The sequence below is a fragment of the Girardinichthys multiradiatus genome, chromosome Y (assembly GCF_021462225.1).
Source record: "Girardinichthys multiradiatus isolate DD_20200921_A chromosome Y, DD_fGirMul_XY1, whole genome shotgun sequence".
NCBI lineage: Eukaryota > Metazoa > Chordata > Actinopteri > Cyprinodontiformes > Goodeidae > Girardinichthys > Girardinichthys multiradiatus.
In genome coordinates this window covers 13,382,287-13,511,144 of record NC_061818.1, presented here as the reverse complement: position 1 = coordinate 13,511,144, position 128,858 = coordinate 13,382,287, and the positions used below count along the sequence as shown (strand labels likewise).

At 40.2% G+C, this 128,858-nt stretch overlaps 1 protein-coding gene across 2 annotated transcripts; it reads right to left on the bottom strand.

The window, feature by feature from the left end:
- Positions 1-9,483: 9,483 nt before the first annotated feature.
- Positions 9,484-123,923, bottom strand: LOC124865055 (ubiquitin carboxyl-terminal hydrolase 43-like). 2 transcript variants are annotated; one of them, XM_047360061.1, is made up of 16 exons: positions 123,041-123,923; positions 110,107-110,250; positions 76,664-76,767; positions 61,418-61,510; positions 52,306-52,441; positions 52,023-52,167; positions 44,930-45,092; positions 41,107-41,218; positions 30,189-30,292; positions 20,642-20,719; positions 20,421-20,550; positions 18,666-19,008; positions 18,393-18,551; positions 18,019-18,189; positions 12,330-13,436; positions 9,484-11,603 (listed from the first exon to the last, which is right to left on the bottom strand). In XM_047360061.1, exons 1-16 carry the CDS (start codon positions 123,653-123,655, stop codon positions 11,593-11,595), a joined length of 3,615 nt encoding a protein of 1,204 aa, XP_047216017.1. In that variant the 5' UTR covers positions 123,656-123,923; the 3' UTR covers positions 9,484-11,592. The 2 variants fall into 2 exon arrangements, with proteins under 2 accessions (XP_047216017.1, XP_047216018.1); XM_047360062.1 differs by lacking the exon at positions 61,418-61,510.
- Between the last annotated feature and the right edge of the window lie 4,935 nt (positions 123,924-128,858).

Genomic DNA, 128,858 nt, shown 5'->3' with positions numbered 1-128,858 from the left:
TGCAGCGTTTTCTGCCACACTTTTTCCTTCCCACAGACTTCCCACTGAGGTGCCTTGATACAGCACTCTGGGAACAGCCTATTCGTTCAGAAATGTCTTTCTGTGTCTTACCCTCTTGCTTGAGGGTGTCAATAGTGGCCTTCTGGACAGCAGTCAGGTCGGCAGTCTTACCCATGATTGGGGTTTTGAGTGATGAACCAGGCTGGGAGTTTTAAAGGCCTCAGGAATCTTTTGCAGGTGTTTAGAGTTAACTCGTTGATTCAGATGATTAGGTTCATAGCTTGTTTAGAGACCCTTTTAATGATATGCTAATTTTGTGAGATAGGAATTTTGGGTTTTCATGAGCTGTATGCTAAAATCATCCGTATTAAGACAATAAAAGACCTGAAATATTTCAGTTAGTGTGCAATGAATCTAAAATATATGAATGTTAAATTTTCATCATGACATTATGGAAAATAATGAACTTTATCACAATATGCTAATATTTTGAGAAGGACCTGTACCTGCCCTTTTTTAGTGTGTGAAGAAGTCCATAATCTTATGTCAAGGCTTGTTGTAAGGCAAAGGTAAGAACAAAAACACAGAAAGACATTTCTGAACAAATAGGCTGTTCCCAGAGTGCTGTATCAAGGCACCTCAGTGGGAAGTCTGTGGGAAGGAAAAAGTGTGGCAGAAAACGCTGCACAACGAGAAGAGGTGACCGGACCCTGAGGAAGATTGTGGAGAAGGGCCGATTCCAGACCTTGGGGGACCTGCGGAAGCAGTGGACTGAGTCTGGAGTAGAAACATCCAGAGCCACCGTGCACAGGCGTGTGCAGGAAATGGGCTACAGGTGCCGCATTCCCCAGGTCAAGCCACTTTTGAACCAGAAACAGCGGCAGAAGCGCCTGACCTGGGCTACAGAGAAGCAGCACTGGACTGTTGCTCAGTGGTCCAAAGTACTTTTTTCGGATGAAAGCAAATTCTGCACGTCATTCGGAAATCAAGGTGCCAGAGTCTGGAGGAAGACTGGGGAGAAGGAAATGCCAAAATGCCAGAAGTCCAGTGTCAAGTACCCACAGTCAGTGATGGTCTGTGGTGCCGTGTCAGCTGCTGGTGTTGGTCCACTGTGTTTTATCAAGGGCAGGGTCAATGCAGCTAGCTATCAGGAGATTTTGGAGCACTTCATGCTTCCATCTGCTGAAAAGATTTATGGAGATGAAGATTTCAGATGATTAGGTTCATAGCTCGTTTAGAGAACCTTTTAATAATATGCTAATTTTGTGAGATAGGAATTTTGGGTTTTCATGAGCTGTATGCCAAAATCATCCGTATTAAGACAATAAAAGACCTGAAATATTTCAGTTAGTGTGCAATGAATCTAAAATATATGAATGTTAAATTTTCATCATGACATTATGGAAAATAATGAACTTTATCACAATATGCTAATATTTTGAGAAGGACCTGTACATATATGTATGTAAATTCATATATAACAGATAAAGACAGGGAGATTATGATGAGAAACAGATGAAGATATTAAAAGACAGAAATATTGAGAGAAGCAGATGAAAAATGACAACTGAAAGATAGAAATGCATAAAGAATCAAGATGGGATTGTGTTCTGTCAATGTGTAGAAATGAACTAAAGCAAACCCCATTCCAAAAAAAGACCACTGGTAAATGTAAAACATCTTATAAAAACTCAACTGTCATTGTTTTGTCTTTCCTTTAAAATATTAGTAAAATACTGTTGAACTGCATAACATTGTGTCTTGAGATCAATAATTATTATCAATCTAGACAAAAAGGCTCAACATCACTGTGTGATTAAAGGAAATTAAGGAATTATTAATCCAAATGCAGCAAATCAGATCTCCTTCCTCTCAAAAATCAAGTTGGACACAGTTATTTACTTTGCTAAGAAAATATTGTGATATGACTTACACAGCATTTTTATTTGCGCAAAACATGAAAAGGTTAATGATAACTTGTCTCGTAAAGGACATATACTGTAATTCCTTTTGCTGTTAAGGATTGGTTCACAACACTGGAATTTCATCTAAAGGATAATGCAACAAAAGTATAAAAAATAAGTTTATTTTGAAAAAATGATTAAAATATCTGTTACAAAAGCAAGATGTACTGTATGACATTTGATTACAAACAGCAGAAAACAGAGCGTGCCTATCTATATTCAGTTTAAATAAACAAACAAGCTGCTTCATACCTCAAAATGAACAATGAATGTAAGACTATGTTAGGAAAGGACTTGGCTAAAATGGTATGAATGGGTCAGAGATAATTTGTGATCGGACCTCCTCCACAGTTTGTCAACAATAACAATAAATACACACACACACACATATATATATATATCTGAGAAAACGGTACACGTTCACTACAAGCAGAGATAAATATTTTCCTGAACAGAAACCACCAGACTGGACGAAAGAAAAGTCAGCTCAGCTGGGAATGATACAGTGACTAAACCTGAAGGTGTGGACTTGAAGGGATAAATGTGCGTTATCCTATTATCTTGTTTTCTAGTGTGGTGTAGGTACTGGTTTGATGAGCTTCCACTAATACAACACTGATGCTAAGTCCAATAACCCGGACACTGATATCAGATTTAAACTGTCAGAGAATTGAACCCACAACGCATGTAAAACAACTTCACGAGTTATTGGTGCAACTAAAATTGACGAGAATGAATTATACTATAAATCCTAACGCAAAATAACACATGAAAACCTAGCATAATGTAAAAACGGTACACAAACTTGACACATCTATGATTGGAAAAACTATTTTGAGACCAAGGAACAAACCAGCACATTAACATTGGTTATAGAATTACAAACGTTAGAAAGCCGAGGTTGGACAGAGACAGGTCATTAAATACCCGAAAAGATTTCTAACACCGTCAGTATTTCACTCTCTTGGCCATCAACATAAATTCTGACCAGATCGTCTCTGTCCCATGTTAGAGAATAGGGAGTGTTCGAACCGTTTCCTCTTCACTTTTTTTTTTTAATTTTGCTTCACAAAAAGATCGATTCCGTTCCAGGGAATAGACTGCGCCCACTGTTCTAGAACGTTAGAGTTAGCACGCCGGCTAACGGTTGGTCAACAATAACTGCGATGTGATTTTCAAACTTACTCCCATCTAATTCAAACGGCAGCCAATTAAAGACGACACTATTTTATAAAGATAGTAAAAGAGAAAAAACATAAGAAAACGAAGATTTGCAAATAACTTAGGCCCCTACAAAGGAAACGTTGAGAAACGTGAAACGGGAAGAAAACACCTTTTTTTTTTCATAGCGCAAGCTGATGTTGCTAGCGTAGAGAAGCAGCTAGCTCCAAAGATTGCCGAACTTGACAAACCGTCGGGAAATGAACAAATTACGTTAATATAAATAGGGAAATGAAAATATCCTACCACTTGTATTATTCCGTTTCGAAGCGGCCCAAGAGAGAAGCAAAACGCTGCTGTGCCTGTCGCTCTGCCAGCTTCCTCTAAAGAGATACCCCCACAGTATGTACAGCGTCGCTTACAGCCCTGTCCTGCGAGCCTGAAGCTAGCTGGTAGCAGAGGGTTTTCGACGTTTATTTCCGCTTCCTTCTGTGGAGCGAAGTTCTGCTTTCCAGCTCCTCCTTTCCAGTCTGTATGATAGGGTCGAGGGACAAAAGGGCCACAATCCGATAAAAGAAGTTAAATTGATATAAATATTTTAAAAAGATGTTGTTGTCTTTCATGTGATAAATACATCGAATAAATGATAAAGTATAATTACTACTGTGTGCCAAGAAGTCAGTAACCACACAATAAAACGATACAATTTTGAAACAATAAATTAAAACTTTAAATTATCAGTTGTCAAAATAGTATATAATTATTTCAATACGTACTTAATTTTTCCTTTGGTGTTATCAGTCATAAAATAATACAAACCGTCACTATCACTCAAGTGTTGATCAACTAAGTATGTTGATTGTAGTTGTGTTAACCCCGGCCACTGACTTTGGTCGAAAGGTGTAAAGTTCATAGTTAAATTCACGATGTGCTGAAACCTGCAAATGAAGAAAATAAATACTTCAATAATTCTACGTGCTTTTAAGAAATAATAATCCAAATTATTTCCTATGTATTACACGTTTAATTATATAAGTGCAGATATTACATGTTTATGTGTTACATTACAAGGAATTAGAGTATGATACAGTATGGCTCAAATTTGTCTGCCAGATAACTCCAAAATGAGCCCTGAAAACTTCTGTAAGCACTCCAAAAAATTGTTAATGGTCTTGGTCAGAAAATAAGCGAACTGCGTGGCTCTAATGATATGCTATCTAATCACTGTTGGAATATTTGGTCATATTAAATAGCTTTCATTTTTCCCACATCTGCTTTTAATCTTGGTCTGGAACAAGAGTCTATATATATAAATAGGAAGACCTTTACAATGCTGCCCCCAAGTGGAATATTATCTTTATGACGACAGTGTTGATAAGGCATTCATACCCCCTGAACCTTTCCAGACTAGGTTATGCTTTTATTTTTTTCAAAAAACATCTGAAAAATGTAGTGTGCATTTGCTTTCAATCCCCTTTACTCTGATACCCATGAAAAAAATAATTTGCAACCACAACTCACCTAACTAATACATACAGGGGTTGGACAATGAAACTGAAACACCTGGTTTTAGACCACAATAATTTATTAGTATGGTGTAGGGCCTCCTTTTGCAGCCAATACAGCGTCAATTCGTCTTGGGAATGACATATACAAGTCCTGCACAGTGGTCAGAGGGATTTTAAGCCATTCTTCTTGCAGGATAGTGGCCAGGTCACTACGTGATACTGGTGGAGGAAAACATTTCCTGACTCGCTCCTCCAAAACACCCCAAAGTGGCTCAATAATATTTAAATCTGGTGACTGTGCAGGCCATGGGAGATGTTCAACTTCACTTTAATGTTCATCAAACCAATCTTTCACCAGTCTTGCTGTGTGTATTGGTGAATTGTCATCCTGATACACGGCACCGCCTTCAGGATACAATGTTTGAACCATTGGATGCACATGGTCCTCAAGAATGGTTCGGTAGTCCTTGGCACAAGTATTGGGTCAAGGGAATGCCATGATATGGCAGCCCAAACCATCACTGATCCACCCCCATGCTTCACTCTGGGCATGCAACAGTCTGGGTGGTACGTTTCTTTGGGTCTTCTCCACACCGTAACTCTCCCGGATGTGAGGAAAACAGTAAAGGTGGACTCATCAGAGAACAATACATGTTTCATATTGTCCACAGCCCAAGATTTGCGCTCCTTGCACCATTAAAACCGACGTTTGACATTGGCATGAGTGACCAAAGGTTTGGCTATAGCAGCCCGGCCGTGTATATTGACCCTGTGGAGCTCCTGACGGACAGTTCTGGTGGAAACAGGAGAGTTGAGGTACACATTTAATTCTGCCGTGATTTGGGCAGCCGTGGTTTTATGTTTTTTGGATACAATCCAGGTTAGCACCCGAACATCCCTTTCAGACGGCTTCCTCTTGCATCCACAGTTAATCCTGTTGGATGTGGTTCATCCTTCTTGGTGGTATGCTGACATTACCCTGGATACCGTGGCTCTTGATACATCACAAAGACTTGCTGTCTTGGTCACAGATGCGCCAGCAAGACGTGCACCAACAATTTGTCCTCTTTTGAACTCTGGTATGTCACCCATAATTCACACTCTGCTCTTACTGGTGCAATGTGCAATCACTGAAGACTGGTCCAATTTAGCCATGAAACCTCCCACATTAAATGACACGTGTTTCAGTTTCATTGTCCAACCCTTGTAGTTTACCTGTGTTACTTGACAATAAATCCAGGTATTCTGTAAAGGTTTTAGAGACTTGCAAAAGAACATTAATGAAAAAAACAGCACCATGAAGACCAAGTAAAACAACAGTCAGGTCAAGGTTAAAGTTGTATAGAAGTTTAAAGCAGGGTTAAATAAAAACAATACAACATGTGCCAAGTTTTATACATCTCCATGGAGCACTGCTTATAACACCATCCAGGAATGGGAAAATTATGGCAACATTGAAACCCTACCAAGAAATATCAGGCCACCAAAACTGACAGGTCCATTGTAACTCTGACAGACTTTGTAGAGATTCACAGCTTAGGTGGGAGAACCTGTTAACTATTAGTAATGCACTCCTAAATCTGGCCTTTATAGAATAGTGACAAGGAGAAATCCGCCATTAAAAGAAAGCAAGAACACATCTTTTTTTGCAGTTTGCCATAGCTCATGTGGAGAACAGAGCAACCACATGGATAAAGGTGCTCTGTGCAGATCAGAAAAGTTTGATATTACACTAATAACCAGAATACAAAACACTGTGTGTACCAGAAAACTAACTCTGCACATCACTCTGATTACACCATCCTTGGTAAAATATGGTGGTGGCACCATCAGGCTGTGGGGATGCTTTTTGCAGCAGGGACAGGCAAATAGTACAAAGTTGATGGGAATAAGGAGGGAACTAAAAGCAGGACAATCCTAAAAATTTAGTTAAAGCAACAACTGAATGCTTTATATAACGGTTTAAATGTCCACCACATTTTCAGATTATTTGTTAAAAAAATGAAAAAAATGCATCCATCTCCTTCTACTTCACAATTAGGCTTTACTATCTTTTGGTTTGTCATAAACATCAAAATTAGTACTTTAGAATTTGTCTTTGTAATGTGATTTCTCAGATGTGAACACCTTTGGAAGGCACTGAATATGAAATTTGTTTTCTTAGTGTGTCCCAAACTTAACATGTGTACAGACTGAGGTTTCCCTGAATGTATATGGACAACATTGCAACTGATCTACATGTATGTCAGACCAGTAGTTGCATCAAGTCCAATATTAAGCTCAGTAAAATACTGTACATTCATTGTTTCTGACAGAGTATCCTGCAGACTTTCTCTTGCTCTTGCGGCAGTAGGAACGTTTAAGGTGCAGAACCACACAGCTTTCTTCCACCTCATGCACACTTGTCTAAAGATCTGCTGCATCACATGCTTCCCCGGTCTCTTTAGCTGTGCAAGAACCAACACTTTTCTGGCCCACCACACTCACCATTACACAGCCATCTGTCACTGCTGAACGACCGTGTTTCCTCAGGAAACACAATCAGTCTAAGTGAAGACACAATGACACAATTTCCCCTTGAAACAGTGTGTGCTACTTTATACGATGACCTTTGACATTTTAAGGCATATTGAGTGCAGGTTATACTTGTATATATTCAGATATTATGCTCTCAACAATAATCTATGGCATTTGGCTATGTTGCTACAAGTAGTGAGTATTAGGAAGCCTTTGCAACTCATTGCATGAATATTTGATAAATCTAACAATGAGAATGATTTTATCTAACAGTGGAGGACCATTAAAATAACTATACTCAGCGGTGGACAGTACATCTAGTAATTTGACAGCCCCTTAAAGCTATAGGACATGTTGCTCCACTACAACAACGAGTCTCATAGATAATACCTGGCAGAAGAAAGACTGAATGTTACGGCAATTAAGGAAATGGTACATATGTTACATTACAGCTGCATTTTTAGCGTTGCAGTAGAGAATGGTTTACATTGCAAGGATACAAAAGACCAGAATTTCAGCAAACCTACTTGACTGACTTGTGATGGTGTGCTGTTGTGACATAACTGCCCAAACCTACTGCGGGAGATAAAGATAACTGCCTCTATGAAACAAAATTTGAGGGATGTTTTCTTCATAAGAAGTCAAAAGATTAAATTCAGAAATATTGACTGGGTTGTCAGTTTGATATGAGCCCAAGTTTTCATGCTAAAATCAACAACTCTTCAGAGATGGCAATTGCTCAAACAATGTACAAGATAAATCTATTAAGCCTGTTAATGTATCATATTAAGCTAAAAACGTTACAAACTACCATTTTTATAAGACTGTTCTTAAATTAAAAACGACAGTTTTTTTCAGCATGTCTCAGGAGTAAGATGTGTCATGGTCTGTGGATAAAGTATGGAGGGTGGTTGAGGGCTTTCCGTGGAAGAAGAGCTGGCTGAATGCTGAATCAGCAGCCTGACTGAGAACACATGTACCTTGGTGTTCTTGAAGACTGAGGCAGAACAGAAAAGCTGTGAGGTTAGCATGGCTTACAGCACACCCCCATGACACAAGTACATGACAGATTGTTTTCTGCTTGATGCTCATGCCTTGGATAGCAGAATAGATTATTTACAGCTGTGGGACCACAAAAAACAACATAAATGTATTTTTTTTGTTTTTGACCATGTTTCATGCAACCTGTCTGAAGTGAGCTGGATATACTAACAGCTTACATCCTTCTGTCCAGACCACAAAGTGGTGGGTCTGCTACGAAATACACTAAAGCTGTGGTGATTGTTTGATTTAAAACATGTTGCAGCAGGCGACTGATAATAGCTGATATACCACCACCAATCGTCTAGTACAGAAATTGGTTACCATGGAGACTAAAGATGGACTTGTGTAGAGACATTGCTCTGATTCTTGAGGCAACTCCTCCTTCGTTTTAGACATCAAGAGATGTGACAGGTGCTGCTGCCCTTCATACTGCCATTTGATCTTCTACGTATATCTTAAAAAACATTTCATCAGTCTTCTCCACGCAAAAATGTGCATTTATTTCATTGCATATATTTGATATAAGAATGATTAATTAGTGCATCAACTTTAAGATCTTTTTGCTGCACGATTGGTTGAGGGATGCAATGTAATTATCTATTATATTTTTAATTCAGAAATCGAAATTTCCATGCTTCAAGCTGGAAAAGAATAGAAGATTTGGAGTTCCAAGTTGGAAAGATGTAAACTTTGTTCACCAACCTCAACCTTAAAATCCCATACGGGTGCCTTGCATATCAGACTTGGTGAAAGCTGCAGTAAAAAAACTATTTATTAGCAATTTAGATGATTTTTGTCTCAATAGGTCATTCATGCTCACAGTCCTATACAAATTCTCTTACTGAACACATTGCTATAATTTGAAAGAAAAAAAAGCAGAGAAATGCACAGTTATAAGACAGGTATATTTTAATACAAATGTAAATACAGTTATATTAGTTTTTACCCTGCAAATAATAGTGGCAAAACGTCTTCTGAGTAGCACTAGAAGCAACCTAACACCAGTTTGATAACCATGGCTGTAGTGTAAAGCCAGCAAAAAGAATAAGAGGCTATTTCTGTTGGTGAAATTGGACAATATCCATGTGGGTAATAGAACAGATTTTTGCTATCAACTGTGATCATTTTGGGTAAAACTAGCAAAATTGGTTATAAGGCATTCAGTACAGTGGTCTTGTTCTCTTCATTCAAACTCTAGGCCACGCGTGAATGAGCACCTCTTTAAAATGTAAAAAAAAAAGCGCTATGTGTAAAAGCAGAATGTCATAAATCACAACTTACAAAAAAGATATTTGTGAGAAAGGCTGTTTATTCTGCGATCATTAAAACTTGCAGTAGAGCAGTCCAACAAAAAAACACATGTGCAGTGTCCAGTTTAAATTTACTTTACTACATGTAACATTCTAACCTTATGCACTCTTTTGAAACATACAGTTTTAATCTGGTACTGTAATTACATAGTTATAGCTCAGGTACAAAATGTTGAAAAAAGTTAGTAAAATGTAATGTAACCAAATTTTCGAAATAATTTCTCATCAGATCCTTCAGTCTGATTACTATGACTTACTTTTTTACTTCATGAGTTATATACCCTTTGAGTTTCACTCCCGAAGAAAAGCTAAAAGATACAGAATGGTATTTGCAACTGAAGACTGTGAATTATATGCAGTATAAATGCATCTGTATAACTCACAACTCCCCTACAGGTTATGTGAATCTGATGATCCATGATTACCCCCTTTTATGGCTGCAGAAAGAATCTGTGCACACAGGATAATTCCCACTTTTAATTGTAAACAGAAAAAAAACTGTTCCATATCCAGTTCCTGTAATAGTTGTATTTTATAAGAAAGAATTGGAATGTCACTGCAGGGAAAGTATCACACATCTACATCCATACTAGTGATTAAAATATCAAATCTCTCCTTTATTACTCTCCAGATCATCTGGAAATGCCTTTATAATCAGTTGACTTGTACTCATTTGCATATTTATGGAAATTACTCTGGAAGCTTTTGTAATGAGCTGTGGGTGTGTTTGTATTTAATTTCCCATCATCATGGCCTGATACCAACTTATGGGATGTTCTGAAAAAATTGACTGTTTAACATTATTTTTAGAGTTAGGGATATTATTTACAGCGGTCTGTAAAACAATTCCCACCCCTGGAACGTTTGCATATTGCGTCACATTAAAACCATGAACTATAACACATTTTATAGGATTTTATGCGACAGAGAAACATAAAGCAGTGCATTAGTGAGGGGGAAGGAAAAAAGATCAACACTTCTTTTTAAAAGATGAAAATCTAAAACTTGTATTCAGTTCCCTTTACTCTGATACCCCTAAATAAAACCCACTGTAGCCAGTTGTCTTTAGAAAGCACCTACTTAGTCAACCTGTCAACAATGAGTCAACCTATGTGTAATGTAATTTCAGTATGAATCCAACTGTTCCGTCAAGGCCTCCGATGTTTGTTAGAGAAGCCATAAGAAGCATGTTTGAGACACTGTAAACATGTGGAGGAAGGTGCTCTGGTTAGATAAGATCTGTCATGTGTGTTGCGAAACACCGAACACACCTTGAAGACACCAACCGCTCGGTTAGACGTGGTGGTGGGAAAATTAAAAACAGATATAAGTGACAGTATTTATTTATTTATTTATTTTTACATTGCTTGTTTTTAATATAACAATTTGTAAAGAATACAATTTTTTGCTGCATCTCTCCACAAAACATCAAAAAGCAGGAAGATCGGTTTATGGGATGGATTTCCACATCTCCATGTATACTTCCATATACTCATCCAACAGGTTAGTCGCCTGCAAGGATTTGGATATAAATTGTGTTAAAAAAAAGAATTAAAACATTTAAAAGAAGGTGCATTAATAATATATATTAATTTGATAAATAAATCATTGAAATATGAACTCTCTAACAGCAGACAATTTTTGTCCAGTGTTTTAATTTATAGCTCGGTGTTAGTACTTTCTGCAGTCTTTAATAAGCTGGCCTATCTGTAGAACAAATATTTCTTTCTTATATGTCAATACATACCACACTCATCAACATACTCATCAATAACTTCCTGGGGTCCTGAGAGTTCTCATGGAAGTCTGAACTTAGAGCAAATACTAATTCAAACAGACAGGAAAAGTAACAGCAGACAACAGCGTGAGAACAAGGTGAGTGGAAAAAAAAAAACTAGTAATTTCTCACAGATTTTTTAAAACTCTGCATAGATTTAGTTTAAGACACACACAGGTAAGAACTTAGATCAGTATTATGAAAAAAGGAGATGTTTGCGCCAAGCGATGCCTCCAGTAGGAGGCGCTTCTCTGGGTGCCCTGCTTGGAAACCAAAAGGGTGGACCTTTATCCAGTAGTCATTCTTGGCTGTCACATGGGCACTTGTGTAGGAAAAAACATGAAAAATCATAAGTACCACAATCAAAATTTAAACCGATGCAGAGACATTTGTTAGCAAGCCTGGTAAAGATGTGTAAAAAGCCATTACTCAGTGGACCTATGCTTTTAGCTACTGGCCAACAAACTGGAGGAGGACCCAAAACGAGGTGGGTAAATCTGGGACTCCTCGTGACTTTTTAAGATCCTGCAGACACCTTCCAAGATAATCGGGTGTAAAGAAGGATAAATATGTGGAGAGGCCTCCCATGCTGACTCTGAAGTATGGTGGAGGATCTGTAATGCTGTGGGCCTGTTTCTCTTCCAGAGTCCCTGTGAACGTTTTCAACGTGAACTACATCATGAACCCTTTGAAATACCAGCAGATTTGAATTAAAAATCTGGTGAACTCCAAAGGTTAGGTGAAAATGGATCATCACTTCACCTTTGAAAAGGATAATGGTCCAAGTCATAAGATCAGATCAACACACATCCACATCTGGATCAAGAAAAATGTAGACAAACTCTGTTCTATTACCAAAGGCGGTTATACAACGTATTAACAGCAGGTGAGCCAACAATTTTGCCAACCACTGAATTAATGTACTCAAATTAAACATTGAATTCTTCTGTGTTTTTTAGTGAAAGAAATGCTGCTGCAGTTAAAGATGAATTTATTTCAAGACTTTCTACACATATTTACCAGGGTTCAGGGACATCTCTTTGCCTACCCAGGGAGGTGGTGCTGTACCGTGTCCGCTGCAGAGTGGAGTAGCCAGGCTTGTCTGACAGCAGGACACGGTGCGCCTGAGAGATCCCCACTTCCCTGTTCCTCTGAAGGGAGGCACACCTGCGAAATGAAACATCCAGCTTGGACTGGATGTTGCTGGAGCTGTGAGCCCGCTGAATATCCACAGGCTCCTGTATCCCAGCTTTTCCGTTGACCAGCTGTACTTTGCAGTTATGGCTACCACAATTGGGAACGGTACTGCCTCTCTTCTCTGGAGCTGCCGGAAGAGTCCCATTGGAAAGAGACAGTTTGGCTAAATTACTGCTTGCCAGTTTTCCCAGGTGGTTTTGGCCATTTAGTCGCCTCATTTGTTCCTTGCCTGGGGAGCTAGGAATGTCTTTCTTTGTGAAAACCGGCTTGAAATACGACAAGAGACTTTCTTGGCTCTGACCCTCCTCTTCTCTTGGGTTCCTCTTGTCTTTAGCAGTCTGAGATAAGTCTATTTGGCCCCTGGGATTGGCACTTGTCTGGACGTTGGTTCTTCTAAGCGTAGACTCTCTGCTTGGAGGAGCACTGTGGCTAATACGACCACCCAGAATGCCCCCTTTCTGTAGGTGGAAGTCCAGGGCCCTGACCTGATCTGTTCTCAGTCTCTTAGACAATGATCCCTGCCTCAAACTATCATCATCTCTTGAAGTGAGATTCTTGTCATTACCAGATCCTTGGCCTGTGTTTCTCTCAAGGCAGGCTCGGCTCTGCCCCTCCGGAAGTTTGGGAGAGTGACAAATGTCAGAGCTGAGTCTGTCTGTACAGCTAAGACTGCTGCCACTAGGTGAGCTGCAGTCCTGTCCGACTTCGAGGACTCTCCTCTGAGGTGGAGTCGCCACCAGGGTGATAATAGGATCTTTGGTGCATTTGGGCCGGCGTCCGGACTCCAGGTACTCCACCAGCTCTCCAGACTGGACTTGGACCGGGTGCTTGATGCGGTCTTTTGACCCGAAAGACCACCGTAGTGGAAGAACTTTGTTTAGGGTGTCCTTGGGTTTGGCAGGTGACCTCATGCTTAAACTCCTAAACTTGGTCCCTCGCATCAGCTGATTGGAACCATCTGTAAAAGCACATTAAATGTTAATTATGCTGACCAAAATGTGATACAATATTAAATTATTTAACCACTTACAGTCCTTTGGAAAAGTATTCCTACGATTTTATATGATACAGAAATATTAGTGCAAAATTGGAATAAAGTGGAATAAAAATAATATTTTTTTTACTATTGTGTACAAATAAAAATCAGAAAAAACTGGTGTCCATTTGTATTCAGCCAGTTTGACCTTGAACCACCACGTTAACATGGTGGAGGGGTTTGAGTGCTCGAATGATCCTAGAGGCTATGTTGTCTGGGGCTTAAATGCCCCTGGTAGGGTCTCCCATGGCAAACAGGCTCTAGGTGACGGGTCAGACAGAGCGGTTCAAGAATCCTTCATGAGGACTAGTAGATCGAGGCATGTGAGGTCGGGTCCCACCCTGGAGACAGGCCTGGGGTCGGAGAGCACCTGGTGGCCGGGTTACTCCACGCGGGACCCGGAAAGGCCAAGCCCGACTGAGAGATGCGAGGCCATCTCCCAGTTGGCCCACCACCTGCAGGGGGAACCATGAGGGACCGGTGCAAAGAAGATTGGGCGGCGGACGAAGGTAGAGACCTCAGCGGCACAATCCCCGGATGCTTAGGCTGGCTCTAGGGACGTGGAATGTCACCTCGCTGGGGGGGAAGGAGCCTGAGCTTGTGCGGGAAGTCGAGAGATATCGACTAGAAATAGTCGGGCTCGTCTCCACGCACAGCGTGGGCTCTGGAACCCATCCCCTTAAGAGGGGCTGGACTCTTTTCTACTCTGGAGTGGCCCACGGGGAGAGGCGGCATGCTGGTGTGGGTTTGCTTGTTGCCCCCCAGCTCAGCTGTCTCACGTTGTTGTTTACTCCAATGGATGAGAGGGTCGCATCCCTGCGCCTTTGGGTTGGAGACAGGTCTCTTACTGTCATTTCGGCCTACGAGCCGAGCAGTAGTGCAGAGTACTCGGCCATATTGGGGTCCCTGTCGGGGGTACTGGATAGTGCCCCTCCCGGGGACTCCTTTATTCTGCTGGGGGACTTCAACGCCCATGTGGGAAATGACAGTGACACCTGGAGAGGCGTGATCGGGAGGAATGGCCTCCCTGTTCTGAATCCGAGTGGTGTTTTGTTATTGGACTTCTGTGCTAGTCACGGATTGTCCATAATGAACACCATGTTCAAACATAAGGATGTCCATCAATGCACCTGGCACCAGGACACCCTAGGCAGGAGGTCAATGAGCAACTTTGTGGTCGTATCATCAGACCTTCGGCCACATGTTTTGGACACTCGGGTGAAGAAAAGGGGTGAGCTGTCCACTGATCACCACCTGGTGGTGAGTTGAATCCGCTGGAGGAGGAGAAAGCTGGACAGTTTTGGCAGGCCCAAGCGCATAGTGAGGGTCTGCTGGGAACGTCTGGCGGAGCCCTCGGCCAGGGATGTATTCAACTCCCACCTCCGGGAGAGCTTTGAGAAGATTCCGGGGGATGTTGGAGACATAGAGTCCGAGTGGACCATGTTCTCCGCATCTATTGTCGATGCTGCTGCCCGTATTTGCAGCCGTAAGGTTGGCGGCAATCTCAGAACCAGGTGGTGGACACCGGCAGTAAGGGATGCTGTCAAGCTGAAGAAGGAGTCCTATCGGCTGTGGTTGGCTTGTGGGACTCCTGAGGCAGCTGACGGGTACCGTGAGGCCAAGCGTGCTGCAGCCTGGGCTGTGGCAGAGTCAAAAACTCAGGCCTGGGAGTTCGGTGAGGCCATGGAGAAGGACTACCGGTTGGCCTCAAAGCAATTCTGGCAAACTGTCCGGCGCCTCAGGAGGGGGAAGCAGTACTTCACCAACACTGTTTACAGTGGGGGTGGGATACTGCTGACCTCGACTGGGGACATTATCTGGCGGTGGAAGGAGTACTTTGAGGATCTCCTCAATCATGCCATCACGCATTCCTTGGTGGAAACAAAGGCTGGGGACTCGGGGTTGGACTCTTTCATCACCCAGGCTGAAGTCACCGAGGTGGTTAAAAAGCTTCGCGGTGGCAGGGCTTCGGGGGTGGGTGAGATCCGCCCTGAGTACCTAAAATCTTTGGATGTTGTGGGGCTGTCATGGTTGACACGCCTCTTCAACATTGCGTGGTGGTCAGGGACAGTGCCTCTGGACTGGCAGACCGGGGTGGTGGTCCCCCTTTATAAGAAGCGTGACCGTAGGGTGTGTTCCAACTACAGGGGGATCACACTCCTTAGCCTCCCTGGTAAGGCCTATGCCAGGGTATTGGAGAGGAGAGTCCGGCCGATAGTCAAACCCCGGCTTTAGGGGGAGCAGTGTGGTTTTTGTCCCGGCCGTGAAACACTGGACCAGCTCTATACCCTCTACAGGGTACTCGAGGGTTCATGGGAGTTTGCCCAACTGGTCCACATGTGTTTTGTGAACCTGGAGAAGACATTTGACTGTGTCCCTCGTGATGCCCTGTGGGGGGTGCTCCAGGAGTATGGAATCGGGGGCCCTTTATTAGGGGCCATCCCCTAATAAGCGGAGCAGGAGTTTGGTCTGCATTGCCAGCACTAAGTCGGACCTGTTCCCGGTGCATGTTGGACTCCGGCAGGGCTGCCCTTTGTCACCGGTCCTGTTCATAACTCTTATGGACAGGATTTCTAGACGCAGCCAAGGGCCGGAGGGGGTGTGGTTTGGGGACCAGTGGACTTCATCTCTACTTTTTGCAGATGACGTGGTCCTGCTGGCCCCCTCTAGCCAAGACCTACAGCATGCGCTGGGGCGGCTCGCAGCCGAGTGTGAAGCGGCTGGGATGAAGATCAGCTCCTCCTCCATGGTTCTCGACTGGAAAAGGGTGGCTTGTCCTCTTCAGGTTGGAGGGGAGTTCCTGCCTCACGTGGAGGAGTTCAAGTATCTCGTGGTCTTGTTCACGAGTGAGGGAAGAATGGAGCGGTAGATTGACAGATGGATTGGTGCGGCTGCTGCAGTAATGGGGGCGCTGTGCCGGTCCGTTGTGGTGAAGAGAGAGCTGAGCCGAAAAGCAAAGCTCTCGATTTACCGGTCGGTCTACGTTCCTACCCTCACCTATGGCCATGAACTTTGGGTCATGACCGAAAGAACGAGATCCCGGATACAAGCGGCTGAAATGAGTTTCCTCCATAGGGTGGCCGGGCACTCCCTTAGAGATAGGGTGAGGAGCTCGGCCATCCGGGAGGGGCTCGGAGGCATCTATACCGGATGCCTCCTGGATGCCTTCCTCGGGAGGTGTCCCAGGCACGTCCCACCGGGAGGAGGCCCAGGGGACGACCCAGGACACGCTGGAGGGACTATGTCTCTCAGCTGTCCTGGGAATGCCTTGGGCTCCCCCCAGAGGAGCTGGAGGAGGTGTCTGGGGAGAGGGACGTCTGGGTGTCTCTGCTGAGTCTGCTGAGTCTGCTGCCCCTGCGACCCGGTCCGGATAAGCGGAAGACAACGAGTACGAGTACGATGCCTGAATAAAATACAATGGAGCCAATTGCTTTCAGAAGTCATGAAATGAGTAAAACTAGTCCAACTGTATAACTTAATATGTTAGAGAACATTGAACAAACAGCATCATGAAGACAGATGGGTCGGGGAGACAGTTGTGGAGAAGCTGAAAGCAGGTTTAGGTTATAAAACAATATCACAAGCTCTGAGCATCTCAAGGACAAATGCAAACCTAAATATGCTAGTTCATCTAAACTGAACATTGTAACTCTGGAGGAGCTATAGAGATCCATACCTCAGGGGGAAGAATCTGTCTACAAGGCAACTGTTAGTTGTACCCACCACAAATCTAACCTTCTTAGAAGATTGGTAAAACAAAAGCCATAACTAGAAGACAGGCATAAGACGTCCGATTTAAGGTTTGCCACAAGCCATGCAGGGGACACAGCAAACATGAGCTCTGGTCAGATCAGACCAAAAAGTGAACCTTTTAATGTAAAACATTAAACCCTGAGCACACCACCGTAAAACATTTATGGTGGCAGCATCATTTTGTGGGGATGCTTTGCAGAGTTAATGGGAAGATGGATGGAGCTAAATGCAAGCTAATCCAGGAAGAAAAGTTGTTAGAGGATAGGGTGGAGGTTCACCTTCGAGAAGGACAACTGGAGTATGCCATACTCATGTGTTAGAATGGCCCAGTCAAAGTCCAGGACAAAATTCAATTAGAAATCTGTGGCAGAGATTAGAACAATTATGATCAGATGCTTTGTGACTGAGCTTGAGCTATTTTGCAAAGAACAGTGGGAAACATTTTAGTCTCCAGAGCTTCAAGACACTTACTACATACCCATCCCCTACATAACCATTATTTATTTTAAATCCCTATGGAAAACATTGAAGTTTGTGGTGGTAGAAGGACAAAATATAAAAAGGTTTAAGGGCTATGAATATTTCTGCAAGGCTTTTTGTTGCAGAGCTGCCAAAACAACCAGATTGGTATAAATGGGGTTTGCGGCTTTGAATGCCTATACATCTAAAACCTAAATACAAGAAATTTGTCAAATTTCATAAACATAAATTGTGGTACACATTTTTAGTTTTTAGTAACCCAAATATATACCTTCTACTCCTCTGTTGGGTTCATCACCAAACACTGGCAACTCAGGAGACTCTGGAGCATATGTTGGTTCCAAAAGTGCCGGACTGGGAACCCCTGAGACCACGCTGCCGCTGCTGCTTCCCCCATTCAGTCGGACCAGCCAGTGGTCAGAGGTGGAAGAGCTGGTGGAACCTAAAAACACGCCAAAATTTGTTTTTTGTTGCATATTCCACATTTTTGTAGCGTAACCAATTACTGAAATCACAGCTAGTCAGTCAGTCATTTTCTACCGCTTATTCCATAGTGGGTCGCGGGGGAGCTGGTGCCTATCTCCAGCAGTCTATGGGCTATTTCCCCTGAAAAAACAAACTGATTAATTGCGAAGATGGACAAACCAGTGACTGAGGAACTAGCAGACCAGGGGGGGATGGTGCTTCTTTTCTGATAGAAGAGAATGTAGGCTCCACGCGTGCATACCTCGGCCTCTGGGATTGGCTCAACAGTGCTGTCGTCATAGCTGTACCACTGACCATCAACTGAGTTTTGACAAAAGGCTGCAATTAAGAAAATAGGAAAGCGATACATGCGATATGTAATGAACAAATAAGAGGCCAGTAAAATGAAGAGTCAGGGCTTAACTTCATATCAGTGAAGGAAGGAATACAGACCTGTATAATGGCCGCCATGCATTCCTCCATGGTGGTTGCAGACTGCGTAGAGATCATACAGGAAGTCAGGAGGAGCAAGGTCAGGTCGTCTGCAGTTTTTCCAGCCTGGCTGAAGAGGGGCCTGGTGGGGGCCATTGTTGCGGTTCACCATGTGAGGTGTCATGTCCAGTCCAGCCAGGGGAAAATGAACGAACGTGGTGAGCTTGTTTCTCCGCTCGCCCACCTGCCTGAAGCGCTTCAGGTGGAGGATGAGGATGTCCGGCAGGGTCCACAGACTCATCTTCACCATGCCCTGCTGCAGCTGCTTACAATAGGGGCACTTCCAGGCATCATCTGGGGCGAGCTGGTCATAGAAAAGGTATGAAAGGATTAAAAGAGAGAAGAAAATCACTTTGTTAGAGGTGGTAATGCTTCAGAATGCTTAGCAAAAATGTTGATTCCCATTGAATGTTTTTCACGTCATGTTACATACACAAAATCAAATCTATTTTAAGACAAACTAGCGCATAATTGTGAAGTGGAAAGAAAATAATACACTTGGTTTTACACATTTTGTACAAAGAAAAATCTAAAACATTACGGTTTACCCTTCTATTCAGCCCTGTAGAATCAAAACTTAGCAGAACCATCTTTTGCTTTGTACATCTAATGACTGAAAATTTTGTCTATTCAGTCAAATTGGACAGATATTTTCATGTTTTGCCACAGATTCACAAGTCCCTTTTAACAAATGAATATGATTGGATCTCAAAGGCCTCAGTCTGAAGTATTTTGCAGCCTCTAACCGTTTTTCTTCCTGAATTGCACCTCATCTAGCTCTTCCCATCTTCCCATCAGCTCTGACCAACTTCCCTGTTGCTGCAGGAAAAAATAATCCCCATAGCATGATGCTGCCACCACCGTATTCAGGGTAGTGTACAGGGTTAGTTTTCTGCCACAATGTTTTGCATATAGAAATGTCTGTGTTGTTCCCTACATGGCTTGTAGCAAACTGCAAATAGGACTTTTTTTTTTTTAGCATTCTTTAAACAATGGTTTCTTCTTGACCCAGTTCAATAAAGGTTACATTTGTGGAATGCACAAATAATAACTGTCTCATGGACAGATTTTTCCACCTGAGCTTTGGATCTCTGCAGCTACTCCAGAGTTACTGTGGCTGCTTCTTTGATTAATGCTATTCTTGCCTGGTTTGTTTGTTTTGGTGTCCTGACAGGTTTGCAGGTGTGGTAAAACAGTGCACCTTGAGCTTTACAAATCTCCACTACTTTACTCAACAGAACAGCTGCAACTATACTGAGAATAGGTTACACATAAGTGGAGTCCTTTTGCTAATTGGGTGATTTTTGCTGCTAATTTAATGCATTGAATGTTAGCAGTACCGGAGCACAGGGAACTGACAGACAAATACACACCATGCTTTTCAGATTTGCAAAAAAAATTTTGAAAAGCATGTATCCTTTTTTTCCCACCTCACCATTATGCGGTGCTTTGAGTTTATCTATTGTATAAAGGTCCAAAGAAAATGCATTGACATTAGTGGTTGCAAGATGACAAAATATGAAAAACTCACAGTGGTATAGACATTTTTACTAAGCTCTGGAAGTAGAGTAGAAATTATGAATTATGAAAACATCTGTCTTTTGTGGGTTTTATTTCTAGAATAAAAGATTGTGTAGAATTGTGATAGCACACTTATCTAAAAACATAAGTGTGCTTCTGTTCCAGGTAAGTGTTTAAGATATAATTATGCCATACCTGTTCCTCTTTGGTGTAGAGCTGGAAGCACTCATCCAAGGTGCAGCTGAACTGTTGGACGTGGTGCTGCTGTAGATTTCGTACGCTGTCTGCATCCTTCACCACTTCCTCATGGATGTTACCGAACAGGCTGGTGCCCCGGGGACAAAAAAGTTACAGAAATCATACAAACCAATGCAACAAGAAATTATAGAGGGACAATGTAAAGCTAAAACACTGACCAATCTTTGACTCTGTGCTCCCACTCAACGATGAGCTTCACATGAGGAGGTCCTCCAGAACCGCAGTGCTTCAGAGCCCTTCAAGACAAACAAAATAATTCAGATGCAGGGGAATCCTTACCGCAAAAGGATTCCTAATTATTATTCCCAAGATGCAATACTCTGATAAATCTACAGAAATTCCAATGAAAGATCACATCACTACATTTAATGAATTCACTTGAGTACATGATCTGCCAATCAGAGGTTTAACTACACTCATCACACCAATTAATGTCATATTCATTTAGGGCTTTTAATGACAACTAGAACTGTTCAATGGATTTTAAAACCACATGTTGGAATTAGTTTCTCTCCAGTCCACACATTTCAAAATGTTACAGCCTTTGTTAATAGAGAAACCACCTGCAGCTACATGGGACTCTCCTATGAATTATGAACATAAGCAGGCAGTGTTTTAGTTAGGAACCAAAAATATTCCCATTTTTAAACTCTCAGTGTCACAGATGAAGAACTCTGTCTGTACTGGCTAACTTCAGAATCCACTTTCCACGATGTGAAATATGACGCCGCAACTCCCACATTGCCCAAAAGTCAGCTTTTGATTGGCTGATCAGCCCTGGCTGCAAGCGTGCACTTTAGAACTGAAATAAGAAGTAGGAAAGAGATTATTGGACCAAGACGACATCTTAGAAAACCGGCAAATTCAAATGGAACCCTGTGAACTCTGCCAAGAAGGGTGGTCAAATATCCAACCAGGATTATGCCAGAAGCTTGTTTAAGACTATAAAAAGCATCTAGTTGAAGTCTAACATTGCTAGTGGCATTTAACTGATTATTAGTGCGAATGCATGTTTTTACAGGGTTGGGGCCTGTAAGTATGCATAATTTTGACAAAGTGTGAGTGTGTTAAAAAAAAGCAATAACAATAAAAAAACAAAACAAAACAATAAATTCCCTTTTGTGTACTCAATTTGTGTTTTTCAAAGTTTATTGAATTGTTCATTTGATAATTACTCCATCCTGAAAGAAAAAGTTCAAAAGAATCATTAGGAGCCCTAAATTAACTAGATTTTTGCCTATGATGGATGTAAACTGGTGACAGTCACCGTAGTTGTTTCAGCTTTCTAACCACTAGGTGTCAGCAATGTTGCAGTTCTGTTTTCTGGACCACCATACCTTGACATAAAATGAATTTGAACTATAATAATAATAAAAAATATAGATTAACTCCTAACACCACTGTCCTCCTCAAGATGGTTTTTTCACCTTCATTACCAGTGAACTCAATGTGTGTGCCTATATTATGTTATGGGCCATATGTCAGTGACATTCCTTCTATTTCAGGTCCGGATTGAATGCCGGGACTCAACCTGTCAGACGTCAATGCCGTTGAGCTGAGGCCAGGTGGAAAAAGGATAAACAGCAGATGTCATTTCAGACACTTTTTATGCTCCACAGACTACTTGTACTGGAACCTCTCTTGCTGCTTATAAAGACAATTAAGGCTCTTATCACACATTCTCCTCATGACCCTTCAGTCTTTGCTCTCTGCTCTGCAGTTTTTGATCTGTTAGAGCCTGTGGCTGTCTTCTCTACTAAAGATTGTTGGTCATTTAAAGCCTGGTTCCCCAAATGATGCTGTTCTTCCTTGACTTTTTAAAGAATTCTTCTCCACTTTAGGGCCGAATGCTCTTAGTATTGTAAACATCAGTCTGTCTCAGGCGTTATCTCCAAATACTTTTAACATGCAGTTATCCAATCTCTAAAAAAACGGCTCCAGATACCACAGTCTTTGCACATCAGAGCCAAATCTTTAAAATGTCTTTCCTTTTTTACATTTTTAAAAAAGGTGGTCTATTTTTAATTTATCATCATCATCATGATCAACAACAACTTTATTTTTAAGTGCTTTAACATCAGCCACACTTGAAACAGAGTGCTGAACATCAAATAAAATAACAAAGGTAAGCACACAACAATGTAAATAACTTAAAAATTAAATACAAACTTAGTAAAAACCAAACAATAAAACAAATAAAATCAACACCTATAAAATCTGAGTAAAATCAAGTCCCAGTTGGGTTGAAGGTCAATAATATACGTTTTTAAATGAGTTTTAAAAATGGACACTGAAGATGCCTGTCGGATGTGCAAAGGTAAAGCATTCCATAACCTAGGGGCCCCAAAACAATTTATAGCCTATTTGGAGAAGAAGAATATTGTTAGAGGTTTTCTAATCTGGATTTAAAGATGTATGAAGAACTGAATCAGATTTCTTATAGGTTTTTAAACAGTATACTGTATCTTTAGCTACCAACTCTGGTGGCTGTTATTGTACTTTTAGATTTAACAGCTGCGTTTTCACACAGTGGATCACTATATTTGAATCTCTCGTTTGGGGCAGTGGGTGGGCATTAGGGACACAGCATGGTCCTGCCCCCTTCTAACCTCTCTCTCTCTCTCTATTGATCACCCGTGTGCAGCCTCATGTTTTTTTTAGACCAGCTGATCAGCTGCTCCTCAGACTAAGCAGAAGCTTAGTGCCTTTCCAGTTTTATCTCCTAAGATGTGGAATTAACTACCACAGCAAATTAGACAGGTCTTGGCTCTGTCTTAAAACTCATTTTTAGCTCTGACGTTTGACACCATACTACTTCTATTTTTCCTGTTTTATCTTTTTTATTTTCTTATATTGAATCCTAGTCTAAGCAAAAGACTCAATTTAATGGATATAAAAATGCAGTGAAATTTGGGCTAAAAAAACAAACAAACTGATTACAGAGTCACTACTCGATTTTAGGGAAAGCATTTAGGTTAAGGGGATCACAATGGCATTGCAGCAAATGTAAATAATACATGATGGTACTTTCCATTCAGAGTGAAGACACTAGTGTTATGTGTTGCAACAGCTGTTTAATAATTGGGAAAGAAAGCAGGAGAGCATGAGACAAGCGTCTGAAAGCACTGAAATATGCAATCATAGCTGGTCAGTGAAGGAAGCAATCTCAGGAAAGCTGACTATCAGCGCACCTGTCGATGTAAAACCTTAAATCATCCTCAAATGAAAATCTGACACCTTAGCCTGTGCTGTAATAACCAAGATACGCAGTAAACATTACTCACTAAATTCTAAGTAAGCCTGGTCAACAGATCCAAAAGAAAATGGCAAGGTTCTGCAACTCTTGTTATTGGAGCTTTTCTTGTTTTTTTTGTTCAGCAAGGATCCAATGAACTCAGACTGTATCGGTGTCTATAGCATAAAAAGCCTCCAATAAGAAAATAAAAATGAGTACATGCACAGATAAACAATGTAAAACCCTTTCTACTTTACAGAAGTAGAAAAGTCAGTGGATGAACAAATTCAATTTAACTTATCCAATGGGGATTATGAGTCTCCTTTTAAAATATTTTGGTGATTCTATGACTCGCTGACAGCCAGTTCAAGCCAAACCCTCCTTCATGCATCACAGACTGCCAGGATAGACTCCAGCTTCTTGCAACCCCATAAAGAATTAGGAAGGGATGGAAAATAGATAAATAGATGGACGTCATAGTAATAAATTGGAGCATGTCTCCACCAGATTTGATCATCCAGAGATGAAAAATTTTGATCATTCCTTTCAAATTACCTTATCAGAAGGATAGAGAACAGCTGTAAACATCATATTTCAAGCCTTTTCACAGATTCTCAATTGGACTTAGGTCTGGACTTTGATTGGTCCGTTCTAACACAACAATAAGCTTTGATAAAAGCCACTCTATTGCAACTCTGGCTGTACAAGTCCTTCTCAAAATATTAGCATATTGTGATAAAGTTAATTATTTTCCATAATGTCATGATGAAAATTTAACATTCATATATTTTAGATTCATTGCACACTAACTGAAATATTTCAGGTCTTTTATTGTCTTAATACGGATGATTTTGGCATACAGCTCATGAAAACCCAAAATTCCTATCTCACAAAAGTAGCATATCATTAAAAGGGTCTCTAAACGAGCTATGAACCTAATCATCTGAAATCTTCATCTCCATAAAGCTTTTCAGCAGATGGAAGCATGAAGTGCTCCAAAATCTCCTGATAGCTAGCTGCATTGACCCTGCCCTTGATAAAACACAGTGGACCAACACCAGCAGCTGACACGGCACCCCAGATCATCACTGACTGTGGGTACTTGACACTGGACTTCTGGCATTTTGGCATTTCCTTCTCCCCAGTCTTCCTCCAGACTCTGGCACCTTGATTTCCGAATGACATGCAGAATTTGCTTTCATCCAAAAAAAGTACTTTGGACCACTGAGCAACAGTCCAGTGCTGCTTCTCTGTAGCCCATGTCAGGCGCTTCTGCTGCTGTTTCTGGTTCAAAAGTGGCTTGACCTGGGGAATGCGGCACCTGTAGCCCATTTCCTGCACACACCTGTGCACGGTGGCTCTGGATGTTTCTACTCCAGACTCAGTCCACTGCTTCCGCAGGTCCCCCAAGGTCTGGAATTGGCCCTTCTCCACAATCTTCCTCAGGGTCCGGTCACCTCTTCTCGTTGTGCAGCGTTTTCTGCCACACTTTTTCCTTCCCACAGACTTCCCACTGAGGTGCCTTGATACAGCACTCTGGGAACAGCCTATTCGTTCAGAAATGTCTTTCTGTGTCTTACCCTCTTGCTTGAGGGTGTCAATAGTGGCCTTCTGGACAGCAGTCAGGTCGGCAGTCTTACCCATGATTGGGGTTTTGAGTGATGAACCAGGCTGGGAGTTTTAAAGGCCTCAGGAATCTTTTGCAGGTGTTTAGAGTTAACTCGTTGATTCAGATGATTAGGTTCATAGCTCGTTAGAGACCCTTTTAATGATATGCTAATTTTGTGAGATAGGAATTTTGGGTTTTCATGAGCTGTATGCCAAAATCATCCGTATTAAGACAATAAAAGACCTGAAATATTTCAGTTAGTGTGCAATGAATCTAAAATATATGAATGTTAAATTTTCATCATGACATTATGGAAAATAATGAACTTTATCACAATATGCTAATATTTTGAGAAGGACCTGTATGTTCCCATCAGTTCAGACCAGTTTCAATGTCCCTAATGAAGAAAAGCACCCCCACAGCATGATAGTGCCTCCACCATGTTGGCTGTGTCCTGCACATAGCTTGTGGCAAACTGCAAACTTTACTTCTTTTGGCTTTCTTCTTGCCACTTTTGTTGTCCAATGAGCTAACCCCTCCCTCCTACTTCCCTATGTCTAAAGAGATTGCTCAAACCAGCTCTCCATCCAACGGTTCCAGACTTCCCTAAACCTGAAAGATCTTTACTAAGAAGGTTTACTGAAGGTTCTGTTTAAACTGGTGTCGGGAAATGACTCGCCTAGCCTCTGACAGCCTTCATACAAAAGTCTTACCCTTCTTCAACTGGTGGTCTGGACGACTGAATAGCCTATCGCAGTCATCCACACCTTCGACAGTCACTTTTGTTCACGGCTGCTCATTCCCTAATTTACAACTGGCTCTTGGTATATGGGCTAGGTTAATTTTAGTGGCTCAGCACGAGCCCCAAGGGCGATGTTTTAACGAACTTGGCTAAGGCAACCTATAAAAACCTCCTAAAATATCTTAGAACCAGCCAACAAGACTTTTTACCACAAATGAAAAACCAACAATACAGTGACTCAAATTATTGAATGTCCACGATTTAACTAGAATTTTATATGCTTTCTTTAATTAGTAACGCTTTTGCAGGGGTCAGTAACAGCTTAAATTTGGCAACACAAACTAATTTCAATAATAGAATGAATCAATCAATTCAACCTGTCTTTTCCTGATGCTGAAACTAGTGAGTTTGGAGAGACTTTGAAGACGGAGGCTCATCCATGCACCTGATGGAGAAGATTCGTCTGGTAACAACGAGTGATTTCTTGAAGGGAATACAACTTAATCTTCAGTTTTCTTCCTTTAAGTGGCAGGCACTGATGCTCCAGACTTTGATGGTTAAACAGGATCTTTGTTGTTATATGTCTCCGAAGACAGTAGTTTCCAGAGGCTGAAGAGTTGAAGGAAACCCGGAGACATAAATGAAGTTGATTCAGGACTTCCAGAAGCCTGAAACTTGGAGCAATCAGTTGTTCACCGATCAAGTTCACTTCTGTTGTCTGGATAAAAAGGCTTTAGATGAAATCAGATTATTAATTTTGAGGCACAGTCCTTTCTGGGCCCACAGGTTGATCCTCTTTTTAATGCAGTCGATCAGTGGGGCTGTGTCTCTGTTCCTTTTCCATCCAAGCTTATTTTCTCCGTCCGATCTTGTTCGCTGGTCTTCTGCGAGGAAACAACCCCGTTCCCTCCTTCAGCATTGCTTTTATGGTGCTTGATGCTTTCACCAGCCAGCCCCTTATTAGGCTTCTTAGTTATTGCGGAACCTTTTCAGCTCAGCTTCTTGATTATTGCTCAATACTTTAGTCATGGTCACTGTGACCTACTGATTCTGTTTCTCAGCCTTGGAGATGCCGATAATAGCCACACTGGTCTGTAGTCACATCCTCCCTTCCTCCCCTTTGCCTTGAAAAGGTTCGCTGTCAGCATGCAGCTGGCTCTCGTCACTCCAAGTCATCCTCCAGTTCTTTCCCTAATCTGCTCAGTTTTAAACTTTACACTATATTACACATTTCATTCTTCAGCTTTCAGCATTCACTTTAAAACACCGTTGCAAAACCATCACTTCATTCTTTTTATTCATGCTTTACAAATGATTAATGTTATATTTCTCTCATATATAGCTGATTGAGAATGTCAAACCTTAATGTTTTTCCTCTAATTCTCAGTTCCTAACCACATTTTAATCATACATCTTTTAACTTGTTAATCAAAGACTGCTAATTTTACTCAATACATGTGAAAGAATATCAAATCATCATACATCATTGGATACTTGTTTATACTTTTGCAAAAGATAAGACAGATAACATGTGGCAGATAATACGTGGCTCCACACAGGCCTCTCCAGTCTCTCAGCTCCAGAATATGAGAACATGCTTGTTTCACTCCTCACTGCTTCAACTGTGTGTTTTACTAATTATTGAATGGATTACACATAAGTATATAAGGATATTTATTGTAACTTTTATGGAGTTAACTGTGAGCAGTTACTAAATGTTGCATGGATTACATGGAAAGATCTCACCTTAATTTGACACCACTTAAAAAAACCCCCGCCACATTTATAGAGTTCACAACTAATAGTTGTCCTCTGAACAGATTCTCCCAACTGAGAGTTGATCTCTGCAGCTCCTCCAGAGTTAGCATAGGTCTGCCGGCTGATTCTGATTGATTGTTTCCTTGCCTGGAGCCAGTTTAGATGGACAGCCTTGTCTTGGTAGCTTTGCATTTAAGCCATAATCTTTCCAGTTTCAGGTGATGGATTAAACCTTTATGTTTATACTACTAGTGAGTTGTGGCAGCAGTGATCCAGCAGTGATCCAGGGAATGGCGTGTGCAACACGTGATGCATTACGCATTTGACATACGAATTTTATAGAGGGTAATACTATAGTAAAAGATCAAGGTAAAGCAAAACAGTATCAGTTGTTTTGTACTCTCTCTGATCACATTATTTGGGTTTCCTTAGGGACAGAGTCTATTTCTGAGGCATTAGAGCTCAGGCACTGTCATTACACAAGTTTCTAGGATACTGTGCACAACATATTTGCATTTCAAAAGATTTTGAAAGGATAAGTTTCCATCAGCACCATTCAGTGGGTGAATTAACTCTTCTTAGACACTCAAATGGAAGTTCTTTCGAGACGTCGCCAAAATCAGCAAATCACTTTTGCCACCGAAAGCCATTGAATTTGCATTTGTGAAGAAAGATGGCATGCCCTTATAAGTTAGATGATGCTGCAACATATTTCACATTTAGATTAAAGAGACAAACACTCAAAGTAGATTTGTAACTTTTTTAAATGTAAAGACAGACTGTCAAATTAGATAGGAGCCAATTCTAATTGCACTTTAGACTATATAAAATGTCATTAGTTTAAAATATTTGGTCATTTCATTGTATGAAATAATAAACAATCTAATAATCAGTCAGTTAATAAAGAATGTGGCTGACCGTCTTGAGTCAGCTAAAATGAGATTTCTACTCTGTTTGCATCTGCAGACAAGTTTAAATTGGCTGCTAAAACATAATTATTACAAGAAGCTTTATCTAAGTATAACTTAAAGGCTTTGTGAGAAAGTCTTTATTCACTGGAATTTAAAAACCCATTCCACTTTTTCTTGATGATCCTCTCAAGGATTGTCAGTGTGGATTGGAACTGATCATGAGCACCTGCCTAATAATGTGTTGGTTTTGCCCTGACCCGTTAAAGCATGGACTCTCGTAGAACGGGTGCTGTGGTATTTGGAACCAAGATGTTCTGAGACTTAGATCCTTTACGTCTCAGAAGTTGTGAAGTGGACCTTCTATGGATCAGACTTGTGTGTCCAGGATGTCCCACTGGTGCTTAGTTGGTTTGGGATTTGGGGGAATATGGAGGCCAAATCAACACCTGAAACTCATTGTTGGACTCCTCAACTCATCCCTGAACCATATTTAAGCCATATCTGGTGTGAGCAAGTTGTATTATCCTGCTGATACAGACCATAATTATCAAGGAATTTGGTTTAATGAAAGGGTGTGCATTGTCTGAAACAACGCCAAGGAAAGTGCTGTGTATCAAGGTAACAACTGGTGCATGGCAAAACCTAACCTTTCCCAGAATATTGCATCACACTGTATCACCCCACCCCCCAAACATTCCTATTCACTACACCTGTCAGTGGTCATAATATCGAGATGGTTCAGTCTATATTTTCTACATCTGCTCTACTTGGGAAAGGCGAACGTTAGAACAAAAAGACATGCATCATAAGTTCCAAGCAAAGAGTCATTTGCTTAGACTTTGTATTGACAAACACTACACTACACTACACTACACTAGAAGGAGTTCTCCTTTGTTTCCAGATGACGTCAGCAGGTTTGTTAGACAAACTGCTGGGTTTTGCTAATTTTCTTTCTCTGATTCTTGACCTTCTTTCTTGGTTTTGACTGAACAAACACAGGAAGAGTGGTGATAAAACACTATGCATCTTTCAGCATGGGTAGAAAATGTTTAAGGCAATGCTTAAAATGTCCTTTAATGCATAGCTAAGACATTTATTGCACTTTCTATACAATAAAAGGTTTAATAGCTTAAAAACAAGCAAATTATGTTTCTATTCATTTAAAGCACCCTGTGCACACTATGTAGTGGACAGAAAAGTAAAGGAAAGTGAAGATTACAAGACTACACCACAACAATTTATCTCTTGTGGAAACTTGTAAAGGTATCAGGGGATTGAGGACATGTTACTGCATGGATTCAGCAGGAAGTGTAATCAACACCCAACAATTTAGAGCTGATAATTGAATGTTGCTCAGATCTGCTCGGGAAGCTCAGGAGCATGTCTGGACTGTGTGTGTCAGTCATCTAGCTCTAGCACCACGACGTTTCAAGTATTTTCACACCCTCACCTGTCAACGGCGGGGTGATAGAGGGGTCGCCCATCCTGAGGTGACAAGTAGTTGTAAAACGTAGATCCTCCCACCACACGGATGTTGAAAAGCACTCTGATATTCTGAAAGATCAGTACAAAGACACTGTCAACACACCAGAAGCTTTGTTTCTCTGCTTTTTATAGCAACACCGTAGCATCTGTCACATTAAGTCAACCACATGCACCTAGCCAGTACAATGATTTAGACATTGTGTGATCTAGATGAATTAAACAGTCTTGGAGGTAGAGGTCAAATATACTTTAGTCAAAGTCCTGTAAATGTTGGTACTCTATACTGATACTGAACTCATCATTTGTCTGGAGCATTCATATCCTCTCAGGGTTTTGGTATTTGAGCATTTCATGCATTAAATCAGGAAATAAGTAAATAATTGCAAATCTGCTGATTTTGTGAGCCTTAGATGTTCCTGTCAGAACCAATCAGGCGATGTAAGAAAGGGGTCTGAGAAGATCTCAACGTACTAAAACATCACAATACCTCTTGTCAATCTGAAGTCTGTCTTGTGATGCGCTATTCAGGCTGTCAGCATAACTTCATCTGGTGAAGTAATTAGGCCCCAGATATAATGATAGGTACTTTTCATTGTTTGAGACTATTATTAGGAAGTAAGATAGGAAGTATTTCTAATAGGGCTCAGTTGTTTTGATGGACTCAGCTAAGCTAGTAAAGCCTTCTTGTCAGATTGGCTGATAACACTAGGTTCCAAAAGCAATAAAAACCACTCCACCACTCTTAAATTAGTTTGTGTTGCAAACAAAGATATGGAAGATTTCACTGCAATGTGAAAACACCAAAACCTTCTAACCGTTATCCGCTAACGATGCTAAAGCTGACATCTGATTCCTAGCTTCCTATCGGTGAATCCTCCTGGCTAACACCTGGTTCAGGGTTCTGCAAGCTTTACAGCCCAAAGCGCCATTTATGCCCTCAGTCCAGCGAAATAAAACTTCTTGGTTAGTTTTAAACATCTACTAAAGAAAATGTATTGTCATTTTTGAAGAACCACTATTTTATTTTCTATGTTTCTATTTTAAAACGAAAAGGGAACATTAAACTTTCACAAAATGAGGATGGATAAATTTTTTTCTAAGGGATGTTTATATTTGTGGAAAAGTGTGTAAAAACAGCACAAAGTTTCTAATCTAATGATAAGAAAAAGAAATTTAGAAAATATTACAGGTACCCTTAGTGCCATTCTGTTGTTGAAATACAATGCAACTATTCCATAAAACTAATAAACTGCTAAAACCTGCATCTATTATTATGATGATTTTTAAAAACATTAAATGGTTCTTTATCATTTTTAACCAAAGTTATAAAGAGCCACCGTGGAAGGTCCAAAGCACCATTTGGGGCTTCGGACCCGCAGGTTGCAGACCCCTGACCCAGTCAGACAGGTCTGTGTTAGTTGATATGACCCATGTAGAAAAACTCAAACTGAAAAAATGTTGATTTCCGTGGAATACAATGCTGTAGTAGAAAATATGAAACATCTACACCTTGAGAAGACTGAAAGCCAAAATTAAGCTGATGAAGCTGTATCAATTTGCCTTATCAGCTGTAAGGTAAAGTAAGTTTATTATATAGCGCTTTTGAGTAACGAGACAGTCAAAGCACTGTACATACAATTGAAAATAAACACAGATACAGACACAGAAAAACAAATCAAATGATACTACAATCCTAAGAAATCTAAAAATCTATGAATCCTTCTGAGAAATCTAATTGTCTCATCATTCCACTGAATTCTAACTAGGGAAGCTGAGTCACTGGTACAAAACAGCTTTAATCCACATTTTCAGGTGCTAATAATATATTGCTTTTACTGGTACTGAAGTTGTACTAAGTAATAACAGTCCATTATAGTCTAATTAAGAAAGCTGGGTCATTGGCGTAAGAGCAGCTAAAGTTAAAATTACTAATAATATTTGGTTTTCGCTGGTAATTCTTATGATAAAACAAAAAATCAATGAAATACTAGTAATAATTAGTTTTTGCTGGTAATCTTTCTGAGAAATCTGAAAATCTATGAAAAGTAATGAAATCACATATTTAGGTAAAGTAAGATAGGAGGGGAAAAAAAAAAATATTTCAGACTCTATTCTTAGCAGAACAGAGTCTGAAATAGTACAAAAAACCTCAGCAGGGGTAAGCAACACACACATAAGTAAAGATTTAGCAAGAGTACAGTGGAATCTTGAGGGTGCGAATATATAAAAGTCTGAGTGTGTTTGCAAGAATTAGACTGTCAACACTGATAGAAGCGCCATTGTCCTTGAGAAGAGAGCTGGAAGTTATATCAATCGGCCGCATAGTCCTATCAGCACACAGCTGGTAGGGGAGTGCTGGGGAAGAGCGTCATGTTTATATAACATCCAGGAGATATTTTGTTGATAACCAGTTAGCAGAAGTTGCCAAGGCCACATTGGGGCGCCAGATTTAGAAAAACAATAAATGTTGTGGTTCAGGCAATTGTGAATTTCCAACCACCTGAAGAGTTTTACTGGTATGTCTCAATTGCGAATCCAAATAGCCAAATTTCTGGTACTTTCTGCAGATCTCGAGTGTACAACTTCTCCAAGATTATATCCTTTAACCTCTGAGTCCAACCGCTGCGTCCAGCTTGCGATTCTGCTCTCTTGACATATCAGTCTGAGTTCTGAGAGCTCTAAAGATCACTGTGCCTCATCAGTCCGCTTAAAGTCTGTCAAGACTGGAATAAATGTTTAGATTTGGCAAGAGGCTGTTATTTGTTCAGTGACATCAAAGATTGTAAATTTTTGTGCTTTTCCAGTTCTTGTAGTTGTTTGGAAATTATTCCGGAAGATTCCTGGTGGATTGATACAGCTGGCAGCCTTCACCAATGTACTTTTGTGTTGGAAAATGGAGATTGTTCAACTGAGAGAGCAGCAACAACTCAACAGCAGTCTCCTGCAAATCTGTAGGCAGTTTTAGGGTTAGATTAAATGTTTTGAAATTACATTCTGAGGTTCTGTGCAGTAACTATCTGTAGTAATTTTCTTATCTGTAGTGGAAGTATGTCAGATCCCTGAACTAGGTAGAAATTAAGGTCCTTGTATTGGTGGATGAATAACAGCTTGTCAGATGAGCATTGTGTTTAAGCTAATTTTAGTTGCTTAGAACAACTCAAAATGTAAATCTTTAAATCAGAGGTAGACAACGCCATGTTATTGGATATTAACAGGCGACAATTTTACAACTCAATGCTATTAGGTTTGTTGCTGTTTTCTTTAGCCAAACAATAGCTGTGTGCAGCCTGCCTATGGTGATTCACCAGTCTGCTCTATCTTCACCAACAACTGTGTAAACGTTTGGATTTTTTTTTGTGGCACTAGCCTTTATTTTCAAATTTTTCTGATAGTGAGCTGACAGAAAATGGGGTGGAGAGAGAGGGGGTAGAAATGATGCAAAGGTCAATGGGACTCGAACACGTGACAACTGCATTGAGGACTAAGGTCTCGGTACACGGGTACCACCCCATCCACCCCTGTGCCTTCACTCTGCAGTCCAGCTCACCCCAAACCATCTCAATTGGGTTCAGGTCCGGAGACTGTGGAGGCCAGGCCATCTGGCGCAGCACCCCATCACTCTCCTTCTTGGTCAAATAGCCCTTGCACAGCCTGGAGGTGTGTTTGGGGTCATTGTCCTGTTGAAAAATAAATGATGGTCCAACTAAACGCAAACCAGATGGAATAACATGCCGCTGCAAGATGCTGTGGTAGCCATGCTGGTTCAGTATGCCTTCAATTTTCAATAAATCCCCAACAGTATCACCAGCAAAGCAACCCAACATCATCACACCTCCTCCTCCATGCTTCACAGTGGGAACCAGGCATGTAGAGTCCATCCGTTCACCTCTTCTGTGCCGCACAAAGACACGGTGGTTGGAACCAAAGATCTCAAACTTGGACTCATCAGACCAAAGCACAGATTTCCACTGGTCTAATGTCCATTCCTTGTGTTCTTTAGCCCAAACAAGTCTCTTCTGCTTGTTGCCTGTCCTCAGCAGTGGTTTCCTAGCAGCTATTTTACCATGAAGGCCTGATTCACACAGTCTCCTCTTAACAGTTGTTCTAGAGATGTATCTGCTGCTAGAACTCTGTGTGGCATTGACCTGTTCTCTAATCTGAGCTGCTGTTAACCTGTGATTTCTGAGGCTGGTGACTCAGATGAACTTATCGTCCGCAGCAGAGGTGACTCTTGGTCTTCCTTTCCTGGGGCGGTCCTCATGTGAGCCACTTTCTTTGTAGCACTTGATGGTTTTTGCGACTGCACTTGGGGACACTTTCAAAGTTCTCCCAATTGTTCGGACTGACTGACCTTCATTTCTTAAAGTAATGATAGCCACTCGTTTTTCTTTACTTAGCTGCTTTTTTCTTGCCATAATACAAATTCTAACAGGACTATAAGCTGTGTACTGTATCCACCTCCTGCACAACACAACTGATGGTCCCAACCCCATTTATAAGGCTTGAAATCCCACTTATTAAACCTGACAGGGCACACCTGTGAAGTGAAAACCATTTCAGGTGACTACCTCTTGAAGCTCATCAACAGGATGCCAAGAGTGTGCGGAGCAGTAATCAAAGCAAAAGGTGGCTACTTTGAAGAACCTAGAATATAAGACATATTTTCAGTTGTTTCACACTTTTTTGTTCAGTATATAATTCCACATGTGTTAATTCATAGTTTTCATGCCTTCAGTGTGAAACTACAATATTCATAGTCATGAAAATAAAGAAAATTATTTGAATGAGGTGTGTCCACACTTTTGGTATGTGCTGTACCTCAAGACAATCAGTGTTCTCTCTCAAAATCCCTTCAATTTGATTGAAAAATATGAGCTGGAAAGAAAATGAAAACACAAATAAGGTGCTAATATCTCTCCTCTCCCCTGAGGCACAAAGATATAACTCTGGGATCTGCATAGACTGTAGGGATAAAGGAATGCTTTGCAAAAATTAAATTGATTTCCTCTTGTTCTGCTAAGATCTGCTGTGGATCCGTCAGCTGGTATCAGCCACCCGACCTGTGTGAAAAACTGCAGACCAGCAGGATGTTTGTGATGACAACAACCATAGTGCGACATTTCTGGAAAATATTGAAATCCTCAACACAAGAAGCAACCTGGAAAGTACAACTCTGACAGGAAAATCGGAAGATAATTATAATTGTCAAACATATGCAATCCATAGAGCTGCTTAAACATTACTGCCGTTCAGGTCTTATTGTAGCTCTTCTAACATATAAATACATCTAAATATACATGTATATGTGTAAGGGGAGTTCAGATTACCAAAATAATTATAAACTAAATGCCAGAATAATGAGAAAGAGAATTTGTTAGCATTTCTATTAACATTTGTCAAATTCACAAGTTTACTTTCATTTCCTTATTATTTGCTGGGACTGGCTTTTAAACTGCATGAGAAGTCAAATGTGATGGGTTTTCTTCAAAAAGCCTCTCCCAGTAGCTTGCTGGAGTATTACCCCTAACAGAACAGGTAAAACTAAGCCATATGTGTAGGCCGCCCTGCTCGCACACGCCTCACAGAATTTCGATGGGATGGAGATTGGGGCTTTGATGTCAACTACAAAACATGGACAAACACCCACATAATTTTACCCATCTCATACTTCACAGTTGGGATGGTGTTCTCAAGCTCACAAGCACCCCCCTTTCCTATAAATGTTATGAGGGCCATTATAGTCAAGCACTTGCCTATAACCTCAAACCCTACAAAAATTAAGATCTTTCTAAATTAGTGTATTTGCAAACTGTAATTAGCCTTTGGAGTAATGGCTTCTTCCTCACTGTGTGGTCTTTCAGCCCATATGGGTACAGGACTCGTTTAACTGTAGACAATGTCACTCTTTTTCCAGCTTCAGCCAGCCTTTTTACAATGTCTTTTGATTTTTGATCTGAGGTTGTTACCAACATCTTCCATCAAACCGTGTTCTATTCTGGGAGACAAAACCCGTCTTTTTCCTGAACAGTATGATGTTCGAACACTTTAATGGTGTATAGACTTGCATATCAATGTTCAAGCAGACGAATGTTACACCTTCAAGGCAAGCTTTAGTGCTCAGTTATAGTCTACAGTTCTCTTCCTGATCTCTTGGTTGATTGCCTTTGATTTTCCATGAAGTCACAAACTGAAAGGTGATTTAAAATACATATACTCAGACAAGAAAACCCCCAAACAATTACCTCCCAAAAAGCTAACATTATCCTAACTAACAAACTGATTAATCCTGTCAGCCCAGATGCTACAAATTTGAACATAAACCGGTCTGAAATAAATGACTCATCAAACATGGAAAGTGGAAACAAAAACATCTACAGATCCAACCCACAAACAGAAAAATCTACATATTGTAATTTATCTTTACCTGCTTTCTTTATTTTCCTATAAGGTGGAATAATGGAGATAAATATTAATATAAGCCAACACAAGTGTAGAACAGGTCATGTAGATGTAAGCAGCGTAGATCTGGACAGTTTCCAGGTGAAATTCTGTCAGGGCTCCAGTCAGAGGAGCGTGAGAAAATCCTTGTCTTGCCTTTGAACGTAGATAAATTGATTTTTAGCTTTTAGCAGGGAAGAATGTTTGAACCTGACAAACCAAAAGACATCCAGGAACAACACTTGCATAAAGCAGTGTTTAATTATGATGTTTGAGCTTGGACAGCAGAACGCAACCAATATAGTAGATGGCTACTTAGAATGAGCTATTTTTACACACATATTTAGTTTGTTGAATGCTCTCTAATGTTTGATTAGTCATAACTGTCATAACTGATGAAATCAAATGAAGCTTAAGTAAGTTTCTTCACAATACTTACAGCCAGAGGAAAAAATATATCCTCCTAGATTTGGATGGATATTTATGAGGAATCGAGTAGATATTCAGACAACTTAGCTGTGTTTTTTCTATTTTTATGATGAAAATACCCAGGTGTATTTTCCTGTTGCAGAGAATCCTCATCTTGCAGGGATTTTACTGAAATCCAAGGAAGATTCTCTTTTCGACGAGTCCCTTTATTGTGCTGAATTTTGAGATTTTGCCTCATGGTCTCAGCTGAAACATCTCCAGCAAAGAAGAGCCTGTTTTACTCATGTGTGATGTCCTGCTGTCTCAGGAAATGGTGGACCCACTCCTGATCTTGAAACTTGAGGAAGATGGTGAGAAGCACTCTATTCTGGTATGGTTCTGGTGGTTTAAGAGTTGGGGTTGCTCTCTCCAAGAATCAACTTCCAGGTTGAACCAATGAGGGAACACCTCTCCAATAAGCTCTTAGCATCTGTGGATGCTAGGAGCTGAAAGACATTTCTCTTCCTCTCTGCAATGCTGTTTTCAAGGAAGAAGATCAAGCTTGCCCCCAGGTATAAAAAGTCAATTATGGTGTCAAATCGAGAAAAAAAAACTTGCAATCTCAGAACAACCTGGTTTTAGCTCAGAAAATTTGGAATTAAGTGCCTTCTGCTTTGTAATACCACAATTAGCGTTGCCATGTTGCCTTTAGATTTGCTGCTTTGTTTATTGACTTTCGAGGACCTTGTTTTCAGAATTCAGTCTGCGCTCATTTATCACTGCTAAAAAAGCAGCTAAATGAAGTAAGCAACATTGAAAATGGTTGTTAAAAGTGACATTTAAACACCACTGCTGAAACAAAAATTAGTCAAAGGTGCAAAAATCCACTTGTAAGTACAATTTGATGATGCAAGCAAACCACAGATGCTGTAGAGATGAAAGGTTTGGAGCAAACATCTGCACTGAGCATTGCTTTCTTGTATACTTTATGAGCTTGGTTTTAATTAAATGGCTGACAGCATGGGGCACACGTGAGACTGAAGATCTCTGAATGAATTTGTGAATACATTGCATCTGCTTCTTCTTTTCTTCTGCTGTCTTGGAGAGCACAACGACAGTGTTCTTGTACATTTAATCCTGTACATGGTGTGCACATTGCATCTACAGTAAGTGTCACCTGGCTTGATGCAGAGAGAAAAGCATGAATGTAGTTCTGTTTGGCTACAAGACTGACACCAAGCTGCTGCAGATATTCACGGTAAAACCCAGGACTGTCTTCATTATAAGGAAAACAGCAAACAAACAAGGAACTGAAAGGACCATTTATCTCCAGGGAAGTAAATAATTGATTTGACCATATGAACAGCAGGGCTGCATCTAAGCAAGCCACACTTTGCTGTTTGCATTTGCATCATTATTTCCCTGGTTTTACACTAGTGACAGCAGCAGTGGAAACACAACGACCCATTGTTTGCTAGATAAGCTGAAGAGATTGACTGGGTGCTCAATTAAAGTTCATTAAAATGGACTTCTGTCTATAATAGCAAAAGCAACATTGCATTCATTGATTGGATTAAGGTGTTCCCATCACCTCCATGGCCACCTGTGTGTAAAATCCATAACCTATGCATACACACTGCTTCTCAAAATATATGTGAAAAAATGGTTCGCTCTCAGGAGCTCAGTGAATTCCAGTGTGGTACTGTGATAGGATCCAGTCGGAAAATAACCTCACTACGACATGTACCACGGTCAGCTGAGTGTGGCATTATAACAGAGTGGATTGAGGTATATGGAAAACTATGATTGGGATTGACAGCAAATCCGCCATCAAGTGGTAGGCCATGTAAAATCACAGTGAGTGGTCAGCAGAGGATGCGACACATGGTGCACAGAGGTCATCCTCTTTCGGCAGAGTAAGAAGCTGCAGATCTCCGAACTTAACCTGGCCTTCAGATTAACAAAATGAGTAGTGAGTTTCGTGGAATGGGCTTCCATGGGCCAGCAGCTGCATCCAAGCCTACACCACTAAGTGCAATGCAAAATGTCAGATGCAGAGGTTTAAAGAACACTTACACTGGACTCTAGAACATTGCAGATCTGTTCTCTGGAGAAGCAAATCAAGCCTCTTTGTCTGGTATCCCAATTGATGAGTCTGGGTTTGATTGTTGCAGACATCACTTGCCTGACTACATTGTGTCTGTTTGGTGCAGAAGGGAGTATAAAGTGCATCTGTTTGCTTGAGAGCTGGGCTCTGCCTCTTAATTCCAATCAAAGGAACTCATAAGGCGTGGGAATACCAAGACATTTTAAACAATTTCATGCTCCCAACCATGTCAGAACATTTTAGGGATGGCTACTTACTGTTCCAACAAGACTGTGCACCAGTGCTCAAAGCAAAGTCCATAAAAACATGGAGGAGAGAGTTTAATGTGGAAGAGTCCTGACCTCAATCCTATGAAACACCTTAGGGATGAATTAAAGAGAAAACTGCGAGCCAAGCCTTCTCATCCAACATCAGTGTCTGACCTTACAAATACACATCAAGAGGAAAGGATGAAAATGTTCATAAAGACCCTCTTAAATATTGTGGAAAGCCTTCCCAGAAGAGTTAAAGCTGTTATAATTGCAAGCGTGGTCTGACATCATTTTAAACTCTATGAATTTAGAATGTGATGTCCCTGAAGCTCATATATGAGGGCGTTAGTGACCAAAAACATTTGTCAGTACAGTGTATCAGATAAGGTTCAGCCAATAACAGACCATTTTTATTTTTTAGAAAAAGTAATAAGAATTTGCATTTGAAAATGCCCTTAAACGTTTTCACATTTTGTCACATTAGAACAGCATTTTAATGGGATGATATGTGATAGACCAACACAAAGTAGCTCATAGAAAAATGATGCATGGTTTGCAAAATGTTTCAAAAATGGAAATATGGAAAGTGTGGCATGCATTTGTATTTAGCCCCATTTACTATGATACCCCTAAATAAAATTTGGTGCAAACAACTGTGCAAGTTTGTTACAGGTCATGTAGGGGACACAGCAAACATGTGCAAGAAGATGAGCTGGTCAGATGAGACCAGCATTGAATGTTTTGGCCTCCATGCTTTTGCATGGAAAACGAATATTGCACACGAACCTGACCACACCATCACCATTGTGAAATTTGGTGGTGGCAGTGTCATGCTGTGGGATCCTTGTGTTGGTCTATCGCATAAAATCCCAATAAAATACATTAAAGTTTGTGTTTGAGGCATGTCAAAATGTGAAAAAGTTCAATGAGTGTTAATACTTTTGCAAGGCACAGCATTAACTAATGAATTAAGTCAAAATATTTTAAAAATGGACTTGTTTTGTTTTAAAAAAAACAGTTGCAATAAACTTTTCCTTGTAGGGCAGTGGAGAAACATACTTTGCTGCTCCAGTAAAACCAGTTTGTCCTCTGTTTGCATTTCTCCATTGCAATATGATGTGGCCATGGACCAGTTCACTGTGCTTTGATGTGCCGCCGAGAGCTGTGAGACATTCACCAGCAGTTCCCTGTCTCCAGCTTGCGCCTATTTTCCCACCAGTAAAACCCAGCGGTATTGAGCAGGCGTACTTTCCTGTCTCTCGAGCCAATAAACCTGCTCAGGAACAGGTGCGCCAGCCGGCATGGCAGGTGGGAGCTGTGTCCCAGCTCCAGCCAGTACTCACAACACACCCACATTAACACATGGACACTCAATATAGGTTTTATAAGTCTCATGGATGGATGATTATTTCACCCTTTTTCATATCCTATTTGAATTATTGCCATACATTGTTTTATTGTTGCTTTGAGATTTCAGGAGATGCCAATAAATGAATACCAGCTACAAAGCTTACCAACCCCATTTGCTGCCTACTTTGCTTTGCGTGACGATGGTGTAATACTTTTTGTCCGTTAAATAGGTGCCTACCGGCCATTTTGGACAGAAAAATAGAACAATAGAAGCAAAACAAAACATCTTTGTATTTATTGTCACATAACTGTTAGCGTAAGCTGATTACCTGGGCATGGGCACCGTCGATCCTCAGGTAATAGAGCTTGCTGAGGATGCTTTGTTGGAGTTGGTCCCAGGAAATAGACCGATCCTCCCTCATTAAGAATGGAGGTCCAAACCTTCAACACATAAAGGTAATTAATGTGACATAGTGGAAAAATATATATATATATATAGCCATACTACTTAACAAAACCATATTAGCCGTGGTCATTTATAACGTTGATTAAATTATTTTTTATATTCATAGGCTGCACTGGCACACAACTGTCATTGTAGTATGTCTATAAAACAGATGTGCATACAGACAAAAAGTTATTTAATTTGTTTCAAAGCCATAAAGTTATATAATACTAACAACATATCCTTATTTTCTTTGCATTTTCATTATTTGTTTGTGAGACGCTACACCAGAAGCTGGTCTGAACATGTCATGCATCAAGAGGACGACAAGAGGTCACGTGTAACGTGGCAGACTGACATACAGCCCACTGGTATATTAGGTGGATTCATTGTACACAGATTGCCATTTTAGTGTTAATTTTGACGATAAAGAGCTAATAAACCCCTTTAATTTTGTTTCTCTGAAAATTACATTTTATAAGATCAATAATAAAGGATTTTAATACAGAAATGTCTGTCTTATATTTACTGGTATCTTATATTTACAGTATACACCTGCAATGCTTGGTTGGAACTCCTATCACATGAATTACTGCATTAATGCAGCCTGGCATGGCTCTGCTGAGGTGTAAAGGAAGCTCTGGGTGCTTTAACAGCAGCAGTCCAGACATTTTTCAGCTTAGCCCAGATAAGATATGCCTCAGGAGTGGCTTAACACAAGGAATGCAAAGGTTACAGTCCATGTCCCGGACAAGCTCTGATCCCAGCCACAGCGTTGGGAAATGATCACCTATAAGAGAAATGCTGCACATCAGGCAAAATCTCTCCACAGAGTCTGAGAATTCAGGAATTCAGTGTGTTTATGTTTTCACCTGCCTCAACAAAGAGAACAGGCAGAAAAGTGTGACCAAAGTGAAACATCACAGATTTGATTCTAACTTTGAAGAGAGATAAGAACAGTGAACATTTGGAATGTTTCCACATTAAACATGGTTTCACATCTCAGAGACATAAACAAAGTCGAGAGTTTCACGCTGTTTTTTTTGTTGATGTACCTGTGATGTTATTCTACAAAGACCTGGGAATGAGAAATATGACTCCAATCTCAAGTTCTTGGTGAGGTTGGGCTCTCCAGCTGTCATCTGATGAGAGGGGGATATGTGGGTGGATTGAGCAATGACAGAAAGGCATCTGAAGGCGAAATAGAGATTACAGCCCTCATGGATGAGATCAAATCTTTCCACTGCGGTGTTGGCCAGTTCACCTATTAGGATCTCTTTGGACTGGATGATGGATCTTCTCATCATACTTACATGTTAGAGCCCTCGGTTGTTTGACTTGGAACTAATCTCACTGAGAACCAAATCAGTTTGAGCTTATTCTATAGTGGAGAACTATAAATGCTTTCTGTGCTGCAGAGAAGAGAAACATATCATGAGCACTAGCTTTTTAAGTGGATCAGGACAGTAATAGGTTACTTAAATATAGCAACAAAACCTTCCTTTGCAGTTGGCATGTTGTAAAGTAAAAAGAACTAGCAAAAAAAGTAAAAGAGAGACCATGCCATGTTGATGTTTATTAGCATAAAGTAACAAATGTAAATTTGTACTTTAATTTGCTCATATTAAGGCCACGTTTAAACAGCAATGTTTTCTGATGAAAACAGAAAAGTTTAATTGCTCTTCGTTTACATGACAGCGATGCACATCTCTGAAAATGGCACAATTTCAAAATGTTGAGTTTCAAATAACCTACAGCCTACTAGTGGCTTGCTGAGGAATTACACCATCTTCTGTTGCCATGCGGATCAGAGATCGTAATTAAATAGCTATCATGTAGACGTGTCAACAGAAACTGGGGGGAAAAAAATCACGTTTTCATTGGATCTTTGTTGTGTAAACAGGACCTTATACACTACATTAATAGTTATAGTTTAAACCATATTGGCTTATAGAGGCTTTCAGGAAAATAAAACAATTTACACTGAAATGCTTTGGGTCAAAACATGTTTTCCAGGTTGTCTGGTTAAAGAAGAGCCTCACAGGTCGCCATTTTGAACTGTACAACAACTTGATCAAATTTCACTAAACTCCTCCACAATGTAAAATAGGCGATGTAAGATGGTAAAGTAATGCTAAATAATAATGTTAATATTATTAGGGTTGTGTTAATGACTTTAGTTCAACTAGAGAACAGAGTTGTTTACTGAATATAACAATAGCCTTTTGTTTAATATTTGGTATTAAAGTCAGTAAAGACAGGCTAAGAGGCTTTATTTATTTTTACTTTGCTTTCTTGCATTTTGGTTTTGACATTGTTTTAACTGTGTTCATTTAAAACTTCATAATTTTTAGATGCACAGAAAACAAAAATAAACATATTTCAAAAAGTAAGAAAATTTGTGTTTAGATTATTTCTTTTACATCTGTACAGTTGGAAATCTGTATATTTCCCATTAAATGGTGCCACATTTGTAAGAAAAATGCACTAATGAAAACTTGCCAAAATCTTAGTTGTAGAATGTCTGGAGTCCTAGGATGTTTACTATCTTCTTTTCACAGCAGAACAAGGCTCTCTACAGCCTGAAGACAAATCCCCAATCCACTTGCATAATCTCTGGATGAGGAACTGTGTTCAGACATGAGACTATCACAGTGTCTTACAAGTGTAATGTACCTTATTTTTCAGTGTTTTGGGGTTTTGTGTAACTTTGTTGTCTGTAGGGCATCAAAGTGGATTAAAATAACCTGATGGTTATTAACAAGCATAGTTTGAAACCCCAATGCTAGCAAGCTACATTAAATCAGATACACTTTAGGTTTTAAACTCAAACTTGACATGTCTCAAGCAGTGATGGGAATAACGGCGGTAAATAAACCGCGTTACATTTTTCAGTAATGAGTAATCCGACAAATGACTTTTTCCATTGTTGCAACGCTGTTACTATTACTGACAATTAACTGGGGCGCGTTATAAACTAAAGCTACTTATTGAAGCTCTTGTCATCTGTCGTGGCTCACAGCCACAGGAGCTACGTTTTTTTTCTTTGGTGACGGAAGGAGCGAGAGGGGAGACAATCGCATAAGTGATGATGATTGGCTAAGGTAGAGTAAGCTTTCATTGTAGCCCAATCATTTAATCATTTAATTTAATTAGTTAATTTAATTTCCATTTGGGATTAATAAAGTATTTTTGAATTTGAATTTAAATTGAATTGAATCAGAGGCAGGGTTCAGTTTACACACAAACCACAAACGCACATGGCAGCCCTGCTCAGGCAAACTAGCAGATGTAAGCTGCAACAATGGCGGGTCTTCAAAGTGGAAGTACAGACACTACGTTATTCTCCTTCAGGTAAAAGGCAAGAACGTACATGTGAAGTAAATATTAAACGTTCGGTGTAAGTACTTGTCTATGTAATTCCACTATATGCAACTGGCTTGTGAAACCTTAAAAAAAAAATCTAAATTCGTAGACATATTTAAACAAAAAAAGTAACGCAATAGTTACTTTCCCTGTTAACTAGTTACTTTTATATTGGACTAACCCAGTTACTAACTCAGTTACTTTTTGGGAGAAGTAACTAGTAAGTATAACTAATTACTTTTTTAAAGTAACATCCCCAGCACTGGTCTTCAGTACATTAGTATGATTTCTAAGCTGTTATTGAACTATTGGTTTGTAAGGACAGGGTTTAGCATATATACCTAACGGTCTGCTGGCCTGTTCCAGCAGCATTGCACACCAGCAGCAGAATCTTGACTGGGACACCATGGTTGAGGAACTCTGATGATAATGCTCCGGATGATGGTAACCTTTGACCCTCAGGACCAGAGGAATAAGGGGATGACGGCAAGCTGTGATGATACCCTGGGTAAAAAGATAAAAGACAGGAGACAGTAAGTGGTAGGAGAACTCTTCATTTCTCCACTTTTTAAATGGCTTGCATAGTAACACATGCAATTTCACACATTTAACTGTTTTTGTTAACTGAAAATTAGGATGATTGAACTTAAGTTAACACCTCAAACGACGAAGTAAGACAGATTATTGAGCTGTATAAAATGGTGATTCAGTTGGGGTAACAGATGGACCAATGGCGGCCTCCTCCATCGGCAGGGGGCCTTATTTGATGCTGCTTCTGCTGCACATCCTGTCCTAGTGGGGTGCCAGGCAGCAATGCTACACCCTTGTTTCCCTTGTGTTTCTTCCAGCACAGAGGAGTGTGTCTGACTGAGAGGAAAGCTGACATTTAAGGATCCCTGGGAGATGTGATATCAAAGAGCGGCAACCTTTTTCTGTCATCACAAAAGCAGCCAAATTAGGGTCTCGGCACGTCAGGTCAGCTTGAGAGAAGTTCAAGGTGATAAATCACATGGTAAATTGTATTTGTAGACACTGAAACATTGTATAGATTGGCCAAGACAGCCATCCCTTCCTAAAACCCCTGTTTTATTAAACACCAATGATTCTTGATTCATCATTGACAAAATAAATGCCATAACAGAGTTTCTCATAAACCACCAAGCCTCTGTTTGGGCATGCTTCATTTTACACAAATAACTTGCAAAGCTTTAGCAGAATGAAGTGCAAAGCTAGTTCAAACCACCAAAGCTTTATGTCACTTCGGATTGCAGTGTCTTGCCCACGAGAAGGAGCATGATGATAATTATGCAGTCTTTCACTTTTTAACGTCTCTAACCAAGAAAGTGAGAACATTTTCCTAATAATGTGCTTTAATTTATATTAACAGCAAACTCTAGAGCAAGAACAAATAATTAGCTGCCAATGATAGGCGAAGAGACAACACTGACCTGCAGAGGTCACCTTTAATCCTGCCTCATTAGGAATAGCCAGGGATGCATGTGGACATTCTCTCAAGACCTGGGTGACCTAAGTAACCCTAACCCTCCTATGGTAATTTGGGGTCAGACTGAGAGCAATTCAAGGATCTTAATTGTAGACAACCACAAACAGACAGGAGTAAATGGTAGTCAATTGAAACTACTTCAGGTTGGGAAGACCAGGGCACCCTCCTGGAACAAGGTCTGGGTGGGGAGCCTACTAGGAGATGCCTGGTGGTCATACCTTGACTCCTAGGAATCCGTGGAAATAAAAGTCACTAAAAAGTAATGGGAAGCCCCCTGTACACGGCATGATGATCCGACTCTATGGACGTGGAACCTCACCTCAGTAGAGGGAAAGTCAGTTAGCTGATAGGATGTCTTGTGGTTCTCTCCATTTGGATGTTTTTTGTGCATGTCCCACTGGGAGGAACCTTGGAGCAGACTTAGAACTTGCTAGAGAGACTACACAGGTGCATCTTAGTAAATTATAAAATCCTTAAAAACTTTACTAAGTTTCTTCACAAACCTAACCTGTATGCTATAAAGGTCATTGCCTACAGGACAGCTGACAAAGAAGGTAAGTCACAAAATGTCATGCCTAAAGAAGCTGACTGTTCTCCGAGTGGTGTATGCAAGCACATTAAAGGAAATTAGTGAAAAGAAAAAGTGCTGTAGAAAAAGATGCACAAGCAAAGCCTGGAGAAGGTTGTGAAGCAAAGCCTATCTAAGAGTTTGGAGGGAAGATTCACAAGGTGTGTGTACTGTGGCTAGAGTCAGCCTCTAAACAAAGACATATCCAGGACATAGGCTACAACCCTCTCATTCCTTCTGATAAGCCACTCCTGAACTGGAGACAACAAAAGACACGTCTTACCTGGGGTAAAGAAACATAAAGAAATGGATTGTTGCTCAGTGGTCCAGAGTCCTCTTTTCAAATTAATGTAAAATTTGCCTTTCATTTGGAAAATCATCGAAGAGTCTGTAGAAAGAGTAGAGAGGGACATAATCCAGGCCGTCTGAGGTCCTGTGGAAAATTTCCAGAGTCATTGTACCATGTCATCTGGTACCGTTGGTCCACCGGGTGTTGTCAAGTCTAAATCAGTGCAGCCATTACCAGGAAATGTTAAAGTGCTTCATGCTTTATTTTGCTGACAAGCTTTATGAAGAAGCTGATTTGATTTCTCTCGTATTTTCCCAGATAAATAAAGTGTGTGTCATGTTTGTGTTTGCTGCACTGTTTGAGTTATTCCACAACAATACAGAAAAGGCATTACTCATGAGAAACTGAGAAGTTTACAATTTACATAACTCACTAAAAGTTAACTTTGTTTGGCCAACAAACCTGTTGATGCTACTCTCAGTAACTACAGAAAGCTTGTGAACTTATTATACCTCTGTGTTCTCAAACGTATTTCAGAGTCAGACAGAGACGCTGGTTGAGCACCACTAAGTACAGTCAAGTAAGCCCATAATTAAACACCTCCACATTGCTACAACTGTTTTCACTGAGCCATTTAGGGAGCAGAAAAAGTGGATGGGGCAACTAGTTTCTATAGGACAGAGGTTACACATGCACAGCCTTTTTAAACTATCAGATCTGATGTAACAGGTCATGTTTTTCTAAAAAACCGACCTTTCAAGGCTGTAAAATAAATGACATCTAAAGGCCTAAAGAACTCATTCAAACTGGAAGTCTTGGGTCTGATTCTTTTGCCACATGAGAACTAGTATCATTGATGTGTAATTCTATCTTCTAAATTGCTTCACAGTCACATTTTATATTTTCATTTAAATTAACACAACAGCACAGCCCCTGTGGCTCAGTGAGAGTGGTGTTAGCAATGACAAGTGTTTTATAATTCTATCAGTAATGTAGCAGGCCAAGAACAAATATTAACAATTTCATCAAATATTTTGTTGGAGCTAATTACAACTAACTTTTAGATTCCTAGAAGGCTCACTGTGACACCACTGTTAGCATGCCAACACCAGTGAGGCGATAGACAAACTATCATGCACTTACACTATACCTAAGGGCTTGCATGTTTGTTGTGTTGTGGGAGGAAGATGGAGTATCTGGAGAGAACCCACACATGCACTGGGATGTCATGCAAAGTCCAACCAGAAACAGGAAACTTCTTGCTGGAAGGCAACAATGCTAAAGGGCTCTGCCAAGGTCAGGTATCCTGTCTTTCAAAGGGGAGATCAGAGTAGAGCTGCTACTCCTCCCTTCTGGGCAATTTATGGGTAAGGAGGAGGCCCAGAACCTACTTGAGGAACTATATCTCCTTTCTGTCCTGGGAACCGGGTGATCCTCGAAATACCACAGGATGAGGTGGAGATTGTTGTTTAAAGAGAGTCATGTCTGGTTTCCCCTCCAGGACATGATACCCTGAATACCGATAAACAGATTACAGAGTACAGATAAACTAAAGTGGATGGATGGATGGACAAATAGAAAAACCAGTTTTAGAAGCAGCATTTCCCCTTTTAAGTATAAATGCAGAGAATAGGAATCTTGACATTGCTGAGATTTGTCTTTCACAAATAGCACTTCTGGAATTCCGGCTTATCATGAGTGAATACTTATGCACAGCAGTTTACTGTTGTTAAAAGGCATCTCCAGTTACCACAAGTAACCAGTTCAAACTAGATCTTACTTGCCTGCTCAATAATCAGGTTAAAGGGTGCACTCAGTCCTTTTATTCTGTCTTTCTGGATTCATACCTGAGTTACCAACCTGTCATTAGCTATACAGGCAGGGGTTGAATCAGACTTTCTCTTCATCTCAGGAAAAAGTAGTAGAAATAGGACACCAATAAATCAATTAGAATGGAAAATTAGAGCAATCATCGGCAATAAATAATCCCATCAATGAACACAATTTTATTGCACAGATGTGATTGTAATAAAAGAGAAATCCAGAATTTTGATTAGACAACATTATATATCTAGAGGGGAGAGGATGATGTAAGAGACTAAATACAAGTGGAAAGATTTTACAGTCTAACTCCAAGGATATGTCATTTTTGCTTGTCTTGCAGCAGCTTCCTGCTTGTTTACTTGTGCATAAGATGTATTAGATGATACATTTCCATGGTGCTGCTGTAGGGTCCATGCTTATAATCTTTTCATAACATGATCACTGCATATAAAAGAGTCTAGATTTATTCTTTAGTAGGATCTAGTGAGGATTGATTTATCTATTCTACAGATGTATCTGAAAAAAATTTAAATATTGTGCAAAAGTTCACATTTTAATTTTTACTTAATTCAGAAAGTGAATCTCGTATATTATACAGATTCATTACACATAGAGTGAAATATTTAAGCCTTTATTTCTTCTAAACTTTATTATTATGGCTTGCATTTCATTACAGATAATAAAAACCCAAAATAAGGATCATATTGTTGACATTTAGACCAGATTTACAGTGCTGCAGGCAGTCCAGCCAGCAATATTAAATTTAAGATGTATGTAATAAATGGGATGAATAATAAAAAGGCAATAATTCAGGTATGGTTCTGTCCTGCAACTGCTATCATGATTGTAATTTTAAATTTAACACATGTTGTTTAGGTTTTACAGCTTTGCATAAATAGCTGGTCTACATACATATACTTTTCTGTTCTATTTAAAAAAACAAACGCACAATAAGCCATCTGGTATTGTTGAGGTCCTGTAACGCTATTGCATATCTGCCTATCAGTTCAATTTGACAGCAAGATAGACGGCTTCAAGCAAACAATGGTGCACAATGCTTTTCCAGGCGTCAGATATTGTAGCACTCACAATTTGATCACCAGGTAGGACAGGCACCCACAGACTGTTATGGACAAGTTAAAAAGAATTGGTGGTATGCGTGAGCTCATGTAGAGGTGCGCTACATACAGATAGCACATAGATGGGCCTGCAGTGAAATGGCACTGCAGGTACAGAGTAATAACACTCAATAACATCATGCTATGCTATTCAGATGCTCCTTCTGCACTGTTGAAAATTCACTCAGCATGTTAAATGCTTGAAGCGGCTCCAACAGGAGGACAGTCCATCATAATTTCTGATTAATTCAGCTAATAATTATCAATCCACTTAGGGAAGCATATTAAAGGCAATGAACTTTCAACCCAACATGATCTACACTGTCCATTTTACACCCTTTATCCCAAAATATGCACTACAAAAACCTGGACCCTTCGTTTTGTTGCAGAAAGGAAATAAGCAACTTGATTGTTAGCGAGTTCCTGTCTTGCTGAAAAATATCCAGAACCGATCAAAATCATAATAAACAACTAAAATAAAAGCAGAGTGGCCTGTGTCTTTGCAGAGGAATCACCACACAGTTATAATGAGCCATAAGTTATGACTATGAGAGGGATTGGTTTTGCATAAGTCCACGCTCTGCTTTTGATGGAGAAATCTGCTTAGCCCACTTTTCATGAATAATTGACAGAGCACAATGTTATATCAAAAACACAGGTATCAGTGAGGCAATACCACCTGCTTTTCTGGTATAGAACCCAGCAAGCCAATCTACTCAGTTAGATGAAAGGAAAAGTATTTGAAATGCTTGCTATGTTCCCACCAAGCTTATACATGTTTTATGAAATATCGTCTACTTCACGTCTTGCTACTGGATCAGTTTGTAATCTAAAAGGGTTAGGTAAGCTGACTAATGAGGTTTTCACACAAAAGCGCTCTTTACTTTTTTCAACACAATCTTCAACCATAACTATGTTTTACCATCATTAAACACTGTCACAAAGAATATTGCCATGAAAATTATGTACATATTAATCAGGCAATTTAGTTTCTAAGTTTTATATTCAATGGTAAAATCCTAACATTATTTTATAAATAATCCATGTTGGTCCAGTAAACCTCCAAGTCCTCAGAGAGGACTGGCCTACCTCGCTGTGAGTGACTAAATAACAACTCTCCATCTGCATGTAATTGTAACGTACCATATGAGAGATGTTCAACTATTTTCAGAACTACACGTGAACTTTCTTCAGTCGATTTTGGTTTTAATAACACCTCGGTTCCAACCCTCCACTTTTATATAGAGGTTACCCAAAGGAAAGATTCTGGCAGACTTACTTTTATGGTTTATTTCCCACTTTTTAGGTTAGTTTTCTTAGCACCAAACTATCACGTCTCTCAAAACTGTCCTTGATAAACTGAAATGAATGTGTTTAGGTTATTAAGAGTCTCCATATCCAACGTTGCTGTAGTTAAAAAATAAGAGGGCGTAATGTGATGAATTACATCTGGTCATCCATTTTATATCACTGAGGAAACAATAAAGACATTAATTGGATAACAAGGGACATCTTTTGGGAGTGGTGGGTTTACATTTTGTAGAGCTGTTTGTGAAGTTAAGGCCCCCTTGTAGGAATAGGAATGCACACTCTCTCAGAGTTTCATGAGTCGAAGAATGGAACCTTGAAAAACCACTAATACCCCTAAACTTTGACTTATTTGGGGGGGATTTAATGAACAATAGACCAACATAATTTAGCTCATGTATTTCAAGCCATTCAGTGTAAAACATTCTGACAAGGAGTTCATGTAAAATAAACTAATTAAGTAAATCCTTACAGTGTCTTGCAAAAGTAACTTTTCCCAATTTCTACAAAACATAGAAAATTTAAAGTGAAACCATGAGCTCTGGTGGTGTGGGGTGTGTGGCTGTGTGGCAGTGTGCCGTTGTGTGTGTTATCCTTTTGCTTCCGTTTCAAAATTACGCACCACTTTGTGTTGGTCTCTCAATAAAATACATTCAGGCTTGTTTTTGTAATCTGGTAAAATATGATACAGTTCAAGGGTTAAGAATACTTTTGCAAGACAGTGTATAAACTGACAGATATCTGTGACTATCACTGCTTTTTGTGAAAACAATTTCAAAGTAAAACCCTTTAATTTAGTTTCCCTCCTCAGTCCCACAGCTACCTGAGATTCGTGCAGAGCCACCTCTGATGTAGAGCGGCGGCGCCTGGAAGGCGTAGATGACGTCATTCTCAGCAATGCACGTTAGATCATCCTCATCAAAGAAGGAGCGATGGAACCCAGTGGAGTAAACCTCTGTCAGGATCACCTGGAGATCAACGGATACACACAAAGACCCAAATGCTTTTAGGTTCTTCTAATCTGTACCGGGAAAAAAGTCCATCGCACAAAGCAGAAGTTAACTTTTTTTTCATCTGATGAAAAATGAACCCATTGTTTTAATCACCTGGTCTGGGGAGAGTTTACCCTCATCTGCCACAATCCTCCTCAGGCAGGCCACAGAACCAAACAGAGGCACGGCCAGCCCTACCCGTAGATACCGCTGCCCCTTGGTGCTGAACACCAGAGTCACACACAGCAGCCTGAAACAGACAAAGACGAGAGATGAGAAATAACATGGCTACCATTCTGATTTCTGTTGCTTTTTTTCTGGCTTGAATGCTCCGCTGCCATCAAGAGACGTCCATAAATAAAACAATGATTTTTAGCATAAATAATAAATCATTAGGACAAAGCTTTATGAGTGTGAAATAATGGAAATCTTTGTTGCATTTTTTAAAATGGGCAGTGCTTGGTTCTGATCTCTCCAGAGGAGAGTACGGTGCAGGGACATAATGGTGTCTTTGCATAACAGCCCTCTGAGAAGTCTGCAATATCAGGAGCAGATTATTCCTTAGAGAAAAACAGCCAAAAAAAAAAATTAATGGGACGAGGCATCTTGAGACATATAGGTAGTGTAATCATTTTTAATTTAAACTATGAGTGTGAATTATATTCATCAATAGGGTTGTCAAAATAATCTAAATACCAATATAATTGCTACTAGAAAAAATAATTAAATAAACTCATAGGATTACTGCGGAACTTGCCCTAAAAGTTGATCGCAGTTACTGATGGCTGCAAATATTGTCACAAAGAATGTATACAAAATAGGCTGATGAAACATTTGCTGCAAGACGTTGAGTGTCAGGAGAAAGTATGTGGATTATAAGGCAATGCAACACTGCAAAGAAAAATAAAGACTTTTTTATTGCCATGGCAACCATGTTATAATTAATAGTCAATAAATATTTTAAAATGTAATGTAAAGTAAAATGTGTCCTGGTGTAGGTCCTGTAAAAATTCTAGCTGCAGGAGGTTATTAAAGTCAAGGAAGTACAAAGTCTATAGAGCTATTTAAAAATATACCTGAGTATATGAAAATATATGAATTTCTACTTTAAACTTTTTTCCAAGGTCACTATAACTTTTAGCCATTACAACAGCAAAAAAGACATCAAACTTCAGTAAAAAAACAGGCTCAATAATTACATGCTGTATATCTTTGTCATTTGTAGCTATCAGTCAAAATCAGTTGAAAACTATTGGGTATTGGCAAAAATGTTATATTGTGCATCCATATTTTCCAACAAGAATAGAGATAGATTTATTGCTGTTGATTTACAGACAGTAAATACATAGCCACAGCAGTTATATTTCCCAATCCTGTTATGTGTTTTTGTGGTGAAGGTGGGGTGGTCATTATTTTCTCTCTCCATTCCTTCTCACCTTCCTGTGTTACTCATCTCCTCAAGGACTGTGACATCCATGGGCAGATGCCCTACTAGCTGTAAATCCTCAGCTTAACAAGCTGCGATATAAAAGGACCTGCGGGAATCTCATGAGGTGCCAGATTGTCCATCTTGGTTGTGGTAATTAAATCCTCCATTCTATGCCTAAAGTAAAATATTATTTGCTCACCAAATTCTTGTCTTCTAGACTTCCCTACCTTGATGTTATCTCTCGTCTCTACCAAAGCATTCTCTAAATCCGCTCGTCACTTCCTGGTTTAGACTGTGACTAAACAGCCTATCTGCCTGTCCAAATCTCAGCAACGCCAACTGGTGATTGTCTAGCCTAACAGGAGAAACACAGACCGATCACTTACCAGTACTCTAATTGGTTCATTTAATCTGGGATCTATGGTACTTCCTAAGTAACAACCCACTAACAAAGAGAAATTCATCAAACAAGTCTACCTAGATTATTTGCTCAATAAACATCTCTTATTACCTTATGAACTGGTTCGAAGTGAGTTCGTGCATTTTAAACTCTGCAACACGAATGTTTGGCTGTTTGGGTTCATTTTGGTATGGAAACAGTTTTGAACTCCAGTTATTTTCTCTATGTTTGAGAACTTTATGACTTGCAAGCACTGTCAGTTTAAAATCCTCCCACAAAAACTCAACGGGATCCAATCTGACTGTGTCATTCAGTAACCCTTGAAGTTTTCTTCTTTAAGCCAATACTTGATGGAATTACCTGTGAGCTGCAGGTTTTACTCTTATGCTCTTTTGTGACAGTGAAGTTCTTTTTCCTTGCTTGTATATAAAACAGGTCATGCAGATGAACTCTCTTTCTGATAAGAGACTTTTATAATTCGACATATGCAACTGTGGGGGTTACTTTTAGATCCTGTGATGACATGCTGGGGTTACTTTGCATTAAGTGGTGTGCACCCATTTGCTGAAGCATGTCCAGGCTTGACGGGGTGAGGGTGTTGCTAATTACAGAAATGGGTGTTCCTCAAAGGCATGATAAAACTTGCCATATGTGTTTAATATAAGATAATTAAGCAAATAATTAGAGCTCTTAATGCAAGTGAGGTTATTTGGAAAAGTTGTAAGCTGTTAATATCTTACCTGCATCAGGTAACTCTCTTCATTTTGTTAAAATCCAGATTAGCTGCTCCTGGAGAATGAGACTTATGGCTTGTCTAAGATGGCCCAAGATCTAAATGGACTTTATGTCTTAAGACAACCACAATCTCATAAATGTCATTTTGGTTAATGTTGGTGTAGATCTCAGTCATCTGGGACATAACTGTTCAATGCTAAACTATCGACGATCTCTTGATTATTGAAGATGCCTTAGATCTCATTGAACAACCTGGAAGAAATCCTGGAAGCCTTAACATGTTAAGGCATGTGAACTAGGATGCTGATTGGAAAGGCTTTACAGGTTCCGTCCGTACGAGTTTCATATAGGAATATTACTGGTGGTCCAAAACTTCCTACCTTAGCTTTTCATGTAATTAATCATGGCTTCCCTTAACATAACTGCCTCATGCAAACATGCCAATTGTTTAAAGCAGTGGTGGAATATCTAAAACATCTGGGACACATTCTCTTTTGGACTGGATTTCACCACTCCTGGTCTTAAAACCTCATTAAAACAATGTGAAAACAATCTGCTCTGAAGCTTTTGAGACTGGAGCATTTTAAGAAGGAAGAAGTCTACAATGGTCTCATTTATATGTGAGGTCTGTTCACTGTAGGAAAGGTTTAAAATCCTTTTAACATTTAAATAGAACCTCACCATTAAAATTTGTAATGGTCCCTTCAAGATCTTGCCATCCAGCAAAAGCGATTTTAACTATAGATATAACTAAAATGTCAGTGTTTTAAACCATTTACTCAAATGCAACACATTTTTTGATATGTTCTGTCAAAAAGGCTAAAATATTCTCTTGGATGAGCTAACTTTTCACCTGACAATGTGCAATGCAAGCCAACTGATATGAATAAAAAAACTATGAAGCTCTCAGAGGACAGAGCCAACAGTGTGAACTCATAACCATAGTAAATGTTGGTTTGAGAACAAAAAGAATGTGTTTTTGGCTTATGGACCTGATCTCAATGTAAGTGAGCTGGACCACTCAATCAGAGAAATGCTTTAAAATATGCCTAAGAAAATCCATCTGTCTAAACCCATGGTCTCACCCTGACTGGTGTTGTAATATTTGGCCAAAATTGAAAGGGATGAGCCGTGTTCTGACATTATTGAACAGCGCAACTCTCTACACACATGGAATGAATTCACACAATTTCTTAAAATAATTTATTAACAAAAATAAGTCAACTCAAAGTCAAACATATTTCAATCAACAAACTCTTTACTATGCTAAAACAATCCAACTAAACTACCAAGCAGACTGAAAGAATAAGGAAGACTAATGGTCTATGTACAATATAAACAAGTTGATTAAAAACGGTTGAAAACCACGACTAAAAGAGTGATGCAATATTACCATGCAATGTTTATGTTTGAGAACCAAGGGTTATCTTGAAGAATCTGGAAGTGAAGTTAAGTTAGTCTTGGAACCAACTTAGACAATCATTCACAATGCAAGATCAGATAAAATATTATTTTAATAAAATAATATTTTAAAGAATGATTTGCTGAATAAAACCAACCTTCAGGATGACCAATTCTCAACGGTGTTTAACTAGCTGTCTTTATTTATTAAAAAAATGTTTTGAATAAGAAACAAATCTTTGAGAAATGGGCTTAATTGTGTTACTTAGTTATCAAGTTTAGTGAAATAATATTTAGGGAAATATTATACCAAAAATATACCCTTTCGGGTTCTTAGCTGTTAGCGGTTGAAGCTAACAATAGAAGCTTATAGCTTATCATCAGAATTAAACACATAACTTTAAAATACCATTAATAAAATGGTTAAAAGGCATAAGCATGGACGGTGTGTTATGACCGATCTTCTGTGTTTAAAATCACCCTTTAAATAAAGTTTGTCTTAACTTTTAAAAAAACACAAACACAGGAAACATAAACTGAGCACATGTACTGAGCAGATAATCTGCTAGCACTAAGATGGCTGAGTTTTCAACTCAACAAAACCAAACATCATAAAACAAAAAACATTTAGATTATTTCATTCTAAACTACTTCTCTCTGCCCAAAACACAACCTCTTACGTAAACCGTGCTGAGGAAAAGTTGTCCGGGGCGACGAAATTGAAGAAAGCACAGTGAACAAAGGGTTAACTTGCAGGTAACCTCCGTAGCTGTGGGGTGGGGCGGCTCACTCTGTTGGCCGGCCAAACTGCACGTTACTGCTGTAACCACGGTGATGCGGTCCTGTTGTCCTTCCTACCGACCAGAAAAAACTGCTCCACTCTGCGTTGTAGAGACAGGGTCTCTGCTGGGAACTCTCTATAACACAGTTTGATTCTGTAGACCTCAGAGAGAAAGTCAAACCACGCTTGTACCTGAATTACCCCCGTTCATGAATGAATATCGGATACACAAACAGCAATTCATTCCTACTTAACTTAGTGCATATGATCACGTGATCATATGACACTCTTGGATCCAGTTTGAGGAGTTATGTCTGTTTGCCAGCAAAGAGATATTAGCGCGCTGTTTCCCTCCGTCCAGTTCCTCTGGGGACCTGCATGGAAGAGGTCTGTTTTGTGCAAAAGCAGGGTCTTTATTCAAACAGTGACATCATGGGAAGTCTGCCGTTACCCTTTTTCCTGGCTATGCTGGAAGTAGGTTAATGTGATTTATTTTGAAAGTTCCAGAAAAGTTCTTACTGGCCTTTCATTTTGTAACCCATGGCTGTGGTCCCAACACTGCCATAAACAAATACTCTTAATTTGGCACTCTGACAGGATTAAGCTCTTAAAACTATGTCATAAATCAACAGGGACGTTAGCTGAACTCTTACAGCTGATTAAAAAGAGTAGTAGCCCTGAAGGAGATCACAAATTAGCAGAAAATTCACTGCCTTTTGAGGAGGAACAATTGTTAGGCTTTACGTACAGCATGACATTCTAAAAAACTAAATGATCAGTTACAGGTTGGGAAACACCTCTGTTTTCAATTTGTTTAGGAAGGATTTTCTATTGATAATGAAGGAGCATTGTGACACAATACATTTTTCCTTTTGGCTCCAGCAAAAAGCTTGTTGATAAAAGCTGGTTGGGGGTGCTCATCTGGCTCATTACAATTCACAACAGCTGCCCTGGCAGGTGCTTCTGTATGCTTCAACAGCTCAGCTCAACAGTATGGTACACAGAACAGAGTAAAATATAGAAAAATATTCTTCTTAGGTTCCACGAAAAACAAATTAGTGTAACAATGTTTGGTATAATAAGGTAAAAAACTGGACTTCATTCTGTGCCTTATAAAATTATTCATGTCACTTCAAGGCCTCGAACTTTAATATAATTTCTTGTTATTTCATATGAGAGACGAACACAAAGTAGAACTGATTTGGTTTGAAACAACTGCATTGTATGACTGGCTGTTTATTTGCCAAGTACAGGGGTTGGACAATGAAACTGAAACACCTGTCATTTTAGTGTGGGAGGTTTCATGGCTAAATTGGACCAGCCTGGTAGCCAGTCTTCATTGATTGCACATTGCACCAGTAAGAGCAGAGTGTGAAGGTTCAATTAGCAGGGTAAGAGCACAGTTTTGCTCAAAATATTGAAATGCACACAACATTATGGGTGACATACCAGAGTTCAAAAGAGGACACATTGTTGGTGCACGTCTTGCTGGCGCATCTGTGACCAAGACAGCAAGTCTTTGTGATGTATCAAGAGCCACGGTATCCAGGGTAATGTCAGCATACCACCAAGAAGGATGAACCACATCCAACAGGATTAACTGTGGACGCAAGAGGAAGCTGTCTGAAAGGGATGTTCGGGTGCTAACCCGGATTGTATCCAAAAAACATAAAACCATGGCTGCCCAAATCACGGCAGAATTAAATGTGCACCTCAACTCTCCTGTTTCCACCAGAACTGTCCGTCAGGAGCTCCACGGGGTCAATATACACGGCCGGGCTGCTATAGCCAAACCTTTGGTCACTCATGCCAATGCCAAACGTCGGTTTCAATGGTGCAAGGAGCGCAAATCTTGGGCTGTGGACAATGTGAAACATGTATTGTTCTCTGATGAGTCCACCTTTACTGTTTTCCCCACATTCGGGAGAGTTACGGTGTGGAGAAGCCCCAAAGAAGCATACCACCCAGACTGTTGCATGCCCAGAGTGAAGCATAGTGGTGGATGGGCAAGGACTGCCAAGGACTACCGAACCATTCTTGAGGACCATGTGCATCCAATGGTTCAAACATTGTATCCTGAAGGTGGTGCTGTGTATCAGGATGACAATGCACCAATACACACAGCAAGACTGGTGAAAGATTGGTTTGATGAACATGAAAGTGAAGTTGAACATCTCCCATGGCCTGCACAGTCACCAGATCTAAATATTATTGAGCCACTTTGGGGTGTTTTGGAGGAGGAGTCAGGAAACGTTTTCCTCCACCAGTATCACGTAGTGACCTGGTCACTATCCTGCAAGAAGAATGGCTTAAAATCCCTCTGACCACTGTGCAGGACTTGTATATGTCATTCCCAAGACGAATTGATGCTGTATTGGCCGCAAAAGGAGGCCCTACACCATACTAATAAATTATTGTGGTCTAAAACCAGGTGTTTCAGTTTTATTGTCCAACCCCTGTATATTGTAGCATCTTACAGGCTGTATTTACCCCCATGGTTGGATGGTTTGATTCGCTTGGCATGTACAGTGGGACGTAAACGCAGGTGAGAAGGACGCTTTAAACAGTATTTTTGTTCTTTGGAGGCGACCTTGGTTTGATTCCATATTCTGATGAAGCGGTGGAGATGGCTGCGAATGGATGGGATGATGGACTCTGAAAAGGAGGATAAGAGGAAAGAAGGTTGGTAGCCAAGGAAGGCTTCAAAGGCTGACAGTCCAGAAGCACCTTAGATGTGGAAACTGTAAGAATATTTGACCCAAGAAAGATGGCTCCAGGTGGTGGCAGTGGAAGAGCAAACACACAGGAGGGTATTCTTGAGCTCCTGGTTCAAGTATTCGCATTGTCCATTTTTTTTTGGATGATAACCTGAGGTGAGTAGTGGGAAAGAAATTCTCCTTAGTCCCCACCCATGTTCAACCTCCTGCTCTTTGTACACACACATAAATTAAAAATACAGGCCAAGTGGGAGAACAAAGAATGCAGACAACTTGTATCAAAATATAGGAATCCTTGTAAGCAAATACATTTTCACCATCAATATTGCATTCAGGTTAATGTGGACTGTGAGTTTTCCACTACACATATTGCTTTGCATGTAGGTGAAAAAGTTTGTTTCTGGCCTCATCTGACCACAGCACCTTCATCCACATGTTTGCTTTGTGCCCTACATGGTTTGTTGCAAACTTCAAACAGGATCCTGATAGATTTCTTCCAACAGTCGCTCGCTGTCTTCTTGCCACTGTTCCTTAAAGGCCAGATTTGTGGAGCTCACAACTAATAGTTGTCTTGCCAACAGATTCTCCAATCTTAGTTGCGGATCTTTGCAGCTCCTCCAGAGTTACCACAGGTCTCTTGGCTTCTCTGATTAATCTCTCTTGCCTCCTTGAGTTTAGGCAGACGGTCAGGTCTTGGTTGGTGTGCAGTCATGTCATGCGCTTTCTATTTTTAGATGGTGGAATGAATAGCTTTGTGAGATGTCCAAAGCTTGTTACACTGTTTTGCAACCTAATCCGGCTTTAAACGTCTTCAGAACTTTCTCCCTGACCTGTCTGCTATATTTGTTGGTCTTCATGATGTTGTTTGTTAATAGATGTTCTCTAACAAACCTCTGAAGCTTTCATAGATCAGCTGTTTTGAGATTGAAAAATAAATTAATTGGTTGCACTAGATTTTATGTAAGGGTATCAGAGAAAGGGGGCTGAATGCCCCACCTTTCAGATTTTTATTTTTTTACAACTGTTTAATTTGTTTCTTCCACTTCAAGATTGCGCACTACTTTATGATGGTCTTTTACATAAAATCCCAATTAAATTAATGGAAATCCATAGTTCTCACTTGTCAATATCTGACAAAAGTTCAAAGTAGTTTGTGACGCACTGTATAAATTCATTGTTTACATGTTGATTTTTTGTGTGGGCGTGAATGCTTAAAAAGACACGTAAATACAAAGGAGAATTTGAATGGAGTGTCCCTCTTTAAAAATGTCAGGATTTCCTGAGCAGAAAGAACGTTCTCAACCTGCCACGGAGGATAAGTGGGTGTAGTGAAGTTAGGTTGAATGAGACATTGTTCCTTGATATTGTGAGACTTTTCCACCAGCTTTTCCTTTTTAATACCAGTCAGTCTTCTACTTGTTTCGGTTTGAAGCTTATAGAAACAAGTTAAACTTTTTTGTAAGTTGTGTGTATTAGGATCTTGGACCTGACCTTTAGACATACCTTGCATGTATGATAAATAGATAAGCTTGTGATATGTTTGAAATCGAAAAAAAAAATAATATCCACTGCTATGAAGATACTTGAGTATCTTTCTGAAGAATTGATATTTTCAGCCTTTTTCAATGGGACCATAAAAGACCTTCATGCTGGTTATATTTTCTAGCGAAATCCTGGGTAGGCCTCCTCTTTAACACACATGCATATACATGTCAACCTAACAAGGTTCCGCATATCAGCCGACAGGAAACATCACAGCTCACCTTGTCTGGCAAAGAGGGATGGGTAATGAGATGCAGAGGAAAGGGTCAAAGGTGTTGCTCTGTTTCAGGCAGTGGGGACACGTCAGGGAAGATCTGAGGAAAGGAAAGAACATCAAAAAGAAAATCAGCTTTATCTGATTTCTAAAGTGACCCGCAAAGTTCTTCTGGTTAAGCGTGGCAGGAGTGTTGAAGGTTTAACCCTGTTCTGAATCGGAACAATGCAGTGAAAATGAAGGGCGTTGTTCCACTTGTAGACCTTGATCTGATTGTGAGAGAGGAAACGACAAGTGATTGAACTGGTGATGAATCAGAGAGGTAGTGGATGTGGGGGTGGAGCGTTGGGGTGCAGAATTAGTACCAGCAGCCCCCTGGGGGTAACCAGAAAAGGTTTCCATCTAGTTGCGTCACTTTCTGTGAAAAGTAAAGGCAACTTTCCACACTGATGAATGTTCTCCCTTTACATCTGAATGCACAGAAATAAATGAAAGCACAACAGAAATTTAGAACCTTTTAATCAATTATAGGAGTGAGGCAGTAACTGAGCCATTCAGTGTGGAACATTGAAAATAAGTGGTAATGTACAAAAAGTAAAGAATATACATATTTTTTCACATTGTGTCATGTTACAATCGCAAACAGCAATGTTTTTATTGGGATTTCATGTAACAGAACAACACCAAGACGTGCATCATTTTCAAGCGGAGAACCGACTTTCCGTGTGTGTCCCCACTAGCTTTACAAACGGAAACCTGGAAAGTGAATTCTTTGACCGTCTTTCTTTGTAAAATAGCTCAAGCCCTGTCAGATTAGATGGAGAGCACCTCTGAACAGTAATTTACAGTTCTTGTCATAGACTGGTTGGGCCATTCTGTATGAAGGGTCAAAGTAACATAAATCAACTTGGTACTGGGAACATGGTAAGATTTAGTAAAAACCAACATGTGATTAATTTCTCCTCTGTTAAAATTAGAATCTGTGAATTTGGAGGTCATTAAAATGATAACATGGTCAATATTAATGTTATAAATACTAAGGTTATCAAATTAGTTATCAAATTGTCTGTTTTCATTCACTGCCTTGATTTTAGCGCCTCCATTTTTACCATTTCAGTTTTAACATTCATCACGTTCACAGTGTAATTTTAGTTACTTCCTGTAGATCCGAATACAGCAGCCGCCCCTGCGCAGCAGCGGAGTACTTGTAGTCCACAGCTATTTTCAACAGTACGGCAGTGATATCGATGGCCACGGGGTAGAGCTGCGGGGGGGAGCCACGGGGAGTCACACACAAAGAGCGCCCAGGTTGAGTCTCCAGACGAACACATGGCCTGAGGATTATTTTCAGGCTATGTGTGGTGACTATCTGTCAAAGGAAACAAATCAACTAAACTAGGGACTTAAATAATCACTGATGCGCACCATGGGTTTGTGGTTTTGGCCGTAGCCTATTATTCAAAAGAGTCCAATATACAAACAAGAGTAAAACTTTTCAAAAGGTTAATTTCCAGGGAAACAAGGAAAAAGACAATGACAATTGTGGGTTCCACTATTCCACCCAGTAGTTAAACCCAGTGGTAGATTCAAACGGATGAGCTGGTAATCAGGCGCATTCTCTGGAAGTGGGAGGGAACACTGCTCGGTCGGCTGACAGATGCCGAAGTGAACTGGTGGCGAGAAACACCGAACCCCCTTTTTTTTTTTATTAAGTGGAATCTTAATAAACCGAGTAGATATTTGAGTTCAACAAACCTGCATTCTCGCTTAAAACATCTTAAACATTTATTTGGGGTCACAGAAAGCGTATTATTTACATTTTTAATCAAAATTTTCTTGCCACCATCGTCCGCCATTGCTGCCCGAGTTCAACCAAATCCAATTCGACCCGCAATGAATCATGGGAAATTGTGGGTCACAGACTACAAAACTCCGCTGTTACGCAGGGGCTGCTGCCGTATTTGGATCTACCAGAAGTAACAAAAATTACACCGTGAACGCAATGAATGATAAAACTAAAGTAATAAAAATGGAGGCGCTAAAATCAAGGCAGTGAATGAAAACAGACAACATTAAATTTGATAACCAAAATATTTATAACATTAATATTTACCATGTTATCATTTTAATGACCTCCAAATTCACGGATTCAAATTTTTAAAGAGGCAAAATTTATCATATAGTGGTTTTTACAGCACCCAGTTTTACCATGTTCAGTATTTCACACCTTGAATTCATTTCAAGTTGATTTGTGTTACTTTGACCCTTTATAATTTTGACACGTCAGCAACCCTAAACATACACTTCCTGCTTTGGCAGCCTCTAACAGATTTTCCTTCAGCATCGCTTTGTTTTTAGCTCCATCTACCTTCTCATCAACTCTGACCACCTTCCCAGCCAGGTGAAGAAAAGCATTCCCACAGCATGATGCTGCCACCACCAGCCCAGTAAGGATAGTGTGTTTTGATGTGTGGTATTAGTTTTCTGGCACACACAGCGTTTTGCAGGTTGGCCAAAAAGTTCAGTTACGGTCTCATCTGACCAATACATCCTCCTCCACATGTTTGTTTCCCCTGTATGGCTTGTTTCAAAATGGCTTTCTTGATGTCTGCCATATAGCCCGGATTTTTGAAGTGCATGATTAATAGCTGTCCTATCGACAGATTCTTCCACCTGAGCTGTTGACCTCATCCAAAGCCAAGCTTGTTTGTTTAAGTGAACGGCCATGTCTTGGTAGGTTTCCGGAAATGCCATACTCTTTGCATTTTCAGATCATGGACTAAACAGTGCTCTTTGACAAATCCAAAGCTTGGTATATTGTTTTATAACCTAACCCATATTTAAACCTTTATAAAACACTGTCTGCCGTGTTCCTTGGCCTTCATGACGCTGTTTGCCTTAAACAAGCCTCTGAAGGTTTCACAGAATACCTATTTTTTTAACTGAAATTAAATCACGCACAGATACACTTTATTTACTAACGAGGGCCAACTTTTATTCATGGAATTAGAATAAAGAGTGCTGAACACGACACACCATTTTTAGACTTTTATTGGTAAAACATGTTTACAGCCTTGTATGATTTTCCTCACACTTTCTGATTCCGCACTACGTTTTCTTTGTCTCTCACTAAAAACCACAATAAAATACATTGAACTTTGAGATTTTAACGTAACAAAGGGTGAAAATACATAATGGTTGTGACCACTTCTGCAAGGCACTGTTTTTGCATTATTGATACAAAAAAAAAGTGTTTAACGTTGCAGGGACGGAAAAGGACTGAAAGTTAAAATGAGTATTGGACTGGAATGTGTGCTCAGGAATAAACACAATCCAAACCTATGTTTTTGTCTTTGTGTTAGACTGAAATCTCCAACCACAATAATTGTTTTGGGTCACGATATATCAGTGGAAACAACAAAGGTGCAATGAATTTACTCTGCTTGTGCATTTCACTTCTTAGACTATGATCATGGGTGGTATAAATCTGAAACTGTAGGATGTTTTGATGCACAACCCACCATCTTGAACATAAAGTGAGAATAGGCTTGAGGGTAGAATAACCTGGCAGCAATGAAACACAGATTGTAAATTATGCTGTAAGAATTGAAACAATGAAAATCTCGTTTCTGACACAGTGAAGACAGGAAATATAATGTACGGTGAGCACAGCTTACTACTGAGGATAAGCTTTATTACGGGATAAATATTGTTCAGTCAGTTCAGAGTGCTATTTGTTATCAAACTTAAAATATTACTGTTATCAACAATTATAGGAGGTGTGCCAAGATTTCAAGCAACTTTTTTAAATAAAAAAAAAAACATCTAAAAAGCTGCTCAAAGAGGGAAAGTTTCCTCAGCTTAAAACAGAACCTAAAGCTCTTAACAGAATTTTCTTCAAGGGATGAAACGAATCTGTTCTTTTTACAGTCATCTTTGAGGTGTTTAACTGTTGGACAAGCAGTAAAACACTTGAACAGACGTGAACACTTCCTCCAGTACATGCAGACAAAAGCATCCTTCAGACACTGGCAGCTGTTTCAGATGTAAGGATTATGATTATTGATTAATTAATATTTATCAAGAATTATAATTTAAAATCATAATTTGAATTTTTTTTTATCTCTTAACCAAAAATCATTACTTACAAATATAAATCAGAGATGTCCTCTGGTGTTGTGATTATGGGCTCAAAGCTCTTTAATAATTACAATTTGCTATTCATCATTAATAATTTGTAAATTATTAACCAAAACCGCAAAATGTCACTGTTTATTCAACCGCTTCACCGAAGGTGGGGGAACTTTGACCTTGTTTTGACAGATAAATCACTCTTGCAATAAATAAACACAAACGCTTCCCTTAATTATATATATGAAGATTTATTGAAGCCAAATAATTCTGATATACCATTATTCTGGTCCAAAACCATCACCTAACTAACAAGCACCGTTCTACACAAAGGGAATAAAAATGACTACCTAACAATAATAATAAAAGAAAAACATATATGCGCATTTAGTGTCTATGAAGATCAAACCAGTAGTTTTTATGACAAATTGTGTAATTTGGGTTAAAATTAAAGAGAATTCCTCCTGGTGTTCTGATGTCTCGATTGCAGCGATAAGCTGATAAACGGTGGAGCCACGCCCCTTTAGGCTCTAGGCAGCTGATCGCCCAAAATCTTGACAAAGAGTCATAAAACTCTGAGGCTGGGAAATTAGTGGAAAACCTCCAGCATTAAAACTGGAACAAAGAGTGGTCAGGCGAGGCCCAGACCGTAGTTGCTTTGAACTAAAAACTTTTAAAAGTCCAACTTCTAACTCCTGGCTGATTTGGGATCACCTATCCAATTTAATATAAAAAGAATGAAATTACGCCGAGGTTGATTTATTCTCTCCACCGGTTGAGGACGGGTCACGTTTGAAGAAAAACGAGGGAGGGGGATCACGCGTCCGTGATCAACTTAAGAAAAAAAATGGTAAACTTCTCATCCGTCCCGGAGGGGAAAATATGAAGAACCGTTTAGTTGACTGAATCAACAAGGAGAAAACTCATCTCCTTGGAAATAAAACCTGTGTGGGTTTTCACCTGCGCTAGGTGTTGGTGTTTTCTTCGATTGGTATATGAATCTTCTGACCTTCTTGTATCAGACAGATTTCGCGACTGTGGCTCAGTAGGAAGAGTAGTCGTCTTGCAATCAGAAGGTTGCGGGTTCGATTCCAGCTTCCTCCTGCCATATGTCGATGTGCCCCTGGGCAAGGCACTTAACCTGAAGTTGCCTACCGATCTGCATATTGGTGTATGAATGTGTGAATGTGGCTCTAGTGTAAAGCGCTTTGAGCGGTCTGTATGACTGGAAAAGCGCTATATAAGTTCAGTCCATTTACCATTTCCAGCTTTCAAGCTCTTCTGGGAATGGCCTTGTGGAGAAAGAGTTTGCCTGCGAGCTTTTGTCTCTCCAGATATGTGCCTCTACTCCGTCATCCCGTGAGACACGTTGGAAATGGCAATGAAACTTTATTTTCTGTGGGCTTTACAATCATGGTTGACGTCAGAGCAGCGATGTCTGTTGAGCTGCACATGTTCAACTGTGCGACCAAAATGGATGACCAACACAGGAATTTTTCAGTCCTTCATTTTTCAATGTTCAAACTCATTCTAATCCTCCTGTAACAAGTTGTTGGCTTAGTCTTCTGTTCCAGCAAGAGGTACACCATATTTCTGCAATCATCATAATAATATAAATGAATATGTGCAATATCACAATGACAAATAAGTGCTTAGATGCAATACTAGGTAGGATAACAAATCTCCACCACCATTATTATTATAATTATTATATATTAAATGCTCAATCACCTATTCACCAAACTTTCATTTTTAGCCTACATTTTTGCAACATTGTAGTGTAGCATTAGTGTTAGATTTGGTTTTCTTAGCCAAACTGAATTATTAGTGAGTTGATTTTAGTTTGTTCATACATGTTTACTTTAAGAAGGGAATTGGTGGGGTGTGGACACCCAGACTTCCCTCTCCCCAGACACCTCCTCCAGCTCCCAAGGTGTTCCCTGGCCAGCCGAGAGACATAGTCCCTCCAGCGTGTCCTGGGCTGTCCCCTGGGCTTCCTCCCGGTGGGACGTGCCTGCAACACCTCCCGAGGAAGGCGTCCAGGAGGCATCCGGTATAGATGCCCGAGCCACCTCAACTGGCTCCTCCCGATGTGGAGGAGCAGCGGCTCTACTCCGAGCCCCTTCCGGATGGCCAAGCTCCTCACCCTATCTCTAAGGCATAGCCCGGCCACCCTACGGAGGAAGCTCATTTCAGCCGCTTGTATCCGGGATCTCATTCTTTCAGTCATGACCTAAAGTTCATGGCCATAGGTGAGAATCTCTTGTGATATCATTTTTGTGATGCTCACAAACGCAGGTTCGCAGCTCTTTTATTTGGTGTGCTTTTTAAGATCTTGGTAAATTGTGAAATCCCGTAGTGGAAATCCATACTTCGATTCCTAGATATGTTTTTTGTCATTGTACTTAAAAAAAAAAACATATGTCATCATTCTTATTTTGTATAAGCAAAGAAAGCTACATTAATTGTATACTTTTGTAGACCTTTACAGAAAGAAAAGTTATTTAACTTGATCAAATGTGTTTCCTTACTGGAGGCCTCCTGACAGACTTACAGGGGGAGCAGATTGGGGTAGCAAATAAAGCTCTATTCAAGCAAACCCAGCTGACAAGGGCTCTGAGTGGATCTAACCCTCTTGGCAGAGTAGAAAGGCCACCCTACGGATGTCTTATTTTTGCCAGGAAACAGTTAGGGTAACTGCACTCCATGCATACAAATTGCACTCAGATGCCACTAAAACATAGATGTGCCACTTCCTGCTCTGAAACACCAAAAGAGAAAAAACGGCAATGGATGAGGTGATATTCTGGTGATGCTCTAATGGAGTAAGCGTGCAAAGGTTGAGAGGTATGCATCCCCCTGTCTGAGACGCAGCCATGCTGAAGAGACTGCGGGCTCGATGTTTTGCAAGTGGCACAGATTTGAACTCAGCAGCACAATGGAACTGTTTGCATTTGTCAGTTGTTTTTCTTTGATTTATTTTGGAAAGTATCCTTTGCCAGGAGAATAAGGGTCTTTCTTTACCCCCTCAATTTGTTATTAGGACATAAACTGTAGCCCAGTTACTGGTAGGGAAATAAATATCCTGCGAATATTTTTGCCAGAACATATTTAAAAATTATTCAAGAGAAGGAAATGAGTTTATGAGTTAAGAGGTATAGAAAATTAATCATAGATGAATATCAGACTTGAATAACAGTTACTGTTATTACTATTATTATCGCAACTTATTACCTTTCATATTACTGTACCTTGTATTGTTGTCTTAAAATGATAGTCAGGGATGTTTATGGAATGCACTTTATTTTATTTTTTGTTGTGTTGAATTACAAAATTTGTATAAAAATAAGTATGTTCTTCTTGATAAACAAGAAGTGATGTAAATAATGTCACAGGAGAAGGGGTAAGTTAATATAAATTTATACTTCTGTCCACTCCATCGAGCGTGAGAAGTTTGTATTTTAAGTAAATATTGCAGTTACTATCTGCTGTTATGTTCAATTAAATTTAGAAACATTATGTAATTAAATAAAACAAGAGCAACATTTGACTGATTTGAAGAAGAGAGCCGAGGGTCTTTTAGAGAAAAATGCCATCAGGGTAAGACGAGCTGCACTGAAACTGCGGCATGTCTGTAATCTGAAACGCTTGGCTGCCCGTCGCTTGGCTTCAGTACAGAGAACACTGCTTCACTGACACTTTCATATGACTGTGAACAATTCACAAAGATTTCCATCTTTAAATTGTGTTTTCAGATTTCTCACTAAAGGGGTAAAGGCAATCACATGTAGACTTCTTTGCAAAAGTATTCACAGCCCTTGAAATATTTCACATTTTGTCCTCCCTTGCAGAAGAGAAGTGTCCCCGCTGCATGGTGTTACCTTTTTATCCTGGATTACAACTGTCCAGGGTGAGTCTGTTTTTCTATCACACGAATATGCTTTGATCTAAATTGTTCCATTGTAGCAATCAGCGCATCAATGTGTCAATGGCTTGTGTCAAACTACAAACAGGAATCCTTGTAGCTTTCTTTTAGGAATAGCTTTCTTTTTACAACTTTTCCAAAAATGCCAGATTTGCACAGAGGAATCCTCTTTTAAACTTCTCCACAGCTTTGTCCCAGATCTTCCTGCTTTGTTTTTATGATGTGTGTTCAGTAATGTTCTCTGATAAATGACCGAGGCCTTCACAGAACAGCTAGATTTATACTAAATTTAAAGTTACACAGAGGTGAACTATTTAGCTGTAGACAATCAAGTGCAATAGGTTTTATTCAGAGGTTACAGACTAAAGGAGGCTAAATGCAAATATATCCAATTTTTCAGGTTTTCTTTTAAAATGAGTTTTTCAAATTAAGAATTAATTGAGGATACAGGATTATTTTCTTTCCACCTAATAATTAGGTGCTACTTTGTGGTCTAAAATCAAAAATCCCAAAATAACCCTGTGAGGTCTTTGGCTCTAGTTCAGGGCATATAAATGTCTTTTCAATCCACTGTAATAGACTAGTAATGACAGAAAGTATTTACATTCAATAAAAAAATGCATCTATGAATATTACTAAATGTATCATAAATCAAAAAAAAAAAATCTAATATGATGTGCTCCATATTATGATGGCATAAAACAAATTAAGATGAAATATCTCTTAGCTCCTCTAGCTTTGACATTGATTTGACAGGCTTGGACATGTTTAATGGCTCTGATGACTGTACACTGGACAAACTGGGCTATTACAAGAATAAATCTCCCAGTCCGTCAACTCTAGGCACTGCATCCCACTGGACACTGCATGGAGAAGCATTATTCAAGCAGTAGTAGAGGCTCAGTGATGAAAGGGGGAGACAAGTTGGGAAGTATTTAATCCAAGTCAATTCCCGGTGATGACTGGTATCTATTTTCACCCAGCTTGATGCATGTTATCTGCAGTTTTTGTGTTCTTAAAACAGACTCTGACTCTCTCTGAACCATCTCACCCACTCTCCTTGGCTTGGACAGTGTTTGAGTGGGAGATGGAGCAGATTTTGCCTGCAAGGTTGTTAATTGTGCTCGTTTCTGTGTGGACACACCCCGATGTGTCACTGCTGAAACATTTGACAGCGAGGTTGGCAATTAAGAGCTGTGCTCCAACAGATGTATTACTGGTAGTCACACAGAGCTGTCAGCTACCCGAGGAATTAGCAGATGGAAGGCAGCACAGAGAAGAAGGGATATTAGCTGCTCGGTGTAGAGGAGCAGCAGTACTGAAAATCTCTATTAGTTAGATCAGATCTAACATTTTCCTAATTGGTCAGCTTCTTGAATGGTTTATTGATTACACTGGGTAGTGACATGAACTGTCAGCAATAGAAGTTAAACATTAAAGCAGAGGGTTTAGAAAGATATGCACCGACAGTGACGCTCAAAGTCTCACTCCTGTTAAAATGCCAGATTTTTGAGATATTGAAAATGTGACCGCTGAGAACCATTTCTGCCTTTAATCTGACATACAGTACAGGTCCTTCTCAAAATATTAGCATATTGTGATGAAGTTCATTATTTTCCATAATGTCATGATGAAAATTTAACATTCATATATTTTAGATTCATTGCACACTAACTGAAATATTTCAGGTCTTTTATTGTCTTAATACGGATGATTTTGGCATACAGCTCATGAAACCCAAAATTCCTATCTCACAAAATTAGCATATTTCATCCGACCAATAAAAGAAAAGTGTTTTTAATACAAAAAAAACGTCAACCTTCAAATAATCATGTACAGTTATGCACTCAATACTTGGTCTGGAATCCTTTTGCAGGAAATGACTGCTTCGATGCGGCGTGGCATGGAGGCAATCAGCCTATGGCACTGCTGAGGTCCTTATGGAGGCCCAGGATGCTTCGATAGCGGCCTTTAGCTCATCCAGAGTGTTGGGTCTTGAGTCTCTCAACTTTCTCTTCACAATATCCCACAGATTCTCTATGGGGTTCAGGTAAGGAGAGTTGGCAGGCCAATTGAGCACAGTGATACCATGGTCAGTAAACCATTTACCAGTGGTTTTGGCACTGTGAGCAGGTGCCAGTTCGTGTTGAAAAATTAAATCTTCATCTCATAAGCTTTTCAGCAGATGAAGCATGAAGTGCTCCAAAATCTCCTGACAGCTAGCTGCATTGACCCTGCCCTTGATAAAACACAGTGGACCAACACCAGCAGCTGACACGGCACCCCAGACCATCACTGACTGTGGGTACTTGACACTGGACTTCTGGCATTTTGGCATTTCCTTCTCCCCAGTCTTCCTCCAGACTCTGGCACCTTGATTCCGAATGACATGCAGAATTTGCTTTCATCCGAAAAAAGTACTTTGGACCACTGAGCAACAGTCCAGTGCTGCTTCTCTGTAGCCCAGTCTGGGGAATGCGGCACCTGTAGCCCATTTCCTGTACACGCCTGTGCACGTGGCTCTGGATGTTTCTACTCCAGACTCAGTCCACTGCTTCCGCAGGTCCCCCAAGGTCTGGAAATCGGCCCTTCTCTCCACAATCTTCCTCAGGGTCCGGTCACCTCTTCTCGTTGTGCAGCGTTTTCTGCCACACTTTTTCCTTCCCACAGACTTCCAACTGAGGTGCCTTGATACAGCACTCTGGGAACAGCCTATTCGTTCAGAAATTTCTTTCTGTGTCTTACCCTCTTGCTTGAGGGTGTCAATAGTGGCCTTCTGGACAGCAGTCAGGTTGGCAGTCTTACCCATGATTGGGGTTTTGAGTGATGAACCAGGCTGGGAGTTTTAAAGGCCTCAGGAATCTTTTGCAGGTGTTAAGAGTTAACTCGTTGATTCAGATGATTAGGTTCATAGCTCGTTTAGAGACCCTTTTAATGATATGCTAATTTTGTGAGATAGGAATTTTGGGTTTTCATGAGCTGTATGCCAAAATCATCCGTATTAAGACAATAAAATACCTGAAATATTTCAGTTAGTGTGCAATGAATCTAAAATATATGAATGTTAAATTTTCATCATGACATTATGGGAAATAATTAACTTTATCACAATATGCTAATATTTTGAGAAGGACCTGTATATACTATTCAACTGAAAAACAAAAACACATTTGCATTAAATTGGTCTCACACTGCCTTAAACTAATATCTTCCTGAACCTGAAGTAAAGTTTAGCCTCCTATATTTTCTTGATATTTGCTCAGTTGTATCTCTTAGCTAAAGCCATAGTTTGTAGAGGTGGCAAAGGTTCATAATAATCTCATTGTACAAAAGTATCAGTGAGGAGAAGAGTGTGAAACAAGCATAGTACATAAGCCATGGTTAGTGTTGAGCATGAATGTGGAGCCAAACAAAGATGTTTTTTACATGAGGAATTCGAAGGGAACACAGCTCATTCTGATGTCAGTAAACGTCGCTCCATTCGGGGGTGAAAGAAAGATTTCACAGCATATTAAAGGCCAAATTTTGGATATTTTATGAAAACATGCACAACATTTTCCCTCAGGGTGAGCTAGTTGACTGCTGAGTAATTGTTAACAGGGACAAAATTCAGTTGTCCTGTGTGAGGACCCATATTGTTCTTGTAGGCCTATGCGTCTCCTCTCGCTTTAAACTTGAGTATGCCACCTCCGGTTTTGCTGTCTACTTACTAATATCAATTACAGGATCAGACAGATTTAGATTTTATATCCCAATTCCATTATTTGTGGTGGGAGAAACAGCTGAATTAACTATTATTTAGTGGAAATAACTGAAGAACATGCCAGCATATGAGTTTAAACAGAGGACTTTAATAAAGAGGAATATCATTAACACAACATTTTATTTTGTCCACGTGGATTTGTTTGGGATTTTTTTGGCTGTAGAATAAATATAAAATAAGCAATTAGCTGGTGCTGCTGGCCCTTTATTATTAACAAATTCAAAGTCAGTGATTAGCTTTTACTCTGTTCTACTATGGGGTTTTTACGCTGCTGTTTAGCAAATTAAAGAAAAATTAAAGAAAAAAAATCTAATCTGCGTCAATCAAACCGATAGTTTAAATGAATCTGTTTCAAGTCAGAAATTTCAGACTGGTATTGTTTTCTGACAATGAAACCATTAAAATATTTGAATGACCTGAGCTGTTTTGGGAGTTCAGCCATAATAAATGTTTATGAGTGAAGATATTTATTTAAGCAAAGACCACAGGAGAAAATAAAAAAGATATGTAATGGTATAATCGAAATGCTAATTTAGGAATGATTTTCTATATTTAGAATACATTTAAAACTTTTATTGGTCAGTTTTAATGCTCTTAATTGTTTGGCCCCACCCTAGATTTCTAATTTATTTAGTTTCTGTGTGTGGTAGATCCCTCTGGTCATCATCTGGGTTTTTCTAGAATGTTCGTTAGAACTAAATATAAACATTTGGGTGAACAGACCCAGATTCTGGATCCCTCCGGATCTACGCTCAACCACGGACCTGAGCCTTTTTACATCCAAACTTAAGACCTTTTAATTCAGGAAGGCTTTTAATACTCGGTAGCACTGTAGAATTTTATTCCAGATTTCTGACTTTTATTTATTCTTTTATCTTTTCTCTGTTTTATTTGTTTATATAAATTTAAATAATTTTATGGCTTTATTGTAACTTACAATAAAGTCAAAAATTATTTAAGAACAATATGTAAACACTTTAGTTTTCTGGTTTGCTGTTTTAAAGGGCTATTTAAACAAATAGATGAATGAATGAAATGAAATGAATATATTTTTAAACTCTACTTCAGACAGAATATAATAAAATAAATGAATGAGAACTACTTAATGTTAGAGCTTTGAATTTAACTTAACTGAATTTAGAACTAGTTCTAGTTAAAGATGAACTGACACAACACTGACCATGTCGCAGTAAACACAGTCAGTAACAGGTGGAGGAAACATGGTGGAGGACATATGGGGCATCTGTAGCATTACTACAACTAGACACTTCTCCAAAACCAATGAAAAGAATAGACATATACTGGTAAAGGGAGGCTGCCAAGAGCCTGATAGAAACAGGCAGGAATTTCTGATTAGGTTCTGTGTATCTCGGGGTTAAGAAGCAGGGTTGAAAGATAGAAGCCTTTTCTTTCCCAAGAAAAGATCTAAGCCTGCATGCCAACATTTTTCAAAAGCTCATGGAAGAAAGTGTTATGATCTGATGAAGCCTGAACCTTTGGCCAGAATTCCACGAGGTAAGCTTAGCACAAAAACAACAAAGCACAATACCCAAAGAGCTCAGCCTCTGGGATTACCTTTCTTTACATGGAGTTAGACTTTTTCAAGATGGATGAAATCACGAATAATTTAATGTACCAGTGAATCTTGACCCAAAACCTCCAAGTGTCTGCTAGAAAGCTGGAGATGAAGGAGAAATTATTTTTTCACCAAATATACATCAAAATCTACAAAAGAAAGACTTCATGAGAGAAAAATGTATGTTTGGGAACGGCTGAGCCAAAGTTCAAACCTAAATCTGACAGAAAGCCGCAGAATCACCTGAAGAGGGTTGCTGACAACTCATTTTTTCACAATCGTATAGATTTGGATAACGTCTGTGAGCCAGAGTGGGCAAATATTACAATGTTAAGATCTGGGATGCTAATTAACTCCCAGTGAAGAATGAATTCTGAAATTGAATAAAATATAATAGTTTAATTCTTTGACACATCTATGCCACCAGCATTTTTATTTTTCTTATTTTTATTTGTCAGTGAAATTGTACATTGTATATGTCACATTAGTTGTACCATGATTTGTCATGGTCTCATTTTACAGAAACATCTGATAAAGGTTGTTCAGACTTTTTTACATCCACAGTTTGTGATACAATGATACAACTGAAAGCAAAATGAATGTTCCAGATGAAACATTTAGACACAAACTAGAACTCACCATCCAACAAATGCACGTTGTGTCCAATAAAAACTGCTTTTTCTATCTCCTAAATCTCTGACTAATGGAAGCCATGAGGACATCCAGCCATGTGGTGATAGCCCCACTGCTTTTCAGTAAAATGCATTAGTGATTATGAGAGCTGATTAAAGAAAATCTTTCTATAAAATGATTCACACAGGCATTACCAGACCATTATACATACATAAAAACCTGTGCTCATCTCAGGGCTTAGGTATGATGCGTTCAATGACTGGCAAAAGATCATAATTAAACAAATTATAAAATTCCATTATTCAGCAGATTTCTCTGGTAATCTCTAGTGTGCTGGCTTTATGGTACTTCAACTGACAATAACTTGAAATCTAATATAAATATTTAATGTTAAACAAGTTTGTAATAGACTGATTTAAATATTATACATACAAGAAATCAATACGTTTTTTTTTAAACACTGTCACCTCTCCTTTCTGACTCTCCTTACGTGCATGTGCACATTGAAATAAAAAATACAGGGAAAGGTTTTGATAAAGAGAAACAACAGACAAAAGCTGTTATCTGCCATCTCAAAACAACAATCCCCCAAATTTCAGTGCAATTCATGCAGATTTTATCCTGGCCCTCTCTTACCAGCTCTTGGTTCAAGAAGTTCTTTCTCTCTATCGAAGCTAAGTAAGATACTAACTACACATAGGCTCTCCACAAAACCCGTCTTCAAAAAGCAATCCAAGCTATCCCTTTCAAAGTCGCCACAGTGTAAACCAGGGATTGTTTGTGTGCAGTCACTTTTTAAGCTGTTGACATTTTGACCATCTGAAAACAACAGCACAACTATTGTATGGTAAACATAACTCTTAATACAAAGAAAAGGTTTATATGTGGGGTGGTTGCAACAAAGATAAAATCTTTTCCTGGCATTTGTTTTGGGCACAATAAAAGACACCTCACTCTGAGCTGGTTATATACAGATCACACAAATTTTGAAAGAGAAAACCAACACTTGATGGACTGTACACTGAGCTACTCTTGGACAATACAAATCCACGGGGGGTTTTACATCGACAAGTGCATTCACACCCCGGCATGATCACATGACGGTAGCACTCATCCCAGTAAATCACTGGGTAGTCATAAGAGCCCTGCTGTTCTTTTGTTCCTATCGCAGGATTGATTCAAAGCAGATGTGATCTTGGAGTGCTTAGAGGACAAACTGACTCACTTGTATTGAGCCTGGAAATGCTCCTGGACAAAGCTATGCTGGATCCTGGGCTGCTGGGACTGGATCGGGTCAGGACACGGCACCTCCTCCACTCCAACGGGACCCTGCAGCACAGAGGAGGTCACCGTGAACACAGCAACGTTCACATTCTTTCAAAGTTTTGTGGTGATGCTTAGACTTAGATGGTTGCTTAATAAGTTAGAGAAACGTTTGTCAGTATGACATGGCAGGTTTCATGCTGATATATGGGATGCGGTTTCATAACATCAAGGTTGTTTTCTAGCAGTAAATTCACATTCAACTGAGACAGAAAGACCTCACAGAACTATATCCCTCCACCCTCTGTCTGTTCTCTTTTATCTATGCACCTAAAACAGAGAGGCTGGCCTTGGATTGAGATAAAAAAACAGCAGGAAAAAAAACTGGCTGATTACTGAAAGACTTGCAAAGTCACAAAACAAATGTGTGGGACAGAGTACTGTACACAGGGAGGGACAGACAATGGCGCAGTGATTACAAGGTTTTTCTTATTACCACTCTAACAGAACAGTATATGAAAAGAATTACAACAGTATTTAATTTGTTCCACTTTTAGTCACTTTTCAACCACACACTTACATTTATTTTATTATATGTTCATATATGTTTATTATATTATATGTGATTGATTGTAAAGTGAGGGGGAAATTATATTTTAAGCATTTTTGTTAAAATATATTTAAAACGTTTACTGTGCATTATTATTCATTCTCCTTTACTCTCATACCACTAAATAAAAATTCCATGCAAGCCACGGCCTTCAGAGTTCCCTTAATTAGTAAATAGAGTTTAATTAGGTGTAATTTCAATTTAAATACAGCAATTATGTGAAGGCTTCAGAGGCTTGTTGGAGAACATTAGTATTCTTTAAGAAACCTGAACACAACATTCCTCATATATATAATATGAAAATAAAAGATTGAAAATTAAGATTGGAAAAATATACATGCATTGCAATAGCAAAGTTTCAGGTGAACAATCCTTCCTTTTTTTTAAATAAACTATTGCATTTATCTGTTTTTAATCTGAAATAACAACCGCAGCTGTAATCCCCAGAAACATCACACCAGAAATATTAGGGCATTAATATCTGCCAGAAACCATTAATTGCCTTTTAGAGTTTTTTGAGAGATTTCTTTAAGTAGATAGCATGTCTCATATACTTCACTTACCTGAGGAAGGGAAAGCTTCAGTCCACACAACACAAGATCAATAATAGTAGTGGAGCGATCCACTCACTTCAAAATACCCAGAGATTGCTTAAATACTTTTAAGCAATCTCTGTGCTGTATTAAATCTGTGCTGTATTACATCTGTGCTGTATTAAATCTGTGTGCAAATCAGGATTTGCACATAGATTTAAAATTGATCAGAGGGGGCTCCAACAATACAAACAGCTATATTTTTTAATAGCTCATTTCACCATCACTTGTAAATACCTCTGTCAAACTAGAATGGTTAAATCTGATGTTTTCGAACAAGGTTTTCTCATAAAATTGTTAAAATAGTTGCTTTTTTTATTTTGGGATGTTAGGAAAAAACATTGGGGGGCTGAAGCAGCCCTAAAATAGACTAGAATTGCCCCTGGCTGGGTCGGTGTAAATATTACGCACTTTAAAATGCATAAAGTCATAATCCCATGCCGACCTGGTCTGGCTGAAAGGCCTACACTCTGCAAGCTTCTCTCTGTTGATGCATGCTTTCCCTCTGTTTACAATTCATCTGATCTCCTGGTACCATACTGGCTGCCACTGTTCCCAGGCTGGCAGCTCGACCATAACCTCCACTCACAAACCAAGCTCAAAAGGGGTTTAGCATTTCTAAGGGGGAGGGGGTAAAGTGTATGGTTTGTATTTGTCTCTAATGTGTGTGAAATGCATACAAAAAGATCCCTTGCACTTCACCATTTCACAAATACTAAGTCTATTCTAGACTTGCTTGACATCAAGCTTGAGACTGAAACCTGACCTGCCTTCTGAATCTGCTTCATCAGGCACATACAATACTTCTTTCTTCTTTCCTTGGAGGTCATGGATTTTTTACTTGTTTTTTCATATTATCCTCCTTTGTTGGGGCAGCAAGCAGGGCCAGGTCAACACAGCTGATTTTCTTAAAGGGATAGCTTGTATTTTTTGACATGGGCTATGGTGGAATTATCAGCAGGTTCGTATAGGAGCAATAGAGAACAGTCTGAATGGCCTAGTTGTTACCGGAAAATTGAGTGAATTTGGTTCGCGCTCCTTTCTTATTTCCTGTTCTGTGCATTTTAAAATTGTACTAGAGGATAATCACTTTGCTCTAAAGACCAAAAGTCAGGGCCAAACTTGGGAAGAAAATGATTTTGCTTGGAGCTGGTCCAATTAGATGAGTTCTGAGAAACAGAACATTGGGGGCAAGTGATTGAGTTACGCCTGTATGGTGACCCAGTTGGTGGCACTGTTGCCTTGCAGCACATAGGTCCTAGGCACGAAATTCTGCATGAAGTTTGGATGTTCTCCTCAGGCATGCATGGGCTCTCTCCAGTTACTCCTAATAACACTACTGTTTTTGGACTGTAGGAGGAATGAATTTACACACCCTCAGCTTGGTTGTGAGTCCTTGTGATGAACTTGCGACCTGTCCAGGATGTACTCCGCCTCTTCTCCAAAGACGATGGATGGATAATTGAATTACTTTTGATAAGCCATACATACATTTCATTTTAAGAACTAGTTCTTACCTCAGTTCAGCTTGGTTAAAATGGATTGATTCATGTTCATAGTTCACCACTTAAATATTTTGAACAGCTACAACTTGAAATAGTTTTCATTCATTTATCATACTTTATTTAAAATTACCTTAAAAATATATAGGTAATGATGTAATTTACAAATTAACATATGGATTATCCTATTGCCTTTCATTTATTTTATTTTCTCCTTTTTTCTGTATTCACATAAAGTGCATTTTATGATGGCTGAATTTCCAAAGCAGCTGCTGTCATTCATATATTTTAATAGTTTCACTAACAGAAAATACCTTTTAAATTGAAAAGCATCCATTTAGATAACATTTGTAACCACAGTGACGTTTAGTCCCCATAAACATCACGTAAACAGGATCTGGTCGTTCATACAACAACAAAAACCAGGCAGCAAAACAATCCTCAGTGTTACCTGATTACAGAGTAACTTACAGCGTACCTGCGTGACTGCGATTGGCAGGTTGCCGGGGGAATGTGTGTGGTCCCTTCAATTTAATAGTGTCAATTTTGGAATATTAGGAATATTCCATTATTCCCTCTGGTAAAAAACAATTCTTCACCAACTTGGTAAGGCAACCAGACCCATAATACTGTTTGCCTCAGCTGTCAGTATAGGATATGTAAAGAAGTGTTGGCTGATAAGCAGTATTTATTGTCGACTGTCTCAACACAACGAGGAGGCCACTGAAAAACTTCTTCCCTTTGTACTTTAAAATAAGAGTCTCTAAAATAGATCCAGGGTGTCAAACTTAAGGCACCCAGCTCTTGGGTCCATAGTAGTAGCTCACACTTACCACACTAAATAAAGTATCATGATCACAGCAACTGGAATGCACAACCCAAGATCTCAAACAACAAAATCACATTATAACCCTATAATATACAGCACATATGGTCTGCAGTCCACTGCAATATTTATTGACAGCAAATCATGCATGAGCAAATAAAATATATGAAGGTGTCCAGCCTAAGTATCTAAAATAAGAGTAATGCAGTGCAGCGCTAAAATCTCCTTTTCTTCAAACTGAGCCTATCCAGACTGTTCTATAATTAAGGTGAGAAACCTGCTTGCTGATTACAGATCTATACAACCACACTTGAAAAAGTATCAACTATTCCTCTAAGGTTAAAAAACTCAGTGAGACAAAGAATGCAACACTTCATACATTTGGATATTTAATACAAAACCGGCATGAAGCAAATATTTCCTCTTCCATGTTCTCCTTCCACTAACCTGGTAACAAATTCCACTGTTATCTTTCCACACAGATAACAAAACAACTATGGGGCCACTGAGTGCAGACCATGTTGGGCTTATCACCCCTCAGATATTCAGGCCCAGTTCAGACATGTCAATAGACTGCAAGGTGTCAGCTGTGTGTTCGGAGTAAAGAAACACTGAGGCCCCCTGAGATAGAGAGGGACAGCTCAAAGGCCCACCGTCATGTGGTCCAGATTAGATCTCAGCCATCTAAATGATGTGTTCAGATAGCCGACTGGCCTGGCAAGGCCTGTGACTGCTGCTGGTCCCAGCAATTGTTTTAAAAGTTGTGAAATGACCCCGGCAGAGCAGGGGGGGTGGTGGTGTGTCCCTCTCAAGACAGAAGACTGGCATGAGTCGCTCTGAAATGAAGATTCTATCTTTAAAATTGCCTGTCAGAAAAAATATGCCAGCTTCAACGTGATAAAAATGTAACCAAACTGGCAGGCAACAGAGGATGAGCGAGAAGAAAACAAATGTCAGAGGAGCTATTTTTAGAGAAAGGATGAAAGGAAGGAAGGAAAAGAGAAAGAAGGGTGTGAAATTTCAGTTTTTGGTTTTAACACATACAATGCCTTCCAGTATTTTTCTGCAAACTGAGTTCTCACACATTCACACAGTCAGATATGTAATTCTTTAGGCACTTGAAAAGCTACAGTCAGTGGATCCTGACACTTTTCCCACACCTCTGACATGTGTTTTTTACTTTTAATATGAAATTAGAAATTTTGTTTTCTTTTTCGGTTTCTTTTTAAAAGCATATTTTACAGCCTGCCTAACGTCTCATAAGTTACTGGTTGGTGATTTGTGACAAGGGGAGCATGTCTTCAGTAAGGCAGTTTTGCTATACTGGAAGTTGGCTAATTCAACCTTTTGTACAGTTTGAGGATTACCTGGTTGGCCTGTTGCTTCCCTCACTGGCAGACAAAGTGACTCTGGACTCAAATCGTCCTGAATGAGCTATGTATTTGTTTGTTGTTCTTGAACTATTCCAATTTAAAAAAATTTAAATTAAATAAATCATAATTAATGTAATCGGGACTTTCATCTCAAATTTAAGATCGTATATATATATATACATGTCAGATATCAAATGGGTCATTGATTGAACACAATTTATTAAACCTATATTTTATTTGTAAAAATACAAACCAAAAAGCTCTATAAAAAAGGATCCATAAAAATCTAAAGAGATAAAACAGAACAACACTACTGTACTCCATTAATTATGGCTACTCTTGCCCAGCTTTGAATTCTTTGCAGCACACATTGAACAAGATTGCTGAAACATTTTTCAGAGATTTCAATCCATATTAGCCTAGCATTGAACAGTTGCTGAAAATCTGTTCACAAATATAGATCGCATGACAAAGGCGCTCTACTGATGATTATGGAGGCCAATGGTAGTACAGTGACCTTATTGTCATGTTTAAGAAACTATGAGATGATTTGAGCTTTGTGATCTGGTGCATTATTTTGGTGGAGGTAGCATCAGAAGATGGATACACAATAGTCTAAAAGGGATGGACATGGTCAACATCAAAATTCAGGTGGTATTTAAATGATGTCCAAGGGGTCCAAAGTGTACCAAGCGTAAACCCCCCACACCATCACACCTTTACCAATAGCCTGAATCGCTGATACTAGGCATTACTGATTTATCTGTTTATGGTGATGTGAAATTCTCTGCTTTGGACCATTGTTGTAAACCGGAGAAATAGCTGTGTATGAAAATCCATGTAAATCAGCAGTTTCTGAAATCAGGTCAGCCTGCCCAACATTAACATCCATGCCATGTTTAAAGCCACTAAATCCATTTCTTCCTCATTTTGATGCCTAGTCTGAATTGCAACTAGTCCACTTCTAGATGATATTCAACGGGCGCATCTAATAAAGTGGCCAATGAGTGTAGGCTAGTTGTGAACAGCACATTCCTGTCAGAACTGAGAAACTATGCTATTTTATTTCTTCTACTTGTATTTTTAAGGAATATACAGTACCTTGTAGTAGTTTAGTTACACTGGATTTCATTTATGGCCATCAGATCAAGGCACTGAAATCAAATGCAGGCCACACGTTTCAGATTTTGTAATTATGTAATTTGTAATCTTGTATAGTTTTCCTTTGTCTTAACAATTATGCACTACTTTGTTTTGGTCTGTCACACAGGATCCAAACCAGACATTGAAGTTTGGGGCTGTAACTTAGGAAATTGGGAACAAAATCAAGGGGTATGAAATAAAAAAAATAACTTTAGTATAAATGGTGAAAAACAGAGGTTAGTCTACCAGGCCTCCATTTAATCCAGATAATCTAACACAAGGAAGCCTAGGAATTGTCTAGCGATGCTTAATCCATAAGACTCAGCGCCAGGAAAGGTGCCTGTGCCAGGGCCCGAGGAGCCTGGGAGAAAATAAAAAAACTCACCTTGGCACCTTGGAGCAATGTAATTGATTTCTAGGATTTAGATAAATGACTAAGATACAGAGTGCAGCTGAGTAGTGGATTAGAGCCTGGGCGGGCGCTGGCTCAGCATTGTCACCAGGAGGCCAGAGTTCACAAGGACTGATATTAGGAGTCAAGAGAAAGAGGAAGAGAGAGGCGTAGGATGTGATAAATGGTTGTGGGGCCAACTGTTTTGCAGCACAAAGCTGCCTGATGCAGGAACAGAGACTGCCTCCTGATCTAAGATGCCAGTAGTACTGTATAGAAAACAAATGCTACTGCTGTTAATCACCAGAAGATCAACTAAGAGTTTGAAGCCAACTACAGTATCTCTCAAGACTTTTAAATCCCAAATTCCTCACTCCTGGAAAGATTAGAAGATTGCTTGTTCGCTTTGTGAAGGCTTTCAGTAATTCACCCCAAGAATTGTTGAGTGGAGTGATGCCTCACTGCATGAACCCCCCCAAAAAAACCAAACAAAAAACAAAGGCACTTCAGTGTGAGAAAAAATGCCGACCTCCAATTTTAAAGGGACCACCTGCCTCATCCTGATGGGTTTTCGGGGACGTTAGGAGGAAGCCACCATTCAGAATAGCTCCTGATGTCAATAATTCAAACGGGCCAAAGACATGCACGGAGGCGGCGTATTGCTGTTGGAAAAAGCACTACGGAGGAGCGATTGAGAACACGCAAACAACATCACCTCGATTCCCATAGTGATTGTTAAGAGAGGGTCCGAGAACGATGCAGAGCATCCGGTAAGACATTGCATCAGTGTGTGTGTTTATTGACAGAAGGAGCCAAGAGAGCTATTGAGTAAGTGGTATATTCAGCTGACATACAGAGTGTTGATAAATAATGGACAATCTCCTTCCAGCGTAGCTTGCATTCATGCGGTTTCCCCTCTATAAATAGCCCATAAATAATAGTAAAGCCAGAAGCATTTCTTTTTGACCCCTCAGCCTATTTTGTCCACACTGTGGGTGGGGAACATGCTGAAAGCACACGTTTGCACAAGGACTCAAACTGACCTTAGGGTTATATGTGAAAGACTGATGTGTCCCACACAGCTATACAGTATATTATTGGGATTTTATGTGATAGACAAACACAAGGTAGAAGATAATTGTTAAGTTGAAGGAAAAGGACCCATTGCTTTCAAGAACAACAGGAAACCTGAATACTCATGGCCATTCACATACACTTCTGGTCAGATGAGAACAAAATTTTACTTTCTGGCCATCATGGAAATTGCTATCTGTGGTGAGGAGCTGCAGAGATCTATGGCTCAGGTTGGAGAATTTGTTGACACTGAGCAATGAGTCGTGTACTCCACAAATCTGGCCTTTATGGAAGAGTGGCAAGAAGAAAGCCATTGCTGAGTGAAAGCCATATGAAGTCCTGTTTAAAGTCTGCCACAGGCCATGTTGGGAACACAGCAAATATGTGGACAAAGATGTTCTGGTCAGATGAGATGACAAAAATCAAACCAAGCAAAACATGTGAAGCAAACTCTAAACACATGAATTGTATCAACGTACATGTCGATTTCTTTATGTATGCATGTCACACTTGAAAGTTTGAGCTTGTTCATGTCAAAATGTGAAAAGGGGTACAAACACTTTTGCAATGTACTGGATGTTGAACATGGCAGATATTCTAAATAAGGGCACAGTTTACTTTTCCAAATGCATTTAAAGTGGACTCAGAGAATAATTTTTTCTAATCACAGAAACAATGACATTTTTCTTCATAACCTATTGGCATGTTCTAAGAAAACAACAACTAAGAAAACAACAACATAATAAATTTTCTCTCAGATGATCAACTATGCCTCAAAAAGTCACAACAAATTTCTCATTTATGAGAATTTACATTCTTATCACTTTCGTGGTGTTTGGGAAGAAATACTTTACATAGTAATGATTCATTGCAGATGTGTAATGACTCACTGGATGAGCTCAACATTTGGGGTTTGCGCATGACCATGAATGTTTGTTATGTTTTATTTTTTAGCATTATTAGATTTTTCATTCACATTCAGAATTAACTCTAATCCCTTCAGAGACTTTTCTACTTGGGCACGTCATGAGACAGCGGTCTAGTTAGGGGCTCTCTTTGTGGAGATCAAATGAACTCATCTATGTTAAGATGGTTAAAATAGACCATTGTCTCCTTTCAGAGTTTCAGTGGTTCAGTTTAGTGCACTAGAATCACATGTTAAAAAGAAGAACCTGTTTCCGTGATTGGATTTATCCTGAAAAGAGAAATGCACTCTATATCTGCTACTTGTGAAATGTAGGATATTTTCAGTTATTTACAGATGGCAGAAAATAGTCAAAAAATAGTCAAATCATAAACACACAATCTCCATATGATCTAGATACTGACTCTGAGTCCTGATCACTTCCAGCTTAGACAGAGCTGCAAAAACTGCAAAAAAAGTATAAAATGTTCATACATTTTGTCATGAACAGTCATGAACTTCATTATATCTATCTGGGATTTACCATCATGAAGTAAAGCATAATTACAGGTTTTCAGCTGTTTCATGCAAAGGAAAAATTCTGACTTACCCCACCAATTTAATAGTTTTATCGGTGTAGGTCTCTACCAGCTTTGGACATCTAGAGATCGTAGGCTGTGATAAATGGCTTTATCCCATTCTTCTTTGCCAAATAGCGCAGGCAAATTTCAAGGACCTCAGCTTTCAAGTCAAAAAATGTGTATAAAGGTCTAGTTCATTCTAATAAATGAATATTATTTGAGCTAACCCATTCCATTATAATTCTGGCTGTATGTATAGGACCGTTCTGCTGGAAGGTGAACTTCCACCTCCACTCAAGTGTTTTGCACTTCCTGGATTGCCCTTTACTTAGCTCTCTCCACAGTCTGAAGAAAACCAACCCCACAGCATGGTACTGCCAACTCCATTTTTCATTGTGGGCATGTATGAATTTACCTCCACACATAGCCTTCTGCATGCAAACAAAAATCTTAGGTTTAGTCTAATCTGAAATAGAGCACCTTTTCTCATATGTTTGCTGGTTTCCCTGTATGGCTTGGGACAAAGGGGACTTCTAATGGCAATCTGTCAAACATGGCTTTCTTCTTGCCACTCTTTCCCAACTGTCAGGTTTGTGGAGCAGAGATAGAACAACTGGATTTATAGTATGATATAATTACACGTGGACTTTATTTACAAATTAGATTACATCCTAAGGTAGCTTGCAGCACTGGATTTTATTTTGGGACATCAAACTACAACTCTTTTCAGATTTTGGTTGTAAAAAGTTGTGATAACCGTGCATTATTTTTCTTCCACCTCACTATTAGGCAGTATTTTGTGAGAGAAAGAGGCAAGATATCAAAATGCAGGACTGTAATCATACAAGTAAATTATACATCCCATATGCTGAGTGTAGTGAGTGAGAACATTTCACAGATAATGATGACCAAAGCTGCAAGAAGTAAATTTAATTAAAATGACAAATGGTGAATGAGATTTTCTTTATTTTCCTCCCTCACCATTCCATTTATTTCCTGAGCACTAAGGTCGTTTGTCTCAGAAGCCAGTCACTAACTGCAAGAAGGACCCAGAGTTTATTACCTGCTGCAGTATTTCTCTCTTGAGTTTTAATGCCCTGCTGGGTTTTCTCTGGTTCTCACCAGAAAATGGACTGGAGAAGCTAAATAACCATGAGTATTATTGTGCCTTTGAGTGACATATTTTGGCCTTGAACCTCATGGGGTTTTACTCTGGCTCCATACGCTGAGGTAGGTTTTCTTGTCTCTTTACACAGCCATTAATCTGCTTGGAATGGGCCAATCTGCATCTCCAATTCTCGCTGGTCTCCTGAGCCGATGGCATTTATCCCTACCCCAGTAAGTTGTTAAATGCAAGCTATATACATTTTCATCTTTTGATGAAAGGCTGCTTTTCTAAATTGGCTTCAGATAGTGAGGCAAGATTGATAATTACAACTTCAGAGTGAGATTGAATTTAATTCAAGATAGCGCATTAAAAACTGGACTTGCATTGCTCCCTGCTCAGATAATTTCTATCAACAACTGTTTAAATCACTCCAGTCTGCCTGGTTTTAGCCAATTTAATTGACACACTCTCTGGAAAGCCCCCACTCAGCAAATCTGAATCATTTAAACTCGGCATTGGTACTTTATGCCAATCAAACCCAGCAGTGTTGTGGGTAATTTCTAAGTGGGCGAATTTTCTTCATAATCAAATAAAGAATTAGTTTGTTCATTTAACCTAATGGCTCCACCAAATAAGATGATGTATGTTGTATTTGAAGACTATAGTGAGTTTGAGCAAAAATCAATGAGCTTTTACACGGTGACCTTTAAAACAATCTGTGCTGGAGATTTAAACTTTCATTTGGAGGATAATTAGAGCCATACAGACTCAGTTTTAAAGCTACACAAAAGCAAATAGGAAACATGATTCCTTAAGGGCTGTCCACAATTGTTGCTGTAGCTGATTGCAGCTATTTGTCCTTGAACTTTAATTTAAACCCCCAGTGAAACGTTTGGTGGGTGGACAGTTGCTCAGTTAAAGCCTAATTGTGTCTGTGTCACTGTCTGAAACTCCCAGGTCTACAGAGCTGCCTCTGGATTTGAGCACATTCTTAATCACTCAATTATACTGACTGTGATGTAGTAAACACTGATGTAGCTGAACTAGCCCATACAGAAAATACACATTAAGTTCCTGTAAAAAAATAAAAATCACATGTTAGATGTCTGAAACATGTTTTGCATGTGTGAAACATGGTTTGGAACATAGTGATGACATAATGTACACCACACATGGAAATTCCCATGTGAAACCCATCTGATTATAACAGTTGCACATGTGAAACGCATGGTATTATGTGTGGTATACATGTGAAATTCCCCAGATGACATGTGGTGCATTTGTGAAACTCAGGATTAAGCCTACATGTGGAGCAGACTTGAAACTCAAGAACTGCATTTGATTTCCTTGAAAATTCTCATGTGAAACCAACGTAATTACAATAGGTGAAACGCATGGTCTTAAGTGTGGTATACATGCGAAACGCCCAGGATTACATGTGGTGAACAAGTGAAACTCCTGGGATAACATGTAGTGCAGATGTGAAACTCAGGATTACATGTGGAGCAGACTTTAAACTCAAGAACTGCATTTTAATGTCGTTGTAAATTCCCATGAGAAAGCCGTGTGAAACCCGTGGAACATGTGAACACATGTTAAGACATCAGCATGTGAAAAGTTTTTCCATAGGTGTTTCACCTGAAAAAAATCAGGTTCTTAGTAACATGTAAGATGAATGTGGATGTGAAAGCCTTTCACATGTGGAGCGTTTTTCAAGGTGTTTCACATGTGGAACTTCATGTTGTTATGTGAAGCACGTAGTAAAGCATTCCACAGTGAAAGGTTTTACCTTCTATTTCATGCATGGAAATATCCCCACATGTAAAAACATGCTTTAAACATATACACACTTTAAAATATTTTTTCTTATGTTTTTTTGTTATTATCACATGTGGAACACGTGGCCACATATTTTCCCATCTGATCACAAGGAAAAAAAGGTGAACTTCCATTACTGTAAGGGATATGTCATTTATATAATACACGAAGAGCATTTTATTTTTTAGGTACATCACTGATGTCTGTGAAGAAGAACAACAGCCGTTTAATCCCTTTGAGGGAGTGTCACTGCTCACTCACTCATGTCACTCCCTCATCCAGCCTTTGAAGGTTTAAGGCCTAAACCAGTCATTGCTAATCTGGGTCAAAGGTCAGTGAGCATGTTAAACACAGACTGGTCATTGGAATAACAACCTGATCACATTCACGCCCAGCTCTCAAAGTGCTTTTCTAATAAGGTGGGTCTGAGCCACAGGAAGCTGTTTCAACATGGGTGGAAGATGGTGTCAGAAGCAGAACAAAAAGAAAAACAACTCAACAGAAACACATCTGAACCTTTTGCATCCTTGGCAAAAACAGGGAGCAGCAAAGAAACGGCATTCACTGCTAGAATAACTGATAGAATCTAAGTTTGAAACTTTGCTACATTGTCCGGGTCACTGTCTGGGTGTGTGTCTTAGTTTAGTATGTAACTATCCACACAGCACAAATTCAATCACAGGGAGCAGAAAGGGGAGTTCAACTGGTGATTAAGGGGGATATCCTGATTGGTGCGCTCTTAATGAGATGGTGGTGCTGTATAGATTCACTGACCTCAACAAGTTATTGTACAATACATTTACATAAAGAAATGCTCAAAATGTTAGTCATTTTCTACCGCTTATTCCATAGTGGGTTACGGGGAAGGTATAACTGAGTGATTTATGAGTGGTGAGACTTCGGCTCAGGTGGTGGAAAAGATGGCCCTTTGTTAGGAATAGCAGGTCATCATATGATGCTGTTTGAGAATGTCTGCATGCAGATGTGCAGTGGCCTCTCTTGCTTTAGGAAAAACAACTTTGTTTTAGGCTTCCTGCAATGCGAAGGAGGTTTGGGGGACTTTCTATGGAAATAGGAATGACGTTTGTTCCTGAATGGAAGTCAACAGACAGCTTGTCATGGAGAAGCTGAAGGAAAGACAGCAAACTGACTCAGCTAACCAAGCTAGGATGCATAGAATGTGGTGAGAGTCACCTATAAGGGTAATAATGTTCAATGTTTGTATTTTGACAAAAAATGGCATATTGAAATATATTTGGAACTTTCTCAATAATCAGTGGGAAATCTCACATTGCTTTTACACATAACCACTACTCAAAAGTTACATCTGAACTGATTAAAAGCATCTGGACGACACCACTGGATTTGATTCTATGAGGATTCATATCTAAACCGCTTAGTCCCTTAAAAAACATTCTTCCTTGTGGCATTTTTTAAACCTATCTACTCATATCTCAGAGTTTCAACCTATATTTTGTAACACCCTTTGCTTTTGAAATGTGACAAACGATGTTAACTTGGCATCTTATCTACCCGGTAGCCTCCACTGCTTCACCTGTCCAGAACGTATGGCATCCCATCTGTCAGCTGAAGCCTTTAGATCCTCTGCTCCCCCTCCTTCCAACTCCTCTCTCTCAATTTGGCTCATAAAAATACAACCACATTTTAATACACTTTCAACTTACATTAGTAAAAAGGCGCAAAGGGAATAGATGCATTATACAGGTCCTTCCCATAATATTAGCATATTGTGATAAAGTTCATTATTTTCCATAATGTCATGATGAAAATTTAACATTCATATATTTTAGATTCATTGCACACTAACTGAAATATTTCAGGTCTTATATTATCTTAATACGGATGATTTTGGCATACAGCTCATGAAAGCCCAAAATTCCTATCTCACAAAATTAGCATATCATTAAAAGGGTCTCTAAACGAGCTATGAACCTAATCATCTGAATCAACGAGTTAACTCTAAACACCTGCAAAAGATTCCTGAGGCCTTTAAAACTCCCAGCCTGGTTCATCACTCAAAACCCCAATCATGGGTAAGACTGCCGACCTGACTGCTGTCCAGAAGGCCACTATTGACACCCTCAAGCAAGAGGGTAAGACACAGAAAGAAATTTCTGAACAAATAAGCTGTTCCCAGAGTGCTGTATCAAGGCACCTCAGTGGGAAGTCTGTGGGAAGGAAAAAGTGTGGCAGAAAACGCTGCACAACGAGAAGAGGTGACCGGACCCTGAGGAAGATTGTGGAGAAGGGCCGATTCCAGACCTTGGGGGACCTGCGGAAGCAGTGGACTGAGTCTGGAGTAGAAACATCCAGAGCCACCGTGCACAGGCGTGTGCAGGAAATGGGCTGCAGGTGCCGCATTCCCCAGGTCAAGCCACTTTTGAACCAGAAACAGCGGCAGAAGCGCCTGACCTGGGCTACAGAGAAGCTGCACTGGACTGTTGCTCAGTGGTCCAAAGTACTTTTTTCGGATGAAAGCAAATTCTGCATGTCATTCGGAAATCAAGGTGCCAGAGTCTGGAGGAAGACTGGGGAGAAGGAAATGCCAAAATGCCAGAAGTCCAGTGTCAAGTACCCACAGTCAGTGATGGTCTGGGGTGCCGTGTCAGCTGCTGGTGTTGGTCCACTGTGTTTTATCAAGGGCAGGGTCAATGCAGCTAGCTATCAGGAGATTTTGGAGCACTTCATGCTTCCATCTGCTGAAAAGCTTTATGGAGATGAAGATTTCATTTTTCAGCACGACCTGGCACCTGCTCACAGTGCCAAAACCACTGGTAAATGGTTTACTGACCATGGTATCACTGTGCTCAATTGGCCTGCCAACTCTCCTGACCTGAACCCCATAGAGAATCTGTGGGATATTGTGAAGAGAACGTTGAGAGACTGAAGACCCAACACTCTGGATGAGCTAAAGGCCGCTATCGAAGCATCCTGGGCCTCCATAAGACCTCAGCAGTGCCACAGGCTGATTGCCTCCATGCCACGCCGCATTGAAGCAGTCATTTCTGCAAAAGGATTCCCGACCAAGTATTGAGTGCACAACTGTACATGATTATTTGAAGGTTGACTTTTTTTGTATTAAAAACACTTTTCTTTTATTGGTCAGATGAAATATGCTAATTTTGTGAGATAGGAATTTTGGGTTTTCATGAGCTGTATGCCAAAATCATCCGTATTAAGACAATAAAAGACCTGAAATATTTCAGTTAGTGTGCAATGAATCTAAAATATATGAATGTTAAATTTTCATCATGACATTATGGAAAATAATGAACTTTATCTCAATATGCTAATATTTTGAGAAGGACCTGTATTTTATAAAAGATATAATGTAGAGTCACACCAGCCAGTCATGACCAGCCGAATAAAGTCTCCTATTGTTGAGCAATCTGAGATATACATGAATCAGTGCCGCTCTGGTGCTGCAACCTATCTTTTTCAGGCTAGTGCATCCTCTCTTTCCCTCACTTTTGTTTTCTCTTCCTGTCATGATGCACAAGATTATTGCATGCCAAGCAGAGATTGTCTGCTTGGCATGCAGACAAGGTAGCGAGAGCCAGATGCTGCTTGTGTTAAATACAAAGAAACCTGAACCTGCGTGTGTAAATCTTATTAGTTTTATTTATTTAGGTTTAATACTTTAATTTATCTACATGACAATAACATTTTTAAGCAGTGTTAGTCTGGACGTCTTCTGAGTAATTTGAAAAGTTAAGTAAATAAAAAAAAAGTGAAATAAATTATAGGTATGAAAATTTAAACCTGAGATATTGTGACAAATCCAAATGTGTATCCAGATAAATAGTGTTACTTTAAAACCCACAGACACTCCTGCCTACCTCTGCGTAGGCAGAAAAGAGGAGACACTGCAGCACAACGACCAACTGGCACAGCTCAGATATGGTAGCTAAGCAGTTTCTGGGATGTGCTACTAAAATAATTATGCTGTCTTGGACCAGAAGCACAGTTGAAATTTCTTTCTTTCTCCTCGGTGGTTCTGAAAATCGCTGGCTGGTACATGTCCTGCCAAACTCTGTTTATTTTGCTGAGATTTAATTCCTTGTGACAATGCTTTGCAAAAATATTCATACCCCTTGAGCATTTTCATATTGTGCCAGGTTACAACCACTTAACTCTTGAATTGCTCACTCAAAAATCAATTAGTTTTTTTAGTTTTCTGAACTTTGATTAAAATAAGAGAAGTAAAGGTTACTGCAACTGGAAAAAAAAAAACACAACTATTAACTTCTCTCTGATTGCTGGGTGCAAATTGCTGCCCAGACCTTCTTCCTACCTGAAAATCAAAAAGCCTGGTTGGGTCATGCAAGTTCATCCTTCACCAAAACTCTGAGACCAAAATTGGCCCCCAACATCAACAATTCACTTTTATGGATCAATATGTTTTTGTAAAATAATGTCTTTAAAATGTAGGGTATTATTAGATTATTGCATAGGCTTTGCCATTGTAATACACCAAGAGTAACCCTCTTGTTCTCCTTGCTGACCTCATCTGTATTTGTATACCGTCATGTTTCTCCTCTAACAAACCCCAAAATAAGTCTGAAATTATAGCTAAAAAGGCTCCCATTAAGGCTGGTTTTAATTGTGAATACTTTTAATGCCCTCTGAGGTCGATATTCCTCTTTCATAAAATCCTGATTTTGCTAAAGTACACAAGCTGCCAAAATCTTCCTTCACATCAATTACAGAGAACATGTACACCCTTACACAGCAGTCACCAAGCAAAGCTGCAGCTCTTTTCTGCATAAAGTTCCTCTGTTTGCTCTCGGACAGAGCAGAGTTTAAAATCTTTAAAAAGCAAGTCTAAGTTAAGTTGAGTTTAAGGTTCAACAAACTGGATGTTTTGAACAAGAGGGGACAAGAAAGGAGAGATTTTTAGAGAGAGAAAACAAAACAAATGCTAAATAGAAAAGGAAAGAGAAAACAGAGTTCTCATGATATAAACATTTTGTACAAAGGAAATGTTTCATTAAACAGTTTTAAACACAGTCAGTATGGATTATTTAAACACGCGGACATGGACGGAACTTTTTCGAATCACATCTCATGGATTATTTTGCAATTTCAAATATTGAGTATCATTCTTATGAGTATCATTCTTATAAAGAACATCATTTCCCTCATTGCAATCATGCAAAAACGGGACATTTTGTTGGAACAATGCTGGTTTTTGAATGAACAGTTCTCTGAATGATCTCCTCCTTTTGTGTCTCTTGTTCTGTTAGCCACAATTCCACAACATTTTTGAGAAAACTAAGAATCCCAATTTTTTGTTTTCACCAATACTTAAATCACTTACAGTGTTTCAAAGAATCGAATAATTTCCTCTCTGACTAGTTTGTATATTTAGGTTGTCACACTTGTCTCAACCTCATGAACTGGTTGTGGTGCAATGCCACATTTTCTTCCAGTGCTTTCACTCTGCACTCAGTTGGCCATTAGCGGACATGCAAATTCGTAACAAAAAATAACCTGTGAAGTGATTGTGGGTAAGGAGGCCCTTCACATGTGGAGCTTCAGTCTATGTTTTCTGTTTTTTTTGCTGTTGCCACCCTTTAGCAAGATGCCACCCAGGGCAGAGAGCCTTAGTTTCAGATTTTTCTTTTTCTACTCTGAACTGGCCTTCAAAGGCCTAGTTAACTTAATTTTCATTCATACAATTACACTATAATATTGTATGAATGAATATCTACTTGGAAAATTTAGTATGCAACAGCACCTTACAGGGTAATTACTGGTGGGACTGTCAAAGTTAAAAGAATTAAACTATTTAAAACACAGACCTTTACATGATGCAATAATTTATATCAGTTATTAGTACTTTAATAGAAGAATGGACATTGTAAATCAAAACCATGAAAAGTAAATTAGCAGGGGGAAAGAGAACATTTACACAGTACTATTCACTGTTACACTCTCATTAAAGGCTGAAAAGCACTAAAGGTCAAACTGTTGCATCTCCCCAGATTTAAAAAGTTACTTGACATTTTGACTTGGTTTTATAAAACCCCAGGAGTCAAGTTCTGTTTGGTGAAACTGTTCCTTTTACAACTACTGGGTACATATATTTCAGCTTTATACAGGCTGATAATTTACTGTATGCCCCACACGCCCTGATTGCTGATGTTCCCTACCCTCCTTACAAGCCGGCAATCATATTTATAACCAGCCTGGACCAGGTGCTGCTGCTTTAAATCACTACTAACTGGCTTTGCCATTGGACTGAGAGCCACCAAACACCCAAGTCATGATTTTGAATGAGTCTTTGTGACAGTAACTGGGATTTCTAAAAACATAGTCAGATGTTTACATTTATTTACTTAGTATTTGGAGGAATTGTTTTTAAACTGTATGACTTGGGTCAAATATTTTGGGTATCCATCCCAAGCTTTTCCCAAAAGTTTGCTGCAATTCTGGCCCACTCCTCCTTACCGGACTGGTGTTACTGAGTCAGGTTTGCTGACCATCTTGCTCACACACCTTTATACCTTTGCCCACAAACTTTCCATAAGCCTGAGATCAGAGCTTTGTGATGGTCACTCCAAAACATTGTCTTTGTAACTAATTTGGTATTATGCTTAGGTCATTGTTCATCTGGATGATCCATTTGTTCTCAGGCTTCACCTTCCTGACTGAGATATTACTTCCTGTTATATTGCTTTAATATTTCTTTATTGAGTTCTTTCCTTATGATGCCATCTGTTATGTGTAAGGCACCAGCCCTTCCTGCAGCAAAATATCCAAATATGATTCTGCCACCCCAATACCTCACAGTTGGGATGGTGTTCTCTGTCTTGTAACCTTTCCATTTTATCCCTCAAATGCAACAATTGTTATTAAGTCTAAACATTCAATTTTAGTTTAATTTGACCACAGGACATGCCTCCATAAATTAAGGTCTCTGTCCCCGAGTACATTTACATACTGTAATTTGGGTTTTTACGTTGTTTTTGAGTAATGGCTCGTTCTGCACAGATTGGCATTTTGAGCCATTGTGTGAACACGACTTGTTTTACTGTGGATAACCTGCTTCAGCCAGTCTCTACACAAGTTCTTCTGCCTTTGTTCTTGAGTTAGTATGCACGTTTCACACTAAAACATGTTCCTTCTCTGGGACCCAGGGGAAGACTTCTTCCTCAACAGTATGTTGGTGGGACATTCTCATGGTGTTTATACTTGCACATCATTTTGAAGGGATGAAGTGGAACCTTCAGAAATCAATTATTTGAACCCAGACTTCGGTTCCACAATTCATAACTTTTATTATGTTCCTATGACAAAACAAAAAGAAATGGAGTGTATTTGAGGTGTTGCTGTAAAATACATCCACAGGTGGGTCTCCATTTACCTCAAATGTTGTTAATCAACCTATAAGAAGGTTAAAAGTCAGGAAATCAGAATCTGTGTCCTTTGCCAAACTATTTAAACTGACTTCTGCATTTGAAAAATGTAAGAAAAATATCTAAAAATAAACCCTCTCTTATTGTTCTGATAGTTTGAAAACCCTGATTAATTTAAACCAGTGTGATTTAATGTCAAACAGTCAGGAAAAAACATGTATACATTTTATACAGTGTATGTGAAAATCTGGTTTTAACTGTAAATAGTCAAATCAATCCTGTACAATCTAATCATGCAAACTGATTCAAATTCATTGACATGAATTCCTATTTTACTCTATTTGTGAAAAATAAAGGATCATAGGTTTTCTCATCTCGTCTACTTCTCATGATCCTCAGTGTTGTGTCCTGCCCTGTCTCATGAGCTGGACAGATCATTCTACCTCTAGTATTTGGTTGATAATACTCAGCAAAGGTAAACAATCATGCCTTAAGACAAACGTTTGTTTTACAGTAATAGTGCATAATCACTGTAAAGAAAGCACCTAAAAACATGTTACAGTTTAACATTCATATGTCTGATTTTCATCAAGGCTTCTCGGTCCACTACAAGTTTGCTTCTAGTCTTAGGGTAGATAAGTGTCCCTTTCTTCGGCCACTTACAAAGATGTGCATTCATTAGGCAAAGAAAGACTGAGCGAGGCAGAGAAAGAAAAACACACTCAGATGAAGAGATGATCAAACTTGCTCTGTTTCCTAAGCAGAAAAGGATCAACACACCAAGAGAGAATGAGCACTATGAGTCAAAGCCATGGGGAGTTAACGGTAAACGATGGAATGCGTGTGGAGTGTATCTCCATCCGTTACAAATGCAAAAACCAAACCAGTCTGACATTTTTTTGTGATATCAGAGGTGAAGCCAGTTCACTAACACCGTGGATGAAGCGAGTAAGCAGGAGTTGCTGTTTGTGCCTGTGCACCAACAACACAAACTATAGGAAAAAAACAGCACACACCGTACTTGCCTCTGGGTCAGCAGCAGAAGACATTGGAGCATTTCGACTCTTCTCACACACTTGACTATATGTGAGAACGTGAACTGACTGGTAAACTGGCAAAGAGGCTGTAACCCCGGATAACTCTGCCAGCCAGTGAACAAACACTCCTGCAGGCAGACTGAGGAAGTGATTACTGCTGAGATATACCAACCAACAAACCAACCAAAAAAACAAAAAAAAACCAGTAGAAATAAAATAACTTCTGAAGTGATCAAGCAAGAGGATTGTTATTATTTTCTGGTATCTGTGTTCTTGATTCTCTCCACGAATCCCCCTCTGAGTTAATATTTGGGCTGGCCAGTAATATCAGCCCTGCATACCAAAGTATTACAGAGGTACAGCATGGCAGAGTTATGAAGGACAAAGGAACTGATAAAGAAAGGAGTAAACCATGATTCAAAGGGAGGGACGTTTACTGGAGTTAGGAAAGGATCCATCTACATATCAAGTGAAATCAACGACAAACAAGATGTATGCAGAGAGCCCACACCGGCTGATAGCACAAGGCCTAGACAAACATAAGAGACAACTGTCAAAAGAGATTTTTTTTTTATCTGGAAAGAAGCCATATTACGGCTCTCTAACTCACCCACACTACATACAGTGATTTTAAATTCATTTAAATTTTCCCTAAAAATAAAACAGTTTTTTTATTTTGTAAGGCCGAGGAAGAGGAAAAAACCAAAACGTCAAAGGAACAGATTGATCAGACTTTGCAGAGATGCTAATGCAGGCAATCTCCCTGCAGCTGCCTCTGTTACCTTCCTCCTATCTGTTGACTTAACAAAAGTACATGTTGTATCCATAAGCTTATGTTTGGTTAAACGTCATTAAGAATGACAGGTTTGCAAGCAAATGAAGCAACACAGTGCGAGTCATTTCATTTTAAAAATTTGTATCTCAAATGTTTGTTCTCACTGATTAAACAGTTGAGTTGATAGGCTAGAAATAGCTGTAATACTAAGAACTGTACAGGAACGAACAAAACCAAACCCAAAAAGCAATAAAAAATTAGAAAAACAATGAGAAGAAAGAAAAACAAAACAGTGGTACAAACATTAGATGTGCTCTGATTACAGTAAACTATATATAATCAGACATATTTGTACTGATGTGCTCCAAGTTGTGTTAGATTTGATAAAGTATCTTCCTTCAGATACCCCAGTAGAAGTGGGAAATGCCTCAGAAATCAGCACGACTCCTTGGCTAGCAATATCTGTCCACCAGTCTGCATTCAGTCTCCATTGTAGCCTAATGCTGTACTGACCAATCAGTGACAGTAGTCCCTATTATTTCAGTTAACTCTTTGGGTTTTAGCACAGAAATTCAACACTGCAAAAGGATAAAGGTTTCTCCCCTTCTGTGAAATGAGTAGCCAGAGCTGCTACTCATTTCATTTGGAGATGCTTCTATGGAGCTGGTCAACAACAAAATAACCGCCCATCGCTCACAACTGCATGTGCTTCGTCTATACAATAAACAAACATTACCAGGAAAAAGGTGCAGTCCAGTTAAAGCAGGGATCTCAAACTCAATTTACCTGGGGGCCGCTGGAGGCAGAGTCTGGGTGAGGCTGGGCCGCATAAGGGATTCCACAAAAAACGTTACAAAATATCCTCAAATCTCATCAACAGTTAATGATTTCTCCAATACATGGACTGTCCTGAACACATGAATGGAACATTGAATGAAGATCATGAACAGCTCCTCAGAACATGGCTTCTCCAGCTTACTCCTTGCTGCCAGAGACTTGACAACGCTTCATCTCACATATCTGAGCCACATTTGGCTTCAGAGAGGAGGCACTTGAGACCCCCAGTATGGCTTGAAGATGATCATCAGTCCGCTTGAACATTCGGGAAAGCTCAGGGAAGCTGGGGGACAATCCTCTCAAAAATTGCCCTGGTTTGTCTGCTTTTCCATTCACCTGCCTAAATTTGGCCTTGAGGTCAGAGTTGCATTGCAGATAAATAAGCTCCATTTGAAGCACAGGAGGGCATCTTGCACATCAACGATGAAGGGGTCTGCAAAAATTTTAAAAGTGCCTCTGTGCGTCTTGAAGTCTGCAAATCTGTGATCAAATTCCTTCAGCAGCTTCAAAATAGCATCAACATACTTCTCACCACTGAATGGTGTGCCTGCATCCACAAGTGCCTTGCATGCTGGGAAAAGGCAAAGGTTTGTCTGAGAGAACTGGGTTTTCCATAACACAAGTTTCGTGGAGAATGCTCTTATGTTGTCATAGGCAGCACTGACAAGCTGCCCTGGCCTTGTAACTTCTTGTTCAGTACATTCAGCTCATGTGTGATGTCGACAAGAAAAGCTAAGTCCATGAGCCATTTCTGATCATTCAACTCGGGGACAGCCATCCCATCCTTCTCCATGAAGGCTTTCACTTCTTCTCTGAGTACAAAAATCTTTTCAAGGCATTTCTCCTGCTGAGCCAACGTACCTCACTGAAATAGAGCACATCTTCATATTCTCACTCCATTTCCTCTAAAAAAGCACGGAACCTCCTATGCTTGAAGCCCCTGGATCTGATGTTGCTGATGCATTTCACAACAACAGACATCACGTTGTCACACTTCAGGCATTTGCTGCAAAGGGCCTGCTGATGGATAATGCAGTGAAGAACAATGGCCTCTTCTACACCCTCCTCCTCAAGTTTTCTCTGAACTAGTGCCACCAGTCCATTTTTCCTCCCTTTGATGGCGCTCCGTCGGTTGTTATTCCAACAAACCTATTCCATGGCAAACCGGCATTCTCAATGGCATCACACAGCTGGCGAAATACCTCATGAGCGGTGGTCTGGCCACGCATTGGAATTACTCTGAGCAACTCCTCTGTCACTTCAAAATTGCGATCAACACCACGGACACAAATTGTGAGCTGAGCAATGTCAGTTATGTCTGTGCTCTTATCAAGAGCAACTGAATATGCATCAAAACATCTGGCTTTCACACACAGTTGAAGATAAATGTCACATGACAAGTCAGAAATGCACTCTGCCACTGTGTTGGCAGAAAGGCTGATGTTGCTGAACTGACTTTTCGTTTCCGGACAAACTATACTTGCAGCCTGTAATATGCATTTTTTTACAAACTCGCCCTCTGTGAATGGTTTTCCCGCCTTAGCAATCATCTCACTAACCATATAGCTAGCTTCAACAGTTGCAGCATTCTCTTTAGTTGCCTTCTTGAAGAAATCTTGTTGCCTCACTAGACATGTTTTAAGGCTGGCAACCCGGTTGGCTCTCTCATCCCCTGGTATTTTGCACATTGCTCAGGATGTTTAGTTGAATAATGACGTTTCAGGTTGTATTCCTTGTGCACTGCAACTTTTTCAGTGCAAATAAGGCATGTCGGGATGCCCCTGTGCTCAACAAATAAATACTGCGTCTCCCACCTTTGCTGAAATTGGCTGTGCTCGTCACCTATCTTTCTCTTCACTGCAGGCTTTGGCTTTGACAAAGACATGATGAGGTGTGACAAAATTTTGTTTATTCCACTTGGCTTCGCTCTTGTTCCACGTTTCATAGAAGTCTATAGCCAGCTAGTGACGCATGGAGTACGTCTCGATGCATGATGTCATTTCCGCTACTTGTCACAACAGCGCGCCGGATGACGAACAGCCCGGTAGCAGTCGCCTTTCTCCGCATTTGATCGTGGCATTTGTTGATGGTAGAAAGTACCCGAATGGCGACCGCAAAAAAAGGTGACTGCTACCGGACTGTTCGTCATCCGCCACATTGTTGTTACAAGCGTAATGTGCATGAAGTTGGTGTAGCTCAGCCTAGCCCCGGATGTCAGCCACGACAAGGAACGGCGGGCAGGACTTCCTTCAGAGGTCCACTCCCCCTGCGGGCTGCACTAATATTATACTTTCATATCACAGTGGGGGCCACAAGATATTGACCTGTGGGCCGCAATTGGCCCGTGGGCCACGAGAATGAGACCTCTGAGTTAAAGGCTAATGGCCATTAGCACCTACTGGACTCAACTCGGCTCTACTCAACTCTATATGGTTTGGGTCGTTTGACAATTAGGTACCACCTCAATGTGAAGATCCAAAATGGCGCCGCAGATGGTCACCTCGGCGTGTTGGTGGGCATTGTTTTGTTTTGTTTTTTGCTTTAATTGTACTGTATTGCACCGACTACGCCAAAACAAATTCCTTGTATGTCCAAAAACGTACTTGGCAATAAATCTTTTCTGATTCTGATTCTGATGTGGGTGTGGATGTCATAGCAAGGCAGCAACAGAGTCCGAAATGTGACGTGATTTGTATGCGACACAAACACAACGCAACACTGAAAGACATGGAAACAATGGTAAACCTGCTGCTCAGTCTATGGTGTTTTGTCAGACTCAAAGTAAAAGAAGAGAGCCAGAGAAGGCTGTGAATGGCAAGACAAAACACTCTGGATACATACCGGAGGTTGTGGGAAGCCATTGAGGGGTAGCAAAGTGAAGAGTATCAGCTACACATGTGAGGAAAATCTAATGGTATCTAATGCTAGCTTGCTGTAGTGGTCATGTACACATAAGCCCAGCGTACATCGATTTAATGATATTTGTTATTGTAATATGTTTCAGATGGCTTATTGTGATAATTTATCGCTGCAAACAGTCAGCCTGGGCGTTTAACTGAGCTTCCCAGTTGTGGGATGTTATTGTTCCCAGATTCACAAATGGACAGTGGTTGCTGAACATTAGGATGTCTGGACAAATGTTTAGCTTCCTGTGCCGCAAACTGGCATCCAGCCCTGGATCAACATGATATGACTTTCTTTGAATCTGTGCCCTTAAGGAAGAGAGGGGCCATTGCACTGTGAAAGCTAGATAATGGCTCAGAGTACAGGAGTATTGGACATCTATTTGGAGTCAGCATCACAACTGTGTGCAGGTGTGTACTGGGGTTTTGTGCTGCTGCAGATATAAAAATCTTCTTGCCTTCTCAGCTTTGAGCCCAAACATTTATCATTGTGTCCAACTAATATGTCTCTAATTTTTTTTAGCACATATATCAAAGACTTTTTGACAAATGGAGTGCTAAAATCTAAGAATAATCCCACAGTTGATTCAATTTTGGTTTGGTATGATTTCATCAACAGAATTATGAATTATGAAGTAGTTGGTTAACACAAATTGAATCCCATTAAACAGTAGCCCAGTATCAGGTTAGTATGGCACATTCCTTAATATTCCTTAATTCCTTAATATAAAATTGCTATCACCACAGAGTGCAGCTTCTGCACTGGCACATCCAAGAATAGAGTCGTTTGTGTGTTGACCCAGTAAGAAAATTAGCTTATTTAGGTTATTTTTTAATTGAAAATGATCAACGTACATAAATGTCAATGGCAAATGCTTGGGTAGTACTATTGACTCATCGTACCAGTGTATGATCAGATAAAATTTAAAATCATGATGCAAGCACAAACATAGGCAACTATTTTTTTATAACCCATGGCAACAATTATGGAATCACTCATCTCTAAGGATCTTCATTCTGTTGTTTAATTTTGTCGAGCAAAGCAGATCACAGACATGAAACAAAACTACAGTCATTCTAAGTGGAAACTCTGGCTTTAAGAAACACTAAAAGAAATCAAGAATAAACATTGTGGTAGTCAGTAACAGTCGCTGTTTAAGCACAAGCAAAGAAAAAAATTAAAGAATCATGAAAAAAGAAACAGACAAAAACGAAACTTCAACACATCAGGAGTACTTTGTTGCACCACCTCTGGCTTTTAAAACAGCTTGCAGTCTTTGAGGAATGGACTTACTGAATGACAAACAGTAGTTTTCATCAATCCAGCTTCAACTTTCGCTGATTGCTTTTGCCAGATCAGCTTTGCAAGTTGGAGACCATTTCCTCAACTACCACAACTTTTCACAGTTTTTGCTCTATGGCAAGATGCATTATCATCTTAAAAAAATAATTTCATCATCCCTAAACATTCTTTCAATTGATGGGATAAGTGCCTTTACCTGTCATGCAGCCCCACTGCAGAAATTTGCATGTTTTCTTCAAGCAGTCCTTTCATTGGAACGTCACTCAACAAAAGTTCCTTGCCCAATGAGATTCGCAATTCATCACTGAACATGACTTTCATCCAGTCATCCACAATTGCTTTACCTTAGGCCACTGTAACCTTGTTTTCTTTTGTTTAGGTGTTAATGATGGCTTACATTTAGCTTTACTGTATGTGAATCCCATTTCCTTTAGGCGGTTTCTAACAGTTTGGTCACAAACGTTGACTCCAGTTTCCTCCCATTTGTTCCTCATTTGTTTTGTTTGCATTTTCTGTTTTCAAGACGTATTGCTTTAAGTTTTCTGTCTTGATGTCTTCCTTGGTCGACCAGTATGCTTGCCTTTAACAACCTCCCCATGTTGTTTGTACTTGGTCCAGATTTTGGACACTGCTGACTGTGAACAACCAACATCTTTTGCAACATTGCGTGATGATTTACCTTCTCTAAGAAGTTAGATAATCCTCTCCTTTGTTTCAGTTGGCATCTCTTGTGTTGGTGCCATGATTTGCGTCAGTTCACTTGGTGCAACAGCTCTCCAAAGTGTGATCACTCATTTTTAACTGCTGCCTAACAAGCAGATCTTATCCGATGCAGGTGTTAGTCTTAGGAATGAATATTTCCAATGTGATTCCATAATTCTTTCCCTCTTCTGGAGCTAAAACGGTGACTGTTATTGACTACCACAATGTTTTTTTTTAATTTCTTTTAGTGTTTCTTAAAGCCAGAAAGTTGTCATTTAGAATTACTGTAGTTTTGTGTTATGTCTGTGGTCTGCTTTTGTTCAACAAAATTAAACAACCGAAAGTACATAATCCGAGACTGGTGATTCCATCATTTTTGCCAGGGGATGTATCATAGACAGCAGGACCATACAAACTATTGACAAAAAGCACAATAGGACAGCCTCTCTTACAACAGAGAGCGAATAACTCAAGGTATATGCATTTTTATGTCCCTTAAAAACTTTGGGAGGGGTCCTGTTGCTGTATTGTGCTAGACATTGGCTGTGTCGGAGCTGGTGCTGGAGTTGAAGCTGCGGATGATGCAAGAGCAGAAGCAAAGAAGCTTGGAATGACCAAATCAGGAGAGGTAGGACAATACCTCTGACACGTAGAAAGAGATTCTGGAATGGAAAAACAAAACTTAAGTATGCACAACATGTAATTGTGACATACATAAGAGCCGTTAGGATTGATGTTAACTAGCTATCTTATTGTCTTCATTCAGGAGACAACGGCATTACTTCCAGAATATCTTTGTTCAAAGTAAGCTCACCACTGATGGGATGAGTTACAAAAAAGATCCTTAAAGTCACAAAACACTTACCATCATCCATCATGGAATCCAGTAACGCAGTGGCAGGGTCGAATCAACTATCTTTCCATTGCTTGCTGATCAGTGCCTCCAATATTTTCAGTTTGAACCACTGCGACCATTGTGGTCCATGATGGTCCAGTAATTGCTTTAAAGCATTGGAAGCTTCTCACAACATTACATTGATGTTCACTGGTTCCCGTAAGCAGCCATCAATGGAGACACTCTAGTGACGCAACAAGTGACCCCACCCGCTGATCAACGGTGTACTGATGTCAGATTTTCAGCTCAACTGAGCTCGCTTGGAACCCAGGCCTAGTACTAAAAGAGGAGCTGGTACCAAGTAACCATTACTTATTTAAAACCCAAGTGTCCTCCATCTCCAAGCACTCCACACAGCCTGTGCATTCTCATTTAGTCAACTCTGGCAGCTGGCTGCCTAACAGCCATTGAAAACTGAAAAAAATCCCATCAGAGCTAAAACAAGCAATATTTCTGGAACAAGAAAGGCCATTGCAAACTTGTGCACCATCCATCCATTTTCTATACCCACTTCTTCCGTACAGGGTCGCTGGAGAGCTGGTGCCTATCTCCAGCAGTCCACGGACGAGGGGACTGCTGGACAGGTAACCAGTCCATCACAGGGCAATACAGACACACACAGGACAAACAACCATGCACACACCCATTCACACATAGGGGCTATTTAGAGAAACAAATAAACCTAACAGTCTTGTTTTTGGACCGTGGCCGAAGCACCTGGGGAGAACCCATGCATGCATGGGGAGAATATGCAAACTCCATGCAGAAAGACCCCTGGCCGGGAGTCGAACCCAGGACCTTCTTGATATAAGGCAAGTGTGCTACAAACTGTGCTGCCATATGTGGTTATAAAACCATTTAACATGGTTTTATAAGAAGACATAGAGTTTAGTTTTTACCTATGTCCAAGATCAAGACATATGTTGTTATACTGTTGCCTTTTGACCAAAACCAAAAGGACTAGAATATGGCTTCATCAGGGCAAATTACATCTGTCTATGTTCCTTCACCTACACCAGGGGTGATTAACTACAGTTCTTAAGAGCTACTGTCCTGTATGTTTTATATGTTCCACTGGTTCAACACATGTTCCTGTAGTTTAACACATCTGAATTTAATGTTAGATTACAAGTCCTCTGCAGAACATCATGTCATACTAGGGACTAAAGTTGGCATACCCTTGCCTATGCCAACAACTCTACCTGTTCCTTGGCCATTAAAATGTAGAAATTTCAAAATAAAATTGGTTCACTCCTTTAAAGCAGGGGTTCCCAAACATTTTAGCCGTGATCCCCAAATTAACATTACCTTATGACAAACATATACATATAATTATTTCATTTATTGTTATATATTTTAATGGTATATTTAATTATTTAATAATGTATTAAATAAATAAATGGTACGATGAAATTATTTAATAGGACATTTAATGGTATACTGTTTTATTTCATGGTACATTTGTTAATTTCATGATATATTTTTTATTTAATTTTGTCCCTTTTGGCCCTCCATACACCTCAGGGTGACCCCACCCTTTGGTGTCTTACAACCCCCTGCGGGGGCCTGACCCCCACTTTGGGAACCCCTGCTTTAAAGAGCCAAGACGTTTAGTGTTGTTGTTGTTGCCCTGGCTCTATCTGACATATTTGTCACCTAATAACTTATTTTACCTTCCACTTTGACAAATGAACCAAATAGAGGAAAATATATACAGGTAAAGCTAGAAGACTGATTGGCAAAGTGCAGGTGGACCAAATGAAGCTGATTGCACGCTGACTGTGGCAGGGAATGGAAACAACATAAATGGGCTGAACAGAGAAGCAATAAAACAATCTAACCCAAGGAAGTTTTTACAGAACATAAACTACAATGCATGATGAACAGTAAACAAGAATAAGTAAGGAATAAAGGTGACACCTAGAAAACATACACAATAATCAGAACAAGAAACTAAACTTAAAAGTAAATGAACCAAAGTACCACATCGAAAGCAATCAGGAACAAGGTCCAAAACAAAATTCAAATGCCCTCACATTATGACAAAGGGACACACAATTATGATAAACTATCTCCCCAACATAAAGCAAAACATAGCATTAGGGCTAAGAATGGGGAGGTTGGAATGAAACAGGGATTGGCCCCGAGTTTAATCCGACATTTTGACTTAAGGTGACTTGGATCTGAATCCCGGTTTGGATTACCTGAGAGAGCTGCAAGTGACTTCTGTACTGCATTAATAGTCAAAAACAGTATCAGTGCAAAAACTCTTGCTACTGCATTCTTAAGGATCTGAAGCCATTACAGTTGTAGTTTCAACACTGGAGTAGTACGATCAGCTCGAGTTTTCAGTAAAATTCAGTCAGAACTGGATTTTTTAACAGTGACAAAGACTTGTGCAGTAGTTTATATTGAATCACCAACAATAAGTTTCACATATGAAGAAGAAACAACTTAAAATGAATGAAAAACATGACATCCAAGAGATTGGAATAGCCTCTCTCCTATGAATTATGTTTCTAACACCATCATACAGCAGTTGCTAGAAAACTCAGAGGACAAGAGGTGGGTTTATTTTCACAGCAGCCTAAAACGGCAAATAACCTTCCTCTGATAATTTGCTGCACTACGAGAATTTTCCAAAAATAATGTTGCTGAGCACATTGTACCTTTTGTCAAATAAACCTACAATATTCAGGCTAATTTTAAGAAAAGGAGTTGGGTGAGAGCTTTTGATTTTGATATTCCAACATGATGACTCAGCAACATAATAAATCACTTCATTCAGAAAAAAGACATATTAGGTAAAATCATACACATGTATCAGGTCTTATTCCTGTTAACTTTGATGACAACTGGTTTACAGCTAATGAAAAAGTTAAAATTCAATTTCTTAGAGAAATAAAAGGTCAAATAAGACCAATAACAAAATGAGTTTTTTTGTTTAAAGAAATGTTAGGTTATACTCACGTTATGAATTACACAATCATAGAGACTGTTAATCTAAATGTTGTCCAGCAGACAGTCATTGACACCCTCTATAAGGAGGCTAAGCCACAAAGGTTATCGCTAAAGAAGCTGACTGGTAACAAAGTGCTACATCCAAGCATAGTAATGGAAAGTTAGTGTAAAGAAAAGTGTTGTCCACTGTATTTTAATAAGTGTGATGTTAGCAGAGGCATCTACCAGGACATGTTAGAGCACTTCATGCTTCCTTCTATTGAAAAGCTTTATGGAGATGCTGGGGTTTTTTGCCAGCAGGTCTTTGCACCTGCTTAAAGTACCGATACTTGCTTTAATGACCGTGGTTTTCACTGTGCTTGATTGGCAAGGAAACTCCCCTGACACTAAACCAACCTTAATCTATGGAGCATCAGAAAAGGGAGGAAAATGAGAGACACCAGAGCCAACAGTGTAGATGAACTGAAGGTTGCTACTGAAGCAACCTGGGCTTCCTTAACACCTCAGCAGAGCAACAGGCTGATCTTCTTCCATGCTACACTGCAATGATGCAGTAATTCAAGGAAAAGAGTCCCCTACAAGTACTCAGTGCACATACTGGACAATACATGAGCATACTTTTCAGTACCCCTGCATTTCTGTATTAAATAAGAATACTAAAATCTTTTCAGAAACCGAATTCTGAGTTAACATTATCTGTAAGTCACAGCCATAAAGCTAGGAGTGATAAATAATTAAAATGTGTGTAATGACTCTATTGTATATCAGTGTCACTTTCTGAATTAAATTACTGAAATAAATGACCTTTTAGATAATATTCTAACCCTTTGAAATATACTTGTACATTTAATTGTCATGACTCACCCACAGCATGTGTAGCAATTCAGATAAATTGACTATTGCTTCAATCCAACTATATAAAAGAGTGATTTCTCTTTCTAAAGCATAAAATTTGGTTTTAATAAAACATGAATATTCTGCTTAAATGGCTCAAAGCAGTAGAGAAGTATTAGTCTGCACGGCGCCCGCAGGCAGACCTCCAGAAGGAGCCACACTGAGAGGAAATCTAACACCAAATCTTCCGTGTCTATACCCTGCCTGTTCACAGGCAGTGTGTTAGACACAGAACCTGCTTGCGCAGTAAAAGGTTGCTGCAGTTTATTTGGTGGCATGAAAATTGGTCTGCAAAGCTAATCTTGCGACCTCTGCAGAGACAACCGAGGTTATGCCATCTGAAGAATCATCCAAACATTTCTGAACACACATCAGAACAGTTTCACCAAAACATGGGCTGCTGGAGAACAGCATTTGTCTGCATTAACTTTACATGTAAAATACTTCCATATTAACTTAATACCCAAAAACATTTAATCTTTGCACTGTGACTTACAGTGCATAACAAATGCATTTATACCTCAGGAACCTCTTTAAATTTTGTCTTCTTACAACTACAAACTTCAGTTTAATTTATTGGAGTTTTATGCAATGTACCAACACAAAGTAGAGATTAATTGTGAAGAGAACGGACAATAATACATTGGTTTCAAAATGTTTTACAAGCAAGATTCAGAAAAAGTGTGAATTCAGCTCTGATATCTCTAAATAAAATCCAGGGCAACCAATTTTCTTCTGAAGTCACCTAATTAGTAAATAAAGTCTACTGGTATGCAATTTAATCCCAGTATTAATCCAGTTTATCTGTGATGGCCTCAAAGGTTTGTTAGGTCTCATGAAGACCAAGGATTATAGCAGTCAGATCAGAGATAAAGTTGTGGAGAAGTTTAAAGCAAAGTTTATGGTTTCTTTAGCAGGAACACAGAAGCTAATCAGAGTTTAGGGGAAGATGAATTGAGCTAAATATATGGTAATCTTGAAGGACAACATGTTAGAGGTTGCAGAAGACCTGAGACCAAGTGGAGTTTCACCTTGCAGCAGGACAACAACCCTTCACACACAGCCAGAGCCACAATTAATGCGTTTGGAGAAAAGCATATCCCTGTGTTAAAATGGCCCAGTCAAAGTCTCCATCCAGCCCCACTGAGCATAAACCATTTAAAAAAAAAAAAGTAAAAAGTTCAGTCTCTAGATGTGCAAACATGGTGGAGTCATACCCCAAAAGACTGCAACAAAACGTGGTTCTACAAGGTTGATTAAGAGGGGCTGTATTCAAATGCATGCAACACTTTAAGTATTTATTACTGTAAAATTTTACAAACAAGTACCATTATCCTTTCACTTCACAATAATGCTCCACTTTGTGTTTGTAATGTGACAGAATGTGAACATGTTCAATGGGTATGAATACCTTTCCATGGCACATAAGGACAAGGATGGGTGATTTTAAAAAAATATTCACCTTTGCAAAACATTGAGTGAACTCTAGAAGTAATCAAACACAATGTTTGAAGACTTTCCCTTTGTAAACATGAAATGACACCTTGACTTGCCTGATTAATGGATTTTTGGTTCACCTTCTACTAATTCACTTATATGTATCATCAAGTAATGAATCAAATGTCTCATGAAAATTCAGTTATTAATTATTCCACACATATGTTTTTTATTATATTAATGTTTAGCTAAAGCATGAAAGCTTGTTTACATGTATGTTTCCCTGGTGACTTGAAAATAAAAATGTTCCCATAACCAATGGCGCTGGATGGCATGATCGTCTGCTTGAGTCTTACCTTTGCAGGAGCTTTGGTCTTGTTGTTATTGTGAGACACCAGGATGACGTCTTCATGGACGCGATCCAACAGCCACAAGAGGAATTCCAGGGCATCATGCTGGGAATTACCACGAAACTGGGATCCGTACTTGGACACGACCGTCTGAGAGGAGAAAATAAGACGTGAAGATGCTACAATGGGGTTCTGCGGCATTATTGTGTGACTTTGGTAGAGCTCATGTTTTTTTAGGTAAGGGTCACTCTTACTGCAGAATGACCAAGTATAACTATGACTGTGTAAAAACCTTTTTGGTGAATTTATATTTCCTCTCCACATAAACCAATGCTTCATTTTACTGCAATGGCCCTTTAGCTCACTTTCAGCAAGCTGGACAAAGGCTGAGGGATATATCTAGAGAAGACAAAGTGCTAAAATAAACTGCATTTCAAATATATTTATTCCCTTATTTCACAGTTTTTTAAATTTCTCATGGTACTAACACAACGTTTTAATTTTTCTAATTTTATGTGAAAGATAAGAAGCCCAGACTGTAAAGTAAAAGCTAAATTAAGCAAAGTTTTTAAGATTTTTTTCAAAACTAATTTTACTCTGATACCCGTAATTAATAAAAACACAGTTGGCAAAATTAATTTATAAAACAATGTCCCCAACTTCCCCCAGTGGGCCCACCACCTGCAGGGGGAACCGTGAGGGACCGGTGCAAAGAGGATTGGGTGGCGGACAAAGCTGGAGACCTCAGCGGCCCGATCCCCGGATGCTTAGGCTGGCTCTAGGGACGTGGAATATCACCTCGCTGGGGGGGAAGGAGCCTGAGCTTGTGCGGGAGGTCGAGAGATATCGACTAGAAATAGTCGGGCTCGCATCCACGCACAGCGTGGGCTCTGGAACCCATCTCCTTGAGAGGGGTTGGACTCTGTTCTACTCTGGAGTGGCCCACGGGGAGAGGCGGCGGGCTGGTGTGGGTTTGCTTGTTGCCCCCCAGCTCAGCCGTCTCATGTTGGGGTTTACCCCAGTGGATGAGAGGGTCGTATCCCTGCGCCTTCGGGTTGGGGAGAGGTCTCTGACTATCATTTCAGCCTACGGGCCGAGTGGCAGTGCAGAGTACCTGGCCTTCTTGGTGTCCCTGTCAGGGGTGCTGGATAGTGCCCCTCCCGGGGACTCCATTATTCTGCTGGGGGACTTCAACGCCCACGTGGGGAACGACAGTGACACCTGGAGAGGCGTGATCGGGAGGAATGGCCTCCCCGATCTGAATCCGAGTGGTGTTTTGTTATTGGACTTCTGTGCTAGTCACGGATTGTCCATAACGAACTCCATGTTCACACATAAGGGTGTCCATCAGTGGACTTGGCACCAGGACACCCTAGGCAGGAGGTCGATGATCGACTTTGTTGTCTTATCATCAGACCTTCGGCCGCATGTTTTGGACACTCGGGTGAAGAGAGGGGCTGAGCTGTCCACTGATCATCACCTGGTGGTGAGTTGGATCCGCTGGAGGAGGAGAAAGCCGGACAGACTTGGCAGGCCCAAGCGCATAGTGAGGGTCTGCTGGGAACGCCTGGCAGAGCCCTCGGCCAGGGATGTATTCAACTCCCACCTCCGGGAGAGCTTCGACCAGATCCAGGGGGATGTTGGAGACACAGAGTCCGAGTGGACCATGTTCTCCGCATCTATTGTCGATGCTGCTGCCCGTAGCTGCGGCCGTAAGGTCTGCGGTGCCTGTCGCGGCGGCAATCCCAGAACCCGGTGGTGGACACCGGCAGTAGGGGATGCTGTTAAGCTGAAGGAGGAGTCCTATCGGCTGTGGTTGGCTTGTGGGACTCCTGAGGCGGCTGACGGGTACCGTGAGGCCAAGCGTGCTGCGGCCCGGGCTGTGGCAGAGGCAAAAACTCGGGCCTGGGAGGAGTTCGGTGAGGCCATGGAGAAGGACTACCGGTTGGCCTTGAAGCGATTCTGGCAAACCGTCCATCGCCTCAGGAGGGGGAAGCAGTGCTTCGCCAACACTGTTTATAGTGGGGGCGGGAGACTGCTGACCTCGACTGGGGACATTATCGGGCGGTGGAAGGAGTACTTCGAGGATCTCCTCAATCCTGCCATCACGCATTCCGTGGTGGAAACAGAAGCTGGGGACTCGGGGTTGGACTCTTTCATCACCCAGGCTGAAGTCACCGAGGTGGTTAAAAAGCTCCGTGGTGGCAAGGCTTCGGGGGTGGATGAGATCCGCCCTGAGTACCTCAAGTCTCTGGATGTTGTAGGGCTGTCATGGTTGACACGTCTCTTCAACATTGCGTGGCGGTCGGGGACAGTGCCTCTGGACTGGCAGACTGGGGTGGTGGTCCCCCTTCATAAGAAGGGGGACCGGAAGGTGTGTTCCAACTACAGCGGGATCACACTCCTCAGCCTCCCTGGTAAGGCCTACGCCAGGGTATTGGAGAGGAGAGTCCGACCGATAGTCGAACCTCGGCTTCAGAAGGAGCAGTGTGGTTTTCGTCCCGGCCGTGGAACACTGGACCAGCTCTATACCTTCTACAGGGTGCTCGAGGGTTCATGGGAGTTTGCCCAACCGGTTCACATGTGTTTTGTGGACCTGGAGAAGGCATTCGACTGTGTCCCTCGTGATGCCCCGTGGGGGGTGCTCCAGGAGTATGGAATCGGGGGCCCTTTACTAGGGGCCATCCGGTTCCTTTACGAGCGGAGCAGGAGTTTGGTCCGCATTGCCGGCACTAAGTCGGACCTGTTCCCAGTGCATGTTGGACTCCGGCAGGGCTGCCCTTTGTCACCGGTCCTGCTCATAACTTTTATGGACAGGATTTCTAGACGCAGCCAAGGGCCGGAGGGGGTCGGGTTTGGGGACCAGTGGATTTCGTCTCTTCTTTTTGCAGATGACGTGGTCCTGCTGGCCCCCTCTAGCCAAGACCTACAGCATGCGTTGTGGCGGTTCGCAGCCGAGTGTGAAGCGGATGGGATGAAGATCAGCTCCTCCAAGTCCGAGGCCATGGTACTCGACCGGAAAAGGGTGGCTTGTCCTCTTCAGGTTGGAGGGGAGTTCCTGCCTCAAGTGGAGGAGTTTAAGTATCTCGGGGTCTTGTTCACGAGTGAGGGAAGAATGGAGCGGGAGATCGACAGACGGATCGGTGTGGCTGCCACAGTAATGGGGGCGCTGTGCCGGTCTGTTGTGGTGAAGAGAGAGCTGAGCCGAAAAGCAAAGCTCTCAATTTACTGGTCGGTCTACATTCCTACCCTCACCTATGGCCATGAACTTTGGGTCATGACCGAAAGAACGAGATCCCGGATACAAGCGGCTGAAATGAGCTTCCTCCGTAGGGTGGCCGGGCACTCCCTTAGAGATAGGGTGAGGACCTCGGCCATCCGGGAGGGGCTCGGAGTAGAGCCGCTGCTCCTCCACATCGAGAGGAGCCAGTTGAGGTGGCTCGGGCATCTATACCAGATGCCTCCTGGACGCCTTCCTCGGGAGGTGTTCCAGGCACGTCCCACCGGGAGGAGGCCCAGGGGATGGCCCAGGACACGCTGGAGGGACTATGTCTCTCGGCTGGCCTGGGAACGCCTTGGGCTCCCCCTGGAGGAACTGGAGGAGGTGTCTGGAGAGAGGGACGTCTGGGCGTCTCTGTTGAGTCTGCTGCCCCCGCGACCCGGTCCCGGATAAGCGGGGGCAGCTTAGAATATACCATGAAGGACTGATAGAACAACTGCAAAGTCACTAAGACATGGCCGTCATCTAAAACGAACAAACCAAGCAAGGAGGGAATCAGTAAGAGACGCAGCCCAGTGGCCCCTTGGTAACTCTGGAGGAGCTGTAGAGATATACAGCTCAATTAGCCATGCACTAAATAAATCTGGTCTTTGTAGAAGAGTGACAAGGAGAAAGCCATTGTTTAAAGAAGGCCAAAGGAAGTCTCATTACATGTTTGCCACAAGCCAGAGGGGACAGCAAACCCATGAGAAAAATTCCCTGATCTAATGAGACCAAGATTTATTGTGATGGCCTAGATGCCAAAGGCTGTGTGGTGCAAAACAATTGCTGCGCTTCATCCGAAATATACCATCCTAATAGTGAAACATGGTGGAGGCAGTCATGATGTGGGGATGCTTTTTATCAGCAGGGACTAGGAAGCTGGTCTGAGTTGATAAATTGAGCTAAAACAGGACAAGAAAACCTGTTAGAAGCTGGAAAACACTTAAGATTGGAGAATAGATCCATTTTCCAGCAGGATAATGACCCTAAACATATAGCCAGGACTAAAATGGAAGGGGTTTAGGTCAAAGCATATTCTTGTGTTAGAAAAGCCCAATCCAGAATAAAAGTCCAAAATAATGAGAAGCTCAGAAGAAGCTGTTAAATGTGTTTTTGAGGCAGCAGCTTTTAAATGAGCTTTATCCTGCCTCCACAGAACAATGATCAGAAAAACCCTAGAATGCTAAATTTCCTCTAACCCCTGCATGAATATCCATCAGACCCATGCTTAGACTGAAGCTGTCAGTTTTTGGGGTAAAGATGAAATCTCCCTTTTGCCTAAACTGAAAAATGCTTCTTTCGCAAGCTTTAGCAGATTGATAGCTATACCTTTCCTAGTTTTGAACTAAATGAAAAGATTTCTAATTATCTAACTAGAGCATTGAATATTTTCATACCTAAGAGTACACTGAAGCTCTCATAATGTGACTTTAAATGTAAACAGCACTCAACTTAATTAGACAAGGAATTAGCTCCATGAACTGCAGATGACAGCTTAGTGAAGCAGTGAGATTACATTGGACAGAACAGCATACAGTACTCACAAATGTGCAACATACAGCACTAATGGTGTGGGGCGTCTGATAATGAAGCTGGGAGATTGAGAACTGGAAGTTCGGAAACTGAATACAACCCGACCAACAGTTTGCTCAGAGCTGGCCAAAGAATGATAAAAACTCGGTCATATTTAATTTAAAGTAAAACCCAAACATCATCTTTGAAGTGTTACTAAGACGTGGACAAGAGAAAGATGCAGATAAACTCCTGCAGGAGCGATAAGGTTTTCTTATCACTCATACACATCTACTGATCTTGACTTAAAAGGCAAGCTTCCCTCGCTTGATATATCCCATAGAAGTCAAAAAGCAATAAAAGCTGTCATCACACCATCAGTCTCTACAATATCTCAGAGATAAGTCAGTCAGAAAATAAAAAAGGTGATATTCAGTGATGTTAGTCATGCCTTTGCTGAGATAAAACTACTCCTGTTATCACAACTCTGACAGACATGGACTGTTTTCTGGTTTAGAGGTATACCGTGGTTTTCAAGTCATGGTTTTAATATACAAAAAATTTTATAACTTAGCATTCCTGTGGTTTAAATTAATTTTAATTAGATACAGGGGAGAGGAAAGCATTTTTTGCAGTCATATTTACCATGGAGTGATGCTCCCTTACCCCGCCTGTTACTTGGGGTGTCAGTCAGCTGTGTATAATGGCTTAAACATAGACATACAGGGGTTGGACAATGAAACTGAAACACCTGGTTTTAGATCACAATAATTTATTATTATAGTGTAGGGCCTCCTTTTGCGGCCAATACAGCATCAATTCATCTTGGGAATGACATATACAAGTCCTGCACACTGGTCAGAGGGATTCTAAGCCATTCTTCTTGCAGGATAGTGGCCAGGTCACTACGTGATACTGGTGGAGGAAAACGTTTCCTGACTCGCTCCTCCAAAACACCCCAAAGTGGCTCAATAATATTTAGATCTGGTGACTGTGCAGGCCATGGGAGATGTTCAACTTCACTTTCATGTTCATCAAACCAATCTTTCACCAGTCTTGCTGTGTGTATTGGTGCATTGTCATCCTGATACACAGGATACAATGTTTGAACCATAGGATGCACATGGTCCTCAAGAATGGTTCGGTAGTCCTTGGCAGTGACGCGCCCATCTAGGACAAGTATTGGGCCAAGGGAATGCCATGATATGGCAGCCCCAACCATCACTGATCCACCCCCATGCTTCACTCTGGGCATGCAATAGTCTGGGTGGTACGCTTCTTTGGGGCTTCTCCACACCGTAACTCTCCCGGATGTGGGTAAAACAGTAAAGGTGGACTCATCAGAGAACAGTGCATGTTTCACATTGTCCACAGCCCAAGATTTGCGCTCCTTGCACCATTGAAACCAACATTTGGCATTGGCATGAGTGACCAAAGGTTTGGCTATAGCAGCCCGGCCGTGTATATTGACCCTGTGGAGCTCCCGACGGACAGTTCTGGTGGAAACAGGAGAGTTGAGGTGCACATTTAATTCTGCCGTGATTTGGGCAGCCGTGGTTTTATGTTTTTTGGATACAATCCGGGTTAGCACCCGAACATCCCTTTCTTGCATCCACAGTTAATCCTGTTGGATGTGGTTCGTCCTTCTTGGTGGTATGCTGACATTACCCTGGATACTGTGGCTCTTGATACATCACAAAGACTTGCTGTCTTGGTCACAGATGCGCCAGCAAGACATGCACCAATAATTTGTCCTCTTTTGAACTCTGGTATGTCACCCATAATGTTGTGTGCATTTCAATATTTTGAGCAAAACCGTGCTCTTACCCTGCTAATTGAACCTTCACACTCTGCTCTTACTGGTGCAATGTGCAATCAATGAAGACTGGCTACCAAGCTGGTCCAATTTAGCCATAAAACCTCCCACACTAAAATGACCGGTGTTTCAGTTTCATTGTCCAACCCCTGTATTTACCACCTTTGAAAAAGGTTTGCCATTATCCTTCAGAAGTTGAGTTTTGTCAGTCACTTTGGTTTTCAGTTTTATGTATTTCATTGTATTATGTTTCTATTCTGATTACTTTCATGTTCTGTCATTGTTATTAAAGTATTTTCCTAGTGTTCTGAGTTTTATTTTGCTTAAATCAATTCTTTTGAGCTCAGCTAAATGACGGTTTTCCCAATTGCCTGAGTTTAACTTTAGTAATATTTGTTCATTTCCAGCCATTCTGCTTCAGCAAATGAGCCCATGCTCCACATTCACTTAATTAGTCTCACCTATTCCTTGTGCCCATAATCACTCCCTCCATTGGTATATATACTTCCCTGGTTTAGCTGTAAAAAATTAAATTCCAAACGACCAGTTTTTTTTCTCGTTAATGGGGTAGGGGCCTTTGGCCTTTACCCTCCTACTAGCTGACCAGCAGTGTGCAGCACCAGGCTGGGGGGTGGGCATAACTCTATGCTCCATAAGGTATGAGAAAACTCTGGTCACTCTGTTATTTATTTTTACAATCTTATTGAATTTAAGACTTAGAAATATTGTTAGCTGACATTTATTCTGGTTTTTATAGTCTTTGTGTTTTTGTTCTGAATAGTTATTTTTAAACTTTAATGTAATTAAATCATGTTTTTTGCTGAATGTTGTTATATCACTATAATCTCATACCTGCCCATTATGTTCTCTAACTGTGGTTAATTTAGGGTATGCACACTTTACTTTATACTTTACCCTGACAAATACTGTAAATCAGTCTCCTTAGTAACAGTTAAACTCAGTTCAACAGCTCATGACACATTCAGGCTTGCTTTGATATTGCCTGGAGGCCCTGATCTAGACTAACCTCCAGCAGCTCTGCAGCCAGTCATTACAGCAGAGCAATAACAGTGATTACCATCAGCTCCGGGAAGGTGGCGATTGTCTGAGCGATATAATTACAGCGGCAGAAAAGCCAATGAGTATTTTATTACCGTCTGAGGCATAATGGTCACTCTGTAATGCGTGCAACCACTTAACACAAGACACGAAAAGAATCTTTTCACCAACATGAACTATTTAAATCAGCTTTAAACACTTAACTTTAGTTGCATTTTTTTTTACCATTCATGTAATGCCTGTAATATTTCAGCCACCTACTTAAGTATTAGAGGCATTTATACCTATTACATTTTGTTTTAGGCAATATTTGTCACTTCTTTTCAATTCACTTGCTGATTAGATTGCAAAAGCTCTAAGTCATACCATTTAGATTGTACAAAATAAAAAAAGCAAAACACAATACATTTTATTGTTAAATTGAGATGGTTCAAAACCTCTTTAACAAATGAACTTTATGTGAGCTGTGAAATACTAGAAAAACCAACAAAGAAGATTTCTAATTATCAGTAAGAGTATACCAATGCTGCCATGGAATGGAGACCCCAACAAGTGAGTGGAAATACTGAAGTCGCAATGTAGATCTTCTCAACTCACTAATCAATAGATCCTGCTGGCAAGATTTAAATTCTGTTCTATAATCAACTCAACGTCCTATTCCTCTCAGCTTTAGGTTGTAGAAAAGAAACAAATTGTTGATTATATGTTTGCATTTCACGATGAGTCCCCGTCCAGGCCCCTCTATGGAAACACATTACAAGGCTGGGAGGTGATAGACTATGTGTTGGGACCACAGCCATGGTTACAACGTGAAAGGCCAGTACAGACTTTCCAGGAACTTTCAAAATAAATTGCATTAACCTACTTCCGGCACAGCCGGAAAACGGGGTAACTACGGACTTCCTGTGACATCACTGTCCAAATAAAAGCACCGCTCTTGCTACATCCTGCCTCTACCACCCGGACTCCGTGCGAGACTGGCTGGAGAGGCAGCGCGCTAATGTCTCTTTGCTGGCAAACAGACATAACTCTTCAACTGGATCCAAGAGTGTCATACGATCAATGATCATATGCACTAAGATAAGTACAAATGAATCACTGTCTTTGTATCTGGTAGATTCATTCATGAACTGGAATTAAGGTACAAGCCTGGCTTGACTTTCTCTCTGAGGCCTACAGAAGGAAACGGTGTTTCAGAGAGTTCCCAGTAGAGACGCTGTCTCTACGAAGCAGAGTGGAGCAGTTTCCCAGTCTGAAAGGAGAACAACAGGAGCCGCATCCCGTGGTAACGTGCAGTGTGGTCAGCGGACAAAACGGGCCGCCCAGCAACTGCTCTGGAGGTTAGCTGGAAGCTAACCCTTTTTCACAGAGTTTTCTTCAAACTTCGTCGTCGCCCGGACAACTCCTCAACACGTTCATACGAGGTTTGGTGTTTGGGCAGAGTAATAGAGAAAGATTTATGATCTGAATGTTTTTCATTTTATGAAGTTTGGGTTTGTTTGTGTTGAACTCAGCTATCTTGGTGCTAGCAGTCAATCTGCAGCACACGTGTTCAGGTTGTGTTCTGTGTTTGTGGGTTTTTAAAGTTAAGACACACTTTATTTAAAGGGTGATTTTAAACACAGAAAATTTATCATAACGCGCCGTCCGCGCTTATGCATTTAATCCTTTTATTAACGGTATTTTTAAAGGTGTGTGTTTGATTCTGGTTCTAAGCTATCAGCTTCTTTGTTAGCTTTAACTGCTAACGGCTTAGGACACGTACTTGCCTGCTAAAGAATATTTACCCAGAAAGGTTGTTAGTTTTCAAGCTAGTAAATAATAGTCTCTAAACATTATTTTACTAAATTTGATAACTAAGTAAACACCATTAAGTCCCATTTCTCCAGAAAGATTTGGTTATTTTCCAAAATATTTCCTTAAATATTTTACCATCCCCTTAATAATATTTCTTTTAATATTATTTTAATAAGTAAAGGCAGCTAATGAGACACCGTTGAGAATTAGTCATCCAGAAGGTTGGTTTTATTCAGCAGATCATTCTTTAAACATTATTTTATTAAAATCTGGTGTTGTAAATTATATATAATTTTTCTTCCAAAATTATACACTACATTTAAGTTTGACATTGTAATGTGACAAAATGTGAAAAGGTTTAAGGGGTGTCAATACTTTCGCTGAGTGCTGTAGTAATGCTGTAGTATTCAGTCTTTGATAAACACTTATTTAAGCTGCCTCCCACCTTCCACCTGTGTTTTCCTTAAAGGCAGGAGGTGCAGGATTGCGCTGAGGATAATGAGTATTATTATTTTTCCTCAGCAGGAAATACAACTCTGGAAAATAGGAGGCCACTTTAAGGAACTGCAGATCAAAGGGGGATGATTCTATACTTTATATACAGTTATGCAGACAGTAAACTGCATAGAATCTACACAATGTAGAACAGCTCTATACACACCCATGTGAAATCCTAAATGGGTGTGGGGGGATGGTTGGGTGTCACATCTTTTCACTTATGAGACAAATTAAGACCACTGACAACATATCCTTTTTCCCATGCTTCCAGGTCAAACTAGAACTTAATGGGTTAATCTGGCTGCTTTATCTGAGCGTTTCCCAACCTCTAAGGACAAAACACATGACTTTCAGAGGTCAGCACAACTCATAATCAACAAATTAATAGACAAAAATTAAAACACACGCTTATCCGGTTTGTAGAACAGTTTAAAAGCTTTGTGCTGTTTTAAGTTCCCACAACTGGGAGCCTATTTAGCCTCTCAAACACAAGCTTTAGAGCTATCTGATCATTTTATAATCCTTCCTGCAGGCAGCTGTGGTATTACTCAACAGGCAACTTCTGAGGGCTCAGGCTGCACTAACTCAGGGCCTCTCTATGGTCACAACACTGCCAAGAAGAACAACAGTGTGCGAACACGTGTGCGTGCTTTACCACAGGAAACATCTCATAAAGAGGAAGGCTTACTGCTTTTGTTTGAACCCATTGGTTAATCTTGGTAAGGTTTTTCTTGCTGTTACCTTTTGATTGTGGTGCTGAAGTGGGTTGTGCAAGAAAAGACACGGAGGTTAAGATTTATTGGCATTATGAAGTCAAATTGGCAAGGGAGTTTCTCAGAAAGCAAAAGAGCAATTTTTAGGAGGAAAATGATGTCAATTAAAATGTAATTCTATGCCTCTGCAGCAGTCAGTGCTGTCCTGAAAACTCTGACACATCTTCAATTCTGACATCAGGTGATCGTCAATGTGATTCTTGTGTAACAGAAAAGGTATGAGAGAGAATCAGCAGAAATGATCAAATCACTCTGGGCACCTATTCCTCCAGGGTAATTAGCATTTCTAAGAATAAATCCATTGTGCATTTCTTTGTTCGCTCCAAATTATCTACTTCTCGCCTTGAACTGGAGCTCAGAGAAAATCCGGAGCAAAAAGCTTCAGGCAGACACTTTCCCATTCCTTGCTTCAGAGTGGGCAGGGTAAGGAAGCCTGAGGGTCCTCTTATTGGGCTATTTCACATCCTGCGAGATCAAAGAATCTACGCTCGAACACAAATTATCAACATACTCGTTTACCTTCGAGAGCGAAACTTTTCTGTACTGCTAAAATCTCCGGTTATACTGACGTGCTCTGCTGCTGAAGGCCTAGTGCAGAGTGTGAGTTAGGCACCTGCTGAACTTGTGGCCCCAGACTGCTGTGATGCTGAGCAGCAGCCTCATTATCACCTGGCAGGGAAGCTCTGAAGTCACAGGCCATCGCACTGCATGCAGGTTACAGCTTGTGGCAGGCAAATAGGTGCTATGCTATTATCCGAAATGCCTCATGACAATAACATAAGTCAGTGACCCCTTGCTGTGTTCTAGCATCCTGCCCTAATAACATGTGATTATGTCTGACTGAGCAGAAAGCGTCTGTACTGTAGTCATTAATACTGTAGCAGGTGTTTGGTTAATGATGGTTACTGAGACTCTCCACTACATTTAATTACCACCTAATTATTCCCCTCTGGAACCTTCTACGACTGGATCTTTCACTATGAACGGTTTTCTATAATACATATTATTTTGACAATTCTAAATAAAACCCCGTATTTCATTTAATTCAAGTATAAATACTGCTGTTTTGGGAAGGCCTCGGAGTTCGGCATCCAAAGAGCCATTTTTTTTTCAAATAAAATTTGTCTAGAGACACAAAACCTCCATACACCGTTATAAAAAACACAATCAAGCTTTAAAAATGCCTCTTATTTGAATATAAAATACAGTTTAAATCTTCTTTTAGGTTTCGGAACAGAAACATTTTAAATAAACTTTTACAACAAGACAATTTTGACTTTTTTGGTTAACTTTTTTTTTTATCATATGATGCCCCATATATGTGGAAGAATGGAAAAAAAAGTGCAGTCTTTAGTTTTTATGTTAAAACTGCCTTTTGTTTGGTTTTTTATGTAAAAATAACCTACTGCTGAGTTTGCTACCACAAATTTGCTCTTTATGGAAGACTGCCAAGAAGAAAGTCATATGAAGCCATGTAGGGAACACAGCAAACATGCAGAAGAAGGTGGTCAGATGAACATTTTGAACTACATGCAAGACCTTGTGTGTGTATGTGTCATGGGGTGGGGGGAGAGAACACTCAACATCACCTTGAACACACCATCATCAAAATGTAACATGGTATAGACAGCATTGTGCTATTGGTAAGCATTTTCAAGAACGTTCAATGAAGCTTGTTAGAGTTGATGGGAAGATAGGTGGAGCTAAATACAGGGCAATCCTAGCAGAAAACTTCTTGGAAACTGCAAAATACTTGAGACTGGGGCAGAGGTTCACTGTTCAGACTAAACAACCCTAAACAGGTAGAACTATGATGTAAGGGTTTAGATCTAACTGAGCATAAGATATTTTGCAAAGGAGAATATGGGCAAAAAATGTCAGTCTGTTGATGCAAAGCTGGTGAAGAGGCATAGATTTGCAGCTGGAATTGCAGTAACAGGTGATTCTATAAAATATTGTTTCTTAACAGGCTAAATGCAAATGCACACCACACTTATTATTTGTGAAACATTTAAAAAGCAATACATTTTTTTCTTTCAACTTCATAATTAGCCACTGCTTTGTGTTGCTATCGCACAGAATCCCATTAGAATACGTAACAGCTTGGGGTTGCAAGGTAAAAACTGGGAAAAGTTTAAGGTTTATGAATACTTTAGCAGGGCATCTTACATGGCTCACATTCAACTGTAACTTTCTGTTTTAGTGATGTTTAAGTTTGGATACCTTGAAGTCCACTGACAGCTGCGGGGTGTATTCCAGAGTCCACAGAGCTCTCACTAGAGATGCCAACTGCTCCGTTACTTCTCCTTTTAGTGCCCGCTTCTCCTCGGCCCCCAGTCCGTTTCCTCTGCTCTGCCTCAGGTCCATCTTGTAGCGCTCCAGCCCCAGATACTCTGCCAGCAGGTCGGTGTTACTTAAACACTGGACCACTGCGTTCAGGAAGCAGGTGTTCCCGTGGTTCTTCAGCCCCAGGACGCCCGGGACTTTGTCTCCATACTGGTAAAGCAGTTTCTCTCTGCCGGCGCACAGAGATGAAGACGTGCTCGGAGGGTGTTTCGCCACTCGATCCCAAGCCACCGGTGCATCCTCTATGACTGTTCCCGAGCTGGCGGTGAGGGTGCAAGGTGCGCCATTTCCAAACCCCCCGTCGTCGTCCTCCGCGTCCTGCGCGTCGCCGTCCCCAAAGTGGGTGAAAGTGCCCAAAGTTTTCATGATTCTGTTCATAAAGCTCCCCACGGACCTTAGAGATTTCTTTCGGAAAAGCTTACCAGATTTCGTTTTCTTCTCTTTGCGCTTCTCCTCCTTCATTTCCTCTTTGACTCTGCTTTGTTTCTCCATAACAGCACCCTCCACTCCTCAGTCGGTCAATTTTGACGCTGATGATGGTGCGAATACCGACGCCAATGAATCATTTCTCTGCCGGAGTCTCGATGGAAGATAGTTAAGCGCACATATGCGCCACCACCTCGGAATCCGGAGAAAGAGCCGCACGGTGTTATTCCACAGCCCACTGCCTGAAAACCTCCCTCATCCATCCTGACACTTACTCAACGCTTTCATTCTGACTGCCAGCGCCGTCACAGGCAGCACAACAGCAGCCGTCCAGCTCCAGCTGCAGCACAACTTCTGCAGACAAAAATGCCCACACTGGGGCTGTGATTGTGGGACTATCCCCTCCCACTTTCCAACAACGGTGGAGATAAGGGATCCATGTATAGCGATGAGCCCTGAAATCCCTGTCAACAGGGTCCGTGCTTTGGCAATTGAAATTGTTTGTCATAAATCCAAAATTATAAACGAACAAAGATACTATTTATTAATGACATTTAAATACAAGCAAATATTAATTTGAGTGACTAAAAACCATGAGTCGAAATTTTAACAATTTTTTCATATTTATAATAAAATATTTTACATACAAATAAGGTCTTCTTCTTGTGACGTCACTGTCCATTAACAGTTAGTCTTTGGCTCACAAAGCCTTATTTAAAAAACAACAACAAATATTTATCCTAAACTCATAATATGTTTAGACATGTTAATTTTATGTGTTCTTGTTCTTTTATATTTGTTCTGTGGTGAAAAAAATACACGAGACAATAACTTTGAGGTATACAGCACCTCCCACAGTCAGACTTTTTAGGCCCGAGCAGGAAAACTGCAAGGGCCTATTGTAATCGTAGGATTTTTCTTTCTTTCTTTCTTTCTTTTTTCCGTTGCGTCTTTGCGGGGCAATTTGGGGACTTTGCCATGCACCAAAACTCACGATTTTACCCAAAGTTGTCTCCCGATGAAAATTTTCGTTCCTTAATGTCGTCGTCAGTGGGCGTGACCAAACCTCTTAGCCACGCCCCCACCGTGAGATAGGCCGAGCCGTAAGTCGTAGAGATCTGAAATTTGGCAGACACGTAGAACTCCTCAAAACAAGAAAAAAAAAGTCCCTTGGGGTATGTCCTTAAACGCACAGGAAGTCGGCCATTTTGGGTCGAAGGCCAATTTTTGGCCGTTTTTCACTTTTACTCACCTCGAACTTTAACGAACTCCTCCTAGGGATTTTGAGCTATCGGCTTCATATTTGGTTAATATGCAGTTAAGACATGGGGGATTAAAAGTTATCAAAATCGTGAGTTTTTGGCCATGTTTAGGGGGCGTGGCCGATGCAGTATCTTTCCCAAAGAACAGACATTTTGGGGGGCAGGTGCTCAAGTGGAAAAAAAGGGCACCTTGTGCGGCACATGGAGCTGGCGGTTGCCTTTGTAGTGTGAGATTTATTACAGGCACAGCATGAAAATAATTTATATGTATTACTAAGCACCCCAAAACAAACTGTCCTGTGGGTTGAACGGAAATGACCAACCAGGAAAAAAAAAACTCAAAACAAGAATGCATTTCAATTCAATTCAAATATACTTTATTGATCCCCGAGGGGAAATTGTTGCCTTATTAATCTTAAGAATTTTGACAAATTCTTAAGATTAATAAGGCAACAAAATTATCATAGACTGATTTAAAGTTAGATTACTGATTCACAACCTGAACTTCCTGAGTCAAATTTGAAACTTACGTTATCCTTCATTTATTTTCTTTTTACACACTGAGCACAATGTGTTTGTCTTGACTATATCATTCTGTACCTTTATCCCAAAATGTCTTCTGCACCAAATAACCTTATGTTGTAGCAAAGCAGGTTACACTGTCAAATTTACCAGGTAGGTCACACTAAATGAGTTATCTTCAGAAATGTGAGTAACCAGTGACCATTCTACAGTGTAAATCAGCTGTACCCAGAAAATTAGTTATAAAATCATTATAGTCAAAATGAAACCAACATCAGAGAATATGATTATAAGAAGAATAATCTATACTTCTGCATGTAGCCAGTGTGATTTATGGCAGAAATTATTCTTAGAGAATAAAAATGAATGAGATTACAAGTCCTGAGAACTGATAAGATGTCTGCTATTTAGAAAATAAAATATTCTGATCACATCATCATTTTTACACACACAGAAGTAGAAAATACAACTTAGCCTACATGCCCCACATTTACTGAACTTTATTAAAGGTATTTTAGTAGTGTATGAATTGTAATGTTAACCAGCTCATTTGGCCATATTTGCAATAAAAAAAATAAAAAAAACATGAGTCAAACAGAAGTCATCATGCACCATAAAGCAAATGTAATACCAAATTCTATGAGATAGATTTGAATTTATTTTTTTCTTTTAATTTAATCTAAGAGTTAAATCGTAGACATTCTCCTGGCACCTGGTGGCAGCCATAGAAGACATAGCGGGTAAAGCTATGCCATTGATTGGCCTGTTCTGGTTAGATAAAATGGTGGCAGGTGAAGTTTTAACTTTTTCATCTGAAGTGTAGGAAGCAAGTATATTCGTTTTGTTTGTTTCCTGGACGGTTAGCCGGCTTGTCGGCAGGGCAGGGCTCTATCTGATGGCGGAGAGGAGGAGAGAAGAGGTAAGCTGGACCAGCGCAGGTCCAACTCTTCGCTCTGCACACAGACTGTCTCCGTTGAGAGACATACGAGGTGGGACACGTATGTGTGTTGGCGAAGGGGGAGGGGAATTTGAGAACGTGTGGCTCTGGTATAATAGGCCTTTAAATTCAGAAATTTTACCTTGGGCCCCAAACTATACACCGTACAAGAAAAAAAAAATAATTTCAGCAGGGCACTTTTTTCTCCAAAGGATAAAAGGGCAGGTGCTCTAGCACCACCTAGCGTCTATCTGTGCACGTCCCTGCCAAAGAATTTTCCCAAAGAAGAGCCAAATCACACCAAAGTTGGCATGAAAGAGGACCTTCGGGTTCCCGACGATCCTATGGGTTTATATGCTGACATCATCAAAGCCACGCCCCCTGAGAAGAGGAAGTCACTTTTTTTTACTGGGAAAGGGTGCTATCTGCCTGTCTACATTCAAACAGCTTCAAACTGTGTCAGGTGACTGATATTTTGTGGGTCTAACTTTGTTTGAAGCACAGTGACTTTTCATAAAAGGTTGCGGCCATGGTGGCGCAGTGAAGTTGGACATCACGCCATGGCCATACGTTTGGCTTTAATTTCCACATACATCATCTAATCTGCACCAAATTCAATGTGATTGATCCTAGTCCAGTCCCCAACAGAGATCTGATGCCATATTTGGTGGGCGTGGCCTAATTCATGCACAGCGCCCACTAGAATATTTTAAAAAATCAGCCCCAAGCCAAGCTTTGACCAAGGATTGTGAAATTTGGTTCACATATGTAACTTCTCAGGACCTACAAAAAAGTCTCTTGGAGCATTGGTCCAAACCCCACAGGAAGTCAGCCATTTCTGGATTGAAGTTGACATTTTCACCCCGGTTTGGCCATTTCTAGCCTGCATTTCTGAGTGAACTCCTACAGATTTTGACCTAGAGACGTGAAAATCACTCAGTATACTCTTAAGGCATTGGGGATCAAAGGTTATCAAAAGCTTGTTGATACATGAAAGTATGTGGGCGTGGCTAAGCCTCAAAATCTGACTTCTCGCCATAGAAGACGAAATTGATATAGCTCCTACAAGGAAAGTCACAGAGACCTGAAACCTTATAAGATTGATCTGCCTCTGGCCCTGGACAATATTCACTGATCAGATGCTGACATCATCGAAGCCCCGCCCCCTGACAACAGGAAGTATCACGTTTTCCTTTACAGAGTCAACGTTTGATGTTCTTCACCTAATCAATGTGAAACTGTCCCAAGTAACAGATAACATGATGGTCTAAGACAGTCGCCAGTGTTGACTGGCTTGGCTGGAGGGTGTGGCTGTGGTGGTATGGCGAATTCTGATGTCACGCCACGGCCATATGTTTGCCTCTAAATTACACATGCATGGTCCGATTCACTCCAAAATAAATATGGTTGATTTTTGACAACCCCCAAACAGCTCTATTGGATGACATTGGAATTTGGACCACTTCAAGGGCTATTTCTCCCTAATACATTATCGGCCCCAACCACTAATAAACAAGTGAGTGCAGCTTCCATCTGGAAGGCCAGATTTCCCCCAAATTTTAAATACCTCTTGCCAGACCAGAATTCTGCACGAGTGAGGATCATATCATGACGCTCACAGCGCCATCTAGATGCAACATTTGGAATTGAACGGTAGCCTCATTGGTGGCAAGGAGCCGGCGAGGCCAGGCTCCCGCAGTCGCTGAGCAGGGCGAGTTGCATTGAGGTGCGAGGGCCTTCAATGCTGCTTGCAACTTTAATTTTGTTTGTTTCTGTCAAAATTATTAATGTTGAAACATGGAAGAACATGATTAGCATCTTATCCTGCGTGGATTGACTTCATCACCAATTCTTTGGGGAAATTATGAATGTTTAACATAGCTAGCATTAGCTTACGCTAACAACTTAGCAAGTAAAATGGCTAATTTTAACTTAAGTGAACAACCTCCTTCTCTAGTGCAATGTCATTAACACAACCCCTGGACAATAACATTGCTAAAGAGCATCATTTTACTATTTAATCATTTCTTATTTGGAAGAGGCTTAATGAAGTCTTGTCATGTAGTGGTATGGTTCAAAATGGTGGTCTGTAAAGAACGATGAGGCTTCTTCTAGTCTCTTCTCTAACCGACCAACCCAAGGAAAAATTTTATTAAAACATCTCAACATCTGTTGCAACAGCATAAACCCAGCATTTCGGTTAAAGAAATAAACTGGAAGTTCAAAATGTTCCTTGGAGCAGTTTGCAAATAAACATGTGGGTAATTGAAAGTCTCAGGGATCTTGTTGTTTTTCTGTCCAGTTTTCAGCTATGACTTTTATCTATTCATCCATTGTTCTTACCCACGTATCCTTACAGGGTCACAGAGTGGCAGGTGCCCTCCACTTATTTTTAGTCATTTTAAAGTTACTCTTTAAAACACCAGGATATGGACATAACTTTATAATTGTTTTCTGTCTTAATACATCATTTCAACAAATTATATCAACTTTGTTTATAACATGTACAGGTACATCTAAAAAAATCAAATATCGTGAGTGAAAGTAT

Bases quoted from the DNA above. Each gene is read 5' to 3' on its own strand.
- LOC124865055 (XM_047360061.1), bottom strand. From the start codon at position 123,655: ATGGAGAAACAAAGCAGAGTCAAAGAGGAAATGAAGGAGGAGAAGCGC. The intron at 41,219-44,929 runs GTATATATGCTA...TATGTGTTGAAG, and splicing joins ACAGGCCAGCAGACCGTTAG to GTTTGGACCTCCATTCTTAA. The intron at 20,551-20,641 runs GTCAGTGTTTTA...CCGGGGCACCAG, and splicing joins GAGCACAGAGTCAAAGATTG to CCTGTTCGGTAACATCCATG.